This window comes from Salvelinus namaycush, chromosome 31 (genome assembly GCF_016432855.1).
Source record: "Salvelinus namaycush isolate Seneca chromosome 31, SaNama_1.0, whole genome shotgun sequence".
Taxonomy (NCBI): Eukaryota; Metazoa; Chordata; class Actinopteri; order Salmoniformes; family Salmonidae; genus Salvelinus; species Salvelinus namaycush.
In genome coordinates this window covers 5,907,347-6,051,525 of record NC_052337.1, presented here as the reverse complement: position 1 = coordinate 6,051,525, position 144,179 = coordinate 5,907,347, and the positions used below count along the sequence as shown (strand labels likewise).

The 144,179-nt window shown below is 42.9% G+C and overlaps 5 protein-coding genes across 5 annotated transcripts; 3 read left to right on the top strand and 2 right to left on the bottom strand.

The window, feature by feature from the left end:
• Positions 1-29,102: 29,102 nt before the first annotated feature.
• sh2d4a (SH2 domain containing 4A) lies at positions 29,103-45,685 on the top strand. The gene is made up of 9 exons (XM_038969983.1): positions 29,103-29,395; positions 30,243-30,580; positions 31,594-31,753; positions 34,636-34,831; positions 37,676-37,808; positions 42,194-42,392; positions 43,157-43,287; positions 44,322-44,539; positions 44,857-45,685. Exons 2-9 carry the CDS (start codon positions 30,406-30,408, stop codon positions 44,947-44,949), a joined length of 1,305 nt encoding a protein of 434 aa, XP_038825911.1. The 5' UTR covers positions 29,103-29,395; positions 30,243-30,405; the 3' UTR covers positions 44,950-45,685.
• Positions 45,686-52,508: 6,823 nt separating this feature from the next.
• On the bottom strand, positions 52,509-91,644 carry slc38a9 (solute carrier family 38 member 9). Its single transcript, XM_038970005.1, has 15 exons — positions 91,557-91,644; positions 81,387-81,520; positions 78,947-79,076; positions 74,378-74,496; positions 72,885-72,948; positions 72,080-72,173; positions 69,375-69,545; positions 69,020-69,079; positions 68,297-68,527; positions 67,523-67,630; positions 67,008-67,114; positions 60,628-60,741; positions 59,142-59,290; positions 54,955-55,044; positions 52,509-54,646 (listed from the first exon to the last, which is right to left on the bottom strand). Exons 2-15 carry the CDS (start codon positions 81,479-81,481, stop codon positions 54,481-54,483), a joined length of 1,698 nt encoding a protein of 565 aa, XP_038825933.1. The 5' UTR covers positions 81,482-81,520; positions 91,557-91,644; the 3' UTR covers positions 52,509-54,480.
• Positions 91,645-102,638: 10,994 nt separating this feature from the next.
• ddx4 (DEAD (Asp-Glu-Ala-Asp) box polypeptide 4) lies at positions 102,639-111,699 on the top strand. The gene is made up of 21 exons (XM_038971100.1): positions 102,639-102,704; positions 102,782-102,838; positions 103,105-103,152; positions 103,326-103,349; positions 103,653-103,706; positions 103,850-103,888; positions 104,054-104,074; positions 104,511-104,543; positions 105,175-105,207; positions 106,586-106,621; positions 106,718-106,762; positions 107,178-107,323; positions 107,601-107,753; positions 108,748-108,902; positions 109,123-109,252; positions 109,371-109,537; positions 109,728-109,873; positions 109,987-110,086; positions 110,212-110,482; positions 110,789-110,896; positions 111,009-111,699. Exons 1-21 carry the CDS (start codon positions 102,653-102,655, stop codon positions 111,087-111,089), a joined length of 1,899 nt encoding a protein of 632 aa, XP_038827028.1. The 5' UTR covers positions 102,639-102,652; the 3' UTR covers positions 111,090-111,699.
• Positions 111,700-111,890: 191 nt separating this feature from the next.
• Positions 111,891-126,575, top strand: LOC120026498 (interleukin-31 receptor subunit alpha-like). Its single transcript, XM_038971378.1, has 16 exons — positions 111,891-111,974; positions 112,343-112,409; positions 113,397-113,681; positions 113,801-113,915; positions 114,188-114,348; positions 117,619-117,746; positions 117,899-118,061; positions 118,920-119,002; positions 121,071-121,278; positions 121,679-121,846; positions 122,776-122,874; positions 123,026-123,169; positions 123,261-123,401; positions 123,768-123,852; positions 124,046-124,127; positions 124,608-126,575. The coding sequence occupies exons 1-16, from the start codon at positions 111,969-111,971 to the stop codon at positions 125,157-125,159; spliced, it is 2,487 nt and encodes an 828-aa protein (XP_038827306.1). The 5' UTR covers positions 111,891-111,968; the 3' UTR covers positions 125,160-126,575.
• A 2,456-nt stretch (positions 126,576-129,031) lies between these two features.
• Positions 129,032-142,996, bottom strand: LOC120025724 (interleukin-6 receptor subunit beta-like). The gene is made up of 16 exons (XM_038970308.1): positions 142,826-142,996; positions 141,854-141,928; positions 141,315-141,614; positions 140,752-140,893; positions 139,842-140,005; positions 139,587-139,741; positions 138,521-138,680; positions 138,220-138,302; positions 137,654-137,891; positions 137,226-137,408; positions 136,471-136,572; positions 136,004-136,147; positions 132,741-132,881; positions 132,137-132,233; positions 130,953-131,031; positions 129,032-130,696 (listed from the first exon to the last, which is right to left on the bottom strand). Exons 2-16 carry the CDS (start codon positions 141,921-141,923, stop codon positions 130,034-130,036), a joined length of 2,721 nt encoding a protein of 906 aa, XP_038826236.1. The 5' UTR covers positions 141,924-141,928; positions 142,826-142,996; the 3' UTR covers positions 129,032-130,033.
• Between the last annotated feature and the right edge of the window lie 1,183 nt (positions 142,997-144,179).

Genomic DNA, 144,179 nt, shown 5'->3' with positions numbered 1-144,179 from the left:
CCAAAATTACAACCAATGAATTGCAATATTACCACAAAAATGGAAAAGGAAAGTGGAAGTGGGAAAAAGTAAGGAACTTGTCTGTCGGCCTTGCATTAAAGACCAAATTTGGTTAAAGAAAATTGTGATAAATAAAAAAAGTATACCAGTTGCATTTAAGGACCAAAACATTGACAGCTGTGCCATGTAGATTGCAAAATAGTTGGAAAGAGATTTTCGATGTACTGATTCCATTGCACATGGTTTATGAACTGATACGCAAAACACCGGATTCAAAATGTAAAATTTTTCCACTTAAATAATTATACAAATTTCTTGCAACTAATAGAATGTTATATGGGGGATACAACAATCCCAGCTCTGCAGATTTTGCTGCGAAGAGACCGAATCATGAGATAATTTGTCCATATGTAGATTGTTTTTGGTAGCAGGTACATGAATGGTTGAAGAAGTGCAACATTTACCTGGAGCTAACTCTGCAGATAGCACTACTGGGTGATTTGAAATGTCATAGTTAATCGATCAATAAAATAATACTTTAAGCAAAAAAAAATTATCTTTAATTTACAATCTCTAGAAACTATGAGAATAGAAAGGTTCAGAACTTTTGTGAAACATCACAGCGCAGTTGGAAAATATATGGCAAATTGAAATAAAAAATGGATTGTGTTAAGAGATAGATGGGAGGGGTTGAGCTGAAGGGTGGGATTAAAAACAACATTGTAATATACCGTAAATATGTCCGTAAAATGTACAGTACCAGTCAAAAGTTTGGACACACCTACTCATTCAAGGGTTTTTCTTAATTTTTTACTATTTTCTACGTTGTAGAATAATAGTGAAGACATCAACACTATGAAATAACACATATGGAATCATGTAGTAACCAAAAAAGTGTTAAACAAATCAAAATATATTTGATATTATTCAAAGTAGCCACCCTTTGCCTTGATGACAGCTTTGCACACTCTCGGCATTCTCTCAACCAGTCAACAAGTGCTCAGCATACGTGGGAACTCCTTCAAGACTGTTGGACAAGCATTCCAGGTGAAGCTGGTTAAGAGAATGCCAAGACTGCGCAAGCTGTCATCAAGGCAAAGGGTGACTACTTAAAAGAATCTAAGAAATGTAATAAAAATAAAATATAACACTTTTTTGGTTACTACATGATTCCATATGTGTTATTTCATAGTTTGGATGTCTTCACTATTATCCTACAATATAGAAAATAGTAAAAAATAAAGAAAAACCCTGGAATGAGTAGGTGTGTCCAAACCTAGTGAAGATACTGTATATAAATTCCAGTCGTACTTTATCAAAAGCCTTTTCAAAGTCAGCTATGAATACCAGGCCATGTTTCCCAGATTTAGTATTCTATTGTTTCCAGTACTTGTCTTATATTATCTCCAATGTATCGTCCATACTACAATGTAGAAAATAGTCAAATAAAGAAAAACCCTTGAATGTGTAGGTGTGTGTGTGTGTGAACTTTTGACTGGTACTGTATATACATGTATGTTCAGAACTTTTGTGAACCAGCACAGTTAAAAATATATGTCCCAAAAAATTATCAAACTGGATGGTCTTCAGAGATAGATGAGAGGTTGATGGTAGCTGAAAGATGAGATTTAAAAACAAACAAAAGATAACTAACTAAAATATACTGTGTCAGTAAAATGTATATAGTATGTATAAGCTGAAAGTAGAAGCCTAAGTGCTGTTGTCTATAAGTTAACTCCAATTAGGGGATGGGTGGTAGGGTTAGGGGAAAATAATAAAGGAAAATATATGTAAATAAATATATGTATATAAATATATGTATATATATTTATATGTATATTTACCCCAAAAATATTTGGGGGATTGGAAATGATGCAGACAATTACATTGATGGAAGCAACAATCTATCTGCAGTATTAAAGCTGATCTACCCCCCAATTCTTTAAAAAAAACTTGGGGGGCCAAGAAATCACTGCGGGCCGTTTTGGCGCCCGTTGCTGACCCCCTGGAGCATTTCTATTCACACATTGGCAGACATATGTGATGCAGACACCAGCCACTAGAGGGAGGCACAGCACCTGTGTGTGGTTATGGAATTACATAAAACACATCACAACGTCACACACGCTGAGTGTGTGTCCCAATAATCTCTCCTTCCTCCTGAAGTGTGCACTCGTTCATTACTCCCCATTGATATTTTGGATCGGTGGAGTCATGTGCTAGTGGGAGTTAGTTTCCATCATATTTCTTATATCAGTCATTTTCTTTCAAATCAGTGAAGGTGTGTAAGCAAGTGCACACTATGGGAGAAAAGGGAGATAATTAGGATGCAGCCTGAACCTCTAATGTTGTCTGCTCTTTGGATGACTGCCCACCTTGCTATTCAAGGGTTCTTATGATGCCTGGAAATCTATTTCAGCTCCTGGATCACAAGGCCTTTATCTCTTCCATAAGTTCTAAACAGTGGGTAGATCCTCTCTCCCTTAGTGAAGACCATGTCAGTAATGGTGTAGACGTGACTCCTGGACACGGCGTTGTAGAAGGAGACCCACCTCTCCTCAATATCCACACACACATCCAACACTTTGAGGTTAGAGGGCCAGGGGAGGTTGGTCTTGTAGACACACAGAGTGGAACTACAAGAAGGTTTACTTAGACACCAGTAACCTTCATTTGGAGAGAAAGAGAACCATCCTTTCCTTTCAGCAGACTCCCTGGTCACTCCTACAGCCCAACTTGCCTCCACCTCAATATTCACCTCCACGTGCCAGAAGTGTCGTCCTGAGCGGAAGCCCTCCTTCCCCAGGATACAGGACCACCCATCAAATCTCTGTGGATTATTAGGAACCTTCCTATTTTTTCCTGCTGTCACTCTCCTCCCATTATCAGACAGGATCAACTCACAGTGAGCTGTATCAGGGTCCAGAGTCACATCAGCTGTGGAGAGGAACAACAATGACCACGATCACAAATGTCACTATAGATAGGAAAGGAAAAATCTGATTTGAGATACAACATTCTGGTTTACTATATTTTGGAACAGGCGCATGTCATTCTGAAGTATGAATAATATAATACTCAAAATAACCGTACCTGCCAGTGGGATGACTGTTTCCTTGCTGGGTTCACTCATGTCTCCCTCTCTATAGATGGCACACACTCTGACTCTGCAAGAGGTGTGTGTGGGTGTTAGGGAGTACACACACTCGTCCCCGTCTGTTAGCAGTATGACCCACTCGTCCTGTCCCTCCTCTCTGTACTCCAGTCTGTAGTGGAGCACAGGCCGTCCCTCTGCAGCCTCCGCTGGTCTTCTCCAGGTCAGACTGACCGAGTTTCTGTCGGCTGACTGGACTACCGGACGACCAGGCTCAGACCCTGACCCAGTCTCTGTCACAGTGATGTCACTGAACTCACTAGTCACTCCTGCCATGTCCTCTGCTCTGTGTCTGATCTGGTACTGTGTATCTCTCTCCAGGCCTGATATCACAAAGGTTTCCCCATTTTCTCCGGTCGTCATGCTTCTCCAGTTCTTCTCCTCATGGAGAAAAAACAGGTCAGGTCTGACAGGTCTGTACTCCACTCTGAACCTGTCAGTGTGTCCAGTCTTTGACTGGGATAAGCGGAGGGTCACACTACTCTGCCGTGTGTCTACTACCTTAACAGTCTCAGGCTTTGACACAGCTTCATAGTCAGAGTTCACTAACCTGCCTCCCTGGTAGAGACGGATGGAGGCTCCAGGAGTGGAATCATCTGGAATGGAGGTTGCAGCGAACTTGAGTTTCTTGGTGACCTTAATGAAATCAAGAAAAGCTCTAGCTGCCGTTGTTACTCTCTCCTTGTTCTCCTCAGACTTGAACCAGGGTTGAATGTGCTGGTAGCGGTGACCAGGCCTGGTCTGTGAGTATGTCTGTAGGTTGTCAAGATGCTGCTTCAGGGATGAGAGATACAGATCTGTTTCACCCAGAGAGGTGAGAGTGAAACACACCACAGTGTCTGTCTTTGAATTACTAATTACTTTTTGCAGCTGGTCTGTAGACACCATCTTAGATCTGATTTTAGAGTCAAGAGATTCAAGGAACTTCAGCTCAGCCTGTTTGTCATCCAGCCACTGTCCTGTTGCCTCCATTCTGAACGGGGACAGATCATGACCTTTCATCTCTTCTTCAACAGCTTTCTCGTCCTGCACTCCTGACCTCACAGACACCAAAACTCTACCCATGAGTTTCTGCAGTTGAGCTAGGTACTGTTGAATGAGATCTATAAAATTGGTCAATTTATCCTTCAGGTCCTGAACTTTACTGACCCACTCATGCTTTACTATCTCCTCACACCTTGTGCCTGTGCATCTGTAGTGTTCCATTTCTCTCTCTACCCTGGACTGTAGGTCTTCACTGATCTCCCTCACACAGGGTGCTGCAGGGTACAGGTTCTTCAGAGGGCAGAGCCAAACTCTCAGAGGAACATCCTTCTCTCCACTGGGCCCCAGCAGCTTAGGGAAGGACTCACAGAGATCCGTTATCTCTCTATCACCTCTATTTGTCTCAAGATCTCCGTAGTAGGTACAGGTGAGACCAGAAGATTTAGCTAGTTGAGCAGCTCCGTCCTCTGCTGTGAGAAGTTGGATCATTTTCTTCAGTTTATTGATAACTTTGCTCATGGTCCATGTTCTGTTTGTCTTACAAACGATGAAGGCCTGAGTTCCATATGTCACAGCCATGACCACGTGTGTGGCTGTTTGCTGCTGAATCACTTCAGGACGCCTCACCTTCTCTAACAGGAAGGAAGTCAGCTGATCCAGTCGGGTGGTTCTCTTGTAGTGCAGAGTCACATAGTCGCCTTTGTGCAGGAGAGGATGGTTTAGATACTCTGCAGCTCCTCCCACATCCACCAGTCCAGACAGGAAACTGGTTCTGATTGGCTGATCCAGTCCCAGAGCTCTGAACCTCTCCTGCAGAGAGTCTGTCTCTATTACCTTGGTCTCAGTGAACGGGAACGGCAGGGATAATTTCCCTTTTATCTTATTGTCTGAGTCACACAAGAAGTCTGAAGGGAGTGAAAATGTAATGTACAGTATTATAATTTAATATAATTCCATATTCTCCAAGACATTTATATTATTCTCATCCATTCCACTATCCCTATAAACACATAATAATTCTGAACATAATCGGTGCAGATATCACTTAAATGTAGAGTTACCTGGAGTGAAGGACTCAGAGCAACAGTCATACAGCATTCCAGGGTGAATGGGCCGTCCCAGAGCTGGCACCTCCACCCAGCCTGGGAGACCACATGGGAGAGAACAGTAAGATATGAGACAATAGTCCACACAAGGAGACATGTTGATAATACTATCTTCTTTACTTCAGAAATATATAACTGTCATTCTGGTAGGATCAGTGTCACACTGACTAAAGTTGATTGAGGGAGACACCGAGATTTACTGGGATTTGCTGCCTGAAACCACTCCCTTTTCCTGGGAAAAATAACAGCGAGAAACCGGTCAATTATAATAAATTATTTATATGAAGAGCATGGCGTGAAATCGAACTGTTAAATATATGCGATGTCTAAATCTGGCTTCTCTACGGCCTCTGCATGATGAATCATCAATGCTCAGGGTGGGGACAGACAGCCTATCTCAGGGTGGGGACAGACAACCCATCTCAGGGTGGGGACAGACAGCCTATCTCAGGGTGGGGACAGACAGCCCATCTCAGGGTGGGGACAGACAGCCCATCTCAGGGTGGGGACAGACAACCCATCTCAGGGTGGGGACAGACAGCCTATCTCAGGGTGGGGACAGACAGCCCATCTCAGGGTGGGGACAGACAGCCCATCTCAGGGTGGGGACAGACAGCCCATCTCAGGGTGGGGACAGACAGCCCATCTCAGGGTGGGGACAGACAGCCCATCTCAGGGTGGGGACAGACAGCCCATCTCAGGGTGGGGACAGACAACCCATCTCAGGGTGGGGACAGACAACCCATCTCAGGGTGGGGACAGACAACCCATCTCAGGGTGGGGACAGACAACCTATCTCAGGGTGGGGACAGACAGCCTATCTCAGGGTGGGGACAGACAACCCATCTCAGGGTGGGGACAGACAGCCCATCTCAGGGTGGGGACAGACAGCCCATCTCAGGGTGGGGACAGACAGCCCATCTCAGGGTGGGGACAGACAGCCCATCTCAGGGTGGGGACAGACAGCCCATCTCAGGGTGGGGACAGACAGCCCATCTCAGGGTGGGGACAGACAACCCATCTCAGGGTGGGGACAGACAACCCATCTCAGGGTGGGGACAGACAACCCATCTCAGGGTGGGGACAGACAACCTATCTCACGGTGGGGACAGACAGCCTATCTCAGGGTGGGGACAGACAACCCATCTCAGGGTGGGGACAGACAACCCATCTCAGGGTGGGGACAGACAACCCATCTCAGGGTGGGGACAGACAACCCATCTCAGGGTGGGGACAGACAACCCATCTCAGGGTGGGGACAGACAACCCATCTCAGGGTGGGGACAGACAGCCCATCTCAGGGTGGGGACAGACAACCCATCTCAGGGTGGGGACAGACAACCCATCTCAGGGTGGGGACAGACAGCCCATCTCAGGGTGGGGACAGACAACCCATCTCAGGGTGGGGACAGACAACCCATCTCAGGGTGGGGACAGACAACCCATCTCAGGGTGGGGACAGACAACCCATCTCAGGGTGGGGACAGACAACCTAAATTGAGAGCAGGTGCATCGTGTTTCCATTGATCATCCTTTAGATGTTTCTACAACTTGATTGGTGTCCACCTGTGGTAAATTCAATTGATTGGACATGATTTGGAAAGGCACACACCTGTCTATATAAGGTCCCATAGTTGACAGTGCATGTCAGAGAAAAAAACCAAGCCATGAAGTCTAAGGAATTGTCTGTAGAGCTCCGAGACAGGATTGTGTCTAGGCACAGATCTGGGGAAGGGTACCAAAACAAAAAATGTCTGCAGCATTGAACGACCCCAAGAATACATTGGCCTCCATCATTCTTAAATTGAACGATGGAGGCCAAGACTCTTCCTAGAGCTGGCCGCCCGGCCAAACTGAGCAATATGGGGAGAAAGGCCTTTTGGTGGGAGGTGACCAAAAACCCGATGGTCACTCTGACAGAGCTCCAGAGTTCCTCTGTGGAGATGGGAGAACCTTCCAGAAGGACAACCATCTCTGCAGCACTCCACCAATCAAGCCTTTATGGTAGATTGGCCAGACAGAAGCCACTTCTCAGTAAAAGGCACATGACAACCAGCTTGAAGTTTGCCAAAAGGCACCTAAAATCTCTCAGACCATGAGATACAAGATTCTCTGATCTGATGAAACCAAGATTGAACTCTTTGGCCTGAATGCCAAGTGTCACATCTGGAGGAAACCTGGCACCATCCCTACGGTGAAGCATGGTGGTGGCAGCATCATGCTGTGGGGGTGTTTATCAGCGGCAGGGACTGGTAGACTAGTCAGGATGGAGGGAAAGATGAACGGAGCAAAGTACAGAGAGATCCTTGATTAAAACCTACTCTAGAGCACTCAGGACCTCAGACTGGGGCAAAGGTTTACCTTCCAACAGGACAATGACCCTAAGCACACAGCCAAGACAACGCAGGAGTGGCTTCGGGACAAGTCTCTGAATGTCCTTGAGTGGCCCAGCCAGAGCCTGGACTTGAACGTGATTGAACATCTCTGGGGAGATCTGAAAATAGCTGTGCAGAGACGCTCCCCATCCAACTTGACAGAGTTTGAGATTAGCTGCAGAGAAGAATGGGAGAAACTCCCCAAATACAGGTATGCCAAGCTTGCAGCGTCATACCCAAGAAGACGCAAGGCTGTAATCGCTGCCAAAGGTGTTTCAACAAAGTACTGAGTAAAGGGTCTGAATACTTATGTAAATGTGATATTTCCGGTTTTTCTTTTTAAGAAATTTGCAAAGATGTCTAAACCTGTTTTTGCTTTGTCATTATGGGTTATTTTGTGTAGATTGAGGGGGGGAACTATTTAATCAATTTTAGAATAAGGCTGTAACGTAACAAAATGTGGAAAAAGTCAAGGGGTCTGAATACTTTCCCGATTGCACTGTAGATGTCCTAGCCTACCTCTTTCAAGGTATTAAATTCAATTAGCCTTAGATTTAATTAATTAATGATGGGTTATAATAACCCATCATATTGAGCAAGAGCCTCTGTCTCCACACACCTGTGCTCCGCTGGCCTCTCTCCTTAAAAAAACGCTCCTTAGCTCTTGTAGTCCCATGCAGGAAAAGCTAGACTAGAATAGGCTGCTGGACATTTTTTTTACATTTCTTATACCAATAGACTATTTGAAGAGGGACACAAGCTCTTGTTTGCTGAATGTTAAATACAGCAGCCAATAGAACTCAGGGGTAGTTTGAAAGAAGAGCAAACGCGCGATGGCGGTAGGTTATAACAGTTATTTATTCAGATCCATAACCATTCAGTCTTCGTGAAGAAAAGTGAAAGCCTTCTGCATCTAATTCTTATATTATTCAAGAATGATTAAGATAAGGACAACGAAACGTATTAAATGTAACTGTTGAAGGCGATTAATTAATGAAGCAACAACAGAGAGAGAAAGAGGCTAATAACATTTGGGGAAATACACTAAATGTCCATAAGGATGTGGACACCCCTTCAAATTAGTGGATTCACCTATTTCAGCCAAACACATTGCTGCCAGGTGTATAAAATCGTGCACACAGCCATGCAATCTCTGTAGACGAACATTGGCAGTAGAATGGCCCGTACTGAAGAGCTCAGTGACTTTCAATGTGGCACCGTCATAAAATGCCACCTTTCCAACATGTCAGTTCATCAAATTTATGCCCTGCTAGAGCTGCCTGGTCAACTGTAAGTGCTGTTATTGTGAAGTGGAAACGTCTAGGAGCAGCAAAGGCTCAGCGCGAAGTGGTAGGCCACACAAGCTCACAGAACAGGACTGCCAAGTGCTGAAATCGCCTGTCCTCGGTTGCAACACTCACTACAAAGTTCCAAACAGCCTCTGGAAGCAATGTCGGCACAATAACTGTTTGTCGGGAGCTTCATGAAATGGGTTTCCATGGTCGAGCAGCCACACACAGCCCAAAGATCACCATGCGCAATGCCAAGCGTCGGCTGGAGTGGTGTAAAGCTCGCTGCCATTGAACTCTGGAGCAGTGGAAACGCGTTCTCTGGAGTGATGAATCACGCTTCACCATCTGGTAGTCCGACAGACAAATCTGGGTTTGGCGGATGCCAGGAGAACGCTACCTGCCCCAATGCCCCAATAAGTCCATACAGAAACGGTTTGTCGAGATCAGTGTGGAAAAACTTGACTGGCCTGCACAGAGCTCTAACCTCAACCCCATCGAATATCTTTGGGAGGACTGAGAGCCAGGCCTAGTCGCCCAACATCAGCGTTCGACCCCACTAATGCTCTTCTGGGTTAATGGATGCAAGTCTCTGCAGCAATGTTCCAACAGCTAGTGGAAAGCCTTCCTAGAAGAGTGAAGGCTGTTATAGCAGCAGAGGGGGGACCAACCCCATATTAATGCTCATGATTTTTGAATGAGATGTTCTACGAGCAGGTGTCTACATACTTTTGACCATGTAGTGTATTATGAAAGGTAGATGATATGCGTCAGCTTACTAATTATACAAATAGGCCCTACTATATTTCAAAATGAAAATCAAATTTGCTAGCCTGTACCTGTAACTTTGTAGGCCGCATGTGCTGTACCAGAATCGCATGTTCTCTCCCTGCTTTATCATGGTTTGAACAATGTGCGTAATTCCAGTCCATATAATACAGTACAATACAACACAGTACAGTAATACAGTTCACACTCAAAAAGATTAGCCTACTGGAGCTAGTTTCATGTATTTATCCAAGAGAACATATAGCTAGCTACATCTATGGGCTTTTATGTTTTTCTGTCGTTCATAGCCAGCATTAGCCCATAAATATACATGTATTGGATAACGGCACAATCATTTGGGCTTGGGCTCCTTAAATATAATTTAATGTAGGGCTCATAAAATGTATTTAATGTATGGCTCATCAAGCTCAGGTAGCATTTTTTGATCAAAGCTCTAATCAAATCCAGACATAGGTCTATTTACAGTATATGCTTTATAATGCTTTTGAATCACACTTTCGTTTTTGCCGTGAAATACCGGGTTACCCGGGAGAAAAGTGATTTATTCTCGGGATGAAACATTTGTAAAATACGGGAAAAACATTCAACCCTAACACTGACCAGCTGTAATATCCTCCAAGTTTCCTCTCTCAGTCTCATGAAGGTCTGAGCGCAGTTTGTTGATGGTCTTATACAGGTCAGCAGTTCTGATGTCCATCCGTTGTTTCTCAATTGCCTCTTGTTTTAATACTGAATTCTCCTTCTTCAGCTCAGAGATGATTTTCTTCAGCTCAGAATCTTCTTCCCCCATCTTCATCTTTTTAGAGACGCTCCCCTCCCCTCCACCTCATCCTCATTATTCCTCTCCTGAAGAGTAAACAGGACACACACACAGTAAGTCTCATTATATCAACAATAGTTGGGTCGCTCCACGAATAGAGAACATTTGGGCAGTCGTGGTACAAATCTTTTTACTGAAACGCAATAGTTCATTGGATCAGTCTAAAACTTTGCACATACATTGGCCAAAATCTAAATTGCAGCTGGGCTGGAATAATACATTATTGCCTTTCTCTTGCATTTCAAAGATGATGGTACAAAAAAATACAAAAGAACAGTTGGTTGTTTCTTTGTATTATATTTTACCAGATTTATTCTGTTATATTCTCCTACATTCTACGGCTGGCCATGCTTTCCACCTGGCTACCCCTACCCCGGTCAACAGCACTGCACCCCCCACAGCAACTCGCCCAAGCCTTCCCATTTCTCCTTCTCCCAAATCCAGTCAGTTGATGTTCTGAAAGAGCTGCAAAATCTGGACCCCTACAAATCAGCCGGGCTAGACAATCTGTATCCTTTCTTTAAAGGGTTTAAATTTCTCTAAAGTTATCTGCCGAAATTGTTGCAACCCCTATTACTAGCCTGTTCAACCTCTCTTTCGTGTCGTCTGAGATTCCCAAAGATTGGAAAGCAGCTGCGGTCATCCCCCTCTTCAAAGGGGGGGACACTCTTGACCCAAACTGCTACAGACCTATATCTATCCTACCCTGCCTTTCTAAGGTCTTCGAAAGCCAAGTCAACAAACAGATTACCGACCATTTCGAATCCCACCATACCTTCTCCGCTATGCAATCTGGTTTCAGAGCTGGTCATGGGTGCACCTCAGCCACGCTCAAGGTCCTTAACAAAATCCTAACCGCCATCGATAAGAGACAATACTGTGCAGCCGTATTCATTGACCTGGCCAAGGCTTTCGACTCTGTCAATCATCACATCCTCATCGGCAGACTCGATAGCCTTGGTTTCTCAAATGATTGCATCGCCTGGTTCACCAACTACTTCTCTGATAGAGTTCAGTGTGTCAAATCGGAGGGCCTGTTGTCCGGGCCTCTGGCAGTCTCTATGGGGGTGCCACAGGGTTCAATTCTTGGACCGACTCTCTTCTCTGTATACATCAATGATGTCGCTCTTGCTGCTGGTGAGTCTCTGATCCACCTCTACGCAGACGACACCATTCTGTAGACTTCTGGCCCTTCTTTGGACACTGTGTTAACAACCCTCCAGACGAGCTTCAATGCCATACAACTCTCCTTCCGTGGCCTCCAATTGCTCTTATATACAAGTAAAACTAAATGCATGCTCTTCAACCGATCGCTGCCTGCACCTGTGTAACAGTATAACTTTAAACCGTCCCCTCGCCCCGACACGGGCGCGAACCAGGGACCCTCTGCACACATCAACAACAGTCACCCACGAAGCGTCGTTACCCATCGCTCCACAAAAGCCGCGGCCCTTGCAGAGCAAGGTGCAACACTACTTCTAGGTTTCAGAGCAAGTGACGTAACTGATTGAAACGCTAGTAGCGCGTACCCGCTAACTAGCTAGCCATTTCACATTCGTTACACTCACCCCCCTTTCAACCTCCTCCTTTTTCCGCAGCAACCAGTGATCCGGGTCAACAGCATCAATGTAATAGTATAACTTTAGTACGTCCCCTCGCCCCGACACGGGTGCGAACCAGGGACCCTCTGCACACATCAACAACGGTCGCCCACGAAGCATCGTTACCCATCGCTCCACAAAGGCCACGGCTCTTGCAGAGCAAGGTGCAACACTACTTCTAGGTTTCAGAGCAAGTGACGTAACTGATTGAAACGCTAGTAGCGCGTACCCGCTAACTAGCTAGCCATTTCACATCCGTTACACCTGCCCGCCCGCCCGTCCAACATCACTACTCTGGACGGTTCTGACTTAGTACATGTGGACAACTACAAATACCTAGGTGTCTGGTTAGACTATAAACTCTCCTTCCAGACTCACATCAAACATCTCCAATCCAAAGTTAAATCTAGAATTGGCTTCCTATTTCACAACAAAGCATCCTTCACTCATGCTGCCAAACATACCCTTGTAAAACTGACCATCCTACCGATCCTCGACTTCGGCGATGTCATTTACAAAATAGCCTCCAATACCCTACTCAATAAATTGGATGCAGTCTATCACAGTGCCATCCGTTTTGTCACCAAAGCCCCATATACTACCCACCACTGCGACCTGTACTCTCTCATTGCCTGGCCCTCGCATCATACTCGTCGCCAAACCCACTGGCTCCAGGTCATCTACAAGACCCTGCTAGGTAAAGTCCCCCCTTATCTCAGCTCGCTGGTCACCATAGCAGCACCCACCTGTAGCACCCGCTCCAGCAGGTATATCTCTCTGGTCACCCCCAAAACCAATTCTTCCTTTGGCCACCTCTCCTTCCAGTTCTCTGCTGCCAATGACTGGAATGATCTACAAAAATCTCTGAAACTGGAAACACTTATCTCCCTCACTAGCTTTAAGCACCAGCTGTCAGAGCAGCTCACAGATTACTGCACCTGTACATAGCCCATCTATAATTTAGCCCAAACAACTACCTCTCCCCCTACTGTATTTATTTATTTATTTTGCTCCTTTGCACCCCATTATTTCTATCTCTACTTTGCACATTCTTCCACTGCAAATCTACCATTCCAGTGTTTTACTTGCTATATTGGATTTACTTCGGCCACTATGGGCTTTTTTTTTTTTTTGCCTTTACCTCCCTTATCTCACCTCATTTGCTCACATTGTATATAGACTTATTTTTCTACTGTATTATTGACTGTATGTTTGTTTTACTCCATGTGTAACTCTGTGTTGTTGTATGTGTCGAACTGCTTTGCTTTATCTTGGCCAGGTCGCAATTGTAAATGAGAACTTGTTCTCAACTTGCCTACCTGGTTAAATAAAGGTGAAATAAATAAATAAATAAATTCCTTTCACATTTCCACAAACTTCAAAGTGTTTCCTTTGAAATAGTACCAATAATATGCCTACCCTTGCTTCAGGGCCTGAGTTACAGGCAGTTAGATTTGGGTATGTCATTTTAGGTGAAAATTGAAAAAAAGAGGCGGATTCTTAAGAGGTTATAACTTCTTATGTCCTGCGGCTTACCCCAAGAGACCACTTTTTTGGACAAGCTATGTTTTTAAAACCGCAATGTTTACATTAATTCGGATTATTTCCAGGGGTACACAACATCCTGAAATATATGTTGATATCTTTGTTAGAAAGAATACTATATTTCCCATGACGGAGTAATGCTGATGCCACATTCACGTGCTATCGGAGCTCCTAGTTCCCAGTGGGAAATTTCACTTGAACAACCCTTCATGTCGGAATTACATGTGGGAAAATGTTGTTACCCGAGTTGTGACTTTTCACTTTTTCAACCAAAAGATGACAAATAAGTTTTTGACAATTCCAACCATGTCAATACTTTGATGTAGCTAGTCTGACCATATTGTCAATGTTAAGCAAGCTAGCTAACTTTATTATTAGCATTGTTAGCTAGCTTATCAAGCAAGCAAGAATTGTATTGGTTAAAGAATTGTTACGACTTCAACATCATTTGAACACAAGCATGTCGTACTTGCCACTTCCCAGTTTCCTATTTTCCACGAGCATGTGAAGCCAGCATGAAGGTAAAAAATGACTAAACTTGTCCCTCTCCCTTACCCCTGGCCCTTACCCCTGGCCCTCTCCCTTACCCCTTTCCCTTACCCCTCCCCCTTACCCCTGGCCCTCTCCCTTACTCCTGGCCCTTACCCCTTACCTCTGGCCCTCTCCCTTACCCCTCCCCCTTACTCCTGGCCCTCTCCCTTACCCCTGGCCCTTACCCCTGGCCCTCTCCCTTACCCCTTTCCCTCACCCCTCCCCCTTACCCCTGGCCCTCTCCCTTACCCCTCCCCCTTACTCCTGGCCCTCCCCCTTACCCCTGGCCCTCTCCCTTACCCCTGGCCCTTACTCCTGGCCCTCTCCCTTACCCCTGGCCCTCTCCCTTACCCCTTTCCCTTACCCCCCCCCCTTACCCCTGGCCCTCTCCCTTACTCCTGGCCCTTACCCCTTACCTCTGGCCCTCTCCCTTACCCCTCCCCCTTACTCCTGGCCCTCTCCCTTACCCCTGGCCCTTACCCCTGGCCCTCTCCCTTACCCCTTTCCCTTACCCCTCCCCCTTACCCTCTCCCTTACCCCTCCCCCACCCCTTTCCCTTACCCCTCCCCCTTACCCCTGGCCCTCTCCCTTACCCCTCCCCCTTACTCCTGGCCCTCCCCCTTACCCCTGGCCCTCCCCCTTACCCCTGGCCCTTACCCCTGGCCCTCTCCCTTACCCCTCCCCCTTACTCCTGGCCCTCCCCCTTACCCCTGGCCCTCCCCCTTACCCCTGGCCCTGTCACAAGTGGATTTATGGACGATTTAAGATGAAAACATCTACCCTGTTACTTTATTTGGCACTTACTATAGTCATTTTATTTATTTCACCTCTTGTGATGGGAAAACATGATTATTGAAGTTATTCATGTGTCTTTATGACCGAATGCTAAAATGTAAAAACATCTACATTTCCAAATTACACTACCCAAAAGTACTCTATTGGTGGAACAACCCAGATAAGTGCTTGTAGTCATATCTAATATTATATTTCTAATGACAGTACCTCTTTGATCCTCTCTGTCTTTCCAGTGTTACCATGGTGGCCTTTGTGTCCACCGTATCCAATGACATCGGCCAGGGTGTGTCTCCGCAGAGCTGGGATGGTGTAGTGCTGCCTGACGTGAAGCTCGCAGTAGGAGACAGTGCAGGTCAAACAGGACTTAACCGCTCTCAGCTTCTGGCCAGAGCATATATCACATGCCACATCCACGGGCCCAGCATAGCTCAGAGCAGGGAGGGCAGGACTGAAGCCTACCTGCTGGAGCTCCTGGAGCACCTTGGCCAAGGCTGTGTTAGTGTAGAGCACAGGCTTGGTTCTGAATCTCTTATTGCACTGGGGGCACACATAGTTCCCTGCATGGCCGGGCTGGGCCCAGTGTGTGCTGATACACTCCCTGCAGTAACTGTGTCCACAGGGAATGGAGACCGGGTCCCTCATCGCATCGGAACACAAAGGGCATCTGAAATGATGTACAGTCAGCAAACTGGCACTGAGAGAGAGAGAGAGAGAGAGAGAGAGAGAGAGAGAGAGAGAGAGAGAGAGAGAGAGAGAGAGAGAGAGAGAGAGACAGAGACAGAGACAGAGATAGAGACAGAGACAGAGACAGAGACAGAGACAGACAGAGTTAACTGTGTATTGCCTTCCTCCAAAACGGTCAACCTGGTCACACCAATTAACATTATTTTATATTTTTTTCGGTTCCTCCATCTCACATGATATGATACGTTCCTCTATGGCTGCGTTTCAAACACGTAAAAGACACCCTCACTTTATGCCCTTTGGGAACTCACGCGGCCATTTTTGCCGTCGGTCCAAACAATTAGCCAAGCAAGGGAAGTTGGCAACGTAAGCCCCTCAGTCCTCGTTTGTGATCGAGTGCACTGTCCTGAAACGCCCCATAATTCAATTTGCGATGATTGTACATCCGCTAAGAAAAGTCAGCCAAAACTTAAAACCAACATCAATATGGAGAAGTCAACATACAAATGTAAGTAAAAACAGTTAGAAATTGTGCTACTGATGCACATGACGGCACAAACACGTATCGTAAAAGTAATGATGTTTTTGTTCGGTTAGCTTTTGGAAACGATAGCTAGCGCATGTAACTTTCCCTAACATTACACTTATACGTTGTAATTTTCGATTTGACCTGATATCGTCAGATGGCTAGGTTTTTCCATGATAACTGAAAACACAACCATAGGATGAACAAGTGATGAATTTCCCGGCAAGGGCGGTCCATTTCAAATTAATTAATTCTTCCCTCGCTCCTTGCCCTGCAAGTGTCAACTCATCATATGTTATGATACGTCATCAGAAGTGTCCACTTAATTTGAGGGCTGAGGGGAGAGGGTGTGTCTTTTACGTGTTTGGAATGCAGCCCATGTCACATGACATGATACATCCCTCCATGTCACATGATGCGGATTCATATGATAGAGCTGCTTATATTATTTTGGTAGTGCGGCCAACCTTTCTACCAAAGTTTCTGTCTTATTTATCCTTCTGTCTAAAGTGAACAGATCATTTGTACTCAAAAAACGTGTACTATCCTACATCTAGTTTGTGCGACCGGGCTGAAACTGTGTAGTGTTGCAATCTGTCCTTTATCAACCCTCTCACCTTAGATCCGGGGGTATGGTTTCTCCTCTGAAGTGAATGGGTTCAAACATTGACCCGTTACTCTTCATAGACAGGCAGCTGAGAGCAGGTGACTCCACTCTCTCCTCCTTGACACTACAATTCAGACAATATTGTTATCACATATCAAGGTTTTGTATAAAGCATCTAATGTTTGACTCAGAGATGTTTTATAATCAGTAGTTTAACATTAAGTTCTGGGATAGTAAAGGTTTATGGGTTGGTTGTAATTCTGGCCTATAATCAGTGGTAAAACTGAACTTTGCTCAGGGTTTAGCCTCAGATAGTTGTACATGATTGATTGATTTGATTAATTGATACATTTTATTATTGCATCTTCAGGATTTAAACAATAAAAAAATTGACCTTTATTTAACTAGGCAAGTCAGTTAACAGTGGGTTAACTGCCTTGTACAGATTTTTACATTGGTCAGCTCGGGGATTCGATCTAGCAAGCTTTCGGTTACTGGCTCTAACCACTAGGCTACCTGCCGGAGGATGCTCCTCCCACATAGGTGTAACCGATGTGAAATGGCTAGCTAGGTAGCGGTGGTGCGCGCTAGCAGCCTTTCAGTCGGTTACGTCACTTGCTCTGAAACCTAGAAGTAGTGGTTCCCCTTGCTTTGCAAGGGCCGCGGCTTTTGTGGAGCGATGGGTAATGACGCTTCGTGGGTGACTGTTGTTGATGTGTGCAGAAGGTCCCTGGTTTGCGCCCGTGTCGGGGCGAGGGGACGGTCTAAAGTTATACTGTTACATAGGCTTATAAGACACTGTATTTGCTGTAGCTAAATAAAATAATGATGTCTATATATGCACACTTACACACACATGTATATATATATATATTTAAATACATTTAAACTCAGTTTTTCACAATTCCTGACATTAAATCTAGTAAAAATTCCCTGTCTTAGGTCAGTTAGGATCACCACTTTATTTTAAGAATGTGAAATGTCAGAATAATAGTAGAGAGAATTATTTATTTCAGCTTTTATTTCTTTCATTACATTCCCAGTTGGTCAGAAGTTTACATACACTCACTTAGTTTTTGGTAGCATTGCCTTTAAATTGTTTAACTTGGGTCAAATGTTTCTGGTAGCCTTCCACAAGTTTCCCACAATAAGTTGGGTGAATTTTGGCCCATTCCTCCTGACAGAGCTGGTGTAACTGAGTCAGGTTTGTAGGCCTCCTTGCTCGCACACGCTTTTTCAGTTCTGCCCACAAATTTTCTATAGGATTGAGGTCAGGGCTTTGTGATGGCCACTCCAATACCTTGACTTTGTTGTCCTTCAGTCATTTTGCCACAACTTTGGAAGTACGCTTGGGGTCATTGTCCATTTGGAAGACCCATTTGCAACCAAGCTTTAACTTCCTGACTGATGTCTTGAGATATTGCGTCAATATATCCACATCATTTTCCTACCTCATGATGCCATCTATTTTGTGAAGTGCACCAGTTCCTCCTGCAGCAAAGCACCCCCACAACATGATGCTGCCACCCCCGTGCTTCACGGTTGGGATGATGTTCTTTGGCTTGCAAGCCTCCCCTTTTTCCTCCAAACATAACGATGGTCATTATGGCCAAACAGTTATATTTTTGTTTCATCAGACCAAAGAACATTTCTCTAAAAAGTATGATCTTTGTCCCCATGTGCAGTTGCAAACCGTAATCTGGCTTTTTTATGGTGGTTTTGGAGCAGTGACTTCTTCCTTGCTGAGTGGCCTTTCAAGTTGTCGATATAGGACTCGCTTTACTGTGGATATACATACTTTTGTACCTTTTTACTCCATTATCTTCACAAGGTCCTTTGCTGTTGTTCTGGGATTGATTTGCACTTTTTGCACCAAAGTACGTTCATCTCTAGGAGACAGAGATCCTTCCTGAGCGGTATGATGGCTGCGTGGTCCCATGGTGTTTATATTTGCGTACTATTGTTTGTACAGATGAATGTGGTACCTTCAGGAGTTTGGAAATTGCTCCCAGGGATGAACCAGACTTGTGGAGGACTACTATTGTTTTTCTGAGGTCTTGGCTGATTTCTTTTGATTCTCCCATAATGTCAAGCAAAGAAGCACTGAGTTTGAAGGTAGGCCTTGAAATACATCCACAGGGACACCTCCAGTTGACTCAAATTATGTCAATTGGAAGCTATGTCTATTGGAAGTCTATTGGAAGCTTCTAAAGCCATGACATCATTTTCTGGAATTTTCCAAGCTGTTTAAAGGCACATTCAATTTAGTGTATGTAAACTTCTGACCCACTGGAATTGTGATACAGTGAATTATAAGTGAAATAATCTGTCTGTAAACAATTGTTGGAAAAATTACTTGTGTCATGCACAAAGTAGATGTCCTAACCGACTTGCCAAAACTATAGTTTGTTAACAAGAAATTTGTGGAGTGGTTGAAAAACAAGTTTTAATGACTCCAACCTAAGTGTATGTTAACATTCCCGACTTCAACTGTATATATATATAAACATACGTTCATACGGCAGTGAAAAACTATTGAGATAACAAAAACCTTTCAAGTATACAACTTATCTTGTTGCATCTTCCAAGCTTTGGAAATAATAATTTGCAACCAGGAATATTTATTTCCTAAATAGCCATTTCAGTTTTTCTTCATCTTTACTCCAGAAGAGTTCATGTTTTCTTTGCAACATTTGGTCGAACAGTATAGCTCTTAAATCATCATATAAAGTACAATCAACTAAGAGGTACAGTTTATTCTCAATATCCAGTTTAGGATAGCCCAGAAATACCCTTAAACCACATACAGTACATAGTCACTCTTCCTCATCTAAGGCATTGAACCTACCTACTTCAATTGCCAGAGGCAGTATCCCGGTTCTCAACTGGGCACACAAGGACCTTTAGTTTCTGGTTAGGTGGGAGGTGACATAAGGTTCTGGATTGTAGCTGTTTTTGATCTGGTTGTAAGTTCAGAGTTTTGGTTTTAGCCATTTTTCAGTTGACCATTTGTCTTTGTAGCTAAGGGTTAATTTGTGTTTGATCAGGTTGATATTGCATCTTAACTTGTTTCTAAATATGTGTTGTAGATCAGCTTTCTTGAATATGTAATTGACTTCCTTTCTTCAGGGGTAGTTGTGTGTTTTATCTCAGTTTAAAACTGTTTTTGTTATTCTGTCCTCTGACATATTAATAAAACGGTTCCGTAACCAAATCATTTAACCCTCTGCCTTTTGTCACAGGTCTCATCCCATGTCTCCTTGAATAGCAAGGCTTGGGGAAAACTTATACACTTCCCAGAAAACATTGTATGGCTCTTGTTTATAGAGTTAGTTGTTTTTAATTCTTTAAAACCCCAGATTCCAGCAGCATAGTTCAGTGTAGGACACATACAGTATTGTACATTTACCATGTAGGATAGTTAGGACGTTGTGTTCCTTTAAGCTCCTTTTGTAGCGTCAAAAATCCAGTCTCTTAAAATCCATAGCTTAAAACATTCTCTAATAAAATCCAACAGAGGAAGTCTTGTTATCGCTCTACTATGGACAGCCCCTCTCTCTGACTCACCTCCTACTCACGACTCCAGGGTCTCCCTCAGGCTCAATATAGTCTAATGTCTCTTTAAGACTATGCTGCTTAGAGAGATCTCTCAATCAGGAAGGCTACCTAGACAACACAAACATAATACATTAATACTGTATGTGCAACAACGCAATAACAATTTCAACCTCAAAAACCTATTTTCTCATACTCACTGAACTCAGTTCCTCAGCACCCTTAGTCCCCCTGATCTTCCTATGTTAATGGCGTATTAAACTTTTCAATGGGCGGAGTCGGCTGACAGATACTGTTGACAGACAGTGGCTTCATATTCAACTTTGGCCTTTGAATGTCCCAAGGATCCCACATAGCAATAACCATAAGTGAATCTAATTTGAACAACTATACCAAAAACATGAAGGGACTTGGGGAGTCATTTTTTTCTGAACACTAAAGCCAGCCAGTCTTTCCAAAGTCTAATAACAACTCTGAAATGTACTTCTTCAGTATGTTACAACTGACCTACAGATTCCTCCCTCCAGAAGATATTTAATTAGGAAAGCAGCAAAATATTTCTCGACACTACAATTTTAGACACAATTGTTATCACATATCACACAAGGTTTTGCATAAAGCATGTAACGGCTTTCTTCTGTGGACAAAGTAGAGGACCAAAGCGCAGCGTGGTTAGTGTTCACCATGATTTAATAAAGGCAATAACGTGAACACTACAAAAACAACAAATGTGAAAACCAAAACAGTCCTATCTGGTGCATAGACACAAAGACAGAAAACAACCACCCACAAAACCCAACACAAAACAGGCTACCTAAATATGGCTCCCAATCAGAGACAAACGACTAACACCTGCCTCTGATTGGGAACCATATCAGGCCAAACACAGAAACAGGAAAACTAAACACACAACATAGAATGCCCACTCAGCTCACGTCCTGACCAACACTAAAACAAAGAAAACACAAAAGAACTATGGTCAGAACGTGACAAAGCATCTAATGTTTGACTCAGAGATGTTTTATAATCAGTAGTTTAACATTAAGTTCTGGGACAGTAAAAGTTTATGGGTTGGTTGTAATCGTGGCGTATAATCAGTGGTAAAACTGAACCTTGCTCAGGGTTTGGCCTGAGGGTTTGACCTAGTTATAAATGTACCGTGTAGGCTAATTAGGTTGTTCCGTTCCTTTAAGCTACTTTCGTAGTGTCCAAAATCCAGCACTTTTCAAATCAATAGCTCAGAACATGTAGGGACTTGGGGAGTCATTTTGTCTAGAACTACTCAGTCTGTCCTAAGTCTAATAACAACTTTGAAATGAACTTCTTCAGGACATAAAAACACTGCTTTGTATTTGTATTTATTATAGATCACTATTAGTCCCTGCCGTGGCAGCAGCTACTCTTCCTGGGGTCCAGCAACATTAAGGCAGTACTCCATGTTCAAGAATGACCTTTTTCCCTTCATTCAGATTACAACCTCTCACTTTTGGGTTATTTTAAAATGAAAATCATCTCCAAAATATTGCTATTTTTAAAACAAGCCATAGAAAGTTGGTTGCAATTTCAGTTTAATCGACCACAAAAGACAGAACAAATATTACAACAAATATTATGGTTAAACTGAAATATACTAATTGATTAAAATAAAATAAAAACGAAATCATCTTTGTAAATTATATCATAAATAGGACTGGTGGAGTTATGTCACACATGCAGCTAACAAAAATAAGGAATCGTCTGCTCTACTCAAAACGACAACCAACATTACCGCAAAAATGGAAGAGGCAAGTGGAAGGGGGAGAAAGTAAGGAACTTGTCTGTCGACCCTGCATTAAAGCCCAAAATTGGTTAAAGAAAATTGTGATAAATAAAAAAGTTTCATTTAAGGACCAAAAAATTGGCAGCTGTGTTATATAGATTGCAAAATAGTTGGGAAGAGATTTTCGATGTACCGATTCCTTGGCACATGGTTTATGAACTGATACAAAAGTGTTTATTTAAATTATTATATACAATTCTTGCAAACAAAATAGAATGTTATATGTATGGGGGATACAACCATCCCAGCTCTACAGATTTTTCTGCAAAGAGACAGAATCATTAGATAATTTATTTTGGTACTGTCCATATGTAGCTTGTTTTTGGTCGCATGTTCAGGAATGGCTGAAGAATTGCAACATTTACCTTGAGCTAACTCTGCAAAAGCACTGCTGGAAAATATATGGCAAATAGAAATCAAAACTGGATGGTGTTCAGAGATACAGTTGAAGTCGGAAGTTTACATACACTTAGGTTGGAGTCCTTAAAACTCGTTTTTCAACCACTCCACACATTTCTTGCTAACAAACTATAGTTTTGGCAAGTCGGTTAGGACATCTACCTTGTGCATGACACATGTAATTTTTCCAACAATTGTTTACAGACAGATTATTTCACTTAATCACAATTCCAGTGGGTCAGAGGTTTACATACACTAAGTTGACTGTGCCTTTAAACAGCTTGGACAATTCCAGATAATGGATGTCATGACTTTAGAATCTTCCGACAGGCTAATTGATCATTTGAGTCAACTGGAGGTGTACCTGTGGATGTATTTCAAGCCCTACGTTCAAACTCAGTGCCTCTTTGCTTGACATCATGGGAAAATCAAAAGAAATCAGCCAAGACCTCAGAAAGAAAATTGTAGACCTCCACAAGTCTGGTTCATCCTTGGGAGCAATTTCCAAACGCCTGAAGGTACCACGTTCATCTGTACAAACAATAGTACGCAAGTATAAACACCATGGGAACACACATTCGTCATACCGCTCAGGAAGGAGACCCGTTCTGTCTCCTAGAGATTAACGTACTTTGGTGCAAAAAGTGCAAATCAATCCCAGAACAACAGCAAAGGACCTTGTGAAGATGCTGGAGGAAACAGGTACAAAAGTATCTATATCCACAGTTAAACGAGTCCTATATCGACATAACCTGAAATGCCGCTCAGCAAGGAAGAAGCCACTGCTCCAAAACCGCCATAAAAAAGCCAGACTATGGTTTGCAACTGCACATGGGGACAAAGATCGTACTTTTTGGAGAAATGTCCTCTGGTCTGATGAAACAAAAATAAAACTGTTTGGCCATAATGACCATCGTTATGTTTGGAGGAAAAAGGGGAGGCTTGCAAGCCGAAGAACACCATCCCAACCGTGAAGCACGGGGGTGACAGCATCATGTTGTGGGGGTGCTTTGCTGCAGGAGGGACTGGTGCACTTCACAAAATAGATGGCACCATGAGGCAGGAAAATTATGTGGATATATTGAAGCAACATCCTAAGACATCAGTCAGGAAGTTAAAGCTTGGTCGCAAATGGGTCTTCCAAATGGACAATGACCCCAAGCATACTTCCAAGGTTGTGGCAAAATGGCTTAAGGACAACAAAGTCAAGGTATAGGAGTGGCCATCACAAAGCCCTGACCTCAATCCTATAGAAAATGTGTGGGCAGAACTGAAAAAGCGTGTGCGAGCAAGGAGGCCTACAAACCTGACTCAGTTACAGCAGCTCTGTCAGGAGGAATGGGCCAAAATTCACCCAACTTATTGTGGGAAGCTTGTGGAAGGCTACCTGAAACATTTGACCCAAGTTAAACAATTTAAAGGCAATGCTACCAAATACTAATTGAGTGTATGTAAACTTCTGACCCACTGGGCATGTGATGAAAGAAATAAAGCGGAAATAAATCATTCTCTCTACTATTATTCGGACATTTCACATTCTTAAAATAAAGTGGTGATCCTAACTGACCTAAAACAGGGCCCTCTCTACACCCCGGATGGCCCCCGACTGGGCTCCGGCTGGCGTATCCAGGGCATGCTATGTGACCATGCACACAGGGCATGCTATGTGACCATGCACACAGGGCATGCTATGTGACCATGCACACAGGGCATGCTATGTGACCATGCACACAGGGCATGGTATGTGACCATGCACACAGGGCATGCTATGTGACCATGCACACAGGGCATGCTACGTGACCATGCACACAGGGCATGCTATGTGACCATGCACACAGGGCATGGTATGTGACCATGCACACAGGGCATGCGATCAGACCGTTTGGTAGCCAAACCGGCCGCAACATGGTGCTACTTTTCCTTTTATGTCGGTTGTCATCTTATGTCCGACTTTAATGTATTCAGCCGGCAATACACTTGTGTCCCCCATTGACCGGCTCGCATGTAAAACATCCTCCATTCAAGCTGCAAAGGCATCAGTTTCCTCCTTAACTCAATAGAATGGTTTGTCAGTGGAAAAAGACGGCGAGAAAATGCTTACTGTCTTAAAACACAGTTTTCCACCACAATTTTCTGATGTTGCACTGCGCATTTGTCCGTTGTTTACCCCTGGTTGAACGTGCACCGCAACATCAGGAAGTACCGGACAACACACCTCGCAGCTCACAATGTTTCACCTTTATACTAAATCATACACCTGCGCATTTGTAGACTAACGCTAGATACATTTGCAGAGCAATGCAAGATATCTCGACAGTAATAAGTAGAGTCGATATCCTATATGTAGTCGGCTAGCTGGGAAAGGCCCAGGTAAAATGGAGACTCAATATATATATATATACCTTCTCTCATGTGCCTATCAAATGGCGCCAAAGATCAGATTTCAGAACCTTGGAGAGCTGTCGCAACTCAAGGAAAGCGCTGCACGACTTAAGAACTATCACTGGTGGAGAGCACCACCCCAAGACTTAAGAACTATCACTGGTGGAGAGCACCACTCCAAGACTTAAGAACTATCACTGGTGGAGAGCACCACTCCAAGACTTAAGAACTATCACTGGTGGAGAGCACTGATCCTTGACTTTGGCTATGTCATTTACAAAATAGCCTCCAACACTCTACTCAGCAAATTGGATGCAGTCTTTCACAGTGCCATCCGTTTTGTCACCAAAGCCCCATACACTAACTACCACTGCGACCTGTATGCTCTCGTTGGCTGGCCCTCACTTCATACTCGTTGCCAACCCCACTGGCTCCAGGTCATCTACAAGTCTCTGCTAGGTAAATCCCCGCCTTATCTCAGCTCACTGGTCACCATAGCAGCACCCACCCGTAGCAAGCGCTCCAGCAGGTATATTTTACTGGTCACCCCCAAAGCCAATTCCTCCTTCGGCCGCCTTTCCTTCCAGTACTCTGCTGCCAATGACTGGAACGAACTGCAAAAATCACTGAAGCTGGAGACTCAGATCTCCCTCACTAGCTTTAAGCACCAGCTGTCAGAGCAGCTCACCGATCACTGCACCTGTACATAGCCCATCTGTAAATAGCCCATCCAACTACCTCATCCCCATACTGTTATTTATTTTGCTCCTTTGCATCCCAGTATCTCTACTTGCACACTCATCTTCTGCACATCTATCACTCCAGTGTTTAATTGCTATATTGTAATTATTTCGCCACTGTGGCCTATTTATTGCCTTACCTCCCTTATCCTACCTCATTTGCACACATTGTATATAGACTTTTTCTATTGTATTATTGACTGTATGTTTGTTTATTCCATGTGTAACTGTGTTGTTGTTTGTGTCGCACTGCTTTGCTTTATCTTGGCCAGGTCGCAATTGTAAATGAGAACTTGTTCTCAACTAGCCTACCTGGTTAAATAAAGGTGAAATATATATATTTTTTTAAATAAACCACATGTTTTGTCTTGGTGTGAATCCAACAGTGCCCGAATCATCTGCATAGATGATAGACGATAGACGGGAAGACGGGAAATTGACAGTAGGCCATAACCTATAGCTTAGCCTGCCTAGCACGCATGAATTTGTGCTCTGCAGAGAGGTTATTAAGTTAAAGGTATTGTAGTGATTTCAGTCATATAAATAAATGAATTGTCTATGGTTTACAGTCACCAAAGATTAAATGGCATTGTATTGCAGATTTTTGCATTGAAATGTTAAAGGATAGATACAGTTAAAACATTGACACATTATAATAACAGTAGATCCTACATCGAATTACAATTGAATCCTCCTCGGGTCATCCCACTTTAATTCAGTGTAACCAAAAACATTTGATTATAGTTCTTTAGGCCTCAACTGAAAGTGTAGACAGATATAACAAGAGCGCCATCTTGTGTACAAACAACATGACAAGGTTTTCTCTTCAACTCAAATCAAATTTTATTTGTCACATGCGCCGACTACAACCTTACCGGAGAATGCTTACTTACAAGCCCTTAACCAACAATGCAGCTGAAGAAATAGAGTTAAGAAAATATTTACTAAATAAACAAAATAAAAAATAAAAAATGATAACATCAAAAAGTCTTATGTACAGCCCTGAGGGTTTCTCAACCACGTTTGTCTTGGTGGGAAACCAACAGTGCAGAATCATCTGCATAGATGATAGATGATAGACGGGAAGATGGGAAATTGACAGTAGGCCATAAACTATAGTTTAGCCTGTCTATCTACAACACTGGTCTCATAGACTCGACGTAACATAGTTAATGTAAATCCGGAACTCACAAATTAGTGTGATATGTTATGTTTGGTATGGTTACATAAGATAGGTTACTTATTATGCAAATGTCTATCAAACTCAAAAGTTGCATGTTCGAATCTCATTACAGACAACTTTAGCTAATTAGCAACTATGCAACTACTTACTACTTTTTTTGCTACTTTGCAACTACATAGCATGTTAGCTAACCCTTCACTTAACCCTAAACTTAACCCTTTTAGCTAACCCTGCCCCAACCCTAAACTTACCCTTTAACCTTACTCCTCACGTTAACCTAACGCCTAGAGCGAGCTAATGTTAGCATTTTGTTGTTAGCCACAACAAATTGGAATTCGTAACATATCATACGAAATGGAGTGTCTTGGATTTACATACAGAAGAATATGAAATGCTCTGAGACCACGTTGCAACACATGACACTCAATATTGTCTAGACAGCATTGAGCTCCATTATAATAATAACCACTAACGTGCAAACTAGTTATTCCACAGCAACCACTGTTCCAGGTACAATATCACATGGTACTCTTCGGTATGTTGATATAGATAACATAGATAACACATATAGATAACATAGATAACATTGTATCTACTGTAGCCGGCAGCATTACCGCTGCTCCCAGGAAACAATAGGCCTACTCGCTTCAGTTACCTGTCTTCTATTACTGCAAGCATCATACTCAAAATTAAGCACTCAAACTTGTACATTCACATTTATTTATGTATTTTATGGTTGAAATGCCCCTATCTTGCCAATGTCTGTCTGTTTTTCTGTCTGTCTATCTTTTTGTCTGTCTGTCTTTTTGTCTGTCTGTCCGTCTGCTCTCCACCTATTTTATAAACAAGTTGTTGATAAAATATATAGTTCCATAAATAACTTTATTAGCCAAGTTTTTTCTGGTCAGCACAATACGCACATTGCATTATTACGTGCCACTGAAAATGTGCCATAACACTGACCATTTTTTATATCATACTAGTCTCTAGCCTACTGATCATTTGCACACAATTTAGACCCCTACCGAATAGCATTACTTTTACCTGAAGTAAGTTAGTCTCCCTGTACTCTCTCCTGGACAGACTAGATACATCCGGTACAGCCTGTCCCTAAAACTAGCCTGTCACTAAAAACAATACTATTGCCTATATATACTATATATACTATATATACTATTGCTGGCCGTGTTTTATCCTTACCACATACTGTACATGCGAACTCCTCCTTTAATTTCTTCAATTCCTTTCCTCTTTTTCCTCGCACCCTTTCCTTTCCTCATTTCCCAGCTTCCTTTTCTAACTTACTTTCCTTCTTCCTTTCCTCTCTACTGGCCGTGGTTAATCCTTACCACATACTTCTTTCCTCAATCCTTTTCCTTTCCTTCTTTCCTAGCTCCTAGTTAAGGAAAGGGAGATAGGGAAAGAGGAAAGGAAGGCAGGGAAAGGAAGCTGGGAAAGGAGGAAAATAAATGGAGCTAGGAAAGGAGGAAAGGAAAGGGAGTCAGGAAAGGAATCTAGGAAAGAAAATTAAGAAAGAAAAGGAAGCAAGGGAGGGAGCTAGGAAAGGTGGAAAGGAGGTAGGAAAGAAAAGGAGATAAGGAAAGTGAGATAGGATAGAGGAGAGGATTTGGAGGTAGGGAAGGAAAGGAAGCTGGGAAACGAGGAAAGGAATCTAGGAATGGAAAGGAGGAGTTCACGTGTATGTGGTAGGAATTAACCACAACCAATAGAGAGGAAAGGAAAGGAAGAAGGAAAGAAAGTTAAGAAAGAAGGAAAGGAAGCTAGGAAAGGAGGAAATAAAGGGGTCTCAGGCTGCTGCTGGGCTGCAGCTGGATACTATTGGGACAGACTAGTAAAGAAGCATCTGACCAATTACGCGAGACTTTAGTTCTGTTTTAGCCAAGATTATGGCGCTTTCAAGACAACTGGGAACTCGGTAAAAAAACTAGGTCAAATCATGACGTGAGTGATCCTCACGTCGGAAAGTAGAAACTCCAGAAAGATGCCCGAGTTTTCGAATTGGAATTCCGAGTTGAATGACATTTCAAAACGACTTTCCCAGTCGGAGCTAGTTTTTTTGCCGAATTCCCAGTTGTCTTGAACGCACTGAAGTCGGAAGGCAGAGATTTCCGAGTTTCCAGTTGTTCTGAACGCTGCAGTAGTCTACCTGCAATAACAGTGAGTGGGATGGACAAACATTAACATTTGCATAAGGGAGTGTTTTTTTCTTGCGAAACTTGTTGGCACTTTTTGTCCTTCATTTAGGAAATAAGTAACCTACGGAAAACGGTACCTGTAACGGAACATTTGTCATTGTCGTTAAACCTGCGAAATACCGCTAAATAGTAGGCTACAGAAAAATATATACATTTGCAGGCGTGACCATCGCCCCATAGTGTGACTCATGCCGAACATTCCCATGGGACATCTTGTAAACAAGTTATTTTTTTAAAGGCGTCCACTTCCCACGTATCGGCTGGGATTTCCACTTTCAGGATATATACCATAGCGGTAAGTACATTTGGATGAACTCAATAATTAAATATATGGAACGTATTTTTGTTTACCATTTCAATATCCAGTGATAGTACAAATATTACAACACTGCAAATGGTCGGCGTTATCATTTACTGCCAGCATTATCATCCATTGTGAATGTGCCTAGTCATAGTTGATTATGGACATAAGTTACTTTTTTTTGTATCTTCCTTTTAACGTCCCGATTCTAGCTGTTGTAGGTCTGTGGAGTAACGTTTCTGTACTTAAGTAAAACATGTTTTACAGGTGTGCTCTGATACCGGTAGTTAAATGGGCAGGTTGTAGTGAACTCCGCTGTATCCTACTACTATTACTATTTGAAAATCAAAATGACAGCCATGTCTTCACAGTCGACATGCAATTCAATGGATTTGACGAGTTTTCCAATCACTGTATTTCAAATTAATTTCGCATGGCAAATCCCTATGTCCCGCAGCCAACTTTAGTTGTTTGCATACAGTTGGCCACACTTCGGAGCCATAATAGGCTGCTATCTCACCACGACATCACGATGCTGTGTTATAGTATACCGTTTCTGCCATGCTTATTAAGCACGAATCACAGTAGATTGAGAATGTGAGAGTTCGGAGACTGGACTATTGTCTTCCTACATACTCTTTTATATATATATATATATATATGTGTGTGTGTGTGTGTGTGTGTGTACACCAGTTGCAACATCTGACCTGTGGTGTGAACAAACCTATCAGGCACTGTACTGGCTATACCAATAGAAAATGTGTGGAGAAGGCAGCAGGTACTCTGATGCACAGTTATGGTCAAAGCAGCCATTTCTTATGGACATTTCTGTTTCTTTCAGTGGGAATTCAGAGAGTGAGTACAGGCATGGACCAGTCTTCATTAGAGGATTAACAACTCGATATTTCAACTGAGAAACTCCCAACATCCAACCAACACCAGGTGTTCTCTGCTAATACTAAAGTTCTCTCTGGATACTGTTGGTGAGACATTACAGCTCTACGATGCTCCAGCAGATTTTGACGGACATGTTCATATCACCTGAGCTCCTGGCTGAGCTGAGCGAAGAGCAGAAGCAGGTGTTGTTCATTAAGATGCGTGAAGAACAGGTTCGACGCTGGAAGGATAGAGAGGCTCGACTGGAGAAGGAGGATGCCACTCTGAAGAAACCCAAGAAAGGTATCACTGAGCCGTCAACACTGACAATGAAGGGTTGTGTGTGTCCCTCATGGCACCCTATGTTGGTTTGATTTGATTTGACCCTATCCACTTTCTAGTGTATTACTACTCTGTATAGTGTACTACTACTCTGTAGCGGCAGAAAGCCTAGTGGTTAGAGCGTTGGACTAGTAACCGAAAAGGTTGCAAGATCGAATCCCCGAGCTGACAAGGTCAAAATCTGTTCTTCTGCTCCTGAACAAGGCAGTTAACCCACTGTTCCTAGGCCGTCATTGTAAATAAGAATTTGGTCTTAACTGACTTGCCTAGTTAAATAAAGGTTAAAAAAAAAAAAATAGTGCACTACTTTTGACCAGAGCCCTATGGGGGAATTAGGTGCCATTTTGGATATTTTCCATGCTTCTCTCTGTGAAAAGCAAATTTACTGTTGGTCTCCTGGGATGTTTCTGTTTTTCTATATGCTAGCTGAGTTATTCTCAACGCCACGATGTTCATCACATCAGTGTGTGTGTGTGTGTGTGTGTGTGTGTGTGTGTGGGTTGGATCTCCAACTACATCGAGCCGCTGTCGATACTTCTGAAAATGTAAATTCTGAAACCCTTACCCTTAAATCCATACTTTTTTATAAAACCACCGATTGTTTCCTCGTATCCACTGACAGCGACTTGATGTAGTCCGAGGAACTCCGCCCACAGTCGTTGCAACCCAACTCCACCGAGACGTACATACCGTGGAGTTGAGAAACCCAGCTAGTTATATGCCAAACTGGAGACTAAAGGACATATCGGGATCTCCACTGAAACGTTGCGTTCAGATGTAGTGATGGAGAGTACGATTCACTCCTGTTAAAGTAGTGCAACTGCAGCAGTGTTTTACAACTGTGTTGCACTGTGGAAAATGAATTGAGTAATATTATGCTAGGATTAATGAGCACAGTATTTTTCTAACTGGCTGTGCTGTGTGTTTGTGTGTCTGTGGTGCACGTCTGTGTGTGTGTGCATTTTGTGCATCAGCCTCTGTGAAGAGTGTACAGTGGCTGGCGGGGATGGATAGTGACATATGGGTGTGGGTGATGGGGGACCACCCTGCCGACCAGTCCTACGAGCAGATCTGTGATGACATCATAGCCCAGAGGGCGGCCCGCCAGGCCCAGAGAGAGGCTGAGGCGCTCAGGTGGGAGGAAATTACATCATCACATGCCGTACATTTTTTAGCAGTGCAACGTGTTTGCTTTATCCCTCTCCTTTGTTGTTGTCGTGCCAAACGCCCTCTGTCATTGGCAAACATGTTAAAGATGTCAGTCAAAGCAGAGAGAGACCTGACTGTCAGGTCATTAGCCACATATTTGACTCTTTACTCTTTAAATAGAACACCTTCTATGGAGACAGACATGGTTGTCATAGCAATCAATAACACCGCTTTCTGACAGGAAGATGTCAGGTGGTTAAGCGTGTTGTCTTGAACAGTGGCAAATAAACTTACTTAATTTACTACAGACCCTGTAATGGGATGCAGTGGTTGATGTAGGCGAAGTGTGTGTCTATGGTCTATTTGTGGCTTATCACACCAGCCAACACAAAATGACCTGTAAGGTAGGTTCTGCACAGATTCTCTGGCTGTCGGTAATACCCACAGGGCTATAGTTGGGTTTAATCTAGACATCACCCTTCCCAGCCAGGAAGCCCTAGTTAAAAATGTCTTCAACTAAACCTCTCATTTTATTGAGTCAGGCACTGCCTGTGTTGTGAGCTGCACTTAACCATGATAGTGTTGCCTATGACGTTGTTCCCACAACTACAAGTCATTCAACACTGTGGGGGAGTTTGACTTCTTAGTCATGTTTCCCTGTTAGGGTGGTGATAATGATAACTGGCTGCTGTAAGGGTTTGGTTGAGCCACAGGTATGTATAACCCCAAATTAACCTGTAATCAGAAGAGATGGTAACTTGTGTGGGCAGGAAACAATGTGTCATCACCACCACTGATTAGTTAAAGATCAAAATCAAATGGTATTTGTCACATGTGCCAAATACAACAGGTGTAGTAGACCTTACAGTGACATGCTTACTTACAAGCCTTTAAACAACAAATGCTTTAAGTTAAGAAAAAGTAAGTGAGATAAGTAATAAATAAAAGATGCTGTGAGCAGGTGGCTGGTGTCACTAAGTCAGAGGTGCTCGTCGTAATGGAATGAATGCAGCGCTATGTGTTTAAAACCTATCCATTTGTTCGATTCCAGCCATTACAAAATGCCCGTCTTCCAATGGAGAAGGTGCATAAAGATGGCGGCCACCATGTACAAATGCCTTTTATTGCTCAGTTGGCCATATTGCTCATTGCTCTCCGTTACTCTTTTCTTGTATCAAAGCTCCAAGATGGTGGACATTTTTTTATATATTTTTTTTTACAAAAATAGATTGTGATGATTTACTGTCACATTGAACCATGTCTCACGCCGTTCTTTAAGAACTCTGTGGATAGTGCTAAAACAATGATGTCCTGTATGAATTCCTCTATCTTCATGCACCTTTGCCATTTCTCATTCTACCATCTGTATGTGTGAACATTGTTGTTGAACATTCTACTAAATTCACTTCATTCTGACGTTTCAAATTCTTCTCTAAGGCTGGTCAGACAAAAGCCTTACTTAACCGCCCATATGGGTTATATAATAGAATTCCATTTGAGAACATGCTGTCTCACACCCCACTGTTCTGTACTTGTGGATGCTTGAGTTCTCTTACTAAGTGGTTTCTAAATTTAAACCTAAAGTAACGACTTTGTTCCAGACAGTCTATCACAGAATCCTGTTTTGTGTTCTCTAACATCCACATTCTCCATTTTAAATGAATGTGATTTGATAATTCTTGATAATTCTGGGCCAAATCCTAACTGGAGATCTGTGAAATCGCTGTAAAAAGTTACAGGCAAGCATTTAAATTACAACTTGGTCCTCAGTGCCTGCATGTTGGCTGTTGCCATCCTGATCTGGACTTTGCTTATGTGTCAAAACATTCCACTCCTCAGACCTTCTATTGTTGAGTCCTCAGCAGGTTAGCTTTTATTCATCATGAATGTTGTTCTGGAGGCAGCCCTGCAGTGGTAACTAGCAGATTTTCTAAATCAGATTTTTAACCTTAAACGCACTGCTAACCCTAATGCCTAACATTAGATGAAGACCAAAAAGCTCATTTTTGTTTTCATACATTTTTACAATGTAGCCAATTTGACTCAGCAGCTGGCCCATCTAGTTGAAATCGCTCAGTTCTGCCTCCAGGACAAGCCTCACCCCAATAAACGTCAATCTGCGTGGTGTTAGGGGTGTGTCCTCATAGTAGTTAAAAAATCTGAAGAACATACGCACATCGAGGTAATTTTTGCTGGAGGTGTAGGTGAATTCATTGTAAATAAAAAGGTGAATGCTGCACACTGCTGCTCAGGCTTCCAGGCTCCGTGGATACTCATGCTCCGTGGATACTCATGCTCCGTGGATACTCATGCTCCCGGGCTCCGTGGATGCTCCCGGGCTCCGTGGATGCTCTGTGGATGCTCCCAGGCTCCGTGGATGCTCTGTGGATGCTCCCAGGCTCCGTGGATGCTCTGTGGATGCTCCCAGGCTCCGTGGATGCTCTGTGGATGCTCCCAGGCTCCGTGGATGCTCCGTGGATGCTCCCAGGCTCCGTGGATGATCCCAGCCTCGGTGGATGCTCCCAGGCTCTGTGGATGCCTGATGAAGACCTCCATGGATGCCTGATGAAGGGTTGAAATGTTATAATTAAATCACCTGGGAGCATGTGCAGCGTTTTCCTGTTTGTTTTCCTCATAGTAGTTGCCATGTGCCTGTATGGATAGGACATGTCTGTAGCTCTTTTTTTCTATCCGTGCCTCGAGGTAGGGGATTGTGGACTGTCATTGGAGGGGCCATGGGACTATTTGGGGAGGTGGAAGGTATTTAGATTTTAGGGAAAGCTTTATAAAATCAGTGGACAGGTAAAGATCTACAGGTGCTCGTGTGTGTTCTCACTCAGTCAATCCCTGTGTGTGTGTGTGTGTAGGGCGAAAAAGGAGGCGGAGCTGGTCAAGAGGTTCTCCAGCGTGTTGATGGACTCTGAGCTGCAGTCGTGGAAAGAGGAGGTGGAGAGACAGGAGGTGGAGAGACAGGAGGTGGAGAGACAGGAGGTGGAGCGACAGGAGGTGGAGCGACAGGAGGTGGAGCGACGGGCTGCAGCTCAGGAGCAGAGCCAACAGGAGGTGGAGATGAAGGCCCCCCCCTAGCCCATCATGAAGGCCCCCCCCTAGCCCATCATGAAGGCCCCCCCCCTAGCCCATCATGAAGGCCCCCCCCTAGCCCATCATGAAGGCCCCCCCCCTAGCCCATCATGAAGGCCCCCCCCTAGCCCATCATGAAGGCCCCCCCCTAGCCCATCATGAAGGCCCCCCCCTAGCCCATCATGAAGGCCCCCCCCTAGCCCATCATGAAGGCCCCCCCCTAGCCCATCATGAAGGCCCCCCCCTAGCCCATCATGAAGGCCCCCCCCTAGCCCATCATGAAGGCCCCCCCCTAGCCCATCATGAAGGCCCCCCCCTAGCCCATCATGAAGGCCCCCCCCTAGCCCATCATGAAGGCCCCCCCCTAGCCCATCATGAAGGCCCCCCCCTAGCCCATCATGAAGGCCCCCCCCTAGCCCATCATGAAGGCCCCCCCCTAGCCCATCATGAAGGCCCCCCCCTAGCCCATCATGAAGGCCCCCCCCTAGCCCATCATGAAGGCCCCCCCCTAGCCCATCATGAAGGCCCCCCCCTAGCCCATCATGAAGGCCCCCCCCTAGCCCATCATGAAGGCCCCCCCCTAGCCCATCATGAAGGCCCCCCCCTAGCCCATCATGAAGGCCCCCCCCTAGCCCATCATGAAGGCCCCCCCCTAGCCCATCATGAAGGCCCCCCCCTAGCCCATCATGAAGGCCCCCCCCTAGCCCATCATGAAGGCCCCCCCCTAGCCCATCATGAAGGCCCCCCCCTAGCCCATCATGAAGGCCCCCCCCTAGCCCATCATGAAGGCCCCCCCCTAGCCCATCATGAAGGCCCCCCCCTAGCCCATCATGAAGGCCCCCCCCTAGCCCATCATGAAGGCCCCCCCCTAGCCCATCATGAAGGCCCCCCCCTAGCCCATCATGAAGGCCCCCCCCTAGCCCATCATGAAGGCCCCCCCCTAGCCCATCATGAAGGCCCCCCCCTAGCCCATCATGAAGGCCCCCCCCTAGCCCATCATGAAGGCCCCCCCCTAGCCCATCATGAAGGCCCCCCCCTAGCCCATCATGAAGGCCCCCCCCTAGCCCATCATGAAGGCCCCCCCCTAGCCCATCATGAAGGCCCCCCCCTAGCCCATCATGAAGGCCCCCCCCTAGCCCATCATGAAGGCCCCCCCCTAGCCCATCATGAAGGCCCCCCCTAGCCCATCATGTAGGCCCCCCCTAGCCCATCATGTAGGCCCCCCCTAGCCCATCATGTAGGCCCCCCCTAGCCCATCATGAAGGCCCCCCCTAGCCCATCATGAAGGCCCCCCCTAGCCCATCATGAAGGCCCCCCCTTGCCCATCATGAAGGCCCCCCCTAGCCCATCATGAAGGCCCCCCAGCCCATAATTTTGAAAAAACACTAATTCACATGCCACAGTTTATTTAGAGAGTTACAGGTAGTCCAGACTTTTCTTCCAGCCATAGACTTAGATAGACATTGTATCTGTCCCATTATGGCGTCTGTGAGACCATGGGCAGCGCCATTGAGGCAATCTCCATTTTGAAGTAGTCCATTTAGTTTTTCTATTACTTCTGCGTTGGCAAACAAACAAAGGGTGCATACTGCCACCTCAAGTGTGTTGTTTGAACAGGTATAAAAGCAAGGTTGGTGATTTACTGCCACCTACCTTTATGGCATGTTTGCTCACTAGTTAATTCATTGGCTGATCCCTCCTGATGACCTGGATGGAATTATGTGATCCTTCCTTAACCCATAGGACATCCAGTTGACTACACGGGCGGTAGATAGCCTAGCGGTTAGATCATTGGGCCAGTAACTGAAAGGTCACTCGTTTCTTTGTGTATTTTTTGTTGTGTCTTTTCACCCCTGAGACACCCTCAGGGAGTGTGGTCATGACCAGGGTCAGACATTGTCAACGTCAACCCTGGAGTTCGAATCCCCGAGCCATGTTGGGTGTCTCTAATACTAACAATTCACACATACATCCAAAATGGTGAAAGACGCAATAGCGCTACCCATGCTAAAACAGGCTTTTGGGCACTAGAGTCCTCTATCTCTATGGTTCCAGCCCAGCTCATCAAGTCTGATTTGTTGCATTACTTATTTTTGTGCTTGGCTGGATCAAAAGCCTGCAATCCCAGTACTCTAGCTCTCCAGGGACTCTTGCCTTAAATCTTAGACAGTTGAACAATTATTCTAAGGTCATGGCATCAGTCATGGCATCAAGTGTTTTGATCATAAGTACAGTTTGACAGGTTATATGGTTAAGTATTAGCCCATTGATTTAAAATGTCATTCTATAATATTGTCACAGTATAATGAGTGTTTAAGTTATGTAAACAAGGAAGTTGATGATGCATTGATATAAAACAATTAGCCTCACAATAGGTGTTGAAAGCTCATTTTGTCAACTTACAGGAACTACTCAATGTTTCATCAATGGTATTGTTTGCCCACATCCTCGTGACCATAACACGTTAGCTAAACAACACATATAATCGCTTTCCAGTTATCGTTGACCGTCCAGTTATTTGACCAACTTTTAGAACAATGTCCTTCCTAAACAGTCAGTTGTTTCATACTTCCCCATATAGGCCAGTTCAAAACAATGATTAAATACATTTGTTTGAGCTCATAGCATCACTGTCTTTATACAGTGTTTGAAATTGACTTGATTTACTGCAGGTAAAACTCTGGAGGAGGAAAAAAATGTTTGAACTTTTTGCCAGGTGTGCTCTAATGAACATGACCCTGGTTCAATTCCACAGTCTTTCTATTTGTTTAGCCACTGCTGTTCAATGGTGACATTTCTTTCTCTCCTTCCCCCTGTTTCTCTCAGAAAAGAGAGGCGGAGGAGAGGAGGAGGGCTGAGGAGGAGGTGCAAAGAGTGGAGCAGAAGAGAAAGCAAGAGATCTACATGGACTTGAGGGAGGTCAGAGAGGAGAGAAACGACCAACACTGGCAAGATTCATGTAAACACACACACACACACACACTGGAGAAACTCTGAAGCATACGGATTCTACGTCGTCATTTCTGTAGTCGAGCTTCACATCTCAGAAGATTGCCATTAAAACCGGTGTTTCTTATAGACTGGTTGGTTGTTCAGCAACTAAACCGACACGGGTGCAACTATGGGGCTAAACGGACAGGGTTGGCTTAGAATGTTGAAAACATGTCAACTATATTTAGTCTCCAATATGTTGTTTGAAAACATCCATTTGCACAATGAGCACTTGTTGTCTCTCAATTTCATCGTTACAGTTGTTGGTTAGCTAATGAATTTTAGACATATTAGCATTGCCATGAAATGGGTCAAAATGCCTCAAAACAAGCCATGGTATCAAGAACAAGAAACGAACTGAAACGAGTCACCTACGATTCCCCACATGGTAGTTTCTTGTCATTGTTGGTAGTTATATCTGGCCATCCAGAATAACAACTGACAGACTTCTGCCTGATTTGAAGCATCGCTTTCATGACATCGTCAGCTAACCCATCTATTGGACAAGCCCAGAATGTGAATATAAATTCCTGATATCCTTGGAAACCGTCGGTCCTCAGCCAGATCCTTAGCATGGCTTGGGGTGATGAGTGTTACTTGCCATTCTTCGTTGGCGCTAATTTTAGAACACTCAACGTGATCTCAGAATGGCTGCACAAATATGTTGACCTCATTGGAAAACGTTTTGATTTCGTGTTGAAGACATATCTGGGGGACGCAGTCCTATAGTTTACCACCGACCTGAACATCTAGATTGTATAAATAGGAAGTATTGTATTAATGTTAAATTGGACAAACGTACATCATGATGATGATTTCCTCCATGGCAAACTCCCAAGTATAATGAATATAGTTCCAACACACAAGTTAATAATTAACCTTCCTGTTTGACAAAGATTATAGCTGACCTTCAGTTGCACTGATTAACAGTATAAATAATCATGCTACTTTGTATGTTTTTTTAAAATTCAGTTTCTGCCAAAGTGTGGACATATAATGTTTGTCTTGTGCTTAGTCTGAAATGTACACCAGTGTTCCACTGTTGCCTCTCTGAATGTGAAAAACCTTTTCTGCTGCTTTAACACTTATCATAAATGTGTTAAAATAGAATGTATGGAAGGCAGGAAACCCCCTTGGGCCTCTGGATAGAGCTATATAGGGCACACCAGTTGATCATTACACAGATGACTGTTTCTTGGCCTTGTGAAACAGTTTGTTTACATTCAGTAGGGTAACCAGACAAATCGTGACCTTGGGACTAAGGTTATATCTGTTCTGAGATATTGAGTAGACGCTCTGCGTCTCACAAAGACACGGCGGTTGGAACCAAAAATCTCAAAGGAAAGGACAAAATGATAGATTTCCACATGTCTGTCCATTGCTCGTGTTTCTTGGCCCAAGCAAGTCTCTTCTTATTATTGGTGTCCTTTAGTAGTGGTTTCTTTGCAGCAATTCAACTATGAAGGCCTGATTCACGGAGTCTCCTCTGAACAGTTGATGTGTCTGTTACTTGAACTCTGTGAAGCATTTATTTGGGCTGCAATCTGAGGTGCAGTTAACTCTAATGAATTTATCCTCTGCAGCAGAGGTAACTCTGGGTCTTCCTTTCCTGTGGCGGTCCTCGTGAGAGCCAGTTTCATCATAGCGCTTGATGGTTTTTGCGACTGCATTTGAAGAAACTTTCAAAGTTCTTGAAATGTTCCATATTGACTGACCTTCATGTCTTAAAGTAATGATGGACTGTCGTTTCTCTTTGCTTATTTGAGCTGTTCTTGCCATAATATGGACTTAGCCCTATTTGGTAAAAGACCATCTTCTGTATACCACCCCTATCTTGTCACAACACAACTGATTGGCTCAAACGCATTAAGAAGGAAAGAAATTCCACAAATTAACTTTAAGAAGGCACACCTGTTAATTGAAATGCATTCCAGGTGTCTACCTCATGAAGGTGGTTGAGAGAATGCCAAGAGTGTGCAAAGCTGTTATCAAGGCAAAGGGTGGCTACTTTGAAGAATCTCAAATATAAAATATATTTTGATTTGTTTAACAGTTATTTGGTTACTACATGATTCCATATCTGTTATTTCATAGTTTTGATGTCTTCACTATTATTCTACAATGTAGAAAATAGTAAAAATAAAGAAAAACCCTGGAATGAGTAGGTGTGTCCAGTGGTAGATTGACGTTTCAGAGCCATAAGGTTCAATCTGGGTTCAACCATAAGGTTCTGACACCAAGGAATTAGACATGTTACGTTTTTTAATATATAAATGACCTCGTTTACATGTGCATAGTATTCCGGATAAGAGCTCATATCCCGCTTAAGGTCTTATTTGTGATAAGCTGTTTACACGCACCTATAGAGATAGATTCATCTATCTCTATCTCTGTCGCGCGCTCAATAGTATCCATGTAACCATGAATAAACAGAATATTCCCCATTTAAGTATATGGGTTAAATGGAATAGTAACTGAAATAAGGACACTGACCGTAGGCCTATAACCTCTCAGATGTAGAGTAATCTAATATTAACTCCTGCAGAATTAGGTTATGCATTTCTTGCAGTGAAAATGTGAATATGCACGTAATGTTATCTTTGACACTTATGCAAGCAGACGGTATTTCAACCATGTAAAATATGCCCCCAAGACAAACTGAAGTCTTATCAGAAACGTGTTACGTCGTTTTCTTAGCTTTTCATTTAAAAACCGGTCAAACTGATGACATTTTGCACAGGGACAGTCTTTCCACTGTTTTGGAGTTATTGCGTTTTCTCCCCGGTCCCTAAACGAAACAGACAACTTTCACGCTGTTAACTAGATTATTAATACATTCATTTTATCAATGTAAGACATTATTCTGAAGAGCACTACTTTATTTAGTCTTCTGGGGCAGGCCTCCCGAGTGGCGCAGTGTTCTAAGGCACTGCATCGCAGTGCTATCTGTGCCACTAGAGATTCTGGGTTCGAGTCCATGCTCTGCCGCGACCGGGATACCCATGGGGCTGCGCACAATTGGCCCAGCGTCGTCCGGGTTAGGGGAGGGTTTGGCCGGCAGGGATGTCCTTGTCCCACCGCGCACTAGTGACTCCTGTGGTGGGCCGGGCGCAGTGCACGCTGACACGGTTCGCCAGGTGCACAGTGTTTCCTCCGACACATTGGTGCAGCTGGCTTCCAGGTTAAGTGGTCATTGTGTCAAGAAGCAGTGCGGCTTGGTTGGGTTGTGTTTCGGAGGACGCACGGCTCTCGACCTTCGCCTCTCCCGAGTCCGTACTGGAGTCGCAGCTATGGGACAAGACTGTAACTACCAATTGGATATCACGAAATTGGGGAGAAAAATATATATATTCTGGGGCAACAAGGTATGACAGAAGAGAAGCTGCATGTTTCTTACTATGTCAGAAATTATAATATGGCCTACCAAATGTAGGAAATTATAAGCAGGAACTTGTCTAAATTAGAGGTGAAAGTAAATAAATTATAGTAGGCTAAATTATTATGGTGGATGGAACTGTGCAGGTAGCCTGCTTTTATGAAGTGATTTGTGAAACTGAGCATGCACAGACCATTAAAAAACCAACAGTAAATGGGATAAGATGTTGACATGCCACAGTATCCCATCTTACATCAGCATATCCCAGGCATCTTATCCGGGATTCTCATAACCGGGATACAAGCTTTTTCGGGTTATTGTAAACAGGATATGATGTTTTATTTATATGCATTAACTCAAAAACTGTATACTTGAGTATCCCGAATAATAATGGGATATTGGTGTGCATGTAAACGTGGTCAGTGATTAGAGTGGCACTATTATCAAGATAGTCAGAACACATCAAATACGTTATGAAATGTATTATGATTATCATACAAATGACTGTCATCACTGAACAACGATGTGGCAACATCATTTACTTTACAATTTCTGACAGAGTTGTTGTTGTTGCTTGCGTGCCATTATTGTTGGCTGAACAGGCCCTGTATTACTGTGAAGGCACAGGTCAGCTCATGGGTTAAGGGTGTCGCTGATCACAGTAAGGTCTTTGCCGTCCCCCTCTAAGTATGGTCTAGACTAGCCTAGACCATGCTTGGAGGGAGATGGCAAAGATGTGTTCTGATTGGTTCGTCTGTATTCGTTCAGACTTGTGGTTGGATTGCAGATAGAACCTTATAGCGCCATGTTCAAATGGGTTTATGCAGATCTAACTTTCTCGTTTTTCATTTATTTCACTTAATTTTAACAAAAACAAACGTCATATATATGAAGAACCATGAAGGTAGGATTTTGTGTGTGTGTGTGTGTGAGAGTTTACATGTATGTGTTTTGTATTCTTCTGTGTTTTTCCACAGTGCGGAAGTCCAAAGCGGCTGACCTGCGGCGACGGTCCATTGCCAAGCAGACCCGTGATGACCACCGGCGGCAATCGGTCAAGGCTCTGGAGCGAGGTCGTGTGGCTGCCGCCACCAGGGCCTTCGGCGGGGACAGACCTGCCCTCCCGCCCAAACCCAAACCCAGGAACCTTACTGTGACCAGCGACACCCTTAACCCGTGAGCTGACCTGTGCCTTCACAGTAATACAGGGCCTGTTCAGCAGAGTTGGGGTCAATTCCTTTTAAATTCAGGATGTCAATTCTTGGAGAAATGTGTGCATTTGTTGGAATCGGAATGTCAGTTTACTTCTGGTGTTGACCCCAACCCTGCTGTTCAGGAGGTCTAGGGTCCAACATTCTAGAACATTCCGATATAAATACTATTGTTGGTTATGTGGAGTAGAGCATCATTCTGCAGTTATGTTGGCTCTATTAATTACATTTATATCTGCACCGTTAAGGATGTTTGACATCACTTAATACACCCTGGACTAGGCTCAACCCCACTGAAACCCAATGGTATCCAGTCATCTGCTATGGCACAGCCCAAAACCCTAGCCCCTTCCCTTAGTGACTACCACTTAGGACTTTGCAGGTCTGAAGGTCAATAATATAACTATTCAATAATAGTTATATTATTGAATAGTTGGTTAAATCCACTCTATATTCACACTAGTATTAGTGAACCAAATCTTTCCACCAGCCTGATATGGTAATGTGATATGGTAATAGTTTTTGCAGTAGTCATCCTGTAAGTACACGTCAATCCTCGTGCTTGTGATGGTTTGTCTCATTCACTGAAAGCTGATGTCTAGGGATTCCCCTTTCAGACAAAGCCATGCAGAAAAACACTGAGCCCTAGAGCTTAAACACATGAATGCCTTTCACTGGCTGGCTGACTGCCTGACCCACTTTTTTTCTCTCTGTGTCGCTGCCTGACAGGAAGCAAGGGGTGCAACGCACACTGTCCACCTCCAGCAGGGAGCACATTATTAGATGGTTCCAGGAGGAACAGCTGCCTTTCCGAGCGGGTTTCCAGAAGGACCAGAGTCGCATAGCGTCTTGGTTCCATGGTAAGGGGCCAAGTTGCACCGGAAATGTTTCTAACTGAACAAGAGGATTCCATCTAGAATAAACAACATATGCGAATAGCCACAAATGCAAATAAATCTTAATTAGTTTACATTAGACCGAAAGTAATTTACAGTATGTGTGTGTGAAGAGACCACATCAGTCTCCATGCCACTCAGCACAGTTGGTTAGTAGTAGGTCTGATGCCTCCTACTGTTTGTAATATCTTAATTATACCACAGAATACCCAAGTTTGATCAATTTACTGAACCACATAGTGCAGGAGTAGGTAACCCTGTTCCTGGAGTGCCGTAGGTACTGCAGTATTCCAACTAGGCACCAGACCTGACTAACTTAGCTAATTGTTTAGTGAATTGCCTAGATTCAACACACTTGGTCTTCCAAAAATGTGAAGTACATGCTGAGCACTCCAGGACCAGGGTTGCCTAGCTACCCCTGACATAGTAGGTGCTGGGCACCTATGCAAATTCTGCTGCTACACAGCGGGTTTATCAGTAACTCTCTTGCCCTGGGACTTCTCCTATATTTAATACTTATCTGAAAGGACTGGCAGTAGGTATGATCAGAGGTGTATTCACTTGGAACCAAATGGAACGAAACAGGGAGGGACTGACCTCAATGTGTCCAATAGAAACTCTTGTTTTCGTTGCGGTATGCGACTAATGAATACACCCCAGCCAGGTTTCTCATGTTGAACGGAAGCAACGGCCCTGTCCAGAAACACCCCCTTTTCCCTACTCCCTAGATGCACTTGTGTAGCTCTGACTGGGTTGCAATATGGAGGAATTAGAACCTGGCCTATCAGAAGGCCAAGTGGAGCTATTGTCATATTGCTTAAACCTATTAAATCCTGTCAGATCTCCACAAGTATCTCAGGGCTACAGGTAGTTTTCTGGAGAGTAAAACATGTACATGTATGTGGTCTTCAGCTATCCATCCTTAATATGTCACTTCAGGGTGTCATTCTGACTTGGCAATACTTAATAACTGACCCACCATTACTTTTACCACCAAGGCATCATTTCGCGGCAGGAAGCCGAGGACTTACTGAGCGAGGGGGAACCCGGGCACTTTCTGGTGCGGGTCAGCGAAAGGATTCTGGGATACGTCCTGTCTTATCGATGCAAAGAGGAGTTTAAACACTTCCTCGTTGACGCTACAGAGGGCTGCTACATGCTGCTGGGACACCAGATCAGATTCACCTCGTTGGCAGAGCTTGTGGAGTTCCACGAGGTAGTGGCACATCTAGAGCCCTTATTTTGTGCTTTAAAAAAAAAAATGTATTTGGGGGTTGTTTAGGGTAGCTTTGAGGGTTTTACTGGCAATGGTTGTGATATTTGGTGGTTTTGCCTACTGTAGTTGAATGCCTACTGTAGTTGAATGCACTTATAAGTCGCTCTGGATAGGCATGTGCTAAATGACTAAAATTTAAATAATACAGGATTTACTGTGGGTGGTATGTTGAGACTGTAATGCACCTTGTTATGTATTCACGTGAACTGTTGAAGTGGAGCAGAATAATGACGCTTTGCATTTTCTTCTGTCACTAGGGGGAGCCAATCACCATGTCAGGAGGGGAGCAGCTGCTCCAGCCATGTGGCCAGAGGCCTAGTGGTGTGGACTATGCAGAACTCTTTACCTGAAACCCTGCAAGGGTCATGTCCCAATAGTCTAAAACAGCCTCCTCTCCTAGTCTCCTTCCTTCATGACCACTGGTCAGAAAGGTCTCAACAGGTGAATGATTGAGACCAAGTGGTTTCACCTGTCAGTAGCTTTTAAACAGTCTAAGGACAGTAGTCAAGGTGGGAAAGAGACAAGGAAGGAAGCCACTTTAGAATATTAAGACACAACCTTTAGGCATGAGACGGATCTCTGTGGAACAAAGTGTTTCTACGGGAGACTCACACTATGGCTAGATAACCAACAGAGCTTGTTTTCTCAGGCGGATTTACAGGATGTTCAGATAGAAGTGTAATGTTTAGAACCGATTACGGTGTCTCATGTAGACTAGAACAATAATAGAATAACCATTTTTTATCAAGGAGGAACTTCGGTTGACTTCATACTAGGGAATCGTGTCGGTTCAAATAATTATATTTCTATCTGCAATGTTCAGAAAGTTTCACATCCGTGTTGACGTTGACTCTACCCCCCCCCCCCCCAGTGCCAACTGTCAAGCCACTGACTTTCTATTATATATAGACCTCCTCTATCCCCCATGTACAATATGAACAGGCCTGTAATATCATTTCCGGTGATGTATTCATAGACAAGTACCAAGAGGCCAGTATTGTAAAGGCACATTTGACAGCGACAATAAACAACAGTCGCCTGTTTGGGGACGAATGACTTGAATAAATTCTGCACTTTGTATTGCAACTGTCTAGTTGGTTTCAATGCTGACCTGAGGAGCATGCTAGTACTACAAAAAGCACGATCAATGAGTTGGCTAGCTTGCTTAAATATTCCGTTTTTTTTTTTTGGAAAGATGGGCATGGTGTAATGACTCAACAACCAAAAACACATCTAGGTTTAGCTTTCTTAATGAATCCGGAAAATCAATAGTTACTTCTGGTTGTTTATCAAAGTTAGCTGGCTAACTAATGAATCCTGGTTTGGATTATACCCCTATAGGAGTCTGACAAAACACATGACAAAGAGATTCATTTCATTTTGCAGTTATAGTTTTCTAAAAGCACATTATGAACATAATACATTACCTGCAAAGCAACAATATTTACAATGTTCTATAACTGATTCAGCTTTGGGGAGTCTACGGCTGCGTTTACACAGGAAGCTGAATTCCGATCTTCTGCCACTTATTGGTCTTTTAGACCATTAAGATCAGATATTTTGCCAATAATGGGCAAAAGATCAGAATTGGGCTGCCTGTGTAAAAAAACGCAGCATACATTTAGTAGAACCAATTCATGTATCAGCCACACGGCCCTAAAACAAGAAGTCATTCTACTCTAGAAATTTTAATAAACTATTTAAAAAAGGAAGAGGCTGACGATCAGACTTTTCTGGACCTTTCTTCCCGCCAGCAAAAGGTCCCGATGCTTCTGTGCATGGGCGGGATTCTCTGCTTTATGCACATTCTCTGCTCTACTCGCCTTGTGCGGTTTCTCTGCCAAGCATGAATGATAATTCTTCCAAGTTTTACCAGTGAAACGTCCATGCAGCACCTGCCTACCAATCAGTTGATCTCAATCAGTTTCATGGGGATATGCATTTATATCATATTGAGTTATAGGCTACAGTTTCAAAGGAGCCTACGGTGTTGTTTTGAATAATGTAAAGTGAGTGAATTTTAGAGCAGATAGTGTTAGCAAGCTGTAGAATAGCCTACTTGTTTAGTTTCAAAGCACATTTTTTTGAGGTTTGATCCCATTCAGCCTATGCTATATGCTGTTATGGGTTATGCAGAGTACTGTCATTGTGATCTTGCAGACATTGATTCAACTTTGATCTGACTTTATTAAAGGAGGAGCATTCGCCAGAGTAGCTTGTCCCCTATGAGTTGATCAGAGCAGTGTTGCCAACTTCAGTAAGGAAAGTAGCTATTGGCTGTCCTAGAAGTCACTAAATGACGGCATCACCTAATTTGCATAATTGGCCATGTGCATGTAATTGTGATGGACGCTGTAGGAGAGGAATAACGTCGTGGGAGTGACAAAAGTGAGTAAAAAACACCCTAAATATGTGTAGGACTACAAATGAACTTTCTTCTGTCGATTCTTTTTTTTTATGTCACAATTCCAACCCTCCTCCTTTATCTGGGCTTGGGACCGGCAAAAGTGACCCAAAAGAGACACTGGCGGAGTTACTTAGTTAAAAAAAAAAAAAAAAACTTTAGTTTTCTTAATTTGGTTTGGTTTTTAACCTTATGGTCCACTTAGGAGCTTACAACAAGTCACAGTAAATCATGAACATTTTTAACCATACATAAAAATAAATAAAACATGTATACAATCTACATTAACAATCTAAGTGGATAAAAAAAAAACAATAGAAAAAACTCAATGGCAATGTGAGAAAATTATGGTAACTAGCCTGGCCCTAATTCAGGTTTAATAGTTTAAAAAAAATGTAAGCCAGGGTGGGATCAGCCAGCGGCGGCTTCCCGCATGCGCGATTCATTCGCAGTCTGGACTCGGAGGGGTGAACATCTCCTGCTCTGACTGCAGCTGGGAGGGATTGCTGCGCGAGGACTGGGCCGCCTGTGAGTGCTTTGGGACGGGGTGGGGCCCACGGCAGCATCCGCTGCTCGTTGAGAAGAATAAGAACGATACGTGCTTTCACATCATTCTCCAATAACACCAGAAAAGTTGCTAGATTTGTCGCTAGTCGCTTTTTTGAAAATGTGTCGCTAGAGGGGTCTGAATACTCGCTAAATATAGCGACAAAGTCGCTAAATTAGCAACACTGGACCAGAGACTGTGCGTAAAATAAAGAATTCCTCACATGCGCAGAAGCTTTGGGACTTTTACCTGTTGAGAAGAAAAGTCGGAACCGCAGCCACTCCGTTTAAATCAAATAAATTCCCATAAAATCGATATAAAATCATCTCTGCTGGATGAGTCATGATAGTGCATAGGAGGGGTGGACTGATCTGATACTTGAGTGGAATGAGGGCTCCAAAAACCCAGCCAGCAGAATTTGCACCCAGGAAGCTAACATTTCACAGCTCTGATAACCTGTATATCCACCTGTACAATATTCCCTGCCTTTGTGGGTGATACGTCAGTCACCTGTTCTGCTCATGCGGACTTTTGCATATTGTCCGGTCAGAACCTGACGAACTTGAATGCATCAGCGCAATTCCCCCTGGCGCATCTTGCCTTTTTGTTTCTTTACCGATAAAACATTGTACATGTTAATGCAACAGTAAGTACCAAATCATAGTGCATGTTACCTTCATTTTCTCCCACGATGAAATTGGGGAGGAGACTGTGTATCTATCTCCATCCGTCCTTCAGTCACACACGATATCTCGAACACCACTGGCACGATTTTGACCAAACATGGGTGAATGATGCGTCTTGCCATAGAGCGCAGTCGTTTACAAAATTACACTGATTGGCCAGAAGGTGGTGCTATAACGAGTGAAAATACAATTAAAAAGTCAGTCTGTTTTGACTTAAAGTCATGAAATTTGGTACATAGGTCCCTCTCACAAGGAACACATTTGCCTCGGTCACCTATAAGGTCTGCCATGATGGATTTTCCGCAATTTAGAATTTTGTGAGAAACGTGTCAAAAGCTACTCTTCTGGCACTGAAAAAACGATTTGCACAAAACGTTGTGGCGTCTGTGGACAAAGGTCTCAACGCAATATTTTCCAGACTAGTACCTAAAACAACATAGCTGCTATTGACCAATAAACATTCATGCGGGTGGTCTGGCACATATGCATAAAAATCAGTCAAGAATATTTGTATTGGAACACAGTTTGGTACACATTGCAAACACTGTCAAGACTCAACATATGTAAGAACATTCATATCGACCACATGGTGGCACTATAACTGGTACATGTTTATATCTCTTGATCTATTTGACTGAGTGCTGAAATCTGGCACACATGCTCAGGGATGTGTGTCTAGGTAACCCATGCGATACCTCGGACACCACTGGCACGCATTTCGACAAAACTTGGGTGAATGATGCTTCTTGTCATAGAGATCTGGCATTTATAAAATTACACTGATTGGCCCAAGGGAGGTGCTGCATCATTCATGGGGGACATGTTTACTGTAGCCTTTTTTTTCTCAGTGATTCACCCAGCAGTCATAGGAGACAGAACTTACTTACAAAACTGTCCCCAAGCTCTTTCTCTCTCACAAGACTGATTGTAGAGGTTGTGTGGAGGGCTCTGTCCTTAATTTAGCTAAAACATTGTTATTGTCCCACACAATGAAATTGGAGGTGGGACTATGGATCTTAATCCGTCTGTTTGTCATTTGTGATGGACAACATGTTTACAGTTGCCTTGTTGTATATTGCGTTATGTTTTCTACTTTAGCACACCTAGGTAGTCTAGTTATTGGGTGTGTTCGAGCAGAATTTTTGTCAAGTCACATTTGAAAGTGTCTTGCCTTACTTAAACTTGATAAAAATCATGTGATCCAAAGGTCAATAAGTTGACTGCAGTCTGAGAGGAAGAGGTGAAGCCAGAGGGTTTACTCCGCCCAAAATCTTTCCACGTTAAGCAGATCATTCATTATTAAAATAGTTTTTCTATGGGGGGCACAGTAAGTGTTGAATCTAGTCAAGATAAAAATGAATTGCTATTTTGATACATGAGGTTCATTTGATCTAATAGAAGTGTCGTAATGCTTAGGTTACGAGTGTACTGATAAGTGTGATGCACGTGACATCCTGGCAACTTGGAGATAAAACACTAACGGAGTTATCTATGCATATTCATGAGGCTAGCATAGTGTCTTACTCTCCATTGAATACAGGCCGTTGACGTCAACACCCCTCATCAAATATTCAAATAACGACATGTATCCATCAATCCAAAGAGGAATAGGCAGGAGATTGACAGCCCACCGTTCTGCTCTGTGGACAACAAATCCCATTGAGGGTGGAGACAAGTATCTTGTCATTGGCTGCGTTCGAGAAGATCAGAACCCAAATGTATCCTATGTAAATTGTGACCGACTGACTGATCTACAAATAATGACTTGTTTATTTACGATGCAAGGTTCTTTGTAGATCAGTCAGTCGGCAGTCACCTGCAATGTTGAACAAGCCCATAATATCCAGTATCGCTGCTGCAGTCGACAGCAAGTTTCTGCAGCTGCTCTTCAACTTCATCCTACAGCCATCACCTGCATTGTGGGAAGCTCTATTGCCAACCAACCAATCATTAGGGTGTTTTTGTTTGACCCACACAAGTGTGACCAAAGACATGACTGAAACAGGAACGAACAGTGGATATATACAAATGTGCTATTTGATGCTCTCTCACTGATGTGATTGTACGATGTCAGTTTAAGTGTGTTATATGGGGGGGTTGAAGCCATCTTTATTTAGACATTATAAAGAAAAAGTTTTATAAACTATGGCAACACTGCCACGTTGATCTGAGCCTTGCTGTTGGAAAACCACATTAGTGTCCAACTTTCGCCAATGCACCTCCCCCGCCTTCACTCCTACTTTCGTCTACAGTCGGTTGCTTTTGCCTTACCATTCAAAAGCGCCCTTTTTCCATTTTGTTAGCTAATTGATTTGCAGGTGATGGCATCATGCCCAGTAATTGCTTATACAGTGCATTTGGAAAGTATTCAGACACCTTGACTTTTTCCACATTTTGTTACGTTAGCCTTATTCTAACATTTATTAAATGCTCCCCCCCCCCCCCAATCTACACACAATACCCCATAAATGACAAAGCAAAAACAGGTTTGACATTTCTGCAAATGTATATATATTTTTTGAATCACATTTTACATAAGTATTCAGACCCTTTACTCGGTACTTTGTTGAAGCACCTTAGGCAGCGATTACAGCCATGAGTCTTCTTGGGGATGATGCTACAAGCTTGGCACACATGGATTTGGGGAGTTTCTCCCATTCTTCTCTGCAGATTCTCAAGCTCTGTCAGGGTGGATGGGGAGTGTTGCTGCACAAAAGTAAAATAAAGTCGTTGTCCTTTTGGAAGGTGAACCTTCGCCCCAGTCTGAGGTCCTGAGCGCCCTGGAGCAGGTTTTCATCAAGGATCTCTGTACTTTGCACGTTCATCTTTCCCTCGATCCTGACTAGTCTTCCAGTCCCTGCCGGTGAAAAGCAACCCCACAGCATTATGCTGCCACCACGCTTCACCGTAGTGTTTCTTCCAGACATGACGCTTAGCATTCAGGCCAGAGTTCAATCTTGGTTTCATCAGACAAGAGAATCTTGTTTCTCATGGTCTTAGTCCTTTAGGTGCCTTTTGACAAACTCCAAGCGTGCTGTCATGTGCCTTTTACTGAGGAGTGGCTTCCATCTGGCCACTCTACCATAAAGGCCTGAGTGGTGGAGTGCTGCAGAGATGGTTGTATTTCTGGAAGGTTCTCCCAATTTCTTTGACCTCATGGCTTGGTTTTTGCTCTGACATGCACTGTCAACTGTGGGACCTTTATATAGACAGGTGTGTGCCTTTCCAAATCGCGTCCAATCAATTGAATTTACCGCAGGTCAAATTGTAGAAACGTCTCAAGGATGATCAATGGAAACAGGATGCACCTGAGCTCAATTTTGAATCTCATAGCAAAGGGTCTGAATACTTAGTAATAAGGTGTTTATTTTTAATACAGTTGCTAAAATTTCTAAAAACATATTTCCACTTTGCCATTCTGGGGTATTGTGTGCAGATTGAGGCCAGTTTTTAATCATTTTAGAATAAGGCTGTAATGTAACAATGTGTAAAAAGTCAAGGGGTTTAAGTACTTTCCAAATGCACTATGTATAGAGAGAAATAGTAATGGCGTCTTTTTGTAGGCACTAATGCCACCATGGCTCGTTGGTCAAAGCCTATGGGGAATTTCATTTCTGTAGGGTTTTTGGATAAACTCTAGTAAAACACAGGCTGAGGAGGTCACATGTTTTTTCTACGAGAATCTTAAATCAGCTAATGTAACGTTTTGTGAATTTTGAAGCATTTATGTAATTAAAAAAGCACTAAGGCTTCATAAAGGTCATGTTAACTGACTTCTCATAGAACAATACACATAAGATCTCCTAAACCGATGTTAACCTCAGACCTTATTTTTCTGCGTTTATCCCAAATCCCTATTATATTCCGATAGGAATGGCCAAACGAACCAGAGGTAACTAATTAACGCTTTTAGGACTATAAGCTGGCGAGCTCTATAGAGCACATGTATACAGTTACTTTGTTATAACTGCAGACACGCAAAGTATTTTACAGTGAGGTATTATTTTCATGTGCTTTACGGTGAATACTCTGTCCATGTGCTTATGTACATTTCTCCACTAGTTATTTAGCTATAACTTTTATGTTAATATGGAGACATAATTGCTAGCTTGTATGCTAAGACTGGCTTTGTTGTCATTCCTCATGCTGAAGGCTATTTGGTCTGTTTCTATAAGTCCCTTGTGGACCTTTTCAGTTGCTGTTTCCTTTGTAAATCAATGGTGCATTTATAACCATCATTGGTTATAAATTATTCCAATAGCAGTTTGTTACTTCATTGTAATATTGTTTATTACTATATCCTAATAGTATTTGAATTACTTATCATTCCTCTCTTCATTCTGTAATTTCAGACAACCACACATACACTCATTTAGAACCTCCTGTGAATATAATTGCCATTAAAAACACCATAACTGGAATTGCTAACATCTTACTTACCAACGAATGAGGCCAGCTTTTGTATGACAAGCAACGTTTAGTGAAGGTACACTCCATTACACCACCCCTACACAATCCCTTTATCCATCCGATAACATTAAGGTGCAGTTTCTCTGAAGAATTAGAGTGAAGAACCGTATGTAGCAACAACCAACAACAAAAAAAGTTCATAACAGAGTTAGCTTCCATTTGTTCAAGTATACAGTTGGTGCTCCAAAATGACTATGGCAGATGAACATTATGAGGTTTACCCTTGGATAAGCTTTCCAAATCCTAGTGGGGAAAATACAAAACTGACCCAAGATCAGGATCTCGGAGCAACTTTACCTTACAATAACAATGTAATACATTTAAGGAAAAATACCACTCAAACTATTTTCATATTTGTTTCATTAGTTCACTGTTGATATGGTTCCAAAATGTTTTACGTCAGCAATCAAGTTTAAGATATAGAACTTTCAAAAATACAGAAAGTGTCAAAGTATGATGCGATTAAAAATACCAAATTATTTTGAAAGTTGTCTATCTTAAACTTGATTGCTGACATGCAAAACATTATTGGACTGTATCAACAGTGAACTAATGAAACAAATATGAAAATAGTTTGAGTGGTATTTCCCTTTAAGAGCCAGGGAACAAATTAACTCCCTAATCCCACCCAAATATCCACATGGGCCAAGAAAATTCAAAAAGGCCTAAAACAGTCACCACAATAAATCGCTTCCCTGCTTTTACACGTCAAATAATTCCATCCAGATTTCCCCTCCCCCTCAAAAAGATACAATGAATACAGGACATGATTTGTGCATTTCCCCAGAATAATATATACTATATAGAATGTATAGTGTTCAAACAGAGGGGTGAGAATAGGAGGGAGGGGAAAGTGTTTAAGGGAATAATTCAGTAACATTTGTCAGTCAAATGCTTCACTCTGGGGAATTATGCTGCAGAAAGTCTGATCACATGATTATCTATTGATAACTCTCCCACAGACTTCTTGCCGTTGCACTGTTCTACTTTGAAGCAAGCTACGCACACATTATTTATAATCAAATTGGGTTGCTTCTACTCTATGTTCTACATATTAATTGCATTTAAACAAATTAAATATGAGTGTATTTTACGCTGATGAGAACAGTGCTTAAATTGTTCAAACTACAATGGAAACCCCAAAATAAATCAACCTGAAAGAGGAAATAACAAAAGAGTAGTTATCAGAACAGTACATGTGAACAAGGCTGTGCAAGGCTAGCTCAGTCCTACTGAACTACCAAAAAATAATTAAATCAACATGAAATAACCTAAAACATTTCTGCACCATCATGTTGAAGGAGGATAGTTGAGGTGAAAGTCAATGCCCTTAAAAAAAAGTCTGAATGATTAGCGTTAACATGTTTGTGGAGGGAGCAAAACTAACGTAAACATCCAAAGCAATCTAAATTGACATGAAACTCCCACTAAAAGAAGAGGACGTGCAGTTAAAGTAGAAAGACAAAGACATTAGCTTGAATTCCCCAGAGACTGCTCCTTGTGCAAACCAGACCATGAGAGTTGGACACTGTATGCCGTCTCCTGCATCTCTCTGAACCGTACACAATGTATACAAAAGGCTTGTGCCGGGTCGTAATCATCAGGTCACTCAACAGAAAGTTGAAACATTTTGCATCGGAAAACTAAAATTAGCATTTCACAATGGACAAGTCCAAGTCGTCCCACCTCCCCGTTTGTCCATTTTCTTCCGTTTGGTGACTAATGAACACGACCCAGCTTCATTGAGGGACAGACCAACCAAGTAGTGGCATAACTACATGAAGAACTGTCCTGCCACATTGGCCACGCCCAGGACAATGAGGAAGCTGTGGAAGATGGCCGAGGGCCAGCTGAGCTCCCCTCTACGCTTCTGGGAGATCATGTGGACCAGAGAGGGGAAGACAAAGACCAGGGCCAGGCCACACGTCGCCCCAGAGTACCTGGGAGGAGAAACAGAGAGAGCAGATCTATATGGACTGAGCGAGAGAGGGTGAATTAGATTAAATTCAAAGAGGGGGTGTTATGTTACTGCGAGACTATGGGCTAAACGTGTGTGAAAATAAAATGTTAGTGTCAATCGTGCATTAATGTCAATGGGGGAATTTGAAGGATAATTTCAATACCAATATCTCAAGGATTTTGCCCTACATTTTTATTTTCCATTTGCAAGGAATACCTTGTTTTTGGTTCTCTTTATCAACAAACATCTTCATAATTTATCATTTACCTATCTTAGCAGCCATCTTACCTTATAATGGAGCCAATGTTGGGGTAATACTTCGCCATGCAGACACCAGTGCCAACGATGAAAATGTTCAGAGTGAAAACGTGGAAGAAACTAGGGGATAAAGAGATGAAGAAATGTAACATTTTGTAGAAAGCTTGTTTTAACCATCAAAGCTTCAACACACAAGATTGGCTCCCCTTCCAATGAGGGGTACATTAGCTGAGGTAAAGACTGCCACTGAGAAACATCACCTTTTCACACTAGAACTGCCATAGGCCAATGCCCCGTGCTGTTAGATGTTGTAATTAAAATAAATCTGCGATTTTGAAAGCAATGTCCTCCTTCCCTGACTTTTCCTATATATCCTTGTATTTTACATTGTGTTATAAAAATTCTGACAGCTGAGCAAAGTATTTAGAGCCTATTTACAGTTTTTTCCCCCTCACCTTTTCCTATCTTAAGGGGTAGGAATGTGCATCTTTAAACACATTCATTTACCATTCTAAATTCAAATCTGCTGCTGATGAGCTCACGGAGGTGGGCCTCTCTGAACTGGAACTAAATGATGTATGTACAGTCGTGGTCAAAGGTTTTGAGAATGACACAAATATACATTTTCTAAGTCTGCTGCCTCAGTTTATGATGGAAATTATGGAAGTCCCTCTTTGCCATGCAAATTAACTGAATCCCCAAAACATTTCCACTGCATTTCAGACCTGCCACAAAAGGACCAGCTGACATCATGTCAGTGATTCTCTCATTAACACAGGTATGAGTGTTGACGAGGAAAGGGCTGGAGATCACTCTGTCATGCTGATTGAGTTCAAATAACAGACTGGAAGCTTCAAAAGGAGGGTGGTGCTTGGAATCATTGTTCTTTCTCTGTCAACCATGGTTACCTGCACGGAAACACGTGCCATCATCATTGCTTTGCACAAAAAGGGCTTCACAGGCAATGATATTGCTGCCAGTAAGATTGCACCTAAATCAACCATTTATCGGATCATCAAGAACTTCAAGGAGAGCGGTTCAATTGTTGTGAAGAAGGCTTCAGGGCGCCCAAGAAAGTCCAGCAAGCGCCAGGACCGTCTCCTAAAGTTGATTCAGCTGCGGGATTGGGGCACCACCAGTACAGAGCTTGCTCAGGAATGGCAGCAAGCAGGTGTGAGTGCCTGCTGTGCACGCACAGTTAGGCGAAGACTTTTGGAGGATGGCCTGGTGTCAAGAATGGCAGCAAAGAAGCCACTTTTCTCCAGGAAAAACATCAGGGACAGACTGATATTCTGCAAAAGGTACAGGGATTGGACTGCTGAGGACTGGGGTAAAGTCATTTAATCTGATGAATCCCCTTTCCGATTGTTTGGGGCATCTGGAAAAAAGCGTGTCCGGAGAAGACAAGGTGAGTGCTACCATCAGTCCTGTGTCATGCCAACAGTAAAGCATCCTGGAGACCATTCATGTGTGTGGGTTTGCTTCTCAGCCAAGGGAGTGTGCTCACTCACAATTTTGCCTAAAACACAGCCATGAATAAAGAACGGTACACATCCTCTGAGATCAACTTCTCCCAACCATCCAGGAACAGCTTGGTGATGAACAATGCCTTTTCCAGCATGATGGAGCACCTTGCCATAAGGCAAAAGTGATAACTAAGTGGCTCGGGGAACAAAACATCTATATTTTGGGTCCATGGCCAGGAAACTCCCCAGACCTTCATCCCATTGAGAACTTGTGGTCAATCCTCAAGAGGCGGGTGGACTAACAAAAACCCACAAATTCTGACAAACTCCAAGCATTGATTATGCAAGAATGGGCTGCCATCCGTCAGGATGGGGCCCAGAAGTTACTTGACAGCATGCCAGGGAGGATTACAGAGGTCTTGAAAAAGAAGGGTCAACACTGCAAATATTGACTCTTTGCATCAACTTCATGTAATTGTCAATAAAAGCCTTTGACACTTATGAAATGCTTGTAATTATACTTCAGTATTCCATAGTAAAATCTGACAAAAATATCTAAAAACACTGAAGCAGCAAACTTTGTGGAAATTAATATTTGTGTCATTGTGGGAAGCATTGGAGTCAACATGGGCCAGCATCCCTGTCGAACGCTTTCAACACCTTGTAGAGTCCATGCCCCGATGAATTGAGGCTGTTCTGAGGGCGGGGGGGTGGGGGGGGTGCAACTCAATATTAGGAAGGTGTTCTCAAAATCGAATGGTTTTCACCATTTGGAAGTTCAGTGAGCTTCTGTTTTCTCCTCCTGCTTTGGTCATGCAGTCAGTCCGCCTCGCAAAATGACTGTGGTCTTCGTTATGAAATTATTTTAAAAACTTGACCCTGTATATCTAAAAATTACCATAAAAGAATGATTGTTTAAAGCAAAACTACCTAAACGATTGCCGATGGTGAACCTGAAGAATCTAAATGAAATCTACTGTAAGCCCATTCAGCAGGAATAGCCAGATGAGTGGTCTCCGGTAACTTAATTTTATTATGGTAAAACACAATTTTCAACAGCACATAGAGGACAACCTATAGCAAATTACATAGGTTGTCACTCAACTAATAAAGCCTAATATCCCACAAGCCATTTTAGCATTTGAAAGCTGAAGGTGCTGTGCAGAAGTTCAAGATCAGAACAGGCCGCCACTGATATTACCTCAAGTCTGGTCAGCACGAAGCTGGGCACAGTGCAGCAGTTTGACTAGGCTACTGATATTACCTGGGGTTGTTCAGCACACAAAATGACTGTCAACACAGTTACATGCTTAGTTCATCACTGAAGGAGAAGACCTCACAGAAGATAAAAAGGTATTTTCGTAAGGTAATATCAGAAAAAAAAAAAAACATTTTAATGAATCGGCGATCCATAACATTTGAATCGATTTTTTGACCAATGCAGTCATATATTTAAAATCAGGCATATTGATGAATCATTACATCTCTATTAAGGTGCCAAGACAAAACGGGCAGCTGGGTGTTGGTACCCAGACACGAATGTCTCGCTCTCTCTCCTCACTGAATGAATGCTGTCAATAGATGAATGGCTGATAGAAACGGGTAATTGTGCACATGACTTAACAATTACATTTGAATGAACTGAATGATGAAGATGAGGGTAAAGGTGATTGAATTTAGAACAGTGTAATAATGATGAAGAATATTGAACACCATGAAAGCAGCTACTACCTCCAACAGCGTGTTGTCCTCCTCCTCCCCACGCACCACAGGGGAGGTTCCCCGTGTTCTAAATAACTCAACTGACTAGTTTGCCTGTCTGTTGATCCTGATGCTCTGATTGGATAACGTGAAGCAGTCTGTCACTTCATATTTCCCACGATCACTTGTCATGGCATGTTTGGGTCTGATCATTTAGATTGCTGCTGCCTCCTGTTATCCTGCTACTATGATACATCCATAGGCGAGGATGTTTGCTAGCAAGCAATCAATGTGAATAATATCTAGCAAGCAAAGTGAGAGTAGGGAAAGAAGAAGAAACGCTGATGAGCATTCTGACTGAGTGACCACAAACATGTCTGCCTGCTGAGGACAGTAAACAGACACACACACACACACACACACACACCTCTCCACGCACTGCTACTAATCTGCAGCTGTTTTGTTCTATAAACCTGCAGGGACATTGGTATTTTGCCAACATCTACATCGGCATAATAAAACCATTCAGTTTTTTTCCGTTCACGAGCATCAACTGTCAGTTTACAGATACGATCACGAGCATCAACTGTCAGTTTACGGATACGATCACGAGCATCAACTGTCAGTTTACGGATACGATCACGAGCATCAACTGTCAGTTTACGGATACGATCACGAGCATCAACTGTCAGTTTACGGATACGATCACGAGCATCAACTGTCAGTTTACGGATACGATCACGAGCATCAACTGTCAGTTTACGGATACGATCACGAGTGTAGCCAGGTTGTCACACCTCTAATAACAAAAGAGTAGATTCATCTGATTCGTAGGCTAAAGGACACTGCACCCAACAGCCGGATCTTTTACAGGTGCTTGGAGGCTGAGAAGCCCAGCAGTTCTAGTGTTAAAACAATACGTGTCCCTTGAGAATGGTGTACAGTTTTTTGAATTCTCTAGGGTTTCTCAACTCCGGTTTCAGGGTTGAGTCATCTAGGGTTTCTCATCCACTATGGGACAAGGCTAGGGCCGGTGGGGGCGGTTGTTACCTGGGGTAGTGTTTGCCGAAGACCTGGCTCATCATCTGGACACGCACCAGGTAGCCCAGCAGGGGGTAGACAGTGGTCATCTGGAAAAGCAGACAGGTCCGTGCCACAAACACCAGCACGTCACTGCTGGGGAAGTTATCCAGGAAGTTCTGTAGTAAACAGACAAGACAGAATGTCAGAAGGGTGGCAACTGTCATTTCATAACCCCAAACTTAGAGTAGGGTGAAGTTGCCCCTAGACGCTGATCTTGGGCCAGCTTTGCATTTTCCCCACTAGATGGTTAAGGTTAGGATTGGTGGAGGGGAAGCTGATCCTAGATCTGTACCTACGGGAAACCATCCTGGAGCCAACTCAGATACTTGTAGTCATATAGTGTGTGTGGACACCTGCTCGTCAAACATCTCATTCCAAAATCAGGGGCATTAATATGGAGTTGGTCCCCCCTTTGATGCTGTAACAGCCTCCACTCTTCTGGGAAGGCTTTCCACTACATTGCTGTGGGGGACTTGCTTCCATTCAGCCACAAGAGCATTAGTAAGGTCAGGCACTTATGTTAGGCGATTAGGCTTGGTTCACAGTCGGCGTTCAAATTCATCCCAAAGGTGTTTGATGGGGTTGAGATCAAGGCTCTGTGCAGGCCAGTCAAGTTCTTCCACACAGATCTCGACAAACCATTTCTCTATGGACCTCGCTTTGTGCACGGGGGCATGGTCATGCTGAAACAGTGAAGGGCCCCAAATTGTTGCCACAAAGTTAGAAGCACAGAATCATATAGAATGTTGTATGCTGTAGCGTTAAGATATCCCTTCACTGGAACTAAGGGGACGTAGCCCGAACCATAAAAAACAGCCCCAGATCATTATACTTTACAGTTGGCACTGTATTTGGGCAGGTAGCATTCTCCTGGCATTCGCCAAACCCAGATTTGTCCATCAGACTGCCAGATGAGGCATGATACATCACTCCAGAGAACGCATTTCCACTGCTCCAGAGTCCAATGGAAGCAAGCTTTACACCAGTCCAGCTGACGCTTGGCATTGCGACACTTCGCGGCTGAGCCATTGTTGTTCCTAGACATTTCCACTTCACAATAACAGCACTTATATTTGACCAGGGCAACTCCAGCAGCGCAGAAATTGACAGTGCCACGTTGAAAGTCACTGAGCTCTTTAGTACGAGCCATTCTACTGTCAATGTTTGTCTATGGAGATGGCATGGCTGTGTGCTCGATTTTATATACCGGTCAGCAACGGGTGTGGCTGAAATAGCCGAATCCACTAAATTGAATGGGTGTCCACATACTTTTGTATATATATAGCGTAGACATGAGAGTTAACACATAACTGCTAGAGGTTTAGTCAAAGAAGAGGGGAATATCCACTCTGCTCTCCTCCATGTCTTGGAGCTTTTACTTGTGTTGTCCAGATCCTGTTATTTACAATGTACATAAAACCCTCGCTCTTCAAAAGTGTAGTGAAAGCCTTACTGGTTCAATGCAGTCTTTTGACAGAGGAGGGGAGGGGAACGCAGCAAAGATCAACACTCCCACGTATAGGTACGTCAGTCCCACCAGTAGGTAGGCCACAGACAAGTCCCGCACCTGAAATCACAACACAACACTGTTTATTTCCTGATAGAACACAATAGACACAGATGGAACATATGTTTCTACACCTGCGTTGCTTGCTGTTTGGGGGTTTTAGGCTGGGTTTCTGTACAGCACTTTGTGACATCAGCAGATGTAAGAAGGGCTCTATAAATACATTTGAATGATATCTTTATTACTTCATTATACAAAGGAAACTTTTTTGTTGTTGTTGCTGACAGTGTTCAACCCCCGCACACAACAGGCTGGGTGCAGCACAGGGTCAGCCGCAGGAGGAAAGCAGGTTAGGGGTTAAGTGCCTTGCTCAAGGGCAGCAGAACCACAGTCAAATAGACTATTCTTCACAGCACTGTTGGTGACCAGGTTATGCTAATATTTAGTCATGCTCTCACCAGAGTTCAAAGCTTGGCAAAAGAGACAATTGTAGTCTATTTTATCAGGTAAAGGAATTGCTCAAAATCGTCAGGACAAGCACGTGAGGCGTCTAAAGTTTGCTTCCAACCGTAACGGTAGTGAGACTAGTGACTGAATATACTGGGGGTTGTGGGTAAGGGTGAAAAAAAAAAGAGAAGTTAAAAGGAACAGGAAACAGAGACTGCAGCCACAGACTTAACAATGGAACAATGGGAAGTGCACCGGACTCTGGTCAAAAGTGCAGTAGGGAATAGGGTGCCATTTGGGACGTACGATTAGTCTACTCCGTAACGCTGACAAGCCACTTCTTTTCTGTCTCAACAGTGGTTTTCAGAACAAAAAGCCCTGACACGGTGTGACTAATGTAAAAAAAAAAAAAAAAAAGCCTGTTCAGCAAAAAAATAACAATAATTTAATGATAAAAATGTGTGTGGTCAAATGTTAATGGTTAGTCATACATAACACCAGCAGTCTCAAACTGAATGTAGTTGGAGAAAAGAAGTGGTTAACAGCCCAGTTAGACCAAACGCTACAGAGCAGTAAGGCATCGCAAAGCTCTCTCTGTGTGGGTACATCTTCCAAACAGCATGCACAACGTCACATTGGCTGTTAGCCTATCTAGCGAGACCATCCGTCCTCCAATTGGTTACTGCGCGGTCACATCACTGCTAATTTGGCTAAACTTTGGACTGTGAGCTCATAGTCGCTAACAGTCATGTCTTGTTCACCCATTGGAAATAATAAATTGCATTTGTAGACTGTGTGTGTGTGTGTGTGTGTGTGTATATATATATATAAAAAAATAAGAATCCCCACTCTTTACATTGTGAGCAACCATAAAATATATTTTTCAAATGGTCTCCGGTAGTTTGATGGCTAGAGATAGTGCCTGGTGTTATAGAGGTAAAACAACAAGTTATTTTAAGAACTTTTCACGACACTAAAAGTCACTTTACATACAAGAAAATCAGCAGGATAAAAAGCTATAAAATCACATTAAAAATAAGTATATAAAAGAACACCAAACATAATGACAGACTATCCAGGGAAGTGAACTAGATGGAGGATAAAATCTAAGACAACAGAGAATCTGGGTAAGCCTGTGTGACGAGGTGTGTCTTTAGTGTGGACTAGAATATGTGTATGGATCATGAGGTTCTGACATGGAGAGGGAGGGAGGTCCAGAGCTGGGGAGCTGCACTGCTGAAAGCCTGGTCTCCCATGGAGTGGAGCCTGGTGCGAGGGAGGGTGAGGAGGCCAGTGTCAGAGGAGCACAGTGTACAGGTGGTAGTGTTGGGGTTCAGGAGGTCAGAGGAGCACAGTGTACAGGTGGTAGTGTTGGGGTTCAGGAGGTGAGTGTCAGAGGAGCACAGTGTACAGGTGGTAGTGTTGGGGTTCAGGAGGTCAGAGGAGCACAGTGTACAGGTGGTAGTGTTGGGGTTCAGGAGGTCAGAGGAGCACAGTGTACAGGTGGTAGTGTTGGGGTTCAGGAGGTCAGAGGAGCACAGTGTACAGGTGGTAGTGTTGGGGTTCAGGAGGTCAGAGGAGCACAGTGTACAGGTGGTAGTGTTGGGGTTCAGGAGGTCAGAGGAGCACAGTGTACAGGTGGTAGTGTTGGGGTTCAGGAGGTCAGAGGAGCACAGTGTACAGGTGGTAGTGTTGGGGTTCAGGAGGTCAGAGGAGCACAGTGTACAGGTGGTAGTGTTGGGGTTCAGGAGGTCAGAGGAGCACAGTGTACAGGTGGTAGTGTTGGGGTTCAGGAGGTCAGAGGAGCACAGTGTACAGGTGGTAGTGTTGGGGTTCAGGAGGTCAGAGGAGCACAGTGTACCGGTGGTAGTGTTGGGGTTCAGGAGGTCAGAGGAGCACAGTGTACAGGTGGTAGTGTTGGGGTTCAGGAGGTCAGAGGAGCACAGTGTACCGGTGGTAGTGTTGGGGTTCAGGAGGTCAGAGGAGCACAGTGTACAGGTGGTAGTGTTGGGGTTCAGGAGGTGAGTGTCAGAGGAGCACAGTGTACAGGTGGTAGTGTTGGGGTTCAGGAGGTGAGTGTCAGAGGAGCAGTGTACAGGTGGTAGTGTTGGGGTTCAGGAGGTGAGTGTCAGAGGAGCAGTGTACAGGTGGTAGTGTTGGGGTTCAGGAGGTGAGTGTCAGAGGAGCACAGTGTACAGGTGGTAGTGTTGGGGTTCAGGAGGTGAGTGTCAGAGGAGCACAGTGTACAGGTAGTAGTGTTGGGGTTCAGGAGGTGAGTGTCAGAGGAGCACAGTGTACAGGTGGTAGTGTTGGGGTTCAGGAGGTCAGAGGAGCACAGTGAACAGGTTGTAGTGTTGGGGTTCAGGAGGTCAGTGTCAGAGGAGCACAGTGTACAGGTGGTAGTGTTCAGGAGGCCAGAGGAGCACAGTGTACAGGTGGTAGTGTTGGGGTTCAGGAGGTCAGAGGAGCACAGTGTACAGGTGGTAGTGTTGGGGTTCAGGAGGTCAGAGGAGCACAGTGTACAGGTGGTAGTGTTGGGGTTCAGGAGGTCAGAGGAGCACAGTGTACAGGTGGTAGTGTTGGGGTTCAGGAGGTCAGAGGAGCACAGTGTACAGGTGGTAGTGTTGGGGTTCAGGAGGTCAGAGGAGCACAGTGAACAGGTGGTAGTGTTGGGGTTCAGGAGGTCAGTGTCAGAGGAGCACAGTGTACAGGTGGTAGTGTTGGGGTTCAGGAGGTCAGAGGAGCACAGTGAACAGGTGGTAGTGTTGGGGTTCAGGAGGTCAGAGGAGCACAGTGTACAGGTGGTAGTGTTGGGGTTCAGGAGGCCAGAGGAGCACAGTGTACAGGTGGTAGTGTTGGGGTTCAGGAGGCCAGAGGAGCACAGTGTACAGGTGGTAGTGTTGGGGTTCAGGAGGTCAGAGGAGCACAGTGTACAGGTGGTAGTGTTGGGGTTCAGGAGGCCAGAGGAGCACAGTGAACACGTGGTAGTGTTGGGGTTCAGGAGGTCAGAGGAGCACAGTGAACACGTGGTAGTGTTGGGGTTCAGGAGGCCAGAGGAGCACAGTGAACAGGTGGTAGTGTTGGGGTTCAGGAGGCCAGAGGAGCACAGTGAACAGGTGGTAGTGTTGGGGTTCAGGAGGTCAGAGGAGCACAGTGAACAGGTGGTAGTGTTGGGGTTCAGGAGGTCAGAGGAGCACAGTGAACAGGTGGTAGTGTTGGGGTTCAGGAGGTCAGTAAGGTATGTGGGCGCCAGTCCATTGACTGGCCACCTAACTCACGTTATTCTCCTGGTGTAAAGGAGACATAACCGCTAGCGTGGCCACCTAACTCACGTTGTTCTCCTGGTGTAAAGGAGACATAACCGCTGTTAAGTTCATGTTTTAAGTATCCCTATACTTCTGTTATTACGGGGCTATCACTCGGTCAAGAGTGCGCATGCGCAGGAAGTCTGGAGGTTGATGGACCTGGCCTTGAGTGTAATGGCTACTTGTAGTGTGTTCATATAGTATAGTAAACTTTGTTAAACTGGAACCTTGTCGTTGTGTCATTTTGAGTTAACATTGGTAGCAGAGGATGGTTTCTAACTACAATGTGCCACCTCGCTTCGACGAGAAGAGGTCGTACGAAAGTTGGAAAAATGAACTGGGAATCTGGATACGCGTTACTAATCTGGACGCGAAAAAGCAAGCACTTGCGGTGGTATTATCGCTCGAGGGAAGAGCGAGAGATACAGCACTGGAAATATCCGTTGAGGATTTGAACAAGGATGACGGTATGGGAACTTTGATCACAGCACTGGATTCTGTATTTCTTAAAGAAGAGAAAGACCGTGCCTACGAGGCATATTCAAACTTTGACAGTGTTACGAGATATATTTCGGTTGCAATGACGGACTACATCATTGATTTCGAACAGAGGTACAATAGGATGCGCAAGTACGACATGGTTCTCCCGGATGCAGTGTTAGCTTTCAAGTTGCTAGACACTGCTTGTCTAGATGGTAGGGAGAAACAGTTGGCTTTGACTGCTTGTACTGTGCTGACTTTTGCATCTATGAAGTCGGCACTAAAAATAATATTTGGTGAGAAGACGTCTGTCGCGCCAATAACAGATGGAATGCAAGTGAGTGACGCAGCATATTACACTGAGCAGCACAGAAAAGGCGCCAACAAGTCACATTCTCAAGACAACCAGAAGAGGGCGCCATTTCCCGGCACAAATCCACTGGACAAATATGGAAGGAGATCGAAATGTGCAATTTGTCAAAGCACTTACCATTGGGTTAAAGACTGTCCTCATAAAAATGAACAAGTTAAACTAACAGAGGAAAATGTAAACACAGAGATAGAGCAGTGTAACATTACACTGTTTTCAAATGAATCTGATACTGAGATTTTTATAGTTGAATCCTTAGGATCTGCTGTGATTGATACTGCATGTACACGGACAGTGTGTGGGGCAAAATGGCTTGATAGCTATTTCAGTGAACTAAATATGAAAGAAGTACAAAATATGATTGACACACCAAGCAAAAGAGCTTTCAAATTTGGAGATGGGAGAATTGTCCATTCTACCAAGAGAGTTAAGATACCAGCAAAAATTGGTCAGACTAAGTGTCACATTGAAACAGAGGTGGTCCCTACAGATATCCCCTTACTATTAAGCAAAGCTTCCCTCAAGAAGGCAGAGGCTGTACTAGACATAAAAAATGACAAGGCAGTGATGTTTAAACAACCAGTGACTCTTGAACTTACTACCTCAGGCCACTATTGTGTAAACATTTTAGACAAAGACATCTCACAGAGTCCATGCAAAAATGAGATTCTGACAGACACAGAGCACATGGAGATTCTGACAGTCACAGAGAACATGAGCACTAAAGAAAAACACAAAGTATTGCAAAAGCTTTACAAACAGTTTGGACATGATACAGTTGACAGACTTCAGAAGTTACTCAGCAGTTCAGGGAATAATGATGATGAGAAGTACGAAACTGGAAACAAAGTGTACTACAAAACGAGTTGACTGTCAAGAGCGGAAAGGACCGGGAGTAGTCATTGGTCAAGATGGTGTGGTGATATTTGTGAGGCACGAAGGCATGATTGTCAGGGTGCATCACTCAAGATTGCGGAAAGTAAATGATCAACAAGATAGAGGGGCTGTAGCTGAGAATCAGTCTCCTCATGAAAATGACAAAAAGGACACAGTAACAGACACAAACCTACCAGATGTCATATCCAATGATATGGACACTGAAACTGACACAGGAAATGGAGCAGAGACCTTTAACCATGCCACAGGTAATACTATTGAGCGTTCAAATGAGGAAAACATTCAACAACAGCCATATGTGTTAAGAGAACATGGTTGTTCCAATCTGAAAACTGGACAAACTGTTAAATACATGGACAGAGAAAGTGGTATTCCACATACAGCAACCGTCATTGGACGAGCAGGAAAAGTAAAACAAGAACTGGTACAACTTGCAGTACTCTGAACCAGCTACACTTTCTGGTACAACAGGGTCAGCTGACCTGTCACTTGTAGATAATATCAGAATTGAATCAATGGAAAATCAAGAAAAACAGAATGACATTCAAAATGATGATGTACTTGAAACAAAGGACGTGTCATTTGACTCAGCTAAGCTAGATGAGCTCAGTAATTGGAGGAAAAAAATGGAGTGTTTGAGGAAGTCAAAGACATTGGCCAAAAATGCGTCTCAACAAGGTGGGTGTGTACCCTTAAAGAATCCTTAACTGGAATAGTGCCTAAAGCACGTCTAGTGGCTAGAGGTTGAGGAGCTAGCTGCTAAAGAACTCCCAAAAGATTCTCCTGGTGTAATGAGACATAACCGCTAGCGTGGCCACCTAACTCACGTTGTTCTCCTGGTGCTTGTTGCTCTTCATCAAGGTGATGATGCAGTTGTGGATGAAGAAGGCCAGGGTGAGAACACCAGTCAGCTGAGGGAACAGCAGCCTGAACTCTGGGGGGTGGACACACACACACGTTACCAAGTTAGTTGCATAAATTAACTTAGAGCAAATAAGGAGGGGTCTGTCATAGTTCAAAAAAACTTGACATGTTATCCTATTGATTTGTAAAGGACCGACCCCAAACTGAGGTACCAATCTCACCGGAAATACAAATTGAAAAGGAAAAGGCCCCCCAACTGTCTGCAAACACTGATTAAGATAGCATTGTTGTTCAATGGGCAGAGAATATCCAAGGTATTTTGGGGTCAAAGTTGTGGAAAATCACTGGGCCGCCTCATCGTAAACAACATCATCGTGACTCATCATTATCGCCACCTATTTGTAGACAATTACATCATAATCACCATTGTCACCTTTTTTTCGTAAACAATGAAATCATAGTCATCATAATAATTTACCTGGGACGTAGAACTGAGTGGATTCTAACCAGTGGAACTCCAGGTGAAAGCCTAGACGAATAGCCTTCAGTGTGACCAGTATGATGAGGTAGACCACAGATATGGTGCCTGGGGGGGGGGGGGGGGGGGGGGGGTCGATAGAGATCAATAGAAGTCATACAAGCCAGCCAGAAAACAAGGACACAGAGCACGTCACCAAACAATGACTCACGTCAACCCGTTCACTTCACTTAAATAAAAAGCTGCCATTTGTTTGCATGCCTCGTTGACAACTATGAGCAAAAATGACATCTACTTTCACTAGCCATAGCAAAAAAGGTTATATCATTGAACTGAGCTTTCATTAACGATAGCTAGACAATAAAAAATAAAAACTTGGGGAAAATCCATAATAGCGCCTCACAAACATAAATAATGAATTTATAAAATGCATAGATTTTTATACCTTTCTCCCAAAGTGTACAGTTGAACACTCCCTTGGTGGAAACTCACTATAATGCTTACACCTAACCAATTATTTTAAACCATGAAAGGGAAAGTGCAAAAGAACTGGGACTTAGCTTTAGTTAGCATAGACCAGCTCTTAATTCTGGTCCCGGGGACATCTTTGTTTTTGCCGTGACACACCTGATTCCTCTACTCAAAGGTTTAATGAGTTGATTATTTGAGTCAGGTGTGTAGTTGCTAGGAGGAGGGAACTAAAATGTGCACCCCTTTGGATCCCTGGGACCAGGATTGAGAAACACTGGCATAGGCAGTTCCTCCAGTCCTTACCCAGGAAGGTGAAGCGGGCGAAGAAGGAGGCAGAGCGGAAGTTGAGCAGCGGCAGCAGCAGGATGATGAGGTAGAATGGGATGGTGTTGGTCTTGCTCCACCAGCGGTCGAACATGGCTGTGTCTGACGTGTCGTTGCCATAGTAGTTGTTGTTGTTGTTCAGGTAGAGGCCGCTGATGCCGCTGCTGCAGTTTCCTTTGTGGTCCCCCGTGTCGGGGAACGGGCAGATCACTGGGGGAGGCAGATGGGTGTTAGGGAACAGGCAGATCACTGGGGGAGGCAGATGGGTGTTAGGGAACGGGCAGTTAGGACAGGACGAGGGTGCGGTACTTTAGGACAGAGTTTAGTTTGCCAATGGTTGGCAAAAGCACAACCAGATCTGGGACCAGGCTAGAGGATGGTGACTATAGTACAAAACACTTTTGCACATCTGAACGTATCATGATGGAACACCTAGACAGATGCGTAGAAGATTCAAAAACGAAAGTGAAAAGTTTGTTTTGCAAGTATACACAGTGTGCGGCAGTCATTTACATGACTCAGTCTATGGGAGAGAGGAGCGAACCAGAGCAGTCTAAGGGAGAGAGTAGTGAACTAAAGTAATTGATATCCGACCATGCTGCAGTTGCACTATCAAAATAGGAACAATAATGTAATACAAGTTAAGGCTTGATGGGAGATTGGAAATTGATACATAAATTACACATGAAGAACGAGTCTCACCTCTTTCTGACCCGTTGGTTCCAAACTCTGTATCTGACATGCTGACATTATGCGCATAGTCTGTAGAAGGTAGAAACAGATTAGCAGTAGTTCAAGATGAGCAAGATAACATTTTAGAAATCCTTTGGTGTGTGAATACTGGTGAAACACTAAATGACGGTTCCTTTTTACTTCTAAAAATGTAAATAACGTCAAGTTTGTATAGTTCTCTAAACTCTGTTGTAAATCACAGTATTTGTACTGTTATATTTTGTATAATAGAGAATATGAATTACAGTACACAAATTTATTTAGTTTATAGTTACATAGGATGACTTACTGTGGATTAATTTATAGAGTTTATAGAGGATCTTACTGTAGATGAATTTGCCCGTGTTGAAGAGGAAGTTGGACATTAGGACCCAGTAGACCACCATAGCACCAATGAGTGACACCATGGAGAACACCAGACTGGACCACTGGCCAAATTTCCCAAAGTAATATTTACACACGTCAGGGAACTCCCAGTCTGACGTGTCGATGTACGCTGCAAAAACAGAGACAGACAAATAGGATGTGTGTTTAAAGTCAGTAACAGGGGTGGACAATGAAAAGGGTCCCGAGGGCCACTGTCTACTGGTTTCCCACACATTGTGTTTTTTTTTGGGGGGGGGGGGGGGGGGGGGGGGTTTCACCATCTTGATCTGGCTGGGTAACCAGTGGTGTTCAATGGCGTGAAACAATCACAACAGGTAGAAATGTAATGTATACAGCTGACATGGCTCACAATTCTACATGACAAACATTTATACCTAATCTGCACAATACATTTCTATCTGAAAGTTCTGTAAAGTCACCCCCTCCTGAACAGTCCCCTGGTACTATGTGATTTTAGCATTCAGTGCTATAGAGGACAAAAGCAGCAGGGTCACGTTCAGTACGGTGTGCAACGTCAAATTCAACGGAAACAGTACTGAACGACCAGTTGAAGAACGTGTGACAGCTATTTAGGTCTCTCCAGAGATGTTCGATCGGGTTCAAGTCCGGGCTCTGGCTGTGCCACTCAAGGATATTCAGTGACTTGTACCGAAACCACTCCTGCGTTGTCTTGGTTGTGTGCTTAAGGTCATTGTACTGTTGGAAGGTGAACCTTAGCCCCAGTCTGAGGTCCTGAGTGCTCTGGAGCAGGTTTTCATCAAGAATCTCTGTACTTTGCACGTTCATCTTTCCCTCGATCTTGACTAGTCTCAGTCTCTGAAAAACATCCCCACAGCATGATGCTGCCACCACCATGGTTCACCGTAGGGATGGTGCCAGGTTTCCTCCAGATGTGACGCTTGGCAGACAGGCCAAATAGTTCAATCTTGGTTTCAGCAGACCAGAGAATCTTGTTTCTCATGGTCAGAGTCCTTTTAGGTGCCTTTTGGCAAACTCCAAGTGGGCTGTCATGTGCCTTTTACTGAGGAGTGGTTTCCGTCTGGCCACTCTACCATAAAGGCCTGATTGGTGGAGGGCTGAACAGATGGTTGTCCTTCTGGAAGGTTCTCCCATCTCTACAGAGGAACTCTAGAGCTCTTTCACAGTGACCATCGGGTTCTTGGTCACCTCCCTGACCAAGGCCCTTCTCCCTCGATTGCTCAGTTTGGCCGGGCGGCCAGCTGTAGGAAGAGTCTTGGTAGTTCCAAACTTCTTCCATTTAAGAATGATGGAGGCCACTGTGTTCTTGGGGACCTTCAATGCTGCAGACATTTTTGGGTACCTTTCCCCAGATCTGTGCCTTGACACAATCCTGTCTCGGAGCTCTACGGACAATTCCTTTGACTTCATGGCTTGGTTTTTGTTCTGACATCCACTGTCAACTGTGGGACCTTACATAGACAGATGTGTGCCTTTCCAAATCATGTCCAATCAATTGAATTTACCACAGGTGGACTCCAATCAAGTTGTAGAAACATCAAGGATGATCAGTGGAAACAGGATGCACTTGAGCTCAATTTCAAGTCTCATTGCAAAGCGTCTGAATACTTATGTAAATAGGTATTCCTGTTTTATATTTTTTTATAAAATTGGCACAAATTTCTAAAAACCTGTTTTTGTTTAGTCATTATGGGGTATTGTGTGTAGATGAGGGAAAAAAATATTTAACACATTTTAGATTAAGGCGGTAACGTAACAAAATGTGGAAAAAAGGAAGGGGTCTGAATACTTTCCTCATGCACTGTTATAGAACATGTACTGTAGGCTTGTAAAACAGTAAAGTACTGTCCCACGTGTGACCGGGGGTAAACTGCCTGGCTATGACATTACTCAGCGCACCATGCCCCGAGGTGCTAACAGTAGCATGCTGGTGTGACAGCAGCCTCATCTACACTGGGCAACTGCAGACAACTGCTACTCTACAATGTTCTACAGACAACAGCTACTCTACACAATGTGAGGGGACAACAAGGCTGTCAATCATCCCATGTCACATAACTAACCTCTCAACAGTCAGGCACTTATCTATATAAAGTTGTTGTTTTTTACGTAAACTTGACAGATTTAATACGATCACAACTGTTGCTGAAATAAATACCTTCAGGCATCAGACTTGTCAATTGAAAGCAATACAATCTCTAAACCAGGGGTGTCAAAATCTTTTTGACCTGGGGACGAATTCAGTCTTCAAAGAAGTCTGGGAGTGACGCACTTAAAATGTATTATATTTCCTTGCCGTAAAATTTGCACAAATTTGCAAAAATAAAAGGCCTCTTATCCATCACTTCAATTTGATGCTCCTGACTGTCTAGCTTTGTTTCGATGACATGACTGTTAGCTAGCTGAACAGAGTGAAGACTATACATGTAGATCCATTATAATTTCTATAGCGTCTATATGGTTTTAGTCATTTCGATGTTGATTAATAATTCGTTAAAAAAATATATATCATTATTTGTATTACTCAAACTGCCCGTGGGCCGGATGTTTGACAGCCCTTCTCTAAACACTTTTAGACAGGAGGTGCAAGAAAGACACGTGAGGGGCACCGTCCCACATATACAAGGGTAGGGGAAACACTTAAGTCACTGCTGATGGTCTTACGTATTGACTTGGGTGATTTGAGCACTCTGAGACAGCAGTAGAGGGTCAGCAGACCCATAGAGATCAGGAGGATGGTGCCCAATGTGAACCCTGCCTGCAAGGAGAAGAGACAGGTCAGTGGGAGTTGGCTACGCATTACACTTTAGCCTGGTCCCAGATCTGTATAACCATGTTTACTATGAAAACATCAGTAGTAGTAGTTGGCAAGACAGCACAAACAGATCTGGGATCAGGCAAATAACTCTTACCAAGGAGACATTGACTAATATGTGGGCTATTACTTACGGTGTTGTACGGTAGAATTGCAATATGACTATTCAGTTAGGATAGAGAAATTAATCACAATTACCTGCTTCATCCCCCCATGGTATACTGAGTATAGATTAATTACCTGCTTTATCCCCCATGGTATACTGAGTATAGGTGAATTACCTGCTTCATCCCCCCATGGTATACTGAGTATAGATGAATTACCTGCTTTATCCCCCCATGGTATACTGAGTATAGATGAATTACCTGCTTTATCCCCCCATGGTATACTGAGTATAGATGAATTACCTGCTTTATCCCCCATGGTATACTGAGTATAGGTGAATTACCTGCTTCAACCCCCATGGTATACTGAGTATAGATGAATTACCTGCTTCATCCCCCCATGGTATACTGAGTATAGATGAATTACCTGCTTTATCCCCCATGGTATACTGAGTATAGATGAATTACCTGCTTTATCCCCCATGGTATACTGAGTATAGATGAATTACCTGCTTTATCCCCCATGATATACTGAGTATAGATTAATTACCTGCTTTATCCCCCATGGTATACTGAGTATAGATGTCCCCATCATCGTGTTCCATATGGCAAAACTAAGAGGAGAAAATCCCCATGGTCATTTGAAGCAATCATACAATTAGACCAGCTACAGTACATGTAAACCTATCAACTTGATGTAGAGAGGTAAGATAAACCTACATGTAAACATATGAACTTGATGTAGAGGTAAGATAATAAACCTACATGTAAACATATGAACTTGATGTAGAGAGGTAAGATAATAAACCTACATGTAAACCTATCAACTTGATGTAGAGAGGTAAGATAATAAACCTACATGTAAACCTATCAACTTGATGTAGAGAGGTAAGATAAACCTACATGTAAACATATGAACTTGATGTAGAGGTAAGATAATAAACCTACATGTAAACCTATCAACTTGATGTAGAGAGGTAAGATAACAAACCTACATGTAAACATATGAACTTGATGTAGAGAGGTAAGATAATAAACCTACATGTAAACATATGAACTTGATGTAGAGAGGTAAGATAATAAACCTACATGTAAACCTATCAACTTGATGTAGAGAGGTAAGATAATAAACCTACATGTAAACCTATCAACTTGATGTAGAGAGGTAAGATAATAAACCTACATGTAAACCTATCAACTTGATGTAGAGAGGTAAGATAATAAACCTACATGTAAACATATGAACTTGATGTAGAGAGGTAAGATAATAAACCTACATGTAAACATATGAACTTGATGTAGAGGTAAGATAATAAACCTACATGTAAACATATGAACTTGATGTAGAGAGGTAAGATAATAAACCTACATGTAAACCTATCAACTTGATGTAGAGGTAAGATAATAAACCTACATGTAAACATATGAACTTGATGTAGAGAGGTAAGATAATAAACCTACATGTAAACATATGAACTTGATGTAGAGGTAAGATAATAAACCTACATGTAAACATATGAACTTGATGTAGAGAGGTAAGATAATAAACCTACATGTAAACCTATCAACTTGATGTAGAGGTAAGATAATAAACCTACATGTAAACATATGAACTTGATGTAGAGAGGTAAGATAATAAACCTACATGTAAACATATGAACTTGATGTAGAGGTAAGATAATAAACCTACATGTAAACATATGAACTTGATGTAGAGAGGTAAGATAATAAACCTACATGTAAACCTATCAACTTGATGTAGAGAGGTAAGATAAACCTACATGTAAACATATGAACTTGATGTAGAGGTAAGATAATAAACCTACATGTAAACCTATCAACTTGATGTAGAGAGGTAAGATAATAAACCTACATGTAAACCTATCAACTTGATGTAGAGAGGTAAGATAATAAACCTACATGTAAACCTATCAACTTGATGTAGAGAGGTAAGATGAGTACAGTGTGATATTTTTTACCGGCATTTAGCACCATCCAACTAATCTATGGAGCAAATATAAGTGGTGATGGTTGAGCGCTTACATAGTGATGATGCTGGGGTTTTTGGCCCCTCCGTCCCCTCCATTCACTTTGAAGGCCATCCCCAGAGGACTGTACACGTAGAGCTCCTCTGGACAGGGGATCACATGGTCTGGAGGGCTCTGACATGGTGGGGGGAAAAAATGTTTTCTTCTGTTTGGTGCCTAATGAACATGACCCAGGGCTGAATCTACAACCACCTCACTTAGTAAGGGGCTAAGCTCTAACCAAATCAATAGGATTTCAGAGTCTAATGTACACACAGACGGTCCAGTGACCTGTGCTTTGGCAGCCACAGCACAGTGAAGCTACATACCAAGCATTATTGATTAAAGACTTGCTAAAGGGTCTATCAACGTACCAAACGTGCACGCACAGCGGTGTTCTAGAATATTGGACCGTTGGCTTTCATACTTTTCAAATTCTCAACACATTCAAATGAATAGAGGGTGCGTATCGGAGATGCGTTGGTTGGGAATTGTGGGGAGGTGGCGCATTCGTGCCGTGCGTCCCCCGCGGATGGTGGTTTCACAGCCACGTCACAATGGGACGCCGGACTATCGCGTCTGTGGATAATGATTTACGCTCTCTTTAGGTAATGGTGCTATTCTCTGTGAAACCTAACAGGTTATGGTAGTGGATGATCAACTGCTTGTCTGAAAGCGGTCAATTTGAAGTGGAAGGGTGTAAAGGCGTCAACATGCTTCAGTTCGGCTGGCGCCTAGATGAACCGATCGAGTGTGTTTACATACTTCCTTAAGACACTTGAAATGCATGGAAAAAACGGCAATAGTACTGTCCATTTTGAGATGCCGGAGCCAGTATACACTTCCTCAAAATAGTCTGAATGAATCTAAGATAACAATAAAAAAAAGAACCTGTCATTAAATTTTGTTGAGAAGATCTTAGTTGCACAATTTTACATCTAACTACGATGTTTGGTGCAGTATTTCTCAATTAAAAAATATGAATGAATGATGCATGTCTCTCGAATGGAAGACTATTGAAGAATCCCTACTGTTGACCAATCACAGACGAACGGGGCGTAGACTTCGGCTTGCCACGAGAGGGGAAAAAAATTTGCGTGCTGGAACAGCCCCAAAACATGCACAAACTCTTCCGAACTGTTTCGCCTGGGAAGCATGTGGACGCCTTAAGATTATTGACACGGCCAAATGTTGTTAAGAGACAAAACAGGGCTTTTATTCGCCAGAGTGGCGGGACTGTGTAATATGCCATACTAAAACCATTCTCAACAGATCACTGCAGGAAAAATGAAACCATTGACAATTGCTTATGTACTCTCCCAATGATTGTCCTCTCAATTGGCACGCAATTCTCCACAGTATACAAGTGGCATGAAAACAGGTTCCTGTGTGCAAGCTACCAGCTTCACGCGTACAGACTGATGGATTGGGTGTTGATGAATACTATTTAAACCACTTCATATACAGCAAGTCTGATCAATAGGAATACTACTAATAATATGCATCTACTGGTCTTAAAACAGGTGTGTGTGCGCGTGTGTGTGTGTGTGTGTGTGTGTGTGTGTGTGTGTGTGTGTGTGTGTGCGCGCGCATGTGGTGAGTGCGCGTGCGCGCATGTGGTGAGTGCGCGTGCGCGCATGTGGTGAGTGCGCGTGCGCGTGCGCATGTGGTGAGTGCGCGTGCGCGCGCGCGCATGTGGTGAGTGCGCGTGCGCGCGCGCATGTGGTGAGTGCGCGTGCGCATGTGGTGAGTGCGCGTGCGCGCGCGCGCATGTGGTGAGTGCGCGTGCGCGCGCGCATGTGGTGAGTGCGCGTGCGCGCGCATGTGGTGAGTGCGCGCGCGCGCGCATGTGGTGAGTGCGCGTGCGCGCGCGCGCAGCGCGCATGTGGTGAGTGCGCGTGCGCGCGCGCGCATGTGGTGAGTGCGCGCGCGCATGTGGTGAGTGCGCGCGCGCATGTGGTGAGTGCGCGCGCGCATGTGGTGAGTGCGCGCGCGCATGTGGTGAGTGCGCGCGCGCATGTGGTGAGTGCGCGCGCGCATGTGGTGAGTGCGCGCGCGCATGTGGTGAGTGCGCGCGCGCATGTGGTGAGTGCGCATGTGGTGAGTGCGCATGTGGTGAGTGCGCATGTGGTGAGTGCGCGTGCGCATGTGGTGAGTGCGCGTGCGCATGGGAGTGCGCGCGCGCATGTGGTGAGTGCGCGCGCGCATGTGGTGAGTGCGCGCGCGCATGTGGTGAGTGCGCGCGCGCATGTGGTGAGTGCGCGTGCGCGCGCGCATGTGGTGAGTGCGCGTGCGCGCGCGCGCATGTGGTGAGTGCGCGTGCGCGCGCGCGCATGTGGTGAGTGCGCGTGCGCGCGCGCGCATGTGGTGAGTGCGCGTGCGCGCGCGCGCATGTGGTGAGTGCGCGTGCGCGCGCGCGCATGTGGTGAGTGCGCGTGCGCGCGCGCGCATGTGGTGAGTGCGCGTGCGCGCGCGCGCATGTGGTGAGTGCGCGTGCGCGCGCGCGCATGTGGTGAGTGCGCGCATGTGGTGAGTGCGCGCGCGCGCATGTGGTGAGTGCGCGCGCGCGCATGTGGTGAGTGCGCGCGCGCATGTGGTGAGTGCGCGCGCGCATGTGGTGAGTGCGCGCGCGCATGTGGTGAGTGCGCGCGCGCATGTGGTGAGTGCGCGCGCGCATGTGGTGAGTGCGCGCGCGCATGTGGTGAGTGCGCGCGCGCATGTGGTGAGTGCGCAGCGCGCATGTGGTGAGTGCGCATGTGGTGAGTGCGCATGTGGTGAGTGCGCATGTGTGAGGCATGTGGTGAGTGCGCGTGCGCATGTGGTGAGTGCGCGTGCGCATGTGGTGAGTGCGCGCGCGCATGTGGTGAGTGCGCGCGCGCATGTGGTGAGTGCGCGCGCGCATGTGGTGAGTGCGCGCGCGCATGTGGTGAGTGCGCGTGCGCGCGCCGCATGTGGTGAGTGCGCGTGCGCGCAGGCGCGCATGTGGTGAGTGCGCGTGCGCGCGCAGCGCGCATGTGGTGAGTGCGCGTGCGCAGCGGCGCAGCATGTGGTGAGTGCGCGTGCGCGGCCGCGCGCATGTGGTGAGTGCGCGTGCGCGCGCCGCGCATGTGGTGAGTGCGCGTGCGCGCGCCGCGCATGTGGTGAGTGCGCGTGCCGCAGCGCATGTGGTGAGTGCGCGTGCGCGCGCGCGCATGTGGGTGAGTGCGCGTGCGCGCGCGCGCATGTGGTGAGTGCGCGTGCGCGCGCGCGCATGTGGTGAGTGCGCGGTGCGCGCGCGCATGTGGTGAGTGCGCGCATGTGGTGAGTGCGCGCGCGCGCATGTGGTGAGTGCGCGCGCGCGCATGTGGTGAGTGCGCGCGCGCGCATGTGGTGAGTGCGCGCGCGCGCATGTGGTGAGTGCGCGCGCGCGCATGTGGTGAGTGCGCGCGCGCGCATGTGGTGAGTGCGCGCGCGCGCATGTGGTGAGTGCGCGCCGCGCATGTGGTGAGTGCGCGCGCGCATGTGGTGAGTGCGCGCGCGCAGTGTGGTGAGTGCGCGCGCGCATGTGGTGAGTGCGCGCGCGCATGTGGTGAGTGCGCGCGCGCATGTGGTGAGTGCGCGCGCGCATGTGGTGAGTGCGCGTGCGCATGTGGTGAGTGCGCGTGCGCATGTGGTGAGTGCGCGTGCGCATGTGGTGAGTGCGCGTGCGCATGTGGTGAGTGCGCGTGCGCATGTGGTGAGTGCGCGTGCGCATGTGGTGAGTGCGCGTGCGCATGTGGTGAGTGCGCGTGCGCAATGTGGTGAGTGCGCGTGCGCATGTGGTGAGTGCGCGTGCGCATGTGGTGAGTGCGCATGTGGTGCGCGTGCCGCATGTGGTGAGTGCGTGTGCGCATGTGGTGAGTGCGCGTGCGCATGTGGTGAGTGCGCGTGCGCATGTGGTGAGTGCGCATGTGGTGAGTGCGCGTGCGCATGTGGTGAGTGCGCGTGCGCATGTGGTGAGTGCGTGTGCGCATGTGGTGAGTGCGTGTGCGCATGTGGTGAGTGCGTGTGCGCGCGCGCATGTGGTGAGTGCGTGTGCGCACGCGCATGTGGTGAGTGCGTGTGCGCACGCGCATGTGGTGAGTGCGTGTGCGCACGCGCATGTGGTGAGTGCGTGTGCGCACGCGCATGTGGTGAGTGCGCGTGCGCATGTGGTGAGTGCGCGTGCGCATGTGGTGAGTGCGTGTGCGCATGTGGTGAGTGCGTGTGCGCATGTGGTGAGTGCGCGTGCGCATGTGGTGAGTGCGCGTGCGCATGTGGTGAGTGCGCGTGCGCATGTGGTGAGTGCGCGTGCGCATGTGGTGAGTGCGTGTGCGCATGTGGTGAGTGCGTGTGCGCATGTGGTGAGTGCGTGTGCGCATGTGGTGAGTGCGTGTGCGCATGTGGTGAGTGCGTGTGCGCGCGCGCATGTGGTGAGTGCGTGTGCGCACGCGCATGTGGTGAGTGCGTGTGCGCACGCGCATGTGGTGAGTGCGTGTGCGCACGCGCATGTGGTGAGTGCGTGTGCGCGCGCGCATGTGGTGAGTGCGTGTGTCGTACCAGAAGTCTGACTGTGTGTGTAGCCTACCAGCAGTCTGTCAGAGGAGGCAGCGAGGCGGCTGTAGTAGTGCACTCTGCTGCTGAGGACAGAGGCCTCTGCTGACACCCTCTCAGAGGGGTCATTCTCCACTATATTCCGATGCTCCACGTGGAAAGGCCTGAAGACAACACAGAGACAGATTAGCCTAAATGACTTAATAAATAGTTTACTGTAAAATTATCCACCTTTGGTTACATGGATCCAGTTTGAAAACTTACAAAAATGCTGTATTTTCTTGAGAAACCCACTGACCTAACATGGTGAAAGCAAGGGAATGAAACCATGCCTATCCACACACACTTACAGTACAGATCAGTGATTATCTCAAAGAAGGGAGCAAGGAAGGAAACATTTGAAAAGGTTTTGGATGGAACCAGGTCCACAGTACAGTACAATACCATAATGGAACAGCCCTGATTAAAATGAGCAAGAAGATTCTTTTCTAAGACTTCCAGAACCAATTACACAACATTTCCTAAAGCATTGGTCATGATTTTGCCTCTGGAATTTCCTATTCCCCACTCACATACATATACACACAAACAAACACATACATAGTGTGTGAATATATTGTATGACCGTCATTACATAATGAGAGAAAGGAGACCGGTACACATTAGACAGCAATGATAAACACTTGTGTACTTTGTCATCCCACAAAACAGATTCTACTGACATCAGAAAAGCATTGTCCAAAGCAGTTAAGCTTGATAGTTAAATTGCTCATAAAAGACTTGACAAAATAAGAAACATTGACCTCTCCAGTCCTACATCATTTCTTAGTGTTGTTGCAGTGTCGAGGAGGAACCTGCTAGTAAGCATTTCATTGGACGGAATATCCCATACACTTGGTGTAGTTGGTGCTGCAGCGTGAAAAACAATGTCTCCGGGTTAGCTGTCCAACAACGGGTTTCTAAGAACATACAAAATGCCTTGTTTTTTAACATTCAACTCAAGCTAAAAATAGTCTACCTCTCCAATTTCCAGCCACTGAATTAGAACAGGGTGTGGCGGGAATGGGTCTCAAATCAAATAACATTTTATTTGTCACATGCTTCGTAAACAGGTGTAGACCAGCAGTGAAATGCTTACTTACTGGCCCTTCCCAGGGTACCAGTACCAAGTCGATGTACAGGGGTACGAAGTACATCATATAACTAGGAATACAGTGACTAGGGTCAATGCAGATAGTTAACAAATAACTACCCGGACTAACTACTATTTAGTAGTCTTATGGCTTGGGGGGGGGGGGGGACTGATCAGGGTCCTGTTGGTTTCAGATGCATTGGTACCGCTTGCCGTGCGGTAGCAGAGAGGACAGGCTATGAGGAGTTGGGTGGCTGGAGTCTGTGTGTGTGAGTTTCTGTGCGTGCGGGAGGAGGTTGTTCTGGGATAAGTCTGCAGCAAAGCAATGCTGCATCTTTCTAATAAATAAAGCAATCACCTTGTTAGTATTTGTGAAATACCAAAGTGGATTAATCCACTGGGTGCCTGGGTTGTGATGCGGCCTGAAACAATCCGTGGGTGAAGTGAGGGCACGCTGTAGACTTCAAACACTGACAGATCATTACTCTTCTGAGGAAGCACAGTACGGGTTGACCGTCTTCCCCTTTTCACTCTACTGTGTCAAAACAAACTGTGCTGGCTCTGATACTAATGGTGGATGGTAACCAGACCAGCTCGGCACAGCTTGGTTTGGCTTGGCTCGGTTCAGCACAGGTAGCCTAGTGTTTAGAGCGTCGGACTAGTAACCGAAAGGTGGCAAGATCGAATCCCCGAGCTGACAAGGTAAAAATCTGTCGTTCTGCCCCTGAACAAGGCAGTTAACCCACTGTTCCTAGGCCTTCATTGAAAATAAGAATTTGTTCTTAACTGACTTGCCTACTTAAATAAAAAAGGTCATATAAAATAATGTAAATATATTATTGTGAAAAAACTGTTACACCAGGAACTAACCAGGTTAAATAAAAGTTAAGGGCTTCTCCTGGCTAGTAAACAACTCACTAGCATGCTGGGGGTAGCTGGGCTAATGTGCACAGTAGATTCACATGCAGTCATAACTCCCAGAGTGGATCTATATGGCTTTAGAAAAACATTTTTGGCACTGTGTCATGTGAAAGCAATGCTAGTTCCAATTGTGTGGCACATGAGCGGTCAGTGATTAACTTGAATGGGCCGAATAACTTTTCCTGTCAGGTTAGAGATCTCACTTGAATTTACAGATGGAAGCTTGAAAATATTGAGTCAAACCATTTGTGAGGTAATATTAGGATAACAAATGCTCAATAACAGACAATAAAATACTAGTATTATTATAATCTTATCATACAACATTCGTACAAAAAGCTGTGTAGGCTTTTTCCGTCAGATTTTCCGCTGTGAGGTACTCCAGCGCACCCAGTACAAATAAGATTATGAAATAGCCTACCTCCTTGCCCCTCGATCCAGTGAATCTGTGGAGGCTTTGTCTGTGTAGCTTCCTCTACGCACTGGGTCCAGTAGTGGTTTATTGTCCTCCTCCATGATGCTTTATGCTTTAAATCAATGCCTTACAGTCTTCACCTGAGTGGAGAAGAACAAAAATTCAACCATTTTAGATTTTTTTTTAAATGTAATACTTCCATCCACCAACTTATCCCAACTGTAAAACTAGGTACATCCTTTAAAGCTTTGTGGTTACTCAGCTTGGTTTCTCATTGCTTCACAAAACAGTTTCATTGATAAAGAATGACTCCTAATATGTCCTCCTCATGAATATCCATTATTGAGCTGCCTGCGACTGCATGACTCATTAGGGGTCAGATGTGAGAACTCACATGCCACCTAACCTTGAGCGAGGACAATCCAACAACAACGCATGCCGCTCTCCATTTTGATCAGGGGCTTGTGGCGAACAATTTAACACAGCGAAACCTCTGCCACCCCGAAGTGGACACATTTTTGCACTGGCCCATGGACTACTCCAACTAGTGATGATCATTAGATTGGCCTATCATTGATTTCCTCCATTGTTAACTAAAATAGTTGACAAAGCCTTATGATGTCATGTAAGAAGAGTACTTTAGTGTCCAATTGTAATGTAGCAAATCTGTATCGGCTACATTAAAATCACACTGATTGGTCATTGTGTTGGGACAAATGTAATCCACTTACGAGTAGGCCCGCTGTAGCCTTTAGCCAATTAAAAAGAACATTTTAGATTGCATTACAGTAGACTAGCCTAACTCAAATCTGTTAAGTATCATCATCCAGAACTAAGAAAAATACCAATCAACAACAATAATGACCTGCTAATGAAATTAGGATGTGGGACAAAACACCAACCGAATCAATTCACTTATCTACAGAGTGATCTGCAATAGCACCAATTTCTTAACATTGTTATTATTTTTGAAGAATTTGTAAAGGCTAATATGTAATTTACCATTACATGGAAGGTCATAGGTACCCCAGTTAAACATGGGAAAATAGCTGTTATAAATAGTATTGAGAGCGTGTATGTAAAACTATGTAGACTAACTTGCAGAACACATGCCACTTCCAGGAAGTGTTAGTTCACAGCTTTGTCTTACGTTCCTAGCGAGGGAGACACACGTACTCGAGGCTTGGCAGTGACAGTGACACACTTAAGGTAGCCAAAATGCCACTATCTTATAACAGAGCAATCTTATCACCAGTGTCAGATAAACAATATCTAATTGTCCTATTGCCTAAAGGCTGTTCTAACAACAAGAACTTAAAAAACATGAACTACAAAGCAGCTCAACAGTGTTCCCCCTATATTAATTTAGCAGTGGTGACCCACATACATATATACACATACATACATACATCTACCGAGACTCGCTTTTAAATGGATAATCATTGGCTCAATGACTAGAAGGAGTGATTAATACCTCTGATGGTTTAGAGCTTGAGGTAGTCACCTCATACAAGTACTTAGGAGTATGGCTAGACGGTACACTGTCCTTCTCTCAGCACATATCAAAGCTGCAGGCTAAAGTTAAATCTAGACTTGGTTTCCTCTATCGTAGTCGCTCCTCTTTCACCCCAGCTGCCAAACTAACCCTGATTCAGATGACCATCCTACCCATGCTAGATTACGGAGACGTAATGTATAGATTGGCGGTAAGGGTGCTCTCGAGCAGCTAGATGTTCTTTACCATTCAGTCATCAGATTTGTCACCAATGCTCCTTATAGGACATGTCACTGTACTCTATACTCCTCTGTAAACTGGTCATCTCTGTATACCCGTCACAAGACCCACTGGTTGATGCTTATTTATAAAAACCCTCTTAGGGGGGAAGTGAGGCCTATCTGAGATATCTATTGCAGCCCTCGTCCTCCACATACAACACCCATTCTGCCAGTCACATTCTGTTAAAGGTCCCCAAAGCACACACATCCTTGGGTCGCTCGTCTTTTCAGGTCGCTGCAGCTATCGACTGGAACGAGCTGCAACAAACACTCAATCTGGACAGTCTTCATTCAAAGACACTAAATGACAGTTGTGGCTGCTTTGCATGATGTATTGGTGTCTCTACCTTCTTGCCCTTTGTGCTGTTGTCTGTGCCCAATAATGTTCGTACCCGGTGTTGTGCTGCTGCCATGTTGTGTTACTACCATGCTGTCTTAGGTCTCTCTTTATGTAGTGTTGTGTGTTGTCCTATATTTTATTTAATTCATTTTAAATCCCAACCCCCGTCCCCGCAGGAGGCCTTTTGGTAGGCCATCTAACTGACGTGCCTACTTAAATAAAAGTTTACATTTAAAAAATGTAAAAACAATGCAGTTCAAGAAATAGAGTTAAGAAAATATTTACTAAATAAACTAAAGTAAAAAAAAAAAAAACATTTAAAGTCCTAGTTTGAGTATGGTGATATATCTAGAAATCAGATAAGAGCAAGGTACAGCTTTTTTTCCCCTCCCACAGTTGTTTTCAAAAAGTCACTTTATATTGGTTTCAATGTGGGTATACTATGCACTTTTAAGATGGACCCTTAGCCATGAGTGCAATCAGCCAAACCTGATTTTTACAGAAAAACGTTATTTCTCTGAATTAAATGATCTACAGATCTCAAACCAACTCTGTTTTTTTCACCACAACAATTACATTTTCAAATGTTATCATTCTTATGGATTTTATGTAAAAATACAAGCTCAAAAAACATAAAATAGGGCTATGATCTTATTCACTCGTACACAACCTACTGTCTACTAGCATGACCTAGAGAACTAATAATAAAAAATAAAAAAAATAAAAAATTAAAAAAAACACCTGTAGAAAGGTGACTGATGTCCCTAATCCATGACACACCCATTAGAAAGTTATCTGATAAATAATGATCTACTCTAGTCTGATGTGTACTTTGACCTCTACTATTAAAGCAATTATTATTTTATTTTTTAATCTATCTACAAATATTTATCCTATTTCAGCTGTGGCTATTAATTCACATACAAATAACATTTTCAATAGCTTCCAGTCCAAATGACATATACATCTAAAAACCACTCGATGATAGATTGGAGGAGGGAGGTCAGCTTACTACACCTGTGTATTATTTATTGTGATAGATCTAATTTTCAATAGCTCACTGTCCATGAGCTATAGATCTAAAGACAAGTGTTGTGGGTTCCTTGACCTCTTATCAAAAAGATACACCTAACATTTTTTTTCTACAATTCTTCACCTTACATTTTCTTAACATTTCACTTATTACCAATGTGGTTATTAATTTACGTACATATGTAATTTTCAATAGCTTCCAGTCATACAATATATCTAAAAACACTTGGTTAGCTCTGTCATAGTACCCATTAGAATTTCTATTTTTAATTTCACTGATTTTCTATGAATATTTCCAGTTTTCATCCCCCCCCCAAATAGCTCACTGTCCATATGAAGAACAGATCTACAGACAAGTGTGGTGGATTCCTTTACCCCTCTTAAGAAAATGTACACCTTGAATTAGTTGCAAATTCCTCCCCTTTTTTCTATAATTATTTCTGTTATTACTGCTTTGGTTACTAATTCACATACAGATCGATCTCTATTCTTTATTTTCCCAAAAGATGAACTGCGCAAAGTACTGACAGATCCTTGATGATAACCGGCTCAAGAGCACTCAGGACCTCAGACTGGGGCAAAGGTTCACCTTCCAACAGGACAACAACCCTAAGCACACAGCCAAGACAATGCAGGAGTGGCTTTGGGACAAGTCTCCCGAATGTCCTTGAGTGGCCCAGCCAGAGCCCAGACTTGAACCTGATCTAACATCTCTGGAGAGACCTGAAAATAGCTGTGCAGCGATGCTCCCCATCCAACCTGACAGAGCTTGAGAGGATCTGCAGAGAAGGGAGAAACTCCCCAAATACAGGTGTGCCAAGCTTGTGGCGTCATACCCAAGAAGACTCATGGCTGTAATTGTAGCCAAAGGTGTTTCAACAAAGTACTGCATAAAAGGGTCTAAATACTTATGCAAATGTGATTACAGCTTTTTTATTTTTAATACATTTGCAAATGTATAAAAACTTGTTTTTTGCTTTGTCATCATGAGGTATTGTGTGTAGATTGCTGAGGGGGGAAAAAACGATTTAATCCATTTTAGAATAAGGCTTACAGTTAGGCCACAATACAGAGCTCACTTGGTTTGCCAAATCAGAAAGGCTGTGCTAGTTAAAACATTCTTCATCACTGTAATTTAACTCATTCTAACACTCAATAACCGTCAATTAATCCAAACAGTTTAGGCTTGCAAAAAAGTTGCAGTTGTCAGTGTTGTTCTTGTTAGATTTTTTAGAATGCATGATGCGTTTGTGGGTGTCTTCCATTCTCTTGAACAATCAGTTGCCATAAATCGTGTCTCAGGTGTATAGTCTGCGTGGTGATAAATTCATTTTATCATAGGCTCATCATTGACTTCGAACTAGTTAAGAAGTTTGGAATGGATATAACAGCCTATAGGCTACTTGTCGATACTAGAGTCAGACACGTCATGTTTTAACCTAAATGCATGGATAGGCTGCTATATCAACGCATTTAAACTTATTTCTTTATTAAATAGGATTTTATTGAGTTCATATTGTTAATTTCACAATAGCTTACTAGTAAAGCAAAAACAATATAGGTTCATTGAAGGCAATAACAATGAAAGTGCATAGTTGTCAAACACCGTCACAGGCCATATCCTTAAAATATAAACATTTAATATTTGACCAGGTACATTTTTTATGAAACAAGTACTCGGATTGATTTAACTAGATCGATCTCAGAGATAAAAATTTAATGATTGAATGATTGTTTTTTCAGTGAAAACAGTTAATTTCAAGCAAAATAGGCTATATTTTTATTTAACAAGGCAAAGTCAATTAAGAACAAATTCTTATTTAAAATGACGGCCTACACCGGCCAAACCCGGACGACGCTGGTTCAATTGTGCGCCGCCCAGTTGTGATACAGCCTGGAATCAAACCAGGATGTCTGTAGTGACTCCTCAAGCACTGAGATGCAGTGCCTTAGCCCACTGCCAAAATTGCATGGTGATTTTAGACACACAAACACATCGGTTCTTGCTTTTTCACACCCAAAAGCAATTTTTATTACTAAAATTAGACCTATCACGGGAAATATTCATGTACAATCACTGAAATTAAACTTAGCAATTTTAATGGGTGTACTATGGATGGAGGTCAGTGACCTAATATGTGACCGTCCGGCTCGAGTCAGTCCTATGTAGCAAAATTGAAATTGTGTTTTTTTTTTTTTTTTTACATTAGATAAAAGACTGAGCTAGAAAATGGTATATCATACACTGCAGTTGAGGAGGAACGGTAAAGTAATTCTGCTTTGAAAGTTCATAAACTTGTAATCCCACTTTTGATTCAATGGCCCCTTGAATGTTTTGGTACACCTACTGGAGAGCTCTTCTTTGTCTACACCTATTCAGCATTGTTCACACCCTCTCTTCAAGGATTCACATGAGTCCATGTGCTGACTTTGGTGCAGGTCATGTTGTTCTTCACATTACTCTGGTAAACACACACTATATCAAATGTTTATTTGTCACATGTACAGGATACAGAAGGTGTAAACGGTACAGTGAAATGGTTTACTTGCATATTTGTATAGTAGCAATACCAAAAATAGAAAGTGTCCAGATAAATATATTATATTTATTAGATGATTCTTACTTACCCAGACACACTTGTCTAAATCGATGGATAATGTGAAAGAAATGCTATAACCACCCCCCAGCCACATCTAGCTAAGTGGATGGGTCACTATTGTCCAGACATGTACACATGGTCATTGTCATGACTGTCCTGTGAGGATCAGAATGGCTCAGATCAGCTTGGCAATGGATGACAGTAACCAGACCCTCTCTCACCCCACCAAGGGGGGAGGAGGGAGTTGACACCTCACACCCTGTTGTAAATTAAAAGGAGAGGAGATTGAGACCATCCCTCTTCAAATTCACACAGGAATGTTCCTTTGTCTACCCAGACAGTTTTCCCGCCAAAACTCTAGCACGTTCTAAATCGAATACTGGAACAATATTTCCAATATAAGAACGTGGGGAATGGTCAGAGGTGATCTAAAGAATAAAAATGTCATATGAGTTGTTATTTTGTGATGCCATTAAAAAGGTTATAGAGGAAATAACTTGAGAAGTATATACACTACATGTACGAAGTTTCCATCGTTAACGTCTTTGGGAAAGGGGGGCAGTATTGAGTAGCTTGGATGAATAAGGTGCCCAGAGTAAACTGCTTGTTACCCAGGCCCAGAAGCTATGATATGCATATAAGTAGTAGATTTGGATAGAAAGGATTGATTGTAAACATCGTTTGACATGTTTCTACAAACTGTAATGGAACTCTTTTGACTTTGTCTGGATTTTGCGCTCGCGCATTGTGCCTTTGGAATAGTGAACTAAACGCGCAAACAAAACAGAAGTATTTGGACATAAATATGGGCGTAATCGAACATTTCTTGTGGACGTGGGAGTCCTGGGAGTGCATTCCGATGAAGATCAGCAAAGGTAAATGAAGATTTATAATGCTATTTCTGACTTTTGTTGACTCCACAATTTGTCGGGTAATTGTATGGCTTGCTTTTGTGGCTGAACGCTGTACTCAGATTATTGAATATTGTGCTTTTGCCGTAAAGCTTTTTTGAAATCTGACACAGTGGTTGCATTGAGAACACGTTTATCTTTAATTCTATGTAAAACATGTATCTTTCACCAAAGTTTATGATGAGTATTTCTGTTATTTGATGTGGCTCTCTGCAATTTCTCCGGATGTTTTGGAGGCATTTCTGAACATGGCGCCAATGTAAACTGAGGTTTTTGGATATAAATATGAACTTTATCGAACAAAACATATGTATTCTGTAACATGAAGTCCTATGAGTGTCATCTGATATAGATCAAAGGTTAGTGATTCATTTTATCTATATTTCTGCTTTTTGTGACTCCACTCTTTGGCTGGAAAAATGGCTGTGTTTCTGTGATTTGGCAGTGACCTAACATAATCGTTTGTGGTGCTGTCGCTGTAGAGCCTTTCTGAAATCGGACACTGTGGTGGGATTAACAACAAGATTACCTTTAAAATGGTATAAGATACTTGTATGTTTGAGGAATTTTAATTAATGAGATTTCTGTTGTTTTGAATTTGGCGCCCTGCAATTTCACTGGCTGTTGGCGAGGTGGGACGCTAGCGTCCCGAACGATCCCAGAGAGGTTAACGTTGTATATATGACAAATGATGAATGTATTTTTGTTCAGATCGGAATGTGATTTTAGAAGCCGTAAGAGGTTAACTTCTTATGGCTGCATCCCGCTACCGGGATCAATATGACAGCAGCCAGTGAACATGCAGGGCGCCATTTTCAAAACATAGAAAATCTCATAATTAAAATTCCTCAAACATACATGCATCTCATACCATTTTAAAGCTATTCCTGTTGTTAATCCCACCAGTGTCCAATTTCAAATATACTTTACAGCTAAAGCACCACAAACGATTATGTTAGGTCACCACATATAGCCACAGAAAAACACAGCCATTTTTTTCCCCCCAGTGAAAGAGAGGAGTTTCAAAAAGCACAAATAGAGATAAAATTAATCACTAACCTTTGATGTTCTTCATCAGATGACACTAATAGGACTTCATGTTACACAATACATGTATGTTTTGTTTGATAAAGTTCATATTTATCAAAATATGAGTTTACATTGGCGCGTTACATTCACTAGTTCCAAAAACATCCAGTGATTTTGCATAGCCACATCATTCAACAGAAATACTCATCATAAATGTAGATGATAATACAAGTTATACACATGGAATTATAGATATACCTCTCCTTAATGTAACCGCTGTGTCTGATTTCAAAATAACTTCACGGAATAAGCCAGCTATGCAATAATCTGAGACGGCGCTCAGAAAAATTTGTCACAATTAGCCGCCATGTTGACGTCAACATAAACAAGAAATTACATGATAAATATTCCCTTACCTTTGATGATCTACATCAGAAAGCACTCCAGGAATCCCAGGTCCACAATAAATGTTTGTTTTGTTCGATAATGTCCGTTATTTAATGTCCAAATACCTTCTTTTGTTAGCGCGTTTGGTATACATATCCAAACGCTCATTCTGGTCAGCGTTACATTGGACAAAAACTTCAAAAAGTTATATTACAGGTCGAAGAAACATTTCAAACTAAGTACAGAATCAATCATTAGGATGTTTTTAACATATAGCTTCAATAAAATTCCAACCGGAGTATTCTTTCTTGTCTTCATGAGAAATGGAACGCAAGTGGGTACCATGAGGAATAAGCGTGATCAGAAAATGGCTGACTGCCAGACACCTGAAAGATTCTGCTATCATTCACTCCCACAACACCATAGAATTGCCATTAGAATTTCTATTGATGTTTGACATCTAGTGGAACCCCTAGGCAGTGCAACATCATTAATATCTCAAGGGGATTTCATTGGGGACTCTGGTGAATACATACAAAGCTCAGATTTCTCACTTCCTGTTTTGATTTCTCCTCAGGATTTTGCTTGCCATATGAGTTCTGTTATACTCACAGACATCATTCAAACAGTTTTAGAAACTTTAGAGTGTTTTCTATCCAATACTAATAATAATATGCATATATTAGCAACTGAGACTGAGGAGCAGGCCGTTTACTTTGGGCAACTTATTCATCCAAGCTACTCAATACTGCCCCCCAGCCATAAGAAGTTAAATTAAGAAATTCTGCAATTAACTTTTTACAAAGCACAACTGTTAATTGAAATGCATTCCAGGTGACTAGCTCGTGAAGCTGGTTGAGAGAACGCCAAGCGTGTGCAAATCTGTCATCAAGGCAAAGGGTGGCTACTTTGAAGAATCTCAAATATAACATATTTTGATTTGTTTAATACTTTTTTGGTTACTACATGATTCCATGTGTTATTTTATCATAAAGAGTAAAAAAAAATAAAGAAAAACCCTGGAATGAGTAGGTGTGTCCAAACTTTTGACTGCTACTGAATGTGTCGTGTGTTTAGGAAGCTATTGAAAAACTATGTGAATTCATATCTAAAGCTGTATTAGGAAAAGCATTTGTGGAGAACCAAAGGGGAGGAATTAAAAGTAAAATAAAAGCTTTCATAAGAAAGGTGAAGGATCTGTAGCTCATATGGATAGGAAGGGTATTGGAAGTTAGACCTGTCACAAGAAATATACCTATAAAATCAGGGAAGCGGTTAACTGGAATTCTAATGAATGTTGCATGCATGAAGGGGGTCAGTGACTTCACATTATGTGGTTTTACATCTCCATTTTACCTAGATAGGAAGCTTTTGAAAAGTATTATAAAAATGGGTCAAATATAGCACAGTGGTTATAGGTAACTAATTAAAATGTTGGGCCATTTAGCAATTGGAGGCCCTATGCAGTGTAATCTTCATATGGCTAACAGTCCTGGATGGGAATGCAAAAACATGTTTGTTTTTATGCTTACGTGCAATCACCGGTATTGCACTTTTACGACCGTCCCTAAAACACCTGCGTGCCAAAAACAGTATATTGCCTAATTTCCCGTCTGTTAAAGTACCGTGTTCGACTATCGGTAAAAACAAATGGTATTTCTTGCGCTCTACAGTAATCTGATACTAGATATATCACACTCATCTTCCGTCGGAGAGCAATTGAGCTAATTTAGTGAACAAGGTTTCATTATGAGAAACAGCTACTGTAGCTTGCTATGTTATCGATAGCAATTAATTGATATTACATACACCGCATACTTACTCAATAGCCACCTAACCAAGAATCTCGTTGAGCACCTATGACATACCTAGCTAAGGGATAACAAACAAACTGGGGGGGTGTAAAACAAATTAACGTTACCTAGCTAGCTACAGGAACGTTAGTAGCCAGATAGTGTAGCGAGCCAGGGGGCTGGCTATTTGAACACAAAACAGCTTCTAAAACAATTTAGCTAAATAAACCTTCTTACCTTGAGGTTGTGTTTTAGTCCAGCTTTGCAAACGTATCTACTACACATTATAAAAAATGTCTGATACTCACCTCCGGAGGCTGCCCGTCACGAAGACTGCTTGCCCGAACGTACAGTTTGAAAAAGAAAACAACACGAACGTGTCATGAACATTCTTCTTCTTCTTCTTCTTCTATAATTTTATAGCGGTCCGCAAACAAATGTTAGGTGCATGCCGCCACCTACTGTACAATCCATTATATATGGTAAAAGATTATACAAAATTAGGAAAAAGTTTAATTACCCTGCCAACTATTAACCGTTATTAATAGTTTAACCCTATCTAATCCTACACCCGGTCGACGGCCTGGGAAAACAGAACACTACCCCTCAACCAGTGGCGGTCACTGCCGTTTAATTAAGATGAGGGAGGACCAGTGCGACTTGGGCAGGAGCTCACCAGAGCTGAGTACCAGCAACGCAAATGTCCAGTCCACTGCCTGAGCTCCAAGTCCTCTTATAAAACATTAGCTTAAAAGTATTGTGGAGCTCCTGCACCAAAATGTAAACAGTACTGGCACCCAAAATGAGTACCGGCACCTATTTCAGTCCAAGTCAAGCACTGGGGAGGACAATTATTTTTTTAATGGGCATGGCCTTATTTCAATTGCAGCATATGGGATGACTGTCATTCATATTCCATTCACCCAGCTCAATGTAACATCGATTAGTTTAGGCTACTACATGATACTCACATTTTTCCTATACCCATCATGAGGTTGCGACAAACTAGCCTATGAATGAACATTTACAAAATAGGTGCACAGGTCGAGAGAACATTTTGAGCAATCAAGGTGACAGACAGAGACACATTCAATACCACCTTGCATGCTCTTGTCTGCATCGAGCTGATATAGGGTGTAATCATTAGTCCAACAGTATCTATTGGACAAATTCCAAAATGTTTATCCCTGTTTCGTTCCGTTTGCTTCCGTTTAAGAAAAGTTTTTCAACAGAATCAGCGGAATGAATACATCCCCGATCACACACAAACACAGTTTACTTTCATAGCAGTCACACACAAACAGCATGATCACTTTGCGCATTGTATAATTACTTCTCGCATCTATACGCTCTCCTATCACCTTTTCCCTTCACTTGTGGACTTCAGTGCACAACACGTCAGCTGTCTGTGACCAGGTGAAAAAAACTTTCTAAGCCAAACCTTTATATCATAAACACTAACTGCTACACACAGCCTACATCGTTGTCACCATATTAGCTAACGTCATAGTCAACATACTTACTAGAACTAACCCGCTAGATACAATCATGCAGTTCTTGAATTTAAAAAAAAACTGTTCATCTATTGTCTTTCTCTCTCTTGAGTCAACTTCTCACCACATGTTATGCACTGCAGTGCTAGCTAGCTGTAGCTTATGCTTTCAATACTAAATTCCTGTAGCGGTGTGTGGGTAAAATCACTGACCAAGCCAAGCCAAGCCAGTTAAAAAGCCATATTACAACCTATGTTGTGAAAATTGTGTTGTTTGCTCTATAACCCATTCGTTCATACGCCACCGTGATAAACAATAAGGCCGTGACAACAAAAAGACAACAGTCACACAGTGGCCGAATAAATTCAACTACACATACGTTTGTTTTATCAGCAACATCTGTCTGGTGAAATCAACAAATCAAATATTGCATACAAACAGTTATCACCTGCAGCATGGTCAAGCAAGTTAATGTTTTCGACAGTTTACTAAAACAACTACTGACTTAGAACCACGGAGTTACTGCAAGTCAGCACAAAGACAACAGGAGCACTGCCTCCGCTATTCCAGCACCATTTCAACTTAAACATTTAAACATCATCAAATCAACAAGGCTACAGTATATACAGTTGAAGTCGGAAGTTTACATACACTTAGGTTGGAGTCATTAAAACTCGTTTTCAACCACACCACAAATTTCTTGTTAACAAACTATAGTTTTGGCAAGTCGGTTAGGACATCTACTTTGTGCATGACACAAGAAACAAGAAAATTGTTTACAGACAGATTATTTCACTTATAATTCACTGTATCACAATTCCAGTGGGTCAGAAGTTTACATACACTAAGTTGACTGTGCCTTTAAACAGCTTGGAAAATACCAGAAAATTATGTCATGGCTTTAGAAGCTTCTGATAGGCTAATTAACATAATTTGAATCAATTGGAGGTGTACCTGTGGATGTATTTCAAGGCCTACCTTCAAACTCAGTGCCTCTTTGCTCGACATCATGGGAAAATCAAAAGAAATCAACCAAGACCTCAGAAAAAAATTGTAGACCTCCACAAGGTTCATCCTTAGGAGCATTTTCCAAATGCATGAAGGTACCACGTTCATCTGTACAAACAATAGTACACAAGTATAAACAGGATGGGACCACGCAGCTGTCATACCGCTCAGGAAGGAGACGCGTTCTGTCTCCTAGAGATGAACGTACTTTGGTGCCAAAAGTGCGAATCAATCCCAGAACAACAGCAAAGGACCTTGTGAAGATGCTGGAGGAAACGGGTACAAAAGTATCTATATCCACAGTAAAACGAGTCCTATATCGACATAACCTGAAAGGCCGCTCAGCAAGGAAGAAGCCACTGCTCCAAAACCGCCATAAAAAAGCCAGACTACGGTTTGCAACTGCACATGGGGACAAAGATTGTACTTTTTGAAGAAATGTCCTCTGGTCTGATGAAACAAGAAATAGAACTGTTTGGCCATGATGACCATCGTTATGTTTGGAGGAAAAAGGGGGAAGCTTGCAAGCCGAAGAACACCATCCCAAATGTGAAGCACGGGGGTGGCAGCATCATGTTGTGGGGGTGCTTTGCTGCAGGAGGGACTGGTGCACTTCACAAAATAGATGGCCTCATGAGGTAGGAAAATTATGTGCATATATTGAAGCAACATCTCAAGACATCAGTCAGGAAGTGAAAGCTTGGTAGCAAATGGGTCTTCCAAATGGAAAATGACCCCAAGCATATGACCCCAAGCAAGGAGGCCTACAAACCTCATTCAGTTACACCAGCTCTGTCAGGAGGAATGGGCCAAAATTCACCCAACATTTTGTGGGAAGCTTGTGGAAGGCTACCTGAAACGTTTGACCCAAATTAAACAATTTAAAGGCAATGCTACCAAATACTAATTGAGTGTATGTAAACGTCTGACCCACTGGGAATGTTGAAGAAATAAATAAAAGCTGAAATAAATCATTCTACTATAATTCTGACATTTCACATTCTTAAAATAAAGTGTTGATCCTAACTGACCTACGACAGGGAATTTTTACTAGGATTAAATGTCAGGAATTGCGAAAAACTGAGTTTAGATGTATTTGGCTAAGGTGTATGTAAACTTCTGACTTCAACGCTATGCTTAATTTAATACACTGAAACAAACTTAAAGATACCAATCTACCTACCTCATCCTCATATTGTTTTTATTAACTTTTTTGCTCTTTTGCACACCAGTATTTCTACTTGCACATCATCAGCTGCACATCTATCACTCCAGTGTTAATTTGCTATATTGTAATTACTTCCCTGCTATGGCCTATTTATTGACTTACCTCCTCACGCCATTTGCACACACTGTATATAGACTTTTTCTATTGTGTTATTGACTGTACGTTTGTTTATTCCATGTGAAACTCTGTGTTGTTGTTTGTGTCGCACTGCTTTGCTTTATCCTGGCCAGGTCGCAGTTGTAAATGAGAACTTGTTCTCAACTGGCCTACCTGGTTAAATAAAGGTTAAATAAAATAAAAATACCAACAACTATTTAGTCCAATCAATGTTGCTAAATATCATGTGGCTGTGTGTGTGTGTGTGTGTGCGTGCGTGCGTGTGAAAATGAAAGTGATTTGATTGGTCTGAAGCCAAATCCATTCTGGCTTCCAGTATGGATTTGATGCGCCAGGACAGCCCACAGTTGAGCTCAGCTCAAAGTTGATTGGCTAATTATTTCATAAATAGCAGCTAGACCAAAATCTTATACTCTTTTGGTCCAGACAGCATCAGATACATGGGCTACACATATTGAGACAGAGGGGCGCTGTATCCCTTGCTCGGATGATTTCTCAGGTGAAATTCAGCCACTTGCGAATTGACGAAAAATTATGAAAACACAGAGAAAGACGAACGATAAATTATTTTATATATATTTTTTTGTATTATTGGTCAAATATTTGGGGAAGCCTGGCTTCCTTTGGCATCCATGAATGCACGCCACTGCTAGATTCATTTTCTGATCCTTTGATTGGGTGGACAACATGTCAATTCATGCTGCAAGAGCTCTGAACGGTTGGAAGACGTCCTCCAGAAGTTGTCATAATTACTGTGTAAGTCTATGAAAGGGATTGAGAACCATGAGCCTCCGAGGTTTTGTATTGAAGTCAATGTACCCAGATGAGGACGGAAACTAGCTGTCCTCCGGCTACACCATGGTGCTACCTTACAGAATGCTTTTGAGGCTACTGTAGACCTTCATTGCAAAACAGTGTGTTTTAAACAATTATTTGGTGACGTGAATATATTTAATATAGTTTTATCTAAAAATGTTTACTTTTTTAATGTTTCAGAAATATTTTTTCCTCTGAAATTCACTGAGGAGGATGGTCCTCTGAGGAGCCTCCACTGCCTGCAACTCTTCTGCAGTAAAATTGCACAATCCCAAGTACTTCTCTGAAGCTCCCACCACAACCTCTATTTTCTGTGACTGGCTATAAACTCTAAGAAACCCCCTTCCTGAAACATACAGTATATTATTCCCATCACTCTGTTGGCCTTGGCCTACTCACAGGAATCCTTTCAGGATCCCTCGCCATCTACCCATCTTCCTCTACTACTCTCTTCACTGCCTCACCATACGACACCTTCTGTACTACTCTGATCCTGTCAACCTCAACCTGCCTTTCTTTAACCGGACACCTCCGATCTGCAGCACAATGGGCATCCCCCACAGCTTACACGCACAACTTTTTCCACCGATACTACACAGTCCACACTTCTAATGTGGTGTGCATAGGAACCTCCTCCTACACACTCCTGCAACATGACCATAAACTTGGCACCTAAAACACCATAATGGTTTGGGACAAAAGCTCTCATGGGATAAATGACATATCCTTACTTGACCTTGTCAAGCAAAGACTCTGCATCAAAACTCAGCAGGACAGATAGTGTCCTCTCCATTTCATCACACTCTCCACCGGGTCATCATCGCACCAAACAGCGGGCGTCACAGACACTGGGAATCTTACATACAGTTGATCTTCCTCCACACTTAACGCCACCTCAGTTATCACTGAATTATTCCTTTGTAGAACGTTCCTTATTGCAACAAATTATGTTGGAAACTGTGTTTTTCAAATAAATGATGATTGCCGAATACTTTTGAAGGTACGCGGGGTATGTGATGTCATCACGTAACTATGAACCCCACTCCACATTTCATTATAAATTCCTACTGCTTGCAAAAAAATCAAAAATCAACTATACAAATAATGTTTATTTGCAGGACAAGGATTGGCCTCACTTTCAAGAATGCCTGAATTGGTTCGCCTTGCTTTTCTGGTTGGCTGGCAAGCGTAACAATTTAGAAGTTGATCCTGTAGTTCAGGGTTTCCCAACCTCAGCCCCCCGGCCCTGGGTGCACGTTTAGTTTTTTGCCCTATCATTACACAGCTGATTCAAATAACCAACTCATCATCAAGCTTTGATTATTTGAATCAGCTGTGTAGTGCTGGGGCAAAAAACTACCCAGGTGGTGAATGTAGGAAACAACATCTCCACTTCGCTGACCCTCAACACTGGGGCCCCACAAGGGTGCGTGCTCAGCCCCATCCTGTACTCCCTGTTCACCCACGACTGTGTGGCCATGCACGCCTCCAACTCAATCATCAAGTTTGCACTCAAACTGTGGTGTCAGGAAAGCAACCTCTCACTCAACATCAACAAAACAAAGGAGATGATCATGGACTTCAGGAAACAGCAGAGGGAGCACCCCCCTATCCACATCGAAGGGACAGCAGTGGAGAAGGTGGAAAGTTTTAAGTTCCTCGGTGTACACATCACAGACAAACTGAAATGGTCCACTCACACAGCCTCTTCAACCTCAGGAGGCTGAAGAAGTTTGGCTTGTCACCCAGAACCCTGACAAAGTTTTACAGATGCACAATCGAGACCGTCCTGTCGTGCTGTATCACAGCCTGGTACGGCAACTGCACCGCCCTCAACCGCAAGGCTCTCCAGAGGGTGGTGAAGTCTGCACAAATCATCACCGGGGCAAACTACCTGCCCTCCATGACACATACAGCACCGGATGTCACAAAAGGCCAACAAGATCATCAAGGTAAGAACCAACTGAGCCTGTTCACACCGCTACTATCCAGAAGGCGAGGTCAGTACAGATGCATCAAAGCTGGGACCAAGAGACTCAAAAACAGCTTCTATCTCATGGCCATCAGACTGATAAACAGCAATCACTAACTCAGAGAGGCTGCTGCCTACATTGAGACCCAATCACTGGCCACTTTAATAAATGGATCACTAGTCACTTTAAACAATGGCGCTTTAATTAAATAATGCCACTTTAATAATGTATACATATCTTACATTACTCATATCATATGTATATACTGTATTTTATACCATCTACTGCACCTTGCCTATGCCGCTCGGCCATTGCTCATCCATATATTTATATGTATAATATTCTCATTCACCCCTTTAGATTTGTGTGTATTAGGTAGTTGTTGGGGAATTGTTAGATTACTTGTTAGATATTACTGCACTGTCAGAACTAGAAGCACAAGCATTTCGCTACACTCACATTAACATCTGCTAACCATGTGTATGTGACCAATAAAATTTGATTTGATTTGATTTGACCAAAATGTGCACCCAGGGGGGGGGCCATGACCGAGATTGGAAAACCCTGCTGTAATTGACTGGTAGCCAGTAAAGTTGAGCCAGGATTGGGGTGATATGGTCTGACTTTGGCAGCATTGTTATGGATTAGTTGGAGCCTCTGTAGTGATTTGGCTGGGAGGCCCCCAAACAGAGCTTTGCCGTAGTTGATCCTAGAGAAGATTAAAGGCGTGGATGAGTGAGGGGATTTGATTCATCTGGCCCGGGCGCACGGGTAGGTGTGTTTTGCATCAGGAAAGTTGATTGCATTTGTTTTGGAAACCGGGCTGCCTCCCGGGTGTGAGCCAGGTGACCCGTTCAAAGCCCACAGCGAAACAAAAGTGACATAATTAGCATGTGGAGTAATGAGTAGGATTCTGTCTTTTCACATGTAAAAGTGATTGCTTTTGATATAAAAAGCTTAACTGCATTCCCAATGAAAACTAGTTAGAAAATTCAAACATATATTTTATGGAAAACAGATGTATGTTTCTGGATGATGCTCCATACTGCCTTGTTGACAACATGACCAAGTGCCGCAGATTACTGTTCGGTTTAAGAAAGGTGCTCCTCCCTAACCGCTTTTTCCCGTTCACGTCAGGTGCCTCAGACCGGTGCCCCGCAGCTCAACATAATCCAATCCTCACAGTTTCTCTGCATCTAGAGTGACGGTATGACCCAGACGATGTTTATAAGATGGAAAAATTAGGTTTTACATATTTGTTTTATGTGGGCTTCGAAGGACAGAGAAGGATCAAACTTGACTCCTTGGTTGGAGGTGACAGAGGACAGGTGGATGATCTGGCAGTTGATTGTAGGACAGATGTTTCCAGCACTGATGACCTGCTTGGGTGTCCCAATAAGCATAGCCTCAGTCTTGCTACTGTTCAACTGGAGGAAGGTCTCTGTCATCCATGCCCTGATGTCCTCTAGGCAGCTGCTGAGTTTTGCTCGGGCAGAGAGGGTGTCCGGTTTGGTGTTAATGTAGACCTATCGTCAGTGGAAGATGGAAGATGATGTTATAAATTAGTGGAAGTTGATGAAGCATGTAAATTAAAAACAGGATATGCCCCAACACTGACTGACCCCTGTGGGATGCCGCATGTAACTGTAGACTCCTCCCATCTGGACTCACCAATAGTGATGATACACATGTTGCTTCCTACCTTATTATAACAATTAAATGCAAAAACATTTCACAGCATATATTGTTCTCACATATTTGCATTATTTAACAACATAAATCATAAGAATTTGTGGTTTTGAGTGGATTATTCCTTTAAGTGAAATCTTCACCCACCAGGGGCACTTGGCCATGCAAAACGAACGCCACCTGTTAATCCACTCTTTGCTTAAAGGTACAATATGCAGAAATCACTTCGCCATTTCCTGGTTGCTAAATTTCTAGTTCCCCTAATTTCAGTTTATGTGACAAAACAAGTAATTCATAGTGTAGAGAATCATTGTACCATCTTAACCGCTGTGAAATAACTTTTCAATAACCAAAAATATTGTATTTTCAGCTGTTTGAATTTGGTGTACAAAACCAAATGTAAAAGATAAAAACGAAACTTAAGAGATGGAATTATAGGAATAGCACACATAGAACAGATATACCGCTTCTTAGACTTGCTTTCACTGAGAATGACAGTAGGGTCCCCAAAAAGTTACATATTGTAACTTTAAAATTAATCATTAAGTTTTCCACATTTTTCAATCATAAATAGTTCACATACATGGTTCTTTGATACATGACACATAGTACAAGGAGTGGAATGTTACAGAGACTAGCAACCAGGCTAAATTATCACATCTAACAGTGTGAATCTATATTGTAGTTTCATTCTTATAAGACTACAATCTGGGAATTTTCTGTCAGATGAGGCTCCTGCCCTCTAGTGGAAAAATAATGTTAGGTACAGAAGAAAAGATAGGAGCTCAGGGCCACCTTCAGTTGCAGATAGAAATCCCATGAATAGAGCCAACATGATTTCTTGGTCTTTATGTCAGACAAGCATGTTCGTTCTACATTGATATTTCTATCAGAACTTTCCAAAACGCTGTGTCTTGCTGAACGCACCACTGGTCACACTAAAATATTTGCCCAAGTGAACAACTGATCAGGGATAAGCTCTCCTCGGCCCAGAGATGACCTCAATCACCAAGAATCAAACAATTAAGCTGATTTTGGACCCTTGTGTTTCCTCTGCACCATGTTCAGTTGCCAGATGGTCTCAAATGTTGCAGATATAAATTGTATCACTAGAGCCGACATGATTCCTTATTGTACATGTTAGAGAGGCATGTTTGTTCTACATTACATTTTTCTATCTGAACGTTCCTCCAGGTGATTGACATGACCTAACACACAACGTGACCGGAGCAATTACCCTAATTGCCAATCACAACATGGACTACATCGATTTTATAGCGCTTCTTATTTACACATTTTGTCTGAGTTGTTGAAACAAAGATATTTTCACAGTCCCCCGTTTCAATAAAAAAATACCAGGGCGAAATAATTACTAATATGGATTAGCCACATGTAAATGAGAAAGATGGGAGGTCACATTAAATAGTAATTACTCACTTACTCGGCCATAAAAAGCTTTCTAGTTTTATATAAAAAAATAATATTTGTAAATCAACATTTCATTTGATATGACCTTTCAATGATAAGTAAATAAATCCCGAGCAGTGGTTTTATAAAATGTTTTAATAAAAAGTAACATCCCTTCTCTTCCTTGCTGCCCTCCCGCCGTCCACGCTGTGTTTTTATGAGTCCGCGACAAGCGCGCTCTCTTTTTGACGATCCACAACCTTCTGCCACGTGGAAGAACATCAAGACGCTGCGGGAAAGCGTTTCGACAATGTACGGAGTTTAAATATTACTTTTTCTCAGCGCATCAAAATGCTTTTATGTTTGTAATGATTGCAGGCAAAACATATCTTAAGTTGATTATCTAACTAGTTATCTTCTTTATGGGTTAGCTAGAAGACCGCTAGGTTCGTGTTGGCTAGGTAATTAGCGCCATAGGAATTGCAGCCACTTTGTGTAAGCCATTTTGGTGTTAACTAAAAACTTTTCAGTTAGCCGAAGTTATTACAATATACATCATACCACCACTCTTATCTTGTTTTTATTTTTGTTGCCATTTGGGACATTTTACAGATTACTTATTTAAAAATCTCTACGTAATGCTATCTAGCTAACGTTACCTAGTCAAGGTGGCGAGTATTTCGCTTTTTGTCCCGAGAATGATTAGCATGTTCAGCTAGTTAACTAGGTTAACATTAGCTTGCTAACTAGCTACAGTTTGTACATGACTGGCTAAATTTTAAAGAACTAAATGGTCATTTATTTGGATAACTAACTGTAAATGATATCTAGCTCACGAACATTACTGAACTTTGTTAGGCATGCTTATCTAGCTAGGTAATGTTTTCTTTACATTTCGAAATCAATGGCTGCACTCTGGATGAGGGGTTGGATTGATCCGAGCGTTCTGACCTCACAACTGCAGTCAAGAAACCAAGCTAACTTGTTCCAGACACAAATGAGAGAACACTTAACGCATACCATTTTACTCGACCAAATAGAGCTGGTTAGGCTGTTCATGTTATCCAGAACGTTGCTGATAGCAACACGGTTATATTTAACAGGTGTTGGGTATTTGTACATCAGTTATCATGCACACTCGAAGTTCTGTGAAATTTAATTTACCGACACACCCTAAAATGTAGCAAGCTAGGTAATAGATACCCAGGTGCAGTTGATTGACTTTTGTCTTTTCTTAATTTCAGAACCACATTTGTAGATCATGGACAACTGGGATGAGGTAAATTACTCTAAACCAGTAATTTGAGCTGTTATGCTTTACATATTAGTGGAGTCAATAGTGAACCAAAGCTTATATTGTCACTACTTGGTGTGAAATGTATGTGTAATATTGGCTTCTATCAGCATATGTGAATGGAACGTTTTCATATATATATATATATATATATTTTTTTTTTTACTTTGCAGGTTACCACAAGTAATGGTAGGTTCATGTAATTTGTTTGTGGACTAGCTGGATTCCCTTTGCAAAATGGACGCATGTTTTCTGTAATAGCCAGGTAGCATCCTGTCACTTGGATGCAACTTGCTTTTTCACGGGTGTTGTTGGGAAAGCCTTTAAACAAAATAATCTATTAATGGCTGAGCTTGAATGGGTTTTTGTAGAAAGTGGAATGAGCTCGTGGACCAGTGGTGGCCAAAGTTCCAGTTTTGGGAGACCGACTGGTAGGATTGTGCCATTATATCCATTGGCTAACTTGCAAGAATTGAAACAATGTTAAAAAGATTTGTGATCTCTTCAGATAATAAAGTCAGCTCCTGGAACAGTGGAGGTGATGGTGGCTTTGGTGGCGGCAGAGGCAAGTTCTTTAAAATAAATGTATCTTGGTTCTTATTGGGGGGGAAATATCACTGGTCTGAGTTATTACTGTACTGACTTGAAATTCTTCCAATTTTTACTTACAGATAAAGTCAGCTCCTGGAACAGTGGAGGTGATGGTGGCTTTGGTGGCGGCAGAGGCAAGTTCTTTAAAATAAATGTATCTTGGTTCTTATTGGGGGGGAACTATCACTGGTCTGAGTTATTACTGTACTGACTTGAAATTCTTGCAATTTTTACTTACAGGCCGAGGGTCCAGGGGAGGTGGTGGAGATTTCAAGAGTTTCTCTTCAGGTGCATAGTCTCATAATTATTTCATATACATTTTATTTGATGTAATTCTTGCTGTGTAAAATTGAGTATTTACTCAAGACGTATGCCTAAGGCATCTTGGGAAAAATTGTTTTACAGGTAATATATATATATATATATATATTTTTTTAATGTATATTGCCCTCTGTCAACAGGAGCTGATAAAAATGGGAATGAAGGTAGGTGACTGACTTGATATTGCAGCTCAAGACTGCGTTTGAGCAAATTGTCACACTGCGATCAATGAATTTTGGGATAGAATGCACAGCTCAGAATATTTACTGTCATGGGGATAGCACTAAAAATAGAATAGAGGCATAATACTGTTCAGGGTATTTGATCAATTTCAGAGTTCCAAAATGTATTATGCTGGTGCCGCTGGCATTTTGAGGTTCTTCAAATGTCTTCGGCATGACTTTATTAAATCATACCTCAAACTGTATTAACATTGATGTTCTTTGAATTGGAACTGTTCTGTACAGATAAAGGCAGCTCCTGGAACAGTGGTGAAGGAGGCTTCAGGGGAAGAGGCAGAGGTGAGACTTGTGGTTCCTTCTGAAATAAACAAATTAGAAAAAATATTTTCTGGACAATTAACTTTCTGGAACAATTTGGGTAATTGCATGACCCCTAATTGTGATTTATTCTCCCTAAATGCATCAAATTGTTGTCTCAACAGGGGGCGGCAGAGGATCAAGGGGAGGAGGCATCCGAAACGGTAATAGGAGCTGTTCTTATGCCCCACATTGTCATTTCTCTTGATGAGCAGAGTCTTAATAAACATGCCCCTGATTTTGAAATGTTTCTTGAATATTGTCTTATCCATCTAGCTATTGAATGTAATGGTTTACACGTGGGTTTTGTGAAATCTATTTTTTGACAGGGGATGATGGCAATGATGGCGGTATGTTGGTTTTCATATTCTCTACACGCAAGAAAATTTAATTATTCTAGATGGTTGGCTCAGTTTGAACGCTCTCGTTGTCCTCCCAAGTGTTTCTGCATGTCTTTTTGCATTCAAATAAATTGAACATGCTCTTGTCCAATATTAGTGACAAAAAGGTCAGGTAGACTATCAGTTAAGAGCGGGCCAATTTAAAGGTTGCTGGTTCAAATCCCAGAGCCGACTAGGTAAAACAATCTATGTACCCTTGAGCAAGGCACTTAAACCTAATTGCTCTGAATACGTGTCTGCTAAAATATAAATATGGAGTGTTAACATTTTTGTGGATGGTGGTCTAGACTAAGTTCTAGTTCTCATTATTGAAATGGTGGTAAGCTAATGAAATCTATCATGCTGTTTTATGGCTCTTTTTTTGCTCAAATCCTTCACTTTTCAGGGTTTGGAGGAAGCCGGGGAGGCTTCCGATCAGGTAAATCAGCACCTCACTTACGGAAATTCTAAAATATTCCATCAAATACTGACTTGAAATCTATCCTCAGTCTTTTACCAGTGAGTATCATTCAAAGATGCCTAGTTTATGGCAATGCAAAAAATATTTTTCGACATGCACGCATTTTGCGTACTTGCACGCAATTTGAGGTGTAAGTATGCTGGTGTGAAAAACGACCATAAAATGGGCTTCTAGTTGGTACATTGTAGGATTTTGACCACAATTTCATTTAGGCTCAAACAAGATTTCTTTGTTGGCTGCATTGTTTGATATTATTGAAGACTAGGTTTCAGAAAATGTCAGCTGTAGGGGGAAAAAAGACAACTGCTTCAAAATTACTCTGGAATTCCCCTCCTACCCAACCTTATCCCTTGTTTGTACATTTAAACTTGTTTCTAGTTAGCTACTGAAGAGCAGCCAAGTTACCCATATCATTCCTTCTGAGGCAGCCTTTTGCCAACATTAGGCAAAGTGGGATTTGCCTATGATTTGAGCAGTGTTGCTGACATGGCACTCAAATATTCAAGGTTGTCAAGTCTGTATTTTCTTCATGCTTCAAATCAGTTGAAATGCTTGAGGGAAAGTTGTTGCTAACTATGGCTTGTTTCAGGTGGTGGTGATGGAGGAGGATTTGGCGGAGGAGGTAATTTAGGGCCCTATACATTTTACTTTTCCCAAATTCTGTTTTCTCACTTTTCCCCTTCAGGTTCTCACTCATTCACTTTTAATAGAACATCAAATAGTCATTTTTATAAGTCCATAATGCCTAAACCACATCAGGAGGTCTAGGACAAATTTGATGTTTATATTTGGGTATAATTACCCTTCAATTCCAGTGTGCACCTAGCAAGGTGCACTGTTTTTGTAACACACCAATGGAGTTTGCAAAATAAAAACTCAGTGGCTTGATTAAAATCATATGCCAGTTAAGCATAGGCTACTTTGTATTTTAAGAAAGCCTTTCCATCTACCAGAAGACCTTTCATTAGCATCATCACTAACGCCTACACAGTGATAGATGTGTGCACCGCACAGACGGGGAATTATTGTTGCTTCTTCAGAAAGTTGCAGGAAATGCAAATCACTGACTCATTCTGTTCATGTCTTCTGATTTAACTTTAGCAAATACATTTAATACATATTTTTGTTCAGTATAAATGTAACAAACCATTTCAATGATTTTACAGAGTTACAGTTCTTAGGGAAATAAATACATTTGGGCCTAACCTATGGATTTTGCATAGGAAGGCATCGGCCCGCCCACTTGGGAGCCAGGACAAGCCACTGGGGTGCTAGACGCAGCCAATCAGAAAGTTTATCCACCTAAGGGCTTTATTACAGAAAAAAATTGTCATCACAGTCTGCATGGTGATGTGGAGGTCCTGGGCTGGCATGGTTACACTTGGTCTGCGTTTGTGAGGCTGGTTGGACGTACTGACATATTCTCTAAAATGACGAAGGTGGCATATGGTGGAGAAATGAACCTTTCATTATTTGTCAACAGCTCTGGTGGATAAAACTGCAGTCAGTATGAGACATCTGTGGCATTGTGTTGTGACAAAACACATTTTAGTGGCTTTTTATTGTCCCCAGCACAATGCGCACCTGTGTAATGTTTATGCTGTTTAATCAGCCGGTTGAAAATCCATCCATCTGACAGGTGTGTGGCATATCTTGGCAAAGGGAGAAATGCTCGCGAAAAGAGAAGTAAACCAGTTTGTGCATAATTTGAGAGAAATTAGCGTTTTGTGCATATGGAACATTTCAGAATTTATTTTCAGCTCGTGAAACATGGGGCCAACACATTACGTGTTGCGTTTTATTTTTGTTTGTTATAGTTAATTACATTAGATTCATTACTTTGTTTCATATTGTTGCATTCTGTTTTGGTCTGGATTCTGCTATTCCATCAGTGTTATTTTTGCATTGCGGAGATTAGAGCCGTAGTAATTGGCCTTGCATTTACGAGATTCAGTCACAGCGAGCCTTATTGTGAAACTTCCCATGTCTTATCATTCCAGGTTATCGTGGACGAGATGAGGAAGTTTTCTCTAAAGGTTCCGTGTTTTCATTTGTTACTAATTCATTTCCTTGACCTGATGAATACTTTTACATTTGAAAATGTCTTTATGTGAGATTTTCACATATTTTAGGATCAACCACGGATGGGGAAGGTGGTGGAGATGGTGGCAATCCAGGTTTGTATGTTATGCAAGTAAGTGTTTTGTTTGACTATGTATACCAGTGATCATCAACTAGATTCAGCTCGGGGGGGGGGGGGCAAATAAAACCAGGCCCGCGCCTCCAGTTGGGGAACCCTGATGTATCCCTTACAGAAGACTAATAAAACATAACTTCCATGTTTTTCTAAACAATACTTAAAGGGAACCATTGCATTTTTGTTTTTGTTCCATGTAACTTATTAATGTAATTAAACATCCTCTGAGTGGTGCTACAACTACTTCGGTCTCGTTTCAACGTTAACAAGGCTGCTGCTCTTCTCTTAACAACATTCAGTTGCAGAAAGTTGCATCCGAGATGTTCTTTCAGTGGATTCTTTAATTAAATACTTCAGAAGGTGATCCCGTTTTCATAACCTCACTCTACCACCAGGTCCCCCAAAGGTGACCTACATACCCGAAGCCCTTTGTGAGGAGGAGTCGTCTATTTTTGCTCATTATGAGTCGGGCATCAACTTTGATAAGTACGATGACATCTTGGTCGACGTCAGCGGCAGCAATCCGCCAAAGGCCATCATGGTGAGTGCCTTACTGGTGGCTGTGTCCTTAAAGTGTTAATGGGTCATTTTATTAATCTCCTTACCTTCACAACTGAATGAACTTCCCCAATATTGGTTGCATTGTTAGAATGAACAAGGAAAGGGTTAAGATGTTGGGATGGCCCCAGAGTTGCACTTGCAACATAAATGCTGGTTTGTCAAATAAACAGATGGATTGTTGTATACTGGTTGTTGTATTCATGTATTGGTAAATGGCAATGTTGCTGTGATTTTGAAACTGACTATTATCCTCTCAGGGTTTTGAAGAGGCTGCCCTGTGTGAATCTCTGAACAGGAACGTCAGTAAGTCTGGCTATAAGAAGCCTACCCCAGTACAGAAGCATGGCATTCCCATTATCGCTGCTGGCCGGGACCTCATGGCCTGTGCCCAGACTGGATCTGGGAAAACGGTGAGTAGAACTGAACTGAATCTAATTAAAATTCCCTATTTAGCAAGAAGTGTTGAGCCCCTTTTTCTTGTAGTTCAAATACTAGTATGTGAAATGGAGCTCTGGTCGTATCTGTCACCCAGGTTAACCTACTCTGGTATAAATCTATAGCGCTTGTGTTGGCCGCCATGTGTAAGCCAGACCAGCCTTGTGTACCAACTACGCAGTTCTCTTGTCCATGTACGAGATCCGAGTTAAAAGTACGCGGAAATTAATAGGGCCTGAACTTATAAAAAAAAAAAAAAATTTTTTTTACAATAATAAATCCACTGAGTAAATCTAACATTGCGATTCTCGAGCTGCAACACACAGACATGAATGGAGTTTGTGTCAATGGACATGGAGATGAATACATCATTATTTGACGTAGCTGCACTGTCTGCCCCTCTTCCTGTTTGTTGTGATGCTGAGTTTGCCGACTGTCAGCTGTATGTAAACACATGGACAAATCCCTTTTCGACTGTGTTGTGGAAAGGTAAACACTAATTGTTTCAAGCGAACATAAGATGGACACTCAGTGGGCTCTAAAGTGCCAGCAGTTCACTCGCATTTGCTAGTGAAAGAAATTAAATGCAAATACGAAAAATGACTGGTCGCATTTGTGCGAGTGTGATATACATTTAATTCTTCGTCCCATTAGTTGTATTTTCCACTTAACCTTACGAGGATCACGCAACCTGGGACTGATTTGATACATGTCACAAAAAGCATTACCTAAGTATAATCGAATATAAACATTGGCATTAAATGGAGTCGAGAGTTTAGAAGACTGCGATGAAGAATGTCTGTTATTAGCTATAGAGGCAATGCTTCTAAAATGCCTTTGCACTAGATTTGCGAGTTGAATCTCCAATTTGCTGTGCGTGTCTGGTACTCTAAAAAGTTGGACAGGGTTGGCAGGTCTGGTAAGCCTGTGGGTAGACAAAGTATTTTAACTTTTGTCGTCGTCCCCCAGGCTGCATTCCTACTGCCCATCCTGCAGCAGCTGATGGTGGACGGCGTGGCAGCTAGTAAGTTCAGCGAGGTCCAGGAGCCAGAGGTTATTATAGTGGCCCCAACCAGGGAGCTGATCAACCAGATCTACATGGAAGCCAGGAAGTTTGCCCATGGGTATGAAGTTATGTTCACTGCATATTCGAAAGGCAGTATGTTCAACCCCTTTCACTCCACCTGCACTTTTCAATAGTAATAGTGAAAATGGAGCTAGATGCAAATCTAATTTGTTCTTATTATGGCAAAAGTTAAGGTACATTTTTTTCAAGATTGGTATGTTAGGGGGGGGAAATCCAATGGACACTGATTCTGGAGACTTTTCCACTGTCTTTTGTAGTACTTGTGTGCGTCCAGTGGTGGTTTACGGTGGCATAAGCACCGGTCACACCATTCGCGAGATACTGAAGGGCTGCAATGTGCTGTGTGGGACTCCAGGAAGACTGATGGACATTATTGGAAGAGGAAAGGTAATCGGTGCTTCAATAACAAACGCATATTTGAATCCAACCTTGTAGTTGAAGCCATCTGTTAACATAGTCGTTTTTAGCAAATGAATATACGGCCTCTTCTGTCTACTTCCCCCAGATTGGCTTGAGCAAGCTGCGTTACCTGGTGCTGGATGAGGCTGACAGGATGCTGGACATGGGCTTTGAGCCTGCGATGCGCAAGCTGGTGGGGTCCCCAGGCATGCCAGCTAAAGAGGACCGCCAGACCCTTATGTTCAGCGCTACCTACCCCGAGGACATCCAAAAGTCTGTCTCCCACACTCCGCCACAGATAACTGAGATAAACAATGAATTTAAAATGAACGTTGAAATATTTGTGCAGCTAATGTAAAGGATAATGCAGTAGAACGAGTTATGGCACAATTTCTAAATGGTAGTTGTGGTTTTTAAATGAGAAGGGTGGTCACCTGATGCCTTGTTGTCCTGTGGTGTTAAGACTGGCTGGTGACTTCCTGAAGAAGGACTATCTGTTCCTTGCTGTGGGCGTGGTGGGGGGAGCCTGCAGTGATGTAGAGCAGGTCGTGGTTCAGGTGACCAAGTTCTCCAAAAGAGACCAACTACTGGAGGTCCTGAAGACTACAGGTACCCATCAGCACCTCGCTCTATAACTGTCAGCACCTCTCATGCAAACGCTTCAACCACTTTTCAGTACACCGAATTGTCTTCATGTTGAAGGGGATATTCTGCCTTCACAGGGTCTGAACGCACAATGGTCTTTGTGGAAACCAAGAGGCAGGCTGACTTTATCGCGACGTTCCTGTGTCAGGAGAAGGTTAATACTACTAGTATTCACGGGTAAGGGACTGTCTTCAAGTGATTTAACCCATAGTCATTGCTAGTTGGGCCCCAGGATTACCTTATGTCTTGTTAGTCTTTGTCCAGTTGTATGAAGTGTTAGTTGTTATTTATTGTGTTACCAGTGACCGTGAGCAGAGGGAGCGTGAACAGGCGCTCGGCGACTTCCGCTCAGGAAAGTGTCCTGTCCTGGTGGCCACCTCTGTTGCTGCCCGTGGACTGGACATCAAGGATGTCCAACACATAGTCAATTTTGACCTTCCCAACAACATTGATGAGTACGTCCACCGCATCGGGAGAACAGGTCGCTGTGGGAACACCGGGAGAGCTGTGTGTTTCTTTGACCCGGAGGCCGACAGCAACCTGGCACGCTCCCTGGTCAAAGTCCTGTCTGGGGTAAGTGATTTCACACTCCCTGGTCAAAAGCAGCCTTTAAAGATGGATCAGCGCCACTGTCCGTCCCAACACGTTTTGTGGATGAAAGTGTTTTATAAAAAAATGAAGTACATATTCTGCTGTTCTAGTGTGCGTGCAATGTTGTCTGAGGGGATAGTGTGTTTGCAGTTACTTTGTTGTAAAATCCTGAAAGGATGGGAATTTTCACCATTAAGGATTCCAGCTTTAAGGCCTGCTAGCAAGTAAGGCAAAGCTGACTTTGAACTAAAATAAAAAATGTATTCTCACTGCAATTACTTTTCACAGGCCCAGCAGGAGGTGCCCAAATGGCTGGAGGAAGCTGCCTTCAGTGCTCATGGCACTACAGGGTTCAACCCAGGTGGGAGAATCTTTGCCTCCACTGATAGCAGGAAGGTATGGATCTGGAATAGGTTGAGTGCTGTTATTTTCCATTGAACACTGTTTAGTGGCTGGCTACATGTTTAGTGTTCTCATTGTTGACACAAGATTCATCTCTTGACCACAGGGTGGCTCTTTCCAGAGAGATGGGGCAAGTCATCTAGCTGCTGCCCTGAGCAGTGGCGCAGATGACGATGAGTGGGAGTGAGGCACATCTGCAATTCTTTTCGTTTTTGTGTTTTCAAACTAAGTCATGTTTTGGTTCAAATTTACCTTTTCTTTTAGTGTTTCTTATTTTGTTTAAAGAAAATAATTTTGCGCTGCTTGATATTTCTGGAAATGTGTATAGTCCTGGGTATGGGAAACCGATTAATGTCAACCACTGGTTAAAATCTGTGTGCTTGAGGTGAAACTTCACAAATTAATGTTCTAGCTATTATTAGTGCTTCTGGTTCTTGTGGTTTGAATTGTGACGCATCACTTTGAACTTATTATTTTCCTCTTTCACCCAAATGTTTTACCTTGTTGAATATGTGCCATTTACACCCTCGTGTGTTTTGAACTGAGCTATTGAGTAAGGCGTGTTTGTCCCCAAATAATACCTGTAAAGCATTGTATTTCTGTAAGGATTCTGCATTTAGACCTAACTGGTTCTGTTAACCAGTCTGAGTTGACCCACATTTTGGATCGCTTGTTGTAACTGATGTACAAGAGTGCTTATGTTGTATAAAATATTCATGGCATTTTGTGCCAGGCAAAATTAGCAAATACATTTGATTTACTTGACTGATTCATGCAGACATTTGAAATATGGATAAAGGCCGATTTTATTCAAAATAAAGAATGTCTTGGATAATTTGCCTGGCTTGTTCATTTTGTTTGAGCTATTGGCGATTAAAGCTCTGAGTTAAGTTTCACTTGTAAAATCTAGCTGAGTGCTTAAATTCAGTCCCCTGGCATTCATCCTGTTTCCTCATTTCCTGTCAGTAAACTTTTGTTGTGCAATGGCCAGCACACCCATCCAGTCCTTGTTCTTAGGGGTTGTGAATTGAAGGCACGACTACCAACTTTCCACAGGACATTGAGTATGAAGGTATGATAAGGTTTATAATGGAGTACCGAATTTAACGTTTTAAACCTGACCGGTAGCTGCGTTTAAAACAATTTGGCAACTCGTAAATCTGACTTCAGTGCTTTCAAACAACTGAACTCAGAAAAAACGCAGTCCGAATGGGGAAAAAAATCGATTTGAACAGTCATCCAACTGACCTTTTGCTAGATCGGACGTCATGATGTTTCCGTTTAACTAGTTGTAGATGCGGCATTAATAACCATTTGTGCTATTAAAACCCGTTGCTTATAAATGCGATTTAGTTTAGATGTAGTGAAATTGTTTCTCCACTTGCTGGAGAGGGAATTGTATTACTTGAAAGACATGACATGCCATTCTTGTCTGCCAAGGGTCTGAGAAGGATGGCAACTCCGCTAGTCCTGTCAATCTTCCTTTTGCTCCCAGCAATTTCTGAAGGTGAGTTCCTATTTGATAGTAATGAATTAAAGGGGCAATCTGTGATTGCAACTTCCATTTATTTGACTTTCAAATTGATATACCATTGATTATTGAGAAGGTTAAAAAAACAACATGCTCTTCCATGATAGACTGACCAGGTGAAGGCTATAAACCCAAATTGACGACCCCTGTTAAATCCACTTAAATTAATGTCGATGAAGGGGAAGAGATGGGTTAAAGAATGATTTTTAAATCCTTGAGACATGGATTGTGTGTGTGTGTGCCATTCAGAGGGTGAATGGGCAAGCATTATTTTGTGTCTGAACCAGCCAGACGCACTGGTTTGTGTCAAGAACTGCAACACTGCTGGGTTTTTCATGTTCAAACGTTTCCTGTGTGTGTTTACCTTGCTGGTCCACCATCCAAAGGACCTCCAGCCAATTTAACTGTGGGACGTATTGGAGTCAACACAGGCCGGCACCCTTGTGACACGTATTCCATGCCCTGACGATTTGAGGTTGTCCTGAGGACAAAAGGGGTGCAACTTATTAGGAACGTGTTCCTAATGTTTTGTACAGTGTATGAGCTTAGTTCAACTCTCGTACCATATCAGAACCCAAATATATGGTGTAACTAATGTTTGTAAACAATGCCATTGTAATCAAACACTATGTAGCATCAAAACATGGTCAATACTATAATGTTTATATTGTAGATCGTCAGTCCCTACATACATAGCTCTGTTTTCATTTGAATGGTCACAGATCTCCAGCCCCATCCCTCAGCTGTTTACCAGAATAGCTGCGGAATTACCACTTTGTTTGAATTGCATATTGAGTGGTTAGAAATTGGGGAGTTGGCGGTCATCGCTCATTCTCTATTTACTTTTCTGTGCTGAATGTTGGTCTTAGTGCAGGCTTTTGTACTGTCATCTCCGCACTGTCATCTCTCAAGTTCTTTGTCATGGTTTGTTTATTACAAAGTTTCACGTTTTGTTATCAACAGGACAATATGGACAAAGATGTGAAGTTATCCCAAAAGACCCATACATTGAATTTGGCTCCAATATTAAGATTAAGTTCAAGAAGACATGCAACAAGACAATCTCAGACAGCTACGGCAAAATCTATTGGACGATCAACAACAAGAGCATAGATGAAAGCTGCTATGAAACCAACACCTCCTTTGCTGCGGTGACCATCTACAATCTATCCCTTCCAAAAGCAATAGTACAATGTCACAGCCATTTAACTCAGCAAGTCTTGGGTGGTACCATCATACAAACATACTGTACGTACCTACTTACATTGTTGGTGTGCGTTACTTTCAATACGTTAACGTTATTATCATGGCATCTGGGGAATGGTTTTTACGATAGAATAAATCATGTCCTTTAATTTTTTCAACAGGGAAACCCAGAAACATATCATGTGTCACGTATATCTCACAACAAGATTTTACATGTCACTGGGAGCACAAGATCAAACCCACATCGAAAATAACATATACCGTTTATAGGAAATGGTGAGTTCTGACTCAAAACCTAGCTTCCTCTTAGTATAGCAACGTAGACTGCAAGATTCCCTTGTCATATGGAATAACGCACAAAAGGAGTGCGCTATGTAGGGAATAAGGTGCCATTTGGGACGTAAGAAAAAGAGAGCCCCACAGCTGAGATGCAATAATTTAATAACCAACGTATCGACTGACAATCTGTCTTCTTCAGGGTATGTAACCAAATGTCTTCATTTTGGGACGTAATCAAAGTTTCTGTTTTCTCGTCTCTTTTTATGTAGGGATGCATGGGAGAGTGATCATTGTAGTTCTGGAAGCATGTCATGCACTTTTAATAAGAGCCTGCCGATGCTTTCAAAGCTAAATTACATCACTGTGCGAGCTGAAAGCACAGTTTGGGAGACAATCTCGGACACACTGGAATTGGATCCTTGGGATACAGGTATGTAATCAGAACGCACAGCTTTGACTCTGGAGAAGTTTGCAATCAAATAATGATGTTTTATATACAGTACCAGTCTAAAGTTTGGACACACCTACTTATTCAAGGGTTTTTCTTTATTTTTTACTATTTTCTACATTGTAGAATAATAGTGAAGAAATAAACTATGAAATAACATATGGAATCATGTAGTAAACCAAAAAGTGTTAAATAAATCAAATATATTTAAAATTCTTCAAAGAAGCCACCCTTTGCCTTGATAACAGCTTTGCACACTCTTAGCATTCTCTTAACCAGCTTCACCTGGAATGCTTTTCCAACAGTCTTGAAGGAGTTCCCACAAATGCTGAGCAGTTGCTGCTTTTCCTTCAATCTGCGGTCCAACTCAACCCAAACCATCTCAATTGGGTTGAGGTCGGGTGATTGTTGAGGCCAGGTCATCTGATGCAGCACTCATCACTCTCCTTCTTGGCCAAATAGCCCTTACACAGCCTGGAGATGTGTTTGGTCATTGTCCTTTTGAAAAACAAATGATAGTCCCATTAAGTGCAAACCAGATGGGATGGCGTATTGCTGCAGAATGCTGTGGTAGCCATGCTGGTTAAGTGTGCCTTGAATTCTAAATAAATCACCGCCAGTGTCACCAGCAGAGCACCCCCACACCATAACACCTCCCCGCTCCCTGCTTCACGGTGGGAACCACACATACGTAGATCATCCGTTCACCTACTCTGCATCTCACAAACAAACGGCGGTTTGGACCAAAAATCTCAAAGTTGGACTCATCAGCCCAAAGGACAGATTTCCACCGCTCTAATGTCGATTGCTCGTGTTTCTTGGCCCAAGCAAGTCTCTTCTTATTGGTGTCCTTTAGTAGTGGTTTCTTTGCAGCAATTCGACCATGAAGGCCTGATTCACGCTGTCTCCTCTGAACAGATGATGTTGATATGTGTCTGTTACTTGAAATCTGTGAAGCATTTATTTGGGCTGCAATTTCTGAGGCTGGTAACGCTAATGAACTTATCCTCTGCAGCAGAGGTAACTCTGGGTTTTCCTTTCCTGTGGCGGTCCTCATGAGAGCCAGTTTCATCATAGCGCTTGATGGTTTTTACGACTGCACTTGAAGAAACTTTCAAAGTTCTTGAAACTTTCCGGAATGACTGACCTTCATGTCTTAAAGTAATGATGGACTGTCGTTTCTCTTTGTGTATTTGAGCTGTTCTTGCCATAATATGGACTTGGTCTATTACCAAATAGGGCTATCTTCTGTATATCTTGGCTCAAACAGGTTAAGAAGGAAAGAAATTCCACAACTTAACTTTTAAAAGGCACACCTGTTCATTGAAATGCATTTAAGGTGACTACCTCAGGAAGCTGGTTGAGAGAATGCCAATGTAACAGTATAACTTTAAACCGTCCCCTCGCCCCGACCCGGGCGCGAACCAGGGACCCTCTGCACACATCAACAACGGTCGCCCACGAAGCATCGTTACCCATCGCTCCACAAAGGCCGCGGCCCTTGCAGAGCAAGGTGCAACACTACTTCTAGGTTTCAGAGCAAGTGACGTAACTGATTGAAACGCTAGTAGCGCGTACCCGCTAACTAGCTAGCCATTTCACATCCGTTACACTCACCCCCCTTTCAACCTCCTCCTTTTCCGCAGCAACCAGTGATCCGGGTCAACAGCATCAATGTAACAGTATAACTTTAAACCGTCCCCTCGCCCCGACCAGGGCGCGAACCAGGGACCCTCTGCACACATCAACAACGGTCGCCCACGAAGCATCGTTACCCATCGCTCCACAAAGGCCACGGCCCTTGCAGAGCAAGGTGCAACACTACTTCTAGGTTTCAGAGCAAGTGACGTAACTGATTGAAACGCTAGTAGCGCGTACCCGCTAACTAGCTAGCCATTTCACATCCGTTACACCAAGAGTGTGCAAAGCTGTCATCAAGGCAAAGGGTGGCTACTTTGAAGAATCTAAAATCTAAAATATTTTTTGATTTGTTGGACACTTTTTGGTTATTACATGATTCCATATGTGTTATTTCATAGTTTTGATGTCTTCACTATTATTCTACAATGTAGAAAATAGTAAAAATATGGAATGACTAGGTGTGTCCAAACTTTTGACTGGCACTGTAAGTTAGTTGTGTGTGTATACACCGTTCAAAGCAAATTAAATGACCAGTCATACCAGTGGACAATTGGATTGTCGTCCATCGTAAAGCTCAATATCCTTACACCAGTATTTCTTGTTTATCTATTGTCTTGTTTGTGTAATTGAGTTCTGACATTAATCATCCAACCTGACATTACTTACCTAACCTGACATTACTCATCCAACCTGACAATACTCACCCAACCTGACATTACTTACCTAACCCAATCTGACATTACTCACCCAACCTGACATTACTCGCCCAACCTGACATGACTCGCCCAACCTGACATTACTCACCCAACCTGACATTACTTACCTAACCCAATCTGACATTACTCACCCAACCTGACATTACTTACCTAACCCAATCTGACATTACTCACCCAATCTGACATTACTTACCTAACCTGACATTACTCATCCAACCTGACATTACTCGCCTAATCTGACATGACTCGCCCAACCTGACATTACTCACCTAACCTGACATTACTCACCTAACCTGACATTACTCACCCAACCTGACATTACTCACCCAATCTGACATTACTCACCCAACCTGACATGACTCACCCAACCTGACATGACTCGCCTAACCTGACATTACTCACCTAACCTGACATTACTCACCTAACCTGACATTACTCATCCAACCTGACATTACTCACCCAACCTGACATTACTTACCTAACCCAATCTGACATTACTCACCCAACCTTACATTACTCGCCCAACCTGACATGACTCGCCCAACCTGACATGACTCGCCCAACCTGACATGACTCGCCCAACCTGACATGACTCGCCCAACCTGACATGACTCGCCAAACCTGACATTACTCGCCCAACCTGACATGACTCGCCCAACCTGACATGACTCACCCAACCTGACATTACTCGCCTAACCTGACATTACTCGCCCAACCTGACATGACTCGCCCAACCTGACATGACTCGCCCAACCTGACATGACTCGCCCAACCTGACATGACTCGCCCAACCTGACATGACTCGCCCAACCTGACATGACTCACCCAACCTGACATGACTCACCCAACCTGACATTACTCGCCCAACCTGACATTACTTACCCTGTTTTTCAAGTGAAAATTGACCCTCCAAAGAATGTGCGGGTGGTTCCTCTCCCTGCTCATCTAAGGGTTGAATGGGAAAGACCAGGAGGCACAGACTTTCTTAACCAGGTCATACACTGTCAAGTCAAATATGCCAAGGTACACCGCTCATTTATTCAATGTTACGTTGTCTGTGATTTGTTTGTTGTTTAGTGCAATGTGCTATTTTCCCAGACTAGTCGAAGTTAACGTGACTGTTTGTTTTTTTTGCCACTCATATCTTTGTTTCTTCTCCCTGTGTAAATGTCCAGCATGTAATGGATACATCTATGAACACAATGGCCAAGACAGCCTCTGTCACTTCTGTTGAAGTGGAGCCATGCACCAACCACACAGTGTCTGTCCGCTGTGCTTTAGACAAGGCCCCCTGGAGTGAATGGAGCAGGCAGGTGACAGTTCTCTCCTCTCTCAACGGTAAGAAAACATAAAGCCCCAGTAAATCACAATCGCTATACAGGTTTCCAGGAGAAGTAAAAAAAATCTACCCTTTCAGAAGGCATGTTTGAGATGATAGGTATATGTCTCAGAGTACTGATCTAGGATCAGCTCCCCCTTGTCCATGTAATCTTATTAATTATGCTCTAAAAGGCTAAATGTGATCTAGGATCAGCTATCCTACTCTGAGAGGCTATGATGTCTCTGCCATCTGTTTTGTTTTTCACTGTTAACATTTTGAGGTTGTTGTAGACATGAATTTGAATGCACATGTTTTGCTGTGCTTGAAGAATGAGGCATTAGACCTTGATTGAATAGCACGCGCGGTCTGTGTGTTTGTCATGCACCCTTATCAAACGTTATCATGTTATTTTTTTCTGCTGTAAGCTTCCCCACATTATAATCTGGCATGGTTTGATAGAGATAAGCAATGTGGCTGAAACAATTTCACCAACCCAGTTGTCTCATTCGATGAGAATTAATAGGAAGGATGCATTTTGAAAGTATTTTAAACAGAGCTGTGGTCTGTGTCTAGTTGGTGGCGTAGGGTTTGGGAAATGGATTGTGGTGAGAAACATTGTGAACTAATCACCCATTATGTTTTCTGGAACACATCAGTCAGCCACAGAATGCTTTCAGTTTGTCTTAATATTAAATGCTATGTTTCAGTTTCAGTCTTAGTATTGAATGTTACTTCACATTCTCCGACAGTACATCACAAAATGACTTGTAACATTGTGAGGCTTTTTGAAAGAGGCCTATATTCAAAATGAAACTTTAAATTGGAACATGTGTTTATTCAAACTAGGCTAAACTCTATTATTTCTATGTCAACAGTGAGCACAGTACAGTTGGACCTGTGGAGGAAGATGGATGCACCAGACAACACTGGGACAAGAACAGTGCACCTGATGTGGAAGGTAGGGAGCCTATGGAAGGAAGCTCATGTATAGCACTTTACATAATCAACATTATAAACTGGGTGGTTCGAGCCCTGAATGCTGATTAGCTGACAGCCGTGGTATATTTAAGCAATAAGGCCTGAGGGGGTGTGGTATATGGCCAATATTCCACGGCTAAGGGCTGTTCACATACAAGGCGGAGTGCTAGGACACAGCCCTTAGCCGTGGTATATTGGTGCCTTATTGCTATTATAAACTGGTTACCAATGTAATTAGAGCAGTAAAAATAAATGTTTTGTCATACCCGTGGTATACTGTGATATACCACGGCTCTCAGCCAATCAGCATTCAGGGCTCGAACCACCCAGTTTATAATAGATTGTATACCACGGGTGTTCTAATTTACGTTGGTAACCAGTTTATAATAGCAATAAGGCACCTCCTGGGGTTTGTGGTATATGGTCAGTATAGCACGGTTAAGGGCTGTATACATGCACTCTGCGTTGCATTGTGCTAAAGAACAGTCCTTAGCCGTGGTATATTGGTGATATACCACAGCCCCTCTGGCCTTATTGCTTAAATAGGCATTGTTCTGGTTTCTGTATTGGTTAGTCACTACCAAGGGTCTCCAGCTCTGGTCCTGGGTAGCTACAGTGTACCCAGGCTGTTGTTCCAGCCCACCACCAACACATCTGATTCTACAAATAAAAATATCCTTGAAACCTTGAAGCAGGTGTGTTAGTGGTGGGCTGAAACTACAACCTCCTCACCCAGTATCTCCCCAACACCACAGTTGGAGACCCTTGGTCTAAAGCCTTTCAAAGCTGTATAACTCTACCAAAAGTTTCCTTCCTCAAAACTAGGGTTGCAAAACTACCGCTAATTTACAAAAAGTTAACGATTTTTTTGTTGTTGTAATTTTGGTAATTAACAGATAATTTATGGTAATTTATACTCTAAATTATGTATTCATCTATAGTATTAATTTGTTTATATCTTGTCCATTGCTTTCTAGTGGATAGACCATATGGTTCTAGAGGAAATAGCCTAATTAATGAAAAACGCATCTAATCAACATTAGCATTATTTTCAATGAACTCTGCAACTCTTCCAACTATTGACTTTTTTCATAATTGTCACCAGTTTGACACCAAAACATTTACACCAAAGACATACTACTTTTGTATTTTATTTATTTAACCTTTATTTAACTAGGTAAGTTTAATTAAGAATATATTCTTATTTACAATAAACAAAAGTGTGTAAATAATATAAACAAAGGATATTTCATGTTGAAACCCTCATATTTGGGATCCCAAGTGGCGCAGCGGCACTGCATCTCAGTGCAAGAGGCATCACTACAGTCCCTGGTTCGAATCCAGGCTGAATCACATCCGGCCGTGATTGGGAGTCCCATAGGGTGGCGCACAATTGGCCCAACATTGTCCAGGTTTGGCCGGGGTAGGCCGTCATTGTAAATAAGAATTTGTTCTTAACTGACTTGCCTAGTTCAATAAAGGTTATATGTAAAAGAAATGTAAAAAATTAAACACCAATGGTATTCACCAAAGTGCCAGAGGTCATTACAGACAGCTGTGATAATCTGAAGTACTCATAAAGGCCACTACATGTTGTGTGATAAATTCCTTGAGAAACAGGAAAAAGATGCAGTCAAATGCAAATGTATTTTAAAGCTCAGCTTTCGGGCAACCTGATGAAGGTCGACTGACTGAAAGCTCAGCTACAATTAAATACATTTGCATCTGACAGGAAGTGTGCAGAGGCTTTTTCCTGTTTCTCAAGTTTTGCCTCCACCACATTCACTAATCAGCTCTGGGTTTGCGGTAGATTCTGCCTATTATCTACGTGTGATAAATTCCATCAAATACTTTAACTTTACCAAAAGCCTAGTAGCTTACTGATTTAACTTCGAAAGGTACCAGTAATACCCCCCCCCCCTTTGTAACCCTACTAAAAAATATGAGTAAATCTCAAACCTTACTCAAAATATTAATTTGTTCTAAATGGGGATGATTCTGACTGGGTGTGACGTATTTTCTAACTTCCACTTTTCTACTTTGTACAGAGCATCTCCCCTGCATGCAAGGCCATCGATGGATACAGGCTGACGTACATGGCTGATGAAAAGCACATACCTGACAGACATTTGGACACTGTTGTGGATAAGGCTTCTATCACTGTGGACCAGCGGCCATACAGAGTCACTCTCGCTGCCTATCGCGGTGACACCACATTTTCTGAACAGTCAATCTATGTACCGGCCGTTGGACAAAGTAAGTTGCTATATTTGACACATATTCAATATGAATTGCCAGTTATCCTATTTAGTTTCATGTGACTCATTGCAAAGCTATTAGCTAGCAGATATGAGTCATATCTATCATGATATATCTATCTAGTAGTATAAATGTATCATACTATCTCACTAGTCTTTATAATACAGACACTACTGCTACACTAAACTCAATGTTTCAACAAAAGCCTCTAAGCATTTTAAGCTACTAAACTTCTTCTACTTTGATAAAAATACTTATGGACAGCTGAAGAAAGGCACAGTTTTCCTGTAGAAAAAGTACCTGTCCTCGTTTGTTATTTACAGTAAGTGTTATTTAGAAGTGGTTTTAAGCCTCTGTGTACTACAGTGTCACATTCATATGAGTTTATGTGTGTCAGGTCTCCCCCAGGTTAGGGGCACCCAGGCCTCTGCCCATGACGGTGACATCCAGGTCAGCTGGGCTGTTCCTCCTCTCTACCCTGTCCATGGCTACATCATAGACTGGACCACCGATGGAGATACATACACCTGGCTACAGAGCCAAGACACTCACATCACATTGACTGGTGAGCTTGGATTCTAAAGAATGGATGGACGGATGGGTAGGTTGATGGACGGGTGGGTAGGTTGATGGACGGGTGGGTAGGTTGATGGACGGGTGGGTAGGTTGATGGGCGGGTGGGTAGGTTGATGGACGGGTGCGTAGGTTGATGGGCGGGTGGGTAGGTTGATGGACGGGTGGGTAGGTTGATGGACGGGTGGGTAGGTTGATGGGCGGGTGGGTAGGTTGATGGACGGGTGGGTAGGTCGATGGACGGGTGGGTAGGTCGATGGATGGATGGGTGAGTTAATGGGTGGATGTATAGTTGGATCCTGATTATGTTACTTTATGTAACTTTACATTGACATTGGAGTGCTTGACATGACTCGAGGTTTGAGTTTCATTTTCTACTGTGGTCATTAGGAATAATTTTAATTGTTTTGCTGTGGTTTCTCTATGGGTTTGAATAGACTCATACAATGTGCATTAGAGGAAGATCCATTGAGCTTATCGTTGATGTGGTTAGGTGAAAGATAAGCAGAAAGCTTTTAGATGGATCAAAAATCTAGTCAATGTTTATTGGTCGAGTACACAGATTTGCAGATGTTATCGCAGGGCCAGCGAAATGTTTGTATTTCTAGCTACAATTAGGTATTACACCTATCAATATTTTTGTTTTTATATGATGAGCTATGACTAGAATACATTATATACATATAAAGTGGGTAAAACAGTATGTAAACATTATTACATCAACTGGTAATATTGTGTGAAAACATCCCAGATTAAATGAACACCACTCCTCCTGTTATCCCGGTAAACAATTGGAGGAATCTACTTTGGGCTGTTTTCATTTTCTCCCTCCCTCTCATAGGCCTGCAGCCTTTTAAACTATACAACATCACAGTAACTCCACTCTACAATGACAAGACATTTTCTCCCTCCCTCTCATAGGCCTGCAGCCTTTTAAACTATACAACATCACAGTAACTCCACTCTACGATGACAAGACAGGACTCGAAAAAGTCATTCAGATCTGCTCAGTACAAAGAGGTACCGTTCACATTTTCCTCTCTTTCTATTGGTCCTTTGGGATAATTGCTATGTATCTTCATATTCTTATTTGTTCAAATTATTTAAATGTTTTAATTGTATCTGTCCCAAATAAATGGATTACTAAATCATATTTTCTTGATCAACTCAGCTCCAGGGAATATCTCCTCCGTTGATGTACATGTTCAAGACAAAAGTGCTCAGGTCAACTGGACTGCTGTGCCTCAGAGCCAATGTAGCGGTGATGTCGTCAACTACACTGTGTTCTACAAGACTGAAACACAACCAGAGCTGAGTAAGTCTCCTGAAACATTGTTTAAACTTTGTTATAACGGCACGTCAACTGTACCCAGTGTCATTTCCGGTTGTTTTTCCTCCCCTCTCAGATGTGACGGTAAATAGCTGGAAACAGGGAGTGACTTTGGAGCCTCTCCAACCAGACACCAGATACAGTGTCCATGTCATGGCCAGCGCTGTTACTGGGGCAACCAATAGCAGCGTCATTCACTTCACAACGAGCAGATACAGTAAGGTCATGTCTGTAGGCTTCACCCACCATCTGATAGTAACTCATGGTAACACAGATTGACACTTTAAAAGTCTCTTTATGATGCTACATATTCATTCCATGTATCCACACAGGGTTATAGTAGCAAATGTTCTAACCATAGAATTACAGTTACTAGAACGGACATTCAAGTCGATCTTCCGTGCAGGCTGGATCTGCGGCCATCTTGCGTGCACTCGTCTGTACCAGTGGTTTTAATTCTGTGGTTCTCTGACATATTCTAACAAAGCATTTTGCCCCATACATACACTACCGCTCAATTGTCCAAAAACAGTATTTACTGTTTTATTCCTTCATCATAACGTCTCTGTGTCTGTCCCATCAGGCAGGACCTTCATCATAATGTCCTGTGTCTTCGGTGGTTTCGGCGTCATCATCATCCTAGTCACTGGACTCTTCTGTGTCATTCAGTATGTTCTGCCGTAGATCTCAGAACCTTTTTAAAGTTGCAGATGTTCTTCCCTGTATATGTCCAGACAGTAAATGGTTGTGTTCCAAATGGCTCCCTATTTAGTGCACTGCCCATCACTCACTTCAAGTCAATTATGTCAGACAAGTCAGATGATTGGATGTTCTATGTAACATTGGTTAACTGATCCCTAGGTGGAAAAGATTTAAGGAGAAGATAGTGCCCAACCCCGGTCTCAGCTCCCTGGAATTCTGGTCTTCACAGGATTGTCATAAGGTAAACATGATAATGACATGATCATCTTTTTATATTGTATCAATCAAATTTATTTATAAAGCCCTTTTTACATCAGCCGATGTCACAAAGTGCTATACAGAAACACAGCCTAAAACCCCAAACACAAAACACATTCCATTTAGCCCTATCCTATAGTATAGACAATGGATACTGTATTGAACATGTGCTTCCATTTCACTAGTTTGAAGAAAAGGGATATGATATACATTTAAATCTTTACATTTCAACACAAATCTTTCACTTTATGACTATTACTTATGGATTAAACTGTTTGTGTTCCAATTGGCTCATTCAACCCCCTTCCTCTCTCCCCTGTAACTAGTCCCCATGTTCTCAGTCAACATACCTGGTGAAATACATAAAATGTTGGTCTTCATGTTGGCTCAATAGGCTACAGTTTCCATCGTCCCTACTGTCTTCACCATTCCTTTTTGGAAACATGTCCTTGTCACCCCACAGATCCAACCCTTTAACAACCCGTCTGAACTCGAGACCTTCTGTGAGATGATCTACCCCTGTGAGGTGAACACCATAATGGACGACATCATGGGGTCAACCTCTACAGAAGACGAGGACATACAGGACATGGGCAAAGAGACAGTCTGTGACCAGACAGAGAGATGGAGCTCTGGCTTCGGTAGCAGGACCTTCTGTGACAGCCAACCCAGAGAGGAGAGCAGTAACCTGGGCCTGGCCCCAACCCGCCTCCCTTTACTGGCTCAACAAGACGGAGAAATCAACCTGCTGGAGTCAACCACCTCTGAGGACTCATCATCAGAGCCATCAGACCTCCAGGCCTCCGAGAGCTGTCCCGTCAACCCCTACAGGCTGCAGACGCCAGGGGAATGCCCTGTGAGGTTGGGGCTGGGGGGAGGCGAGGCGACGTCGGGGGCCACAGAGGAGAGTAGAAGCCTGTTGGACACGCAGCAGCATAGCAGCACAGCTCCTCTCACTGCGTACGTCACTCTGGACACGTTTGAACACAGGGTGAGGGAAAGTAAACGGACATGAACACACTCCTGAATCCAGTGGACTTGTCTTTCCTGTACCTTTATTCATTCAGTTTTAATGTCTCATATATGCTATTGCGTTTTTGTGTTAGTGGTACTTCGAAATATCCATTTTGTAATTATACTTTATGGCCATTTGTACTGTATGTGTATTTGTAAATTGTAAAGATGGATAGATATCAGTTCTTTAAATTTGACTCATAAATATCAATCTATACTGTTGTATGTGGTAGACTATATCTCATCAAATGTTTTAGTTTCTTGTCGTTGAGAAGGACTGCTGTTGGTACAACTGAAGCGCTTCCCCTTCCCGTCCAGTACGCCGTTTGGTTTGGGGGGAGGGGTGTTGCAGCACCACTTCCTCAGAACTGAAAGCGAGTGTGCCAAGATGGAAATACTTCAGTAACAGGGTCAAAGCGAGGCAGGACATGTCTCCGAGTTACTGGCTGGGTGGTAGTCTAGCGGTTAAGAAGTTGGGCAAGTAACCAAAAGTTTGCTGGTTCAAATCCCAGAGCCGACTAGGTAAAATCTGTGCATGTGCCCTTGAGCAAGGCACTTAACCCGAATTGCTCCTGTAAGTTGTTCTGGATAAGAGCATCTGCTAAATGACTCAAATGTAGAATGTAAATGTTTGTGTCCTAAATTACACCGTATTCCATATAAAATACATTACTTTTGACTAGGGCTCGTAGGTCTCTGGTCAGAAGTAGTGCTCTATATAATTATTTAGGGTACCATTTGGGACACAGACAGTGACTAGAGAGACATGAAGCCCATCCTTGATTTGACCCTGTACTGCTCTTTATAAAAAATATCATTCACTGAGTCATGGGAAAGAAAAAACAAAATCACTCCAAGTCTATGATCTGCCTGATGACATTTTGTTGAATCATAACTTATTTAGAAAAATAATGTTAGGAATGGGAGCCAAGCAAAATCACACGTTTAGTCTCTGACGGACTAATATATTCTGTTCTATTAATGTTGAATGTCTCACTGAATGTAAAGCACTCTTCACTTTGTAAAATGATGCAGACACAAGAGGGAGGCATTTCATTTGTTTTTCATAACAATTTAGCAAAGTAACAAATTATACATAAACTTTACAGTATACACTGAGTGTACAAAACATTAGGAACACCTTTCTAATATTGAGTTGCACCCCCTTTTGCCCTCAGAACAGCCTCAGTTCCACAGGGATGCTGGCCCATGTTGACTCCAGTGCTTCCCACAGTTGTCAAGTTGGCTGGATATCCTTTGGGTGGTGGACCATTCTTGATACACATGTTGAGTGTGGAAAACCCCAGAACCGTTGCAGTTCTTGAGACAAACTGGTGCGCCTGGCACCTACTACCATACCCCGTTCAAAAGCACTTAACTCTTTTGTCCTGCCCATTCACCCTCTGAATGGCACATATACACAATCCATGTCTCAATTGTCCCAAGGCATAAAAATCCTTCTTTAACCTGTCTCCTCCCCTTCATCTACACAGATTGAAGTGGGTTTAACAGGTAACATCAATAAGGGATCATAGCTTTCACCTTATCAGTCTATGTCATGGAAAGAGCAGGTGTCCTAATCTTTTGTCCACTCAGTGTACATGGCTCTAGTCAGAAGTAGTGCATTATATAAGGATTAGGGTGCATTCTGGGTTAGGGTTACCCTACGTAGCCAGTGATTAGAGGCATGAAGCTCATCCTTGTTTTGACGCTATACTGTTCTTTACAACAACAAAAAAAAGATAATTCACTGAGTCCTCACTCCAAGTCCATGGTCTGCCTGATGACATTTTGTTGCATAACAAAATCAGAATTTCTGACTTATTAATATATTCGGTTCTATTCTATTAGTGAAGTTCTCGTTGAAAAAAACCCCTCTAAAGATGCAGGTAACTGCCAAAATAAAGGAAACACTTGAGTAAATGAGGGATACAAAGCAGGTGCGGTTCCTGAATTAAGCAATTAACATCCCATCACACTTAGGGTCATGTATAAAAACTCAGTTTCCCATTATTTTGGCTACCATGGATAGAAGAGATCTCAGAGACTTTGAAAGAGGGGTCTCACAGGACCATATGGGATTAAAGGGTGTGTGTGTCTCAGTCACCACATTTCAACCCAATTGAACACTTATGAGAGATTCTGGAGTTCCGCCTGAGAGCGTTTTCCATCACCAACAAAACACTAAATTATGGAATTTCTCATGTAACAATGGTGTCGCATCCCTCCAATAGAGTTCCAGACACTTGTAGAATCTATGCCAAGACGCATTGAATCACTTCTGGCTCGTGGTGGCCCAACACCCTATTAAGACACTATGTTGGGGGTTTCCTTTATTTTGGCAGTTACCTGTATGCTGCTTTACAAGAAGCATAATAAATCATTCCTTCACATGGATAACACACAACACTGTGGATTCCTTCATATGGATAACACACAACACTGTGGATTCCTTCACATGGATAACACACAACACTGTGGATTCCTTCACATGGATAACACACAACACTGTGGATTCCTTCACATGGATAACACACAACACTGTGGATTCCTTCACATGGATAACACACAACACTGTGGATTCCTTCACATGGATAACACACAACACTGTGGATTCCTTCATATGGATAACACACAACACTGTGGATTCCTTCACATGGATAACACACAACACTGTGGATTCCTTCACATGGATAACACACAACACTGTGGATTCCTTCACATGGATAACACACAACACTGTGGATTCCTTCACATGGATAACACACAACACTGTGGATTCCTTCACATGGATAACACAACACTGTGGATTCCTTCATATGGATAACACACAACACTGGATTCCTTCACATGGATAACAATGTTGACTTTGTGAAATAATGAAGACAAAAAAAAAAATCTGGCATTTAAACTAGTTTATTTCATACTTAAAACTGCTCCGAAAAGGGTGCATGTTATGGTGGCATGCAGTGAAACACGAGGCTGTTTTCTGTATACATGGAAACCGTAGTGTTAACTGAGGGATGTCAGAATAGTTGTTTTCATAAGTAACAACATTCAAATGTCGGTAAATGTACATTAATTTCTCTGAGCAAACTCCTGGATGTAGAAACTAATTTGGAGGTCCAGTTGAGATCTGTACATTCCAAACAAAACACATCTTAAAACTCTTTTCATGACAACACAAAAAATCATATAGAAAAAATATATACCTGTAAGAAATAATACACAAATCTTCCTTTTCAGTACATATAATACTGTACCAGTAATCTCTGTAAATCTGACCTCGAACCAGATGGGCAGGGAACTTGCATAGCACTGCTTTACTTATAGTTAAATTTAACCACAAGTCACAATGTCCTTATTAACGGATCAATTTAAAATACAATATATATTTTTTTAAATGTAGTAATTCATAGAATTTTGAAATTAACATGAAACATTGTGTAATTCCCAGGGTATTAAGGTCTTTGGCAACAGATCAAGTCTAAAGATGACTTGGAGCAGAATTCATAACGGCATGTCAAGCAGACTTTGAATAAAAATTCATAAGGCATTGTAAAAAGGCAAATATACATTTGTCAAACAGTTTTTCTACCGATTCCCTACCTGAAATGACACCATGTCACCAGTCATATACTGACTAGTGTAGCATATTTCAAGGGGTCCTGTTGTATTGGTTAGTGTCACATGTTGGCTTCCTTTAAGTCCTCTTTCTATTCTACACTGCATTCGGAAAGAATTCAGACCCCTGGACTTTTCCCACATTTTGTTTTGGGACATTATATAGACAGGTGTGTGCCTTTCCAAATGATGTCCAATCAATTGAATTTACCACAGGTGGACTCCAATCAAGTTGTAGAAACATCTCAAGGATGATCAATGGAAACAGGATGCACCTGAGCTCAATTTGAGTCTCATAGCAAAATGTTGAAAAAGTAAAAGGGGTCCGAGTACTTTCCAAATGCACTATAAATTCAACTTGGCCAGTTTGTAGAGATTAGCACCCACTTCTAGACTATGCTCTTCAGACGACAGGTGAGGCTAACACAACGAATGATAAACAGTACAAAGCTCACTAGCTACTGAAGAGGCTTTTAAATTGAGTTAACTTTTCATTGTGAGGCATTACTTCAGTCCATAGACATCGTCCTAGTTAGTATGAAGAAAAAAATGCCAGACTGGAACACTACCATCCTTGGAACACAGTCATTAGGGCCGACTAGCGAAAATGAGCATTTCTTATTGGACAGGTCCATGTAGCTCCACCCTGTTTTCTACAGTTTGGTCCCTAGCACCTCTGGGACATTGTTGTTTGAGACCGACGAGATCTGTTGATTACATTCATGTAAAGCATATATGTGTTGTAATGATGACAATCAGATGTTCATCATTGATTAGTAATGCCTGACCTGTGTCTATAAACTCCTGTCTGTCATGTGAACTGATTGAGATGGTGGTTGCTAAGAGAAAAGACGTTATACACTGCCCGTCTAGTCTTAACTATAGGATATAACGTCTCAATCAGAATCACATGAATTACACTATGATGATAACATGAAAAAGTGGTCTATTTGCTTCTTAGAATGTTAAAACAAAAACTCCACATACAAGCTGAAGGCTTGGAGCCAAACTGTCATCCACTTAAAAAGAGATTTAACGAGGCAAGTTAGGATGTTTGTAGGAAGTTCATGATGGGTGCAAAAATAATATGCCGACGTAATCCATCATTTGAAAGCTTGAAATGAATGTCTGAAATGAACCAAGGCACAAAGGAGGGATAAATGAATGTCTGAAATGAACCAAGGCACAAAGGAGGGATAAATGAATAAAGTGAGATGACTTCGAACTAAAGTCACCATTTGTTCTCCTCTCCTAACACTGTTGCTTGTGGCCCTTCAGCTGAGGCATGTAGCTAGGACCGGGGCCTGGCTGTCCGTCAGGGGACTGTCCCTCATCTGTGGGCGTGGTCTGCTGTGACCCCTCCTCCAGAGGGCAGAACCGGAGCGAAGCCAACACCTGCTCCTCCATCTCCAGCTGGTTCCTGTCCCCCGGGTCTCTGCTTTCGCTAGCCCCAGGTGAACGACTGAAGTAGGGGTTCCGCTGGTGGGACTGCCCACTACCCTCCTGGCTCTCCTCGCTGTCCAGCAGGGGTTGGGTGGACTCGGAGCGGGCGAAACTGGGCGTCTGGGACTGTGAGGAGCCGCACTGGGGGGTCTGGAGCAGAGCGCAGGGGGACTGGGGGAGAGTGCAGGGGGACTGGCCCTTGTAGCCGTTGGATGCCACCACCGACGAGTACTGGACGGTGCTGGTCGTGGTCTGGCCCGAGTCACCTCCTTCCTCGCTGTCCGAGACACTCTGGCGTGGTGTCGACATGCAAGAGGAGCCGCCAATGCCGCTGCTGTGCTCCTCCGACAGGTACTTGTCCTTCTTGAGAGGCAGGCCCGCCTTATCCTCTTCGCACAGCGACTTCCTGTCGAATACGTCCACCTCCACCACACTCACATCGCCCAGCACACTCTCCTTGGGACTGACAGCCTGAGATTGAAAAGGAGGGTTAAGTCAAGTTCTATGTAAAGTCTATTTCACATCCATGTTATTATACCCGGACAAAAAAAAATGGTCAAATGACTGAAATGGATGCACATCTGCATCTAGCAACATGTGCTTAGTGAATAAAAAAAATGTACAGAGGGTACTGTAAGTCACAAGTGACTCAGCCAGTGTGATGTTCTATAAAGTTTGAAAATACAGCACTCTCACATAGATCTGCACAGGAGGCACTCCCACTTACTTTGGAGGGGAAATCAGGCGACCAGTTAGCGATAGTGCTGTTGGACGGATCTGGAACCGGTGGCCAGATCTTTGTTATCCTACAGAGGAAAAGGACAGAGCTTCATTAGAACATTTTGTATAGGACTCATCCCAAATGGCACCATATTCCCTATGGGCTCTGGTCTAAAGTAGTACACTATATAGGGAATAGGGCTCTGGTCTAAAGTAGTACACTATATAGGGAATGGGTGCCATTTGGGATGCAGATTTAGTATCACACACTAGCCTTGTATTAACATGAGTGAAGGCTCTTGACCAATGGACAAGGGCGCTATGAATAAGAGAGTCTCTCCATACACATTCCTATGTTTTTCCTTGGGAGTGTTTACTTGTTAAAACACACGCTGATGTGTGTGGTATGAAGTGTTTTTGTCCCAGCAGTAACGCGTCAGCAAGAGAGCATGGTTGAACTAATCTGTTATCAAGTGCGGAGGAAATTAATATTCATGACATACTATGCTGTTTTTTGACTTAAAGAATTGTCCATTGTTATATGATAGTATTTTTTACTGATACAAACTTGTCTTGTGTGACTTAGTCATAAAATCTGAGCGTATAGATTTATGAGCCGTTTGGGTGTGACCGCAGTATGTGTTTACGATCGGCAGGAATTTAGCTATGTGGGAAGTGCAGGGAGGAACAGAGAATTGTGGCGATATCAGCTATCTTGATCTATACAGACGCGCTAAATTACTTTTTTACGTGTTCCCAGGGCCTGTTTCTGCACATCTGCATACTGTCGAAAATAAAAGGATGTACTTTCCATAAAAGGAAACAACTTGATTCGTGAAGCTTTCAACTCTGAACTATTCTTAGTGATGGTTGATCGATTCATTTTTGCAAATCTGATAAAAAAGTTGTTTGAAAGAATCTGCGGTCTCTCTTCCTGTAGAATTTCAGCCACACAAGTTTCAATAAACATTGTTTGTTGAGTACCTGAAGTCAAAAGCGCAATCGTGCCAGAATATTCAAATATGTCTTACTCGGGGGGGGGGGGGGGGGGGGGTTTACAATGAATGTGTGTTCACAACCCTGAGTCAATGCTCTTACAACTCAACATCACACTGAAGCAATTTACATTTGAATGTGTACGAGTAGTACATTCTATTTCAAACAATTCACCAGTGTGTGGTTGTGACTTACAAGTCAATTTTGTACATGCAGAGGGACACAGTTAGCACTATGACAAACAGGAAGCCGAAGCACACAGCCACCACGGTGGCTTCCATCTGCCCGGGAGCTGAGGGACAAACACATAGAATTACATAAAAAGGACACTAGAACGGACAACCATCTTGGTCAGGAAAACAATCCTTCAAAAAACTGTGGACAAACACAGATTGAAGATCTAGTACAACTACTGCAGGGAAAAGAGCCAGGAGGACACACTGAATAGAATCAAGTAGTGACTATTAAATGTATTTGCACCTTAATGTGTTGAGGACTGGAGGTCTTAACTAGACATATTGCAGATTGAGTCAATGTCAGGATGTTACATAGATAAAGCATTATCGGGATACAAAATATATAGAACAGTACTGGAATGGAACATTCGGAAAGTATTCAGACCCCTTCCCTTTTTCCACATTTTGGTACGTTACAGCCTTATTCTAAAAAAGGAATACAATTCTAAAATGGATTTTCCTCAATCTACAAAATAACAAAATGTGGAAAAAGTCAAGGGATCTGAATACTTTGAATACACTGTATATAGCATGAAGTGTCCGTTAAACAATGCTTCACTCACCATACATCAGAGTATTGAATGACAGGTTCGATCCATTTGTAGAGCCTTGTACTGTAGAGGCCATGATCCGTACCACCTGCTTACTGTTGCTGGCCAGGCCCTCCACTGTGTAAGAGTAGGTGTCCGGGGAGACAACTATTGCTGAACAAAGAAATTCATACAAACTCATGTTGTTTTTCCTGAATCGCAGATGTAAATGTTTAAGTTGGACAAATACCAGCACTAACTGTACTTACAAATATCAGTAATTCCTGGTATATCTAATAACAGTAAAGGAGATCCATAGACCGTACCTTTTTATGAAATATGTTCTATTAAAGGGATACTTCAGGATTTTGGCAATGAAGCCTTTTATCTACTTTAACTTCCTTCAAACTGCACGCAGAGACATAAAAATGGTATCCACGAGTTAATCTGACTGGGGAAGTAGATAAAGGGCTTCATTGCCAAAATCCTGAGGTATTCCTTTAAGTACACCATGTTTATATTGGAGAAGGCGACACCTTTAAGTAGGGACGCCTTTAAATTGATCATGCTGTGAGATGGAAGTTATTTTCTGGTTGGTTGTGAGCAAACTTGTCCAACAAAAATATAGGATATATTTGTTATCTTAAGGGGGAAGGAGTTACAGCCTTTTTGTTTTCTATTCATTTACTGAACAAAAATATAAAAATGCAACATGTATTCATAAGCTGAAATTAAAAGATCCCAGAAAAGTTTCATACGCACAACAAAGCATATTTCTCTAAATGTATTAACATCCCTGTTAGTGAGAATTTCTCCTTTGCCAAGATAATCCATCCACCTGACAGGTGTGACATATCAACAGGTTGATTTAAACAGCATGATCATTACACAGGTGCACCTTGTGCCGGGGACAATAAAAGGTCACTAAAATGTGCAGTTGTGTCAAACAAAATGCCACAGATGTCTCAAGTTGAGGGAGCGTGCAAATAGCATGCTGACTGCAGGAATGTGCACCTGAGCCGTTGCCTCCAATGTCGTTTCAGAGAATTTGGCAGTACGTCCAACCGGCCTCACAACCGCAGATCACGTGTAACCACACCAGCCCAGGACCTCCACATCCAGCTTCTTTACCTGCGGGATCATCGGAGACCAGCCACCTGATGAAACTGTAGGTTTACACAACCTAAGAATTTCTGCACAAAATGAAACCGTCTCAGGGAAGCTAATCTGCGCGCTCGTCGTCCTCACCAGGGTCTTGACCGGACTACAGTTCGGCATCCTAACCGACTTCAGTGGGCAAATGCTCACCTTCAATGGCCACTGGCACGCAGGAGAAGTGTGCACTTCACGGATGAATCCCGGTTTCAACTGTATTGGGCAGCATTTAACACCATGGTACCCTCCAAACTCATCATTAAGCTTGAGACCCTGGGTCTTGACCCCACCCTGTGCAACTGGGTCCTGGACTTTGATGGGCCGCTCCCAGGTGGTGAGGGTAGGAAACAACATCTCCACCCCGCTGATCCTCAACACTGGGGCCCCACAACGGTGCGTTGTCAGCCCTCTCCTGTACTCCCTGTTCACCCATGACTGCGTGGCCATGCACGCCTCCAACTCAATCATCAAGTTTGCAGACGACACCACAGTGGACGGCTTGATTACCAACAACGACGATACGGCCTACAGGGAGGACGTGAGGGCCCTCGGAGTGCGGTGTCAGGAAAATAACCTCACACTCAATGTCAACGAAACAAAGGAGATGATCGTGGACTTCAGGAAACAGCAGAGGGAGCACCCCCCTATCCACATCGAAGGGACAGCAGTGGAGAAGGTGGAAAGTTTTAAGTTCCTCGGTGTACACATCACAGACAAACTGAAATGGTCCACTCACACAGCCTCTTCAACCTCAGGAGGCTGAAGAAGTTTGGCTTGTCACCCAGAACCCTGACAAAGTTTTACAGATGCACAATCGAGACCGTCCTGTCGTGCTGTATCACAGCCTGGTACGGCAACTGCACCGCCCTCAACCGCAAGGTTCTCCAGAGGGTAGTGAGGTCTGCACAACGCATCACCGGGGGAAAACTACCTGCCCTCCAGGACACCTACACCACCCGATGTCACAGGAGGCCAAAAAGATCATCAAGGGCAACAACCACCCGAGCCACTGCCTGTTCACCCCGCTATCATCCAGAAGGCGAGGTCAGTACAGGTGCATCAAAGCGGGGACCGAGAGACTGAAAAACAGCTTCTATCTCAAGGCCTTCACACTGTTAAACAGCATCACTAACATTGAGTGGCTGCTGCCAACATACTGACTCAAATCTCTAGCCACTTTAATAATAAAAAATTGGATGTAATAAATGTATCACTAGTCACTTTAAACAATGCCACTTTATATAATGTTTACATACCCTACATTACTCATCTCATATCTATATACTGTACCATCTACTGCATCGGCCATCGCTCATCCATATATTTATATGTACATATTCATTCCTTTATACACACAAGTGTAAGGTAGTTGTTCTGGAATTGTTAGATCACTTGTTAGATATTACTACACGGTCGGAACTAGAAGCACAAGCATTTCGCTACACTCGCATTAACATCTGCTAACCATGTGTATGTGACCAATAAAAAATGTGATTTCATGGCGTCGTGTGGGTGAGCGGTTTGCTGATGTCAACATTGTGAACAGAGTGCCCCATGGTGGCGGTGGGATTATGGTATGTGCAGGCATAAGCTACAGACAACGAACATAATTGTATTTTATCAATGGCAATTTGAATGCACAGAGATACTGGGATGAGATCCTGAGGCCCATTGTCGTGACATTCATCCACCGCCATCACCTCATGTTTCAGCATGATAATGCACGACCCCATGTTGCAAGGATCTGTACACAATTCCTGGAAGCTGAAAATGTGTGTACGGCAGCATGTTACAGTTCCCGCCAATATACAGCAATTTCGCACAGCCATTGAAGAGGAGTGAGAATATTCCCACAGGCCACAATCAACAGCCTGATCAGCTCTATGCGAAGGAGATGTGTTGTGCTGGATGAGGCAAATGGTGGTCACACCAGATACTGACTGGTTTTCTGGTCTACTGATCCATTTTTTAAAGGCATCTGTGACCAACAGATGCATATCTGTATTAGAGCCTAATACATGCATTTCATTTGATTGATTTCCTTATATGAACTGTAACTCTGTAAAATCGTTGAAATGTTGCGTTTATATTTTTGTTCAGTGTACTATATAGTAATACATCTACAAGGTGGGCTTCCTTACAGTGTTCCTTGCGTCCCGTGATGTAGAATATTGTGTAGTTTGTGATGAAGCCTCGCTGTTTGTCCAGTGGAATCTCCGTCCATTCCACCTCGGCGTTGCTCTTCCCTGTCCTCCTCACTTTCACAGAGGGACCCTCCAGTGGAGCTGCATCAACCAGAACCGGTGGGGAAAACAGCAGTGAACATTATTTCAACATTTACATGTTTGCCACCAGCTACTGTAGCAAATATCATAACACTGGTATATCAATGATTGAAATGTGGCGATTTCAGAGACACAGATAAAGCCTAGTCCTGGACTGAAGAGCTATTTCAGTGGAGAATCTCCATTGAGCATGCTTTTTAGTCCAGGACTAGTTTTAATCTGTCTGTAAAACCAGGATTACTCCTAATCTGTGTCTGTGAAAGCACTCCTATAGATACTACACTGTGTATACTGTAGTGACTAGTACTAGTTCGATTTCTTACCTCCTTGTTCCAGAAAGGATGCAGTGGTTAATGGTTTCCCAGTCCACCCAGAGTACATGGGATACACAGATATATTGTAGAGCTTGAATCTCTGAAGGTTACCTTGATGGGGAACAGTACAATAACGCTTGGATTTATTTCATCACAGTTTTGATTGATCAACAAGTTTTTCATAATCAATTAGTTGATGGGTTTGATTTAACTTGTTATTTTAATCTAACTCATCCCTAGTCAACATGATAACCATCAAAATCTGTAGAAAGACATATACGGAGTAGCCAAACTACAAGATAATCATCAGTTAAAACATGGCATTGTTAGGTTCTAACTAAACAGAGTAAAAACTAACGGACTAGGAAAAGCCCCAACCAAGTTTATTCACCCACTGGTTCAAACAGCTGCAACGACAAAGACATGTTTACACCAGCACTTATTCCTTCCTTCTATGCCGAGTCGCTCCTTACACATCTGGACAGCCAATACATCTCTGTTGCTAGGCAAGACTTTAGTAATGCCTGTTCTTTCTCACTTCCTCTTACCTGACCTCGGCACAAATTCCTCACTCCTCCCCAACTCACGGCTTCCTACCTTATCTGTTGACTGAAATCAGACTGTGGCCCTTCAATAACATGCTCTTCCTGCACTCCCCTTTCTCACTCAGTAGATTTCCATAACCTCAGTTCTAATATGGTAACATGAATAAGGATATTTCACATTTAGAAGTTACTACCCATCAGCATGTGTCTCAGTCTTACCTTTAATGGGTGCCTTCCTGTTGTGTCTAGGTTCTCTCTGCCAGTCAATCACGCCATCGCTGACCGAAACCCACTCCAGGACATACTCAGTCACCCCTGTCGTCTCCCCATTGGGCGGCTGCCACTCCACCCACAGCCTCCTGTCCTGGTTAAAACAACTGAGCGATGCCACTGGAGGGGGCTCTGAAATACACAGCACACACACAGATACAACATGACATCATGATAGGAGCATCTCAAAGGCATTGTTAACATGCAGAACACATGACGTCACTATTGTCTCTTTTGACCAACATTCAGTTGTTGCTTTGAGAATTGTAATAACATAAAACGTTAATATAATATATTACCCAATATCATTCATTATTATTGGTAACATTTTACAAAGGAAAAATGAGAGAAAACATATAGCTGACAAGGTCACACACCGTGGGCCAATTTAGGAATGCCCAAAGAAGCTCGGGGAGACTCGCCAACAGAATTCCAGGCCTTCAATTCAATGGAGCCTCTTCTCTTGTCAGACAGTGGAATCTGGTAAAGGGGGATAATTTTCCTCTCCTGCGACCTGGAGTTCAGCTCAGAGCCATTGACCGGCACAGCCTCCCAGGCTCCATCTTGGATCTTGATGTTGTAGCCTCGTATCCTTCCATTGGACTCCACTGGATCCTATGACGGGAAGGCGGCAACGATCAAATCACCACAGGGTTCTACACTGACCTTTGTTACAAGGAGCACGTGTGCGCCCAAGATGAAAAATGTAGGCGCACACAAAGAAATGTAGGAGCATAATTCAAAATATTTGAGGTATTAAAACTAGAATCCTTAATTTTTCTAGGCATACTGGCGCTCCTAAATTAAAATTCCAAGTCGCACAGCAAAATATTTAGGTTCATATACTAGTAAAATGGTTGCACTGTAGAGCCCTGCACCAGTAATTATTCAAGCCATATAGCTAGTGATAAATCAATAGTATGGCCAGCATGGCCTTCATTACCTTACATATCACTTCCACTCGCCGCTCACTTTTGCCTTGACTGGGAATGACCACTCTCCATAGGTCTGGTTTACTTGTAGGCTCTGGGTAAAGAAGACAACAGGAAATCACTCATCAATTTCAGACATAATGATACAACGTGGGCAGTCCATATAGACTACCTACCTGAATCACACAATATTATTGCACTTAAAATCACACACACACTGTCACCACTTCAGTTCTACAGCTTTACATGGTTGACCACAATGCTAAATGAAAGATGATAGTATGACATATGCTTGTTGTCATGGTTACTCACTGTCCTCTGGGGTCCTGGCGGTAGTGTTAGTGCTCCAGTCACTCCAGTAGCCGAAGCCCGTGTGATGCATACAGCGGACCTGCACTACGTGCTCCATGTCTGGCTTAAGGTATTGGAGACGGAAAGACTCCTTGCTACTTTCAGTGTCATTTGGGGGTACCTAAAAGAGTAAATTAAATGGATATGATAACTGACGGACATGAGGGGGCAACAAACTTGTGCGTACAGAACGCTGACTTGAAACAGCGCCAACAACACAGATGAGTGTAACATGTTTGATTCACTGTTGAGAACACCTAAGAATGAGAATAGATGACTTAATAAAGGCCCAGTATGGATCTTTGTGGGCGACCTGACCAAATTAACATAGAAATGTGAGCTATAGATTCTCATGAAAGCAACTCTGATAAGCAGTAGAACCGTACGATGTGCGCTATTTTTATTCTTCCTGTCCTCACGTTCCGCTTTTGCGTCTTTTTACTTTCGGTTTTGAACACCAGCTTCAAACAACTGAAAAGAATACATTTTTGTTACTGAAAATATATTTATTAGCCCGCTGATCAACTTCCCCAAATAAATTTGGGTGGGGAGACTGAGTCGGGGTCTCAACTTCCTGTTGAGAGTTAGAATAGCAGAGTTTCTCTCTTGGTATGTCAGTCACTAATAGTCACTCAATTAGCCCATGTCAGCTAAATTGTTTTAGATTGGTAAGTTAGTCTAGCAGCCAGCTATCTAAACTTGTAGTAAGCATGGTTAAATTACTGACCCGGAGTCCCCATTGATCATCAGATGATATATTAAAAACGGCTAACATTTATCTTCACCCAATGGCAAAATGTGTAGAATTGCAGCAAACTTTTTTGCTCTGCCCGGAGTACCCCTGAACTAACCCCTCATGGGCATTTTGTTAATGGCACGTATCCTTTCCACTCATTTTGGATAAGACTACACAAGAGATGGACGTAGACTTATCTCGACATTAGTCAACTTCTGAAGTTTAAAAAACATTGAACTGAATTTGCAGTGAATCATCCCTTTAACTTGCACTGAGATTGTTGCTATTTACCTCAGTCCAGTCTCCAGCACCCACAGTGCAAAACCTGATGTTGTATTTCAGTTTGACAACAGTTTCATGGATAGGGTGCTTCCAGCTCACTAAGAGAGTCCTGGAAAAGTTATTCTCTGAAATAATATTGACGTCTGATGGGGGATTCGTTTTCACTGCAAAAAAGGTCACACACACACACACCATTAAACACTGGAGGAAGATAATCATTGTAACTTAAAAGGGCATTTGGAATGTCCGTTTGCCTCCACTTACCCATTTCATTAGGATCAGTTATGAACAGAATGTCCGATCGAACCTTCCCCAAATTGTTTTCCACGTCTACCCATATATCCAGTTCCATATAGCTTGGAAAGGTACCGAAGTAGATGCATCCACTGCTTCTCTGAGCTTTTGTGCTGTAGTTCTGGTTTATGGCACTGCAGAAGAACACAAACAAATCTTCACACACCATTTTGAAAAAAAAAAAAAAAGGTACATAATCACAATAATGATGTACATTTTTAAACAATTAGAATATCAGCAATTTACACAAGACACATACACTTTTAAATGGGGTTCTCAAAACTGGAGCCAGGTTTTCCATTCACTGATTATTGAGAGCTATTGACAACTAAATGTTGATATCAATCATGTATCTAACCCCATTTAACTTTCTCACCCATCACTGTAGCCTCTATATGACTTGGCTGGCCTTCCTTAGCTCTTCGTAGACTAAGTCATTGGTACGTTTTCATTCATAAGGCCACACGGAGACAGCTCTCATTTTACCTGAGTACCTACATTGTCCTGCAGACAAATGACAAATATCGGCTACGCTCACATGACCGTATCTTGTTGACTGTGCCTAAGGCCCGTACTGACCAGCGTTAAAAAAAGCACTCCAGTTCTCTGCCCCATCCACTTGGAACGAGCTACAAAAGGACATGAAATTACAAGAGCTTGTCTCTGAACGAGTTCACAGTAAACTCTATGGTGGACAATGAAGGGGGGTGCTGTCAATGTGTTGACCCTAGATCCACCACACCTCCCCAATGCTTCATGTCTGCTCAATGTGTAAATGTATGTTTTTAAAACTGTAGTACTTTGTTGTAAAATAGTTTTGTTTATCTCAATGAGACCAACCTGGTAAAACAACATAAAACACGTGTATAGGGACTCTTACATTACACTTCCAAACAAGGTGAATGTTGTGCTTATCGTCTCGTCCATTTTCCCAGGCTGCCATGTGCACGTCACATTAGAGGAAATCTGACGGTCAGACTGGACAGCCATGCAGGACAAATTCTCAGGCTTCTCAGGAGGATCTGACCAAGAAACCAAACAGCTGCTGTTATTTCATGCGAGAGAAACAAAACCAACAGCCACTGACCTACTGCACTGAGCAGGTTGGGATCAATTCATTTCAGGAAGTCATTTGAAACTGAACTGACCCCAACCCTGACACAGAGAAAGCTTTAGGGTCCTTCAATGTGAATATGAAAGAAAATTGCACATTAAATATTCATTTGGAGGAATTTGGATTTTATTTCTGTACTAAATGTTAGCATTTGTATCTAAATGTTAGCATTTGAATTACTCAGAAATTAGATTGAAATAGAGATATTTACCAAATGAACACCTAAATTCAAACCTAAATTACAGGCAAATACTTACATTACGTGGACATTATGTTAAATTTTTACATGAAATAACCCTTTATTGATGTGAAATCCCTGGCATACTTACACCCTTTGGTCAATTGAATCCCATGGATTGTTGTACTTTTGTTAAAGAATGAGGGAGATTCATTCTTTTTACAAAGTAACCATTTTCCAGTTTCCTTGGTGATAGGAATGGTTACGTTAACAGCCGAGTCGTTTATCTTGGTGTACTGCTCTTTGGGCACTGTGACGCCACCACTCGTCCAGTAGATGTCGTCCACTGTGGCTTTAGCAGCTCCATAGACTACACAGGTAGCGGTGAATTCCTTCCCAATTTCCACTGTTGGAGATTGTGGGATTATTGTTCCGTAGTTTGTGAAAGAACCTTGAAAAAGACCAGAGCGCACATCAAGTCAATGCTACTAGGAAATGTACGGTGAATTTTACACCGACGGAAAAGTAAGAGTACAAAGCTCACTTTCATTTAAGCACAGAAACTTTAAAGGGTTTATGTGCAGTAGAGGTTTATTCAAACATATCAGACTGAGTCGCTCTGGATAAGAGCGCCTTCTGAGCAGTGCTTAATTACAAAAAATATAATTTAAAATGTAGTGGTACACTTACTAGAAGTGAGCCTACAGGCCAGACATGCTAAGGACAGGATCTGCAGCAAACGGTATGATGACTGGTCCATGATGCCTAAGGGAAGATTCACAAATTCACAGACTCACTAAGACTAACCTACATTTTATCCCATCACTGGTACATGGGTTAGGCCCTTATTTTATATTGAGTACTTTACCAATAAGTCACAGTTAAGTTTTATGAGGCCTTCCCTCTGACGAGGGCCTTTAGCGAATGAAACAAATGATGAAGCCAGCTAGGTATAGCTAAAACCACAAAAGCATGGATAGGTACTGTAGCTAGCAATATTATTAGGAACAAACAGTAGCTAGCTAACTTACTCTTGGCAGACAATAATATGACAGCTTCAAAAGAAATACAATATTATCTTGCTCTGCCTGCTAACGTTACTTGTAACAGTAACTCCATCATATGAAAGAGTTATCAATAAGGTTGTAAACGTGATTATTTTAGATAACTAGCTAGCTAGGAAAATACCAGAATGCTGATTGTGTTTGCTGCTCAATGTCCAGAAACCTCTCAGCTTTAGATGTGGTTCTATTTGACGCCTTGATCAAATGTAGCTAGGCAAGTCAGTTAAGATCAAATTATTATTTACAACGACGGCCTACTCCGGCCAAACCCGGACGACGCATGGCCAATTGTGCGCCGCCCTATGGGCCTCCATATCACGGCCGGATGTGATACAGCCTGGATTCGAACCAGGTATTGTAGTGACGCCTCTTGCACCGAGATGCAGTACCTTAGACCGTTGCGCCACTCGGGAGCAAACAGTAGCGAGCAACATAAACGTTAGCGAAGTAACGTTAGCATATACCTAGCAAGCTAAATATAAATAATTGGGTTGTTTGGCGTTACAAGGATGTATTGTTCTATAGGGTCAGAACGACGTTAGTTAGCGTAGCCAACTAGAAGACCCAGACAAGATATGACAACAACAAAAATACTCACCTTTTATGTACTTTTCTTGTTTGGTTCCTCCTTTTTTTGTAACGCTTACTTAGCTACATAAAAGTATGTAGATGTAACATATTTTAGCTAAAACCATAAGATACCTCTTCTGGGGCTACCTTACTTTACTGTCGCCACTACCAGCAGTACATTGCATAACCATCACGAGTTATAATACTTCGGGTAGCAGCGCAAATAATACAGACATATAAACATAACCATTGAGCTAAGTATGTGTCCAGTTTGACAAATACTTGTCTAGAGATCTGTGCAAACTAACTGCGCGGAATGGTTTCCCTTGTGATTTGCCAGAAGAATTGTCTGTCTCATAAATACTTACCAATCAAAACGCAGACATTAAGTTACTGTTTTCCAGTTAGTATCCACCCACTTTCCCTAAATGCGCCACGATATGCAAGGGGCGTATTCATTACGCCAATTCTGTTGAAAAACGTTTCTTAAACGGGGCTGGATCTACTTGAATTTGTCCAATAGAAACCCTAGTTTTAGTTGTAACATATGCAACTGTTTGGCTAATGATTACACCAAAGATTTGTATAAACTAACCCAATGGGAACAAATGAGTCATAGTGGGCACAACAAGCAAGGAGGGCGGCAGAGACAGCACGAGTTAGCGATATCCAATTGGCGCCGTTCTCGCATATATTTGCATATTTCCGTTAGGAAACGCCTATACTGTGAAGTGCGCGTGTCCAATAACTAAATTCGCCCTTGCACTCCTAACCAACACTTTTTTAAATGTTGGTACAGGGTAAAATTGATCAAATGTAGTCCACTCTGTTCGTAACAGATTTTAGTTTTGGAAACAGAAAACTGTATTGAAATCAAATGTTTCATCAATGCGAAAAGTATCATAATTTCAGCCAAAATCCATCTTTGCTCCATTTTCTCATATTGGGCTTCCTCTCATCAAATCTAATCAAATGTTATTTGTCACAAGCGCCGAATACAACAGGAGGAGTAGACTTTACTGTGAAATGCTTACTTACAAGCCCTGAACCAACAATGCAGTTCAAGAAATAGAGTTCGTAAATTCAGATTGTCAGATTGTCCGTTCATCAATTCAGAGCGATTCGCTCTTGGACCGTTCAGAGCGATTCGCTCTCAGTTTTACTGACACCGGCCATATTCAACGGGTGTCGGGCGTTCGTAAATTCATCGGTTATTCTGCGCTTTGGCACACTCAGACGAGAGTGCTATGAAATCGGAGTCGATAGTCAGAGTAAATTTACGAATGCACCTTTATACATCAGGTCAAATATCTGGCTCATTGTTCAATCTGTGATTATTGGTTGGATGGTTCGAGCCCTGAATGCTGAATGGCTGAAATCCG

What these genes read in the sequence shown, in the direction of transcription:
- LOC120025724 (XM_038970308.1), bottom strand. Translation starts at nt 141,923, where the DNA reads ATGGACCAGTCATCATACCGTTTGCTGCAGATCCTGTCCTTAGCATGT. An exon ending in CGCCAGGACCCCAGAGGACA is followed by an intron (nt 138,303 to 138,520) that starts GTGAGTAACCAT and finishes TTCTTTACCCAG; the next exon opens with AGCCTACAAGTAAACCAGAC. An exon ending in ATTCAATACTCTGATGTATG is followed by an intron (nt 132,234 to 132,740) that starts GTGAGTGAAGCA and finishes TTTGTCCCTCAG; the next exon opens with CTCCCGGGCAGATGGAAGCC.
- sh2d4a (XM_038969983.1), top strand. Translation starts at nt 30,406, where the DNA reads ATGCTCCAGCAGATTTTGACGGACATGTTCATATCACCTGAGCTCCTG. An exon ending in TCTGAAGAAACCCAAGAAAG is followed by an intron (nt 30,581 to 31,593) that starts GTATCACTGAGC and finishes TTTGTGCATCAG; the next exon opens with CCTCTGTGAAGAGTGTACAG. An exon ending in CCAACACTGGCAAGATTCAT is followed by an intron (nt 37,809 to 42,193) that starts GTAAACACACAC and finishes GTTTTTCCACAG; the next exon opens with TGCGGAAGTCCAAAGCGGCT.
- slc38a9 (XM_038970005.1), bottom strand. Translation starts at nt 81,481, where the DNA reads ATGGAGGAGGACAATAAACCACTACTGGACCCAGTGCGTAGAGGAAGC. An exon ending in AACCCCAGCATCATCACTAT is followed by an intron (nt 72,949 to 74,377) that starts GTAAGCGCTCAA and finishes TTCTCCTCTTAG; the next exon opens with TTTTGCCATATGGAACACGA. An exon ending in AACCAACGGGTCAGAAAGAG is followed by an intron (nt 68,528 to 69,019) that starts GTGAGACTCGTT and finishes TGCCTCCCCCAG; the next exon opens with TGATCTGCCCGTTCCCCGAC.
- ddx4 (XM_038971100.1), top strand. Translation starts at nt 102,653, where the DNA reads ATGAGCTCGTGGACCAGTGGTGGCCAAAGTTCCAGTTTTGGGAGACCG. An exon ending in AATACTACTAGTATTCACGG is followed by an intron (nt 110,087 to 110,211) that starts GTAAGGGACTGT and finishes TTGTGTTACCAG; the next exon opens with TGACCGTGAGCAGAGGGAGC. An exon ending in TGGTCAAAGTCCTGTCTGGG is followed by an intron (nt 110,483 to 110,788) that starts GTAAGTGATTTC and finishes TACTTTTCACAG; the next exon opens with GCCCAGCAGGAGGTGCCCAA.
- LOC120026498 (XM_038971378.1), top strand. An exon ending in ATTGGATCCTTGGGATACAG is followed by an intron (nt 114,349 to 117,618) that starts GTATGTAATCAG and finishes CTGTTTTTCAAG; the next exon opens with TGAAAATTGACCCTCCAAAG. An exon ending in TGTACCGGCCGTTGGACAAA is followed by an intron (nt 121,279 to 121,678) that starts GTAAGTTGCTAT and finishes TATGTGTGTCAG; the next exon opens with GTCTCCCCCAGGTTAGGGGC.